We start from the raw sequence: 144,179 nt of genomic DNA, 5'->3' as shown, positions 1-144,179 counted from the left end.
CAAAAAAACCATACTTTTCACTGTATATTAATATATATGACAATAATAAATCAAATCAAATCAAAGCATGTAGAAAGTGGAATGGTGCTTTAGGAAATGTGCATTGTTCCACTCTGTGACATTGTCCTGGCTGGCTATCCCAATCAATTATAGAGATGCCAGCATTGGACTGGGGTAAACACAGTAAGAAGTCTACGACACCAGGTTAGAGTCCAACCAGTTTATTTGACAGTAATCAAATGACGTGGATCCTTGTGGGAGATTTTCTGATTATGTAGTTGTACCGTGAAATTAATATGTAACTGTGAAATGAATATTCACACTGCAATGAAGTTACTGTGAAAATCCCCTCGTCGCCACACTCCAGCGCCTGTTTGGTTACACTGAGGGAGAATATAGCATGGCCAATTCACCTAGCCTGCACATCTTTAGACTGTGGGAGGAAACCGGAGCACCCAGGGGAAACCCACACACGGTGAGAATGTGCAAATTCCATGCAGACAGGAATCGAACCCGGGTCTTTGGCGCTGTGAGGCAGCAGTGCTAACCGCCGTGCCACCATGCCACCCCACGTGGCTCCGTCAATACGTTCTGCTAAACCTCAGCCATGTCTTCCATCATTCACAGGTAGCTTTTCCCAAATTCACTGTGTTGTGTAGCAACAGTACTTCAAAACATGCCTGCATACCACTTGAGATTACGGGCAGCTCTTTTTTGTTCTTGTTCATCCTTCTTTGTTGACTCTAGTGTTAATAGAGCACTAAATGAGATCTCTAATTCGCACAAAAATAGGGTGTTTTTTACAGAATTAACTAAAGACTTTAGATCTGAGTAATAACATTAATTCTGCATGAAAACTCTCAGCATATTAAGTATGCACTGAATTATATTAACATTGGAGTATGAAGATTGATTTTCTGGTGCCTAAGGCCAATGTTGCAAGACCAGAACAGACACAGGGGTCCCAGACATTCTGGCTAAGGGTTTGTTATGAATATTTAATTGGAGGAATAAGAGGTCAATCCAGGACAGAATGCCAATCTGACAACACAGATGCAATAACCAGGCAGAAAGAGGAGAAATGATAGGTTAGAGTTAGGTAATAGCAGAAACTGATGTTACAAAAGCATAAATACCGTGAATGCTGGAAATCTGAAAACAGAAAAAGCTCCAAATGCTCAGCAGGACTGTGGAAAGAAACAGAATTAACACTTCACGTTCATGACTTGAACTAATGTTATGGTGGGATTCACCCAGCCCACTGCGCTGCTTGGGCGGGGAGCCTGTAGCGAGGTTTTTGATTTGATTTGATTCGATTTATTATTGTTGCAAGTATTGTCACGTCATATGGGGTGGTGGGGTGGCACAGTGGCACAGTGGTTAGCACTGCTGCCTCACGGTGCCAGGGACCCGAGTTCAATTCTTGCCTTGGGTCATTGTCTGTGTGAAGTTTGCACATTCTTCCCGTATCTGCATGGGTTTCATCTGGTGTTCTGGTTTCCTCCCACACTCCAAAGATGTGTGGGTTAGGTTAATTGGCTGTGCTAAGTTGCCTCTTAGTATCAGGGGAATTAGCAGGGTAAACATGTGGGGTTACGGGGATAGGTCCTGGGTAAGATTGTGGTCAGTGCAGACCCGATGGGCTGAATGGTCTCCTATACTATAGGGATTCTATAATACTATGATTATGATTCTATAATTCTATGATTGTAGGAACCAGCTTGTATTATTGTAGTGTGAAAAGTATTGTTTCCTGGACGCTATACAGACAAAACATACCGTTCATAGAGAAGGAAAGGAGAGAGTGCAGAATGTAGTGTTATAATCATAGCTAGGGTATAGAGAAAGTTAGCCAGTCGCGAGTCTCTCAGGCGCTTTTTTTGAGCATAATCAGCTCAATATTATCAGACTGAAATGAGGATTTCCATATGATTAGAGGGCCCAGGATGGGATTCTCCAGGTCCGCTGGTGTCACACCATCTCGCCTACCCCTCCACGCCCTGGCCCGGGAATGGTTCCCGCTAGCAGCGTTTACGACTGCTCCCCACTAACAGGAAACAGGCAACCTGACCCTGCTGGAGGAAACAGAGGTTATTGAGGCTCCCAGGAAATTGAGGGTAAAGAGGAGAGGTGTCTTTTGGGCAGTGCCAGCTTGGCACTGCCTAAGGGGTAAACTGATATTGCCCACCAGGAACCTTGGCACTACCATTGAGCACCAGGATCAGGGCTGGCTGAGGCAGGCGAGACAGGGGCCGGCCTGGGAGTATCTGGGAGGACAGCGATTGCAGCGGGGGGGAGGTGGGATGGTCAGAAGGCCAGCGTTTGGGGGGGTGCTGGTTGAAGGGCCAGCTAGCGATTGGGAAGGCCAGTGATCAGGAAGCTGGCAATTTGTGGTGGTGGTGGTGGTGGTGGTGGTGGTGGTGGTGGTGGTGGTGGTGGTGGTGGTGGGGGGTGGGGGGGGAGGGGTGTTGCGTGCACTGTGCATGCATTGATCTCCACTCTGACAGATTGGTGCATACGCAGTGGCCTGTTCAACGCTATGCCACTGGCCTCTCAGGTGGGATGAGGCCCCGCCCCGTTACCAGAATTAATTACGCTGAGGCACTCTGCATTGCTCGGACTGTTGGAAACACTCCTGTTGGGCACTTAATTTTTTTTGGAGAATCCTAATCTTATAACTTTTTATGCTCTTGTCAAGGGGCAGCCTGAGGATGAAAAATAGAAACCCAAGGATAGGTGGTTGGGAGATTCTATAGGTGTCAGGAAGAGAGACCTTTGGAGGAGATGCCCTTGTTATGACTAGGTAGATAATAGTGCATAAATCATAGAATCCTGAGTACAGAAGGAGCTCATTCGGCCCATTGAGCATGTACCAGCAACAGTCCCACCCAAGCTGTATCCCCATGACTCTACATATTTATAAGAATATAAGAACATAAGAAATAGGAGCAGGAGTAGGCCATCTAGCCCTTCGAGCCTGCCCCGCCATTCAATAAGATCATGGCTGATCTGTCGTGGCTCAGTTCCACTTTCCCGCCCTCTCCCCATAACCCTTAATCCCTTCTCTTATCAAAAACCCATCAACCCGCTTCTTAAAAATATTTAGCGAGGCAGCCTCCACCACTTCAACGGGCAGAGAATTCCAGAGATTCACCACCCTTTGAGTGAAGAAGTTCCTCCTCAACTCCGTTCTAAACCGCCTCCCCTTTATCTTGAGGCTGTGCCCCTTAGTCCTACTGTCTTTTTTGAGCGGGAAGAGTCTCTCCACCTCTATCCTATCCATCCCATTCATCATCTTATACGTCTCAATGAGATCTCCCCTCATTCTTCTAAACTCTAACGAGTACAAGCCTAGTTTATTCAGCCTCTCCTCATAGCTCAATCCCCTCAACTCCGGTATCAGCCTAGTAAACCTCCTCTGCACTCCCTCCAGGGCCAAAATATCCTTGCGCAGGTGCGGCGCCCAAAACTGCACACAGTACTCCAGCTGCGGCCTCACCAATGCCCTATACAGCTGCAGCAAGACCTCCCTACTTTTATATTCAATCCCCCTCGCTATGAAGGCCAGCATCCCATTCGCCTTCCTGACCACCTGCTGCACCTGCAAGCTGGGTCCTAACACTAAGGGCAATTTACCATGGCCAATCAACCTAACCTGTGGGAGGAAAGCAGAGAACGCAGAGGAAACTCACACAGACACGTGGAGGACATGCAAACTCCACAGTCAGCCAAGGCTGGCCCCTGGTGCCATGAGGCAGCAGTGCTCACTACAGTGTCACTGTGACCCACGGCAAGAATACAACCTATCAGATTTGAACATCCATTTCATTCTAGTTACTAACTACAATTCCATACCTTGTGCTGAAAAGAAATCCAGTATTATGGGCGCGATCTTACCTGCTGTTCACCCCACACTTCTGCTGCAGTGAGGTCAGAAAATTTTGCCTTCGTGAATGGTGGTATGATTCCAGCCTGTGTGTTCAAAACTTTGGGTGGGATTTTCTGGTCCCACCCACCCAGGGACTGGAAATTCCTTCCCAAGGTCAAAGGATCTTTAAATCATCGAGTCATAGAGGTTTACAGCATGGAAACAGGCCCCTTGGCCTGATTTGTTCACACCACCCTTTTTTTTGAAACCACTGTGCTGGTCCCAATTGCTTGCATTTGGCCCATATCCCTCTATACTAATCCTACCCGTGTAACTGTCTAAACGCCTTTTAAAAGACAAAATTGTATCTGCTCTACTACTATCTCTGGAAGCTTGGTACAGACACCCATTACCCTCTGTGTGAAAAAATTGCCCCTTTTGTATCTCTTCCCCCAACCTTAAACCTATACACTCTAATTTTAGACTCCCCTACCTTTGGGAAAAGATATTGACTATCTCACTGATCTGTGCCCCTCATTATTTTATAGACCTCTATAAGATCACCCCTCGGCCTCCTACACTCCAGAGAAAAAAGTCCCAGTCTATTCAGCCTCTCCTTATATCTCAAGCCATCAAGTCCTGGTAGCATCCTAGTAAACCTTTTCGGTACTCTTTCTAGTTTAATAATATCCTTTCTATAATAGGGATGTTCTGTTAAATTGTATGTCCTGCCTGCAATGATTGCCACAGCAGGCGGGATTGGAAAATTTACCTGTTTACTCTCATTGCTTTTTTCAAAGGATTTTCTGCTGAACCAAAAAGAATGGCTGTTACATGTCACATGAAGATAAAATTGGTCTTCTGCTCCAAGTGCTACCACCAGGAGTTACAAGAAGAAAATAATTATTCACTCAGCATGTGGAATCTCATTGCACAGATGCCTTGTGATCAATGAAAGCAGAGGAAGTGCAGATGAACTTGCTTCTCCAACCAGAACTATCATTAAGAGAGATTGAAACTTATTATACTGAAAGAGATGCTGATATCAACCTCATGTCTCTCTCTCCTAAGGAGGAAAAATGGAATTCTTGGCAGAAAGAAAGAAACTTATCGTTAAACTGCAATATGTCATATGTCCCAAGCCTCTGGGGCTTTTGGACAGTTTTAACATTACGACCCAAATTTCTCACCCCCTCACTGGCAAGTTTTTAGGTGGGGTAGTGTGAAATTTAAAAAAATGGGATTCCCTCTCTGTTCCTAACTGCCTGACTTTTCACTGATTTTACACTGGAACAAGCAAGGCCCCAGACAGGCTGTCAGCCCTTGCCACAGTTGAGGTGGCTGCTGGACTTCCCTCCTAATCCCTGCCACCAGTCTGTCCCCAGAGTCTGAAAACATCCATTTTCCAAAACCATCTGACCCATAGCCCTCCTCCCCCTCATCCCCAAGACTTTGCCATTGGATCCCTGCCATGCCTGCCCAAGATCCTCAAATCTTGTCATCCAGTCCCAGGAGTCTGGCATGTTGAAGCTCTTCTTCTTTAGTCCACTCCACCTCCTGTCACTGCAGGTGCTACAGAACTGCTAGCTATTTTCTCTAAAGCAGGACTCCTTCCTGAGTGACAGGCAGAAATCATACCGCACTGAAATACTCAGGGTTACATCTTTATCCTCACAGACAGTGTGCTGTTTAACCGCAAACTGGTAAACCACCAAGAAGCAGAGCTCCAGGCAGAACAACAATCTGCTCCTCAAGCCTGTCTCTGCTGGAAGATATTGTAGCGTCGTCTGCAGAACCTGTGTACCTAGTTTATCTTGCAGTATCAACACCGACTGTAAAGTGAATTTTACAACTCTAATCTCTGGCTAGCTGAACTCAAAATCCTAAGTGAAAGAATTATCATTGGACTCTGACTCTGGACTCTGGAAATCACGTGAACTAATATTCATTCCTGTGGTTTTTGTATTGTTACTATCTACAGTTGTAAAAATTTTTCTGTTCCCCCTTTACTGAGTGTGTGTGTGTTTGCGTGTGTGCGCAGTGGAAGGGGAAATTGCAAACACTGCTTCCCCAGGTTTTGAATGTCAAATAAACTAACCTTTTGAATTAATCATAACATGGGTTTGCTGTGGGTTATTAATGAATTGGATCACACAAGGTTTGGGATAACACACTACCCGCATACTTTAAAAATTAATCAAAACTGCTTACAGACAGGTGGTGAGAAGAAATTAATATGGTTTGCCTATTTTGCTCCAGTCCATCACACTTGTAGTCAGCAGTTTAAATGGGATAAAAACATAGAACGTTGAACATTACAGTGCAGTACAGGCCCTTCGGCCTTCGATGTTGCACCAACCAGTGGAACCAATCTAATGACCCTCTAACCTAAACTATTCCAATGTTATTCGTATGCCTATCCACTGACCATTTGAACGCCCTTAAAGTTGGTGAGTCCACAACTGCTGTAGGCAGGGCATTCCACGCCCTTACTACCCTCTGAGTAAAGATTACTACCCTCTGAGTAAAGGAATATACAGGATAAGGAATATACAGAATCTGAAAAAGATCCTTGAAATAGCTGAAAACTTGTGTTTGTAACCATGTGACTCAGTGTAATATCTGATACCATTAAGCAAGCCCACAATTTTAATGACTCTTCATCTGAAGTGGGACTGTTATCATGATCCCAGGTGATGTTATAACTGGAAAGGTAGATTCCAAAATGGAATCCTGGCTCAAAAGACCATGACTTTTACTTTTTTTAAATCAAATGTGAAGGAACGGAAAATGAAAATAATGGACCTTTTTGACTTGACTGCTGTCCAAACTGGTTACAATTGCTTTAACACTCAAATTCCAGACTCCTATTAAAGGTACATCAAATGTTTTAGCTACTTCTGAAGGTTTGCTCTCCCACTTTAAATCTAACTGTCTCTTTAATTCAAACATTTTGTTTACACTTCCTTGAATTCTTCTGAACAATAGCTTCGTCTTTGTTTATTTAACTTCAGTCATCTTAGTCTTTCTGACCCAATTCCTTGGTTATCTGGACTGCATCTGGTTCCATAGGAAACCTGCCTCTTTGCTTCTGCCTTGTCCTGTCCAGCTTCTCCTGGCAGAGTTTAGAGCTGTTCATTTCTCAGTGATCTGTCTCCAACTGCTGTAGGTTCCAGTTAAACTAGGAACAAAGAAAAACCCTCCCCACAGGGAGGTGGGCCTCCTGTTGCTAAGCAACATCCCTGTAATGATTTTTTTTATGTCATAGGTCTCTGTAAGCACAATAGATACAAAGTTGGAACTTAACCAACTTCCACACAAATAACACCTTTGTCCAGCATGAATCTAATTTCAGGTCCCTTCCAGGCAAAGAAACATTAAATTAAAGCCACTATTTCTAATGTTCACCAATACAAATATAATACAAATCTCTTACCTTTATCTTCCTTGCATTATATGAAATCGAGCATATGTGGATCCAGCCTTTGGAATCTGAAGGAAGGCAATCTCAGAAAATGGTGACCTTGGCAATGAATATTGTCTCACTCCATTAACAAAACCTGCACTGCACTTTAGCAAAGGAGGATTATCACTTCAATCCTTCAAGGCTTCAGTTGTAGTTATTAGGTAACCACCTCACATCCTTTAGCCGCAGTTGGAGAAAGTGGAGGTGTGAAGCTGAAAGTGCACACAACAGTAAGCACTAAGGGGGAGTCATGGTGGTCTTAAACAATAAGAAAGTTGTCAAATTTGTCAGTGAAGTCTTATTGTCACTAATCAGATAGGTGTGGAATAATTTGGAGTAAGGTGGCTGAAGGACTGCATAAAGGAGCAGCAAAATGCTGTCTAAATGAGAGCTTTGGTAGATGTCTAGGAGAGCAGCTTTGTGTCAGCCAATGACTAAGCTGAATATATTGGCAAAAGGCGCTGTGATGACAGGACTCATTTGGCAGGCGCCTTGGATCTTAGTCAGATAAAGGTCTCTCTTGCGAGCTGTGCCCACAGCTATCTGGCAGCTGAAACAACTCAGTTATTGCTCTGTGAATGCTGCAGTGCCTTCTGAAGGCACTCTAGAGATTATGGCGGCGTATCTTTCCTGTATCTGCTGGCAGGGAGGTACTAATACCAGTGAGCAGAGTCCTGAGGCCAACTGCAGTGCCTGTTTAGCTTGGCACTCCTGTGGTCGGTTTCCTGATCCTCCCCTCCACCTGTTTCTCCTTAAAGCAGAGGAAAGGGACATACTCAAGGGGAACGATACTGGTTTCCGAAGGCTAGTCCACAGCTTTCACATATAAAAATATGGCAAAAATAATTTTAAATGCTTATAGATAGTTTGGCCCAGATTTTGGTCCCTGGGTCGCATTCTCAGATTTGGTGAACCTGACCTTTAAAAACGTCTGCCAGCAGCTTGGATTTTTGATTGGGTTCTGGGGGGGGGTGGAGGGGGGTGGAAGGTCTGTTGGGTTGAAATAGGAATCAGGGCAGGTGACCCTGCAACGAGTGCAGAGGGTGCCAGGTTCAGAGGCAGGCTGAACAGAAGGCCTACCTCTCCTGAATGGTGCCTTACCTCTCCAAAGAGTCTATCAAGTTCAGCCATCCTCTAACCTGGTCTAATCTGCACACTTCTGGGATTCATGCAGCCAGAGTTCAAACATCAGAAGACAATGAAGGTAGCTGCTGGTTTAAATGGCCAATTGCCTCTGCAAACCCCAGTCTGACTCCATTCTTCTCCCTCCAAACATCCCTCCTGCCCCCTGAGAAATGCTGGGCTTGGGGCTGGACTTAGGAATGCTGGCCATTCCCAAGGTTTTCACCACAAGGGAGAATCTCTCCATCGTGGCTAAGTTTGGATCTTTAAAATGCTTCGAATAAAGCATCTGGAATTTTGACAGTGGCTCATCCAGTGCAACTTCAGTAGTAGAAGGTTGGCGGAAACTCTGGAAAAGTGGTATGAATTGTGCTTCTGATAATCTTTCACTAAAACCATGGTAGGACTTTGAGATCATCCCCCAGAAAACCTGTTCCATTTGGTGTGAAAAAAATGAAGGAAACTTCTGAAAATGTAATAAATAATTACAAGAACCTAAATACAATTTAAATCTACTTTAAATAACGAATGGAACCATATTTACTGGTTCCAATGGCCCTTAGTGATCTAGCACCTTCAACCTGTTTCAAGCATGCCTATCAGCTTCTCCTTTCAGGCAGCCTAAATTGTTGATGGTTCTATAGCAAACCTTACCTACTCCACGTACAACCACACATCCAACCCACCCACCATCCCCCGACCATCACCATCCAGCATCCCTCCCTGACCCCGGTTTTACATGCGGTCAGTTGGGAGTGCCACAGTCAAACTTAGCAGCAGGAGTAGGCCGTTTGGCCCCTCATGCCTGATCCACCATTTGGAAAGATCATGGCTAATCCTATCAATAATCCCTTATACCTTTTGATATGTTAGATAGATTCCTGACTAACAAGGGGGTCAAATGTTATTGGGGTAGACAGAATTTCGAGTTGCAGCCACAGTCAGATCATTATTGAATGGCAGAACAGAGTTGAGGGGCCGAATGGCCTACTCTGGTTGATAATTTGTATGTTCATGTAGCAAAGATATTTATTCCCAGTGGGAGTAGAGAGAATTGAGCAGTGTTGCTGGCCCTCAGAATCCCAATTTTCTCTTGGTTGACGTCAAAATCAGGTGGCTAAAATCCAGTCCAGGCCTTCAAACATCCCTGGACAGTGGCAGAGGCGCATATCAACGCTGCACAATATGTAGCAAAAAATGGCCACATCTACCATTTAATGTGAATGTTTAATATAATTCCTTCCCCCTGATCCCACCCGCACTTTTAGTGCAAGGCACAAATTACATTGTGTGCACATTGGCATCAGATAAGTGAGGAGACAGCAGGAAACACAAAGAAAACCCTTCAGAGTATCAGCAACGTGGATTTTGCTGTGTAAATGCATTACTTTGCTCCCTATATTGGCTAGGCTACATATGGAATGTTGTTGAAACATATTAAAACTATTGAAAACACAACAGATGGCACTGGAATCATATCAAGAATGTACATTTAATGTATATGCAGAAATGTGTAAGAAGATTACATATAATCAAATTTCAAATCAAATGATTAGGTGATATACAGTTACTGAGTCTGTACTCATACTACATTGCTTTTGTGGGACCAGAACTCTTTATTTAGACTGTGGCTTCTAATCTATCTTGATGTTTTTTTTTCAAATTCTCCGGATGTGGGTAATGCTTGCAAGACTGCATTCTTTGCCCATCCCCAGATGCCCTAAGAATATGCCGGAATGCTCTCTCCTTGACTCACTGAAATTCTTGCACTGATACTGATGGACCAGAATTTTTCTGACAACAGGGTTTCCTGCCTCATCACTGGAAGAGACATCAGAGAACGTATCACCTACAGCACTGGCTGACACACAGCCTTTGAAACTTCCAAGGAACCTTGATTGGATGAAGACTGGACTTCTACCCCTCACTGGGGAGGAAGTTCCACCTCAGAGAACTGCTAACCAATCAAGTTGGACAGCATCTTTCGAGTCCCAGAAGTTCTGGAAGCTGCCGTGGACAGCACTGTGACTACAAGTAGTCCCCAGGATTGAAGTCCCAGGATCAGGTGGGTCTGGGGAGATCTCTGGATGGGGAAGGGAGGCGAGGTCTGGAGTTTGGGAAGAAAAGGGATATGGATATTGGTGGAGAGGCTGGTGTGGGTGGGGGGGTGGGGGGGAAACTTGTGGGGGCGGCGGGGTTGGGGTAACTGATGTTGAAAGGAAGCCTGGAAGCTGAGCAGGGTCACTTTTCAGGTATCTCCCTACCTTTGAACTCCTTCTCCCAGACTGAAATGTAGGATGGGTGGAAACTGAAGGGCATTGGTTGAGGCAACTTTGGACAGACCAGGGTAGGCATTGCTGTCCCAGTGTAAAATTGCAGAGAGGTCAAGATGGGCAGGAGACCAGTGAGAAGACCATCCGAGGAATATTTTAGAATCCTGCAAACCCATGGGCAGGGCTATGTGAAATCCTACTAATCGAATTCCAGCTATTGACCCACTGACGATAAACACAGAGCCATATGTTTCAAGTCAAAATGGTGAGTGATCGTCAGGGGAACTTGGTGATAATGAGTTCTGATGAAGGGCTGGTGGCTGTGAAGTATCTTTACCTACTTATGGAGAAGTATCTAACTGATGCACAGCTTTCAGTGTCGGGAATCTCCAGAGGTGCTGCCATATTTGCATTTCAGTGATCAGAGTAGGTTTCACTGACACATTATTTTGGTGTTCATGCGATACAATACTAAATCACATATGTTGTCTTGCCTCATAGCACAGGGGTCATGTTCTTACGAGTGGCATGATCTGTTGAAGCAGAGAATGGTGCGTCTGTAGGAGCTGCTGAAATCTCTTTCTGTTTTGCTTCTAATTAGTTGAAGTTGGCATTCACATTTTGTCATTCAATGTTGCCATAGTTACAATCTGAGCATTTGAGATGTACACACCATGTTTATGGCCTCTCTTACCAAGTCTGCTGTCGCATGTACCACAGCATCTGTCAACTGTTGTACTTTGGATCACTTTATCCATGTCTTTTAGCTTTCACAAGATTTTGGACATAGATTCTCTGAGTACTCAAATCTTTCAACACATAATTACCCATGGAGCCAAGTGCAGCAGATGTACCATCCTCTGCTTAAAGAGATCTGTTGAAGAATTTATGCTCTCAGGCATATTTGGAGTGGGTTTATAATGGCTGAACCTCAACTTAGCATCTTGAAGCCTCTGTGATGGCACCACTTTTAACAGTGCCTTTCCAATAGTGCTGCTGTGTTCACTGAGGTGATCGTATTCTAACTTCATACATGATTTTCAGTGATTTTATGTCATTGAAACAAATGTAATGTTTCTCCTGTTGCTCCTTTTGTCATTGTTTCCAGCACAAAATGTCAGATTTCGATGAAAGGGCAATAGTGCTGGTAAACTTAAAAAGCAAGAATACTGAAGTAATTCAGCCAAATGCCAGTTTCCCGTCACCAGCACCCTTTATTGGGCACCAGAGGAAAAAGGCAGTGCCTGTGGCTTACAGTCTGGTAGTCTTCACCTCCAGACCTACAATTTCCTGGTTGGGGTAACGCATTTAAAAACTCACACTGACCACTTCCCTTTGGATGAGCCTCTGCTCCGGCCAATCAACCTAACCCGCACATCTTTGGACGGTGGGAGGAAACCAGATCACCTGGAGGAAACCCACAGAGACATGGGGAGAATGTGCAAAGTCCACACAGAGGAATGCCTTTACAAAGGTTTCCTGCAATGCCTTGGCTCTGAGACTTAGATGAAACACAATGGCTTCACTGACAAATAAAAGATATTACAGGAGCCCTTGGCTCTTCACTGGACCAGATGAAGACGTTTTCAAGATTTGATCATCAGCCCTGTATTGTGTGATAACTGTAAGCTGGATTTGAATTACATAGAATTATTTAATTTGGATGTTGTTTGAGAATGAGTTCAGGGATCATAGACATATATTGGAACAAGGGGAAATTTCTACATAAATGGTGTGTATGTCTAGTTCTACCTGTACTTATTGTCTTAGAGTATTGCAATCCTTTTAGGCATGTATTTTTCTTTCCTTTTAAATTAATAAATATGCTTTAATAATTATTTATATGATGACTGTACTAGTTCCTCACCGGGTTTTATGTGACTTCTCATAATAATCCAAAAAAACTATACATCACTAAAACCGGTGTTTTAATTGGGACCCCTCCGAGGTAATATCAGTGTGGTTCATGGCACCGCTTTTTGCTTGAAAGCTCTGTTACCTGGGCTAGGTCTCTCCTGGCTGTTAATTACGGACTGGCTTCTGGCTATGAAGTGTGGACTGGCCTGCTGCTTCTGAGGGGGTTAATAGTTATATCTTTCCCCGTTTTGTTCTTTCAAACTTGAGAGTCGGCTGTCTGTATGTTTTGAATTCTTACCTTTTGTGGACCCTAGCATTATCATTAGCTCTGAATCACCCAGTAATCTGTTTGTGGAACTTAGCATTTCTATAGCAGTCTTCTGAATAATCTGTTTCTACTGCTAGAGCAATTCACAGCTGATCATCTTTAGATGCTATCATGCTTTTGGAATGCCCTGATCACTTTTAGAGACTTGCATACCCCTGGAAATGTTGGCTTTTGATATTACTAGGCAGATTTCTACCTTCCAGGTCTTTTTAAATTCTTGTTATCGTTGCTGTTAGCCAAAACCCTGACAGTGGGCCTGGAACACAATTAGATTACAAGCAGAGGCCAGGACTGGATAATAGCAACATTGGGAAGAGCCCAGGCCCCAATAATAGGGAGATTTCAAGGAGAAAGTGGGCCAGATAACAACAAGATTTCAAGTTGAGAATGGGGCCTCCATGTGTGGACAGTCCTTCAGTTCAGAGCTCACGCTCAGAAACAAAAATCAAGTTGTATCATCACAGGGAAACAGAGAGATGATTGGTGAGTATTCCAATTTAACTAAACTGGGGAATTTCAACTGGGGCAAGTACAACTTTGATTGAAATAATAAGAACATACGCACAAATAGGACTACAGGCATTAATTACAATATTGTTAAGAAAATAATTACTTGATTAGTCAATTAAAACATAATCAAGATGGCTGGGAAGGTGATGCAGCTACAGTATGTGGGAGCTGATGGGCACCAATATGATCATGGCAACCAAATCTGCAGTTGGTATCTGTGACTCAGGGAACTTTTGGCTCAGCGTACATGAGCTGGAGGCCAAGCTACAGAAACTGTGATGCATCAGGGGGCAGTTTACCTAGGAATGTTGTTCCCTGGGGGTAATGATATCCCTTAGGCCAGGGTCATTTAAGTTGGTCCCAGGTCATGTTTGCACAAGCAAGCATGGAGACAGCTCCTAGCTTGAGCCCCTTGCTGCATGTACATAGTTCTTCTGGTTAATTACAGTTAACCAATTTAAGACTGCAAAGACTTCATTAAGGTCAACTAAATGATAACCAGCATTTTACAAAAGTAGCTAACTTGTTTTTTTTTAACTGCCCACTTACCCGGTTTCTGCCGGTTGGTTAGAGTTAAAATTGACCTCAGTATGTTTGTATCATAAAATCTATGAAGTGGCTATCCTCTTTCAGTGACCTGTTTAGCAAGAACCTGTTCTCCACGTTTTTTCAGGTGCCCCATGGCAGGAATGTCAACCATGAAATGTTTTTTTGCTGATTTAACCAAACCGATTGTGCAAAACCAGAATTTGGAGATGTTCTCACTAGATAGAGATGCCTAGAACAAACTCCATGACTAAACTCTCTAAAGGTGCAACATCATGGGCGGCACAGTGGCACAGCGGTTAGCGCTGCTGCCTCCCAGTGCCAGGGACCTGGGTTCAATTCCCAGCTTGGGTCATTGTCTGTATGGAGTCTTCATAATCTCCCTGGGTTGCATGGGTTTCCTCCGGATGCTCCGGTTTCCTCCTACAATCTTAAAGACATGCTGGCTAGATACATTTACCCGAACAGGTGCTGGAGTGTGGCGACTAGAGGAATTTCACAGTAACTTGATTGCAGTGTAATGTAAGCCTTTCTTGTGACTAATAAATTTACTTTTACTTTCTGGGAAAGAGGATACCTTCGGGTCTCTCTGGAGATACAATTCACTGTGGGATTTGATATTCTTATGTTCTAGTGACCCAGCATTTCACCCTATAAAAATAACAACATGAGGGACTGGTGACACTGAATCCATGGAATTTATTTGGTATAAAACAATTAAAAACTCAACCATATGACATCTTCCAAACTCAAAGAGAAAAATGCTGGAAAGTCTCAGGTCTGGCAGCATCCGTAAGGAGAGAATTTTTATGTGGAAAGTGTATGTTATGGGTTAGGGAGGTCTCAGATAAAGCTCACTTATACACTGTTGAGAGAAATTAGACCATGCAAACTACAATTCTAAGAGAATTGGGGAATTGATTTCTAAAAGATGCTCTGCTTACATCCTGATTTGAGTTATGTGTTTAATTAAAAAAAAGTTTGCAAGGTGCTGGCGTTTACTTTAATAGAATCCTTGAAAATAGAAGTAAGAGTTGCAGAATTCAGGTTGACAATTAAAGTGGATACATGTGGTGTTACAAATCACATACATCCAATGAAAATTTATAAAAGATTTCAAATATTAATTAGATTTCGGGATAACCACTTCTTGATTACATACTTGTGAAATCCCTAAGGAAATAAAGGCTTTTTTTGTGTAACTGAATGATTGATGATACCAGGGAAAGACCCTCTAGAGAATTGGAGTTTTTCCAAAGGGATCTTATGACTGAGAATTATATCCTTACATTTGAAGTTCAAAAAGGTTTCAGAGGAGGCTATATGGTTGAGTTTTTAATTGTTTTCAGCCAACTCACCTCAGTGTCGCCAGCCCCTCACATTAACAGATCTCAGTCCCCAGTGAATCAGAATGTGGGTGGAATTTTGCTGCCCCTCCCATTGCTGGACCTTCCATTCCCATCAATGGAGCTTTGAACGGCTCAATGCATTTTACATCTCTTCCCTCACCGCGACAGGGCTGTAAAATTCTGCCCTATGTCTTTACTTATCCATTAAATGATAAGTAATTTCTAGGGCCCAAAATTAGAGGGACTTGTGCTCGGGTATATTATAATATATGATATGATGTTAAGAATGAGTTTGGTTCACTTGTATTAAGTACACTTACCTCCAAATCAGAAAGTATGGGTTTAAACCCATACAAGACAATTGCACGCACAGGAGATATATTTAATCTGTCAGGCAGAAAAATGGGCAAGTTCTAGTTAGATTCCCCTTTTACACTGTAATTAATTTTACTCCCATTGACTCCAATGGAGGGTTAAGTTGGATGGGTCTGTTAAAACTGCCCCCATGACCTAGGCTGGTACTTTCATGCTGAGAGAGCTGCTTTTTGGCCTAGGTGCTGACCTGTGCCCTACCCTGCCCTTGGGGTTATGAGTATCAGTGGAGTTCTTCATGGGATCAACCTGTATATTTAAAATGCTGAAGTTAAAAGTGGTTTTACGTTTTCAGACTAACCACTGGGCTAACACTGGCATAAACATCCGAAGTTAGCAATTTAAGTCGCAACTGTCCAGGGAGAAGTTAGCACTTCTGGACAATTGTGCTTGCGTGGAAACTTCTGAGAGGGATCTCCCTGTGCACCTCATTTGAGTTGATTTATTATTGTCACGTGTATTGGGATTCAGTTTAAAATATTGTTTCTTGTATGTTGTACAGACAAAGCATTCTATTTATAGAGTACATGGGAAGAAGGAAAGGAGAGGGTGCAGAATGTGGTGTTACAGTCAAAGGTGGGTGCAGAGAAAGATCAACTTAATATAAGATAGGTCCATGCAAAAGCCTGATGGCAGCAGACAAGAAGCTGTTCTTGAGTCAATTGGTTTGTGATCTCAGACTTCAGTAACATTTTTCTGATGAAAGAAGATGGAAAAGAGTATGTCCAGGGTATGTGGAGTCTCTGATTATGCTGGCTGCTTTTCCGAGGCAGCGGGAAGTGTAGATTGAGTCAATGGATGGGAGGCTAGTTTGTGTGATGGACTGGGTTACGTTCACAACCCTTTGTAGTTTCTTGCGGTCTTGTTCAGAGCAGGAGTCATATGATCTTTGAGGTACCTCAAAAATCTGACATTAGGAAGGCAGGAAGTTGTGACTACACTGCAAAGTAGTATTGCTATATTTTTTGGTACTTTCTAAAGTCTTTTCAAACCTATTGATTTGATGTCAGATCCAACTATTGCTTCCCCAATCACCAAGACCCTTAAAATCTGTAAAAAAGATCAGGGACAAGATTCTCTGGCCGTTCATACCAGCAGGATTCTCCCGTCCCGCTGCAGTGAATAGAGGTTTGGTTGAGTGCCAAATTCTCTGTCCACTCTGGCAACTGTGGCGGGGTATGAATAGCTCGGCACAACATTGAGGGCCGAGGGGCCTGTACTGTGCTGTAATGTTCTACGTTCTACGTTCTATGAATAGCTGGAGAATTCCGAAGCAGATGTACTTTATCAGTACTTGTTTTTGCTGTTGTTGACAGTGATGCTCAGACGATCATGATGTAGGATTCATTTCTACAAATAGATTTACCTGTCTCTAACTTGCTTTCAGAAATTCTTACCTCTACTTTGCCAAATTGCTATTCATCCTTTGTACATCAGTCTCTGCAGCTTCTCAATTCCAGATGCACTGTAAATCTCCTGTCTTGCTGCATCCCCAGTGAGATGGAATCTGCATTCATCTGTATCTTACCCAAAATCATATTTTACACAATCTGACAACAGTTAAACTCTGCAACTTCTTCAATCCTCTCTTCCTTCACAAATCAAAGCATCTTGGAATCAAAACTTGGTGGCGCCGTAACTTCCTAAAGGGATTCCCCGAAGCCAGTAACATTTCTTTTTCATTGAAACAATGATTTCTAATTTGCTGTATCAGGACTCTGCAGTGTCTTACTTTAAATCGTTAATTGCAAACTAAAAAAAACCCTCATTGTCATTCAATATGCATTAAAGATTCTGACCCTGATGATTTGTCAGGCATTGATAAAACAAACCCTTTCCTAACATTCAGGCGTTTGTTAAACCTTGGATTACTGACCTCGGAGAATGATTGGAGTGATTGAATTTAACCAACAGAGTGTAAACACAATAAACGACCTAATCTAAACTCCCATTGTTTCAAGCCCTTTTGGCAAAGCTAGCAGCAGTTCACTTGTGATAACATCCTTTACTTATGAAGTTACAGAAGTTCTTTCTTGCATGCTGGAGTGTCTCTGTAAAATGCTGAATGCAGCTCTCAAACTCAGAGCTGGCTGCGGTTGGATAGTCTAAATATGTTGTTAGTCAGGAAGAAAATGCCCAAATCATAGGAGTATTCTTTTTAAATAACAAGGGAAATTTATATTTTCATGTGAATTTGGAAAAGCAACAGTAAATGATGGAAAAGCCAGTGGGTCTGGTAGCATCTGGGCGGCATGGCAGCATAGTGGTTAGCACTGCTGCCTCAGAGCTCCAGGGACCTGGGTTCGACTCCCAGCTTGGGTCACTGCCTGCGTGGAGTCTGCACCTTCTCCCCTTGTCTGTGTAGGTTTCCTCCAGGTGCTCTGGTTTACTCCCACGCTCCAAAGATGTGCAGATTAGGTTGATCAACCATGCTAAATTGTACCTTAGTGTATCAGGCTGTGTAGGTTAGAGGGATTAGCAGGGTAAATAAGTGGGGTTATGGGAAAAAGGCCTGGGTGAGATTGTTGCCAGTGCAGGCTTGATGGGCTGAATGGCCTCCTTCTGCACTGTAGGGATTCGATGATCAGTAGAGAGAGAAACAAAATCAACATTTCAGGTCTGTGAACTCTCATCAAAACAAGAAAAAATTAGGATGTAACAGATTTTAAGCTAGTACAGAGAAAGGGAAAGCAGACAAGGATGTGGGGTTGTGTGAGAACAAAAGGAAAGGTCTGTTTCAAAAAGAAAGCAGGAAAAATTAAATAACAAAGGCAAAATAAAATGAAAATGGGGCAAGAAACACAAGGTGGGTCTGGAGGAACTGTAAAGAGTCAATACTAACATCTTCTGACTGAAAAACTGACGAGATGGGATGCATTATAATCTGAAATTGTTGAACCTAATACAAAAGCAAACTACTGCAGATGCTGGACATCTGAAATGAAAACAGAAAATTTGGTAATGCTTGGCAGAACTGGCAGTATCTGAGAAACGAGAAACAGAATTAATGCCTGTTATTTATTCTGATGGAGTGTCACAACCCAAACAGCAGACAGGATTTTCCACGTTTCCCCCTCACCCAACCGCCCGCTCTGCTCTGCCCCGCCGTGGTGTGTTTTGTGGTGGGGGTGGGAGGTTCGCCATTAGCAGGACAAGAAGATCCCACCAGTGGGAATGGCAGTAGGATCCCACCCATTAATTCTGTTTCTCTCTCCATGGATACTGCCTGATCTAGAAATCATAGAAAACCTACAGTGGAGAAGGAGGCCACTTGGCCCATCGGGTCTGCACCAACAACAATCCCACCCGGGCCCTATCTCCGAAACCCCACATATTTACCCTGCTAATCCCTCTAACATACACATCTCAGGACACCAAGGGGCAACTTAGCATGGCCAATCCACCTAACCTGCACATCTTTGGACTGTGGGAGGAAACCAGAGCACCCAGAAGAAACCTGAGCAGACACAGGGAGAACATGGCAGACTCCGCACAGGCAGTGACCCAATCCGGGAATCAAACCCAGATCCTTGGAGCTGTGAGGCAGCAGTCCTAACCACTGTGCCACTGTGCCGTACCAGCATTTTCTGTTTTTATTGTTGTTAACCTTAATGTTGTTCCCAGAAGGCTATAGAAGTGCCTATTTGAAAGATGAGGTGCTGCTCCTCAAGGTTGCATCAAACTTTTTTGGAACGGTGTAGGAGGTAGAGGACAAAATATTAGAGGGGGAAAAGCGAAGAATTAAAATTACAGCCGACCGGAAGCTTGGATTCACACTTGGACAGCATCAAGGGTTCCTGCAAAGCAATCTCCAATGTAGAGCAGACAACAATGCAGGCAGTATGCTAAATTGAAGAAGTACAAATAAATTACTGTTTCACTTGGAAGGATTGTTTTTGGCCTTGACTGGTGAAAAGTGAGGAAATAAAATGGCAAGTGTTGCATCTGTCACACTTCTCATGGGGAAGTGGTATGGTGTTATGTAGCGGCACACAATATTGTCAAGAGACTTCAATCTTTATTGGGAACAAAAGGTATTTGTTGATCAGTGAAATTAGGTACAGGAAGTGCAGGTCTGGAGTTGTGCTTCAGTCTTTATAATTCTAACTGCGTGGCTGCTAGGTGATTCTGAAGTGAGGAAAGGGAGAATCTTAATGTGGTTCTGGAAGTAGGAAAAGCAGTGAGATCAGAAGAGCAGGAAATGGAACAGACATGGGCAAAGGCCCTGAAACCAAGGCATGGTGGGAACAATTCTCTGGTTGAGGAAAATGGAAGATGTATTAGAAGAACTGGTATGAAAATTGGAATCATCAGTGTTAGAATGTGACCAGTGAAGTAAACCATGGAACCAATTACAGAGGGATGTAATAGTCAATTGACAACTGATTCACTATAAATAAGGAACTATGTAGAAATGTGGGGAGCTTGGATTGGCCCAGGGTGAGGCCCAAGCTTGGAGTGATAATGTTTCTTTAATAAACCCTTTCTTTGATTTATAAGTTGAAGTAAGTTTTGTTGTATTTTCATTAGGTACATTTTGAAGAGTTCCTTCTGAAGAAACAATCAGAATAGATGTGATGGATATGGAGAAACTGAAATAATGTTCACTGCATGACAGGGGAGGAGTGCAGATTGCTAGCCAAAGATGAACATGGAGGTGAAAGCAATAGAAAAAGAGCTCAGCGCCATACCAAGCTTGAAATTCATTGAACGTGGGGTGTAAAGGAATGAAGCTGAAGCCTTTGTGGAAGACTGATTGTTTGAGATCAGAGATGGAAAGGATAAAGGGGGTAATGAAAAAACAGGAAAAGGTAAGATTGGAAAGTGGAATGGGGTCAGAAGAAAGTGAAGAGATATAAGAACCTGAAGGGGCATTGGTATGTTGAAGCTTGCCATCCATGACACCCAAGATATAAACTAAGAGCATTGTTTTAAAGCTCCAAGTAATGAATTAGGATTGCGGACCAGGGTAGCTTGATGATAAAGTGATGTGATGTTGATGAAGAGAGAGTGTGAGATTGTACATGTGGTTTCTTCCAGGTAAAACAGCTATTTATGGAATCATAGAATCACTAGAGTGCATAAGGAAGCCATACAGCCCATCAAATCTGCTTCAACACTTGACAGACAATCCCACCCAGGCCCTGTAACCCACATGTTTACCCCGCTCATCTCCTTAACCTACAAATCTTTGGACACTAGCCAATCCACCTAACCTGCACATTATTGACTGCGGGAAGAAACTGAAGCACCCAAATGAAACCCATGCAGAAATGCGGAGGACATGCTAACTTCACAAAGACAATCACCCAGGGCTGGACTTGAACCCGGGTGCCTGGCGCTGTGAGGCAGCAGTGTGAACCACTATGCTACCATTAGCACCCTGGATGCCTGTTCACGATTGGAGAGATGGAAGCGCAGATTGGATGACTACCATTAAATTTGCAAGTATGACCCTAGTAGAACTCTAGTTCCTTGACTGGCTGGGATTTTAACAGCGATCTGTTGATGGGCTGGGAGCTGGTAAGGTTGGTAAAATGGCAGAGGGAGGCTTTGGGAGGGAAACAGGTTATCTTCCCTTCTCCAGGGTATTTTGAGAAGTGGGAACAGCTCCACCTTGGAAGGTATGCAGCCAATTAATCCAAAGAATTGGCCTATTAACAGCTATTTTATGCCCTCAATGGCATATTACCAGATCCTCAATGGTGGGACTACCAGGTAGATTGAGGTGGCCACCCAGTGGCTTCCTGCAGATGGGCCTTCTTTCCTGGAGTCTCCATGTCCCAGAGGGGCCCCTCCCATTGGGATCAACAACCCTTGTGGCTCCATTACTGCCATTGGATGGTTCACTCCTCAGATTGCTGGGGCCTGCCTGCCTGGCCCTGACATATTTAAAAAGTTACTTACCCTTCACATTGCCTCAACATGTTGGTGCCCTCTTCTTCTCCCTGCAACCTGAGCAAGGGCCACATTCATCAGTGGTGCTAGCAAGGCTGCCAAGCTTGGAGAGGCAAGAGTAGGCCATTCAGCCCTTTGAGCCTGCCTTGTTCATTTTGATCATCAAATTCAATACTATGATTCCTCAGGATCAAAGTGAAGATGTCAGGATGAGGATGTCCCCTCAATAATAATAATTTGTATTTATATAGTAGCTTTATCATATCCCAACATTCTTGATGGAAGTATTATCAGAGTTTGACATTGAATCACCAAGGGCAATATTAGAACAGTTGGCCAAAAGCATGATCAAAGAGCAAGGTTTTAAGGAGTCTCTTGAAAGAGGAAAATGAGCTTGAGAGACAGAGAGGTTTAGCAAGGAGATTGCAGCATTTAGTCCCTTGGCAGCTGAAATCATTGAGTAATTGAAATCAGGGATCTTGGTGGCCAAAATTGGAGGAGAGCAGATATCTCAGAGGAATAGGTGAAATGGGTAAGGAGGTCAAAACCATGGAGACATGTAAAACAAAGATGCAAATTTTAAAACCAAGACTGTGTTTGATTGGGATTCAAAGTAGGTCCTCAGCGCAGGGATGATGGGTAAATGTTATTGAAAGCAGGACTTTGGATGGCATCAGGAATATGGAGGGTAGAACACGGGAGTGTGTTGGAATGGTCATGTCTAATGATAAGAAAAGTTGATGAGCTGAGATGGGGCAGAGTCACTTGATGTTATGGAGATGGAAAAAGGCAGTCTTAGTGATGGCACTGATATGCGATCAGAAGCTTGTCTCATGGAAGTCCCATAGGAAGAGAAGAGAAAGCAATTTCATGAGGTTTTTGTAATAGAATATCTTCCCTTCAAGAATAAATGCCAATATAGGCACAGCAACAACCATACTGCCATTTGAATCTGTTCTGCTTTTGTGTTAAATGATGTTTGATCTTCATTTACCGGCCTTTGCCTCATATCTCTTTTACCTTTATCAAACCAAAACTTTGGCCTTGAAAATCTCAGTTGACAGAAGGCATAGTCTTCTCATGTTCCCATTTTCCTATTTTTGCACTTCTGACACACAACGTTAAAATTCAAATCAAGTATAGAGAGAAGTAATTGCAGGATAAAATACCCTTCTGTCTGACCAAACTGTCCACTTCAATTCCAAAGTAGAAAGTTATTTTACTAAACTAGTACAGTCACCCTATTTCTTTGAAAGTAGGACTAATACGGAAAATGGAAATGCTCTGCTGGCCAGGTAGAAGCACTTTTGAAGTGGGATTAACGTACTTTACTAAGACATGGTTGAGGGAGCTTTATCTTGCATACAATCCGGTCAGTATCTAAAATGGAAAATGCTTGCTCGGGTGAGAATAGGCAAAGTGCACTTAACCTACTAGAGGCCTGACATGGAAATACTCAATGCTTACAGTCACAGCAAAAAGTTCCATTCCTTAAGTGTGATTTTTCTCTTGAATACTGGAATGGAAGTCCTTATTACAGAATCAAAAAGAATGGCAAAAGCTTGGATAAAAATTTTTGGATGATGGCTGGGTGAGGTAAGGGCAGAGGCAAATGATGTGGTTATAGTGAGTAGTCATACTGATGACTGGGACATGGGTTTGTATCTCAACTTTCAAGCAGTGTGGCAAAGATTTATCAGAAAAATAAGTTGTTGAAGTGTCTGCCTCCATACCACTTAAGCAGCTTCATTGTGTTTTGACTGAGAATGATGAGAAACTATCATTGCTGAGCATCTCTCCAATGTAGTGGCAGCTTTCATTAGATAAAGTGGAAAACCTTTTGAAGTGAAATCATTGTTGTTATATAGGCAAATACTGCAATCAATTTGCACACTATAAGGTCCCACAGACTGCACTGAGTTAGATTATAGTTAATTTTTTGTTTTGGATGTGTCAATTGTGAGCTAAGTGTTGGCTGTCACACCAGAATTTGTCTGCACATCTTTAAATAATGTCAGAGTTCTTTCACGTTCATATGCATAAGTAGGTGGTGTTTTGGTTTAATGTTTTATCTGAAAAATGGCATCCCTGTCAATGTGACAGTCTCTCAGTGAAGGGTCAGCCTAGATTATATGCTTGAGTTCCTCGAGGAAGGGGGTGGGGTGGGCTGAAGCTTTTCATTCCGATGGCAGTATTTTGCCTGATTTTGCAATAAGGGCTTTTGCCTGCAAAGCTCTTACACACTTGACATTGAAAAGAAAAATCTGGACCCTTTGTTATGGATACCTCCTTATCTTATGATCATAAAGTGCACCAAAGAGTAGATGTTTATAAAAATTGCACAAAGGTGAGAATTCCACAGGTAATACCAGCATGACAGTACAATGTTTTGAAATTCCTACAAGCTGTGTCATAGACCTCAGTTACCTGCATACAGAGTTTCAAGCCTTAGTTGTTTTGTCAAAAAAGAGGTGGTAAGTGTAAGCTAGGCATTTTCCCACAGATGGAACGATATTGAGGCAGACACCTGTTCCTTCCTCCTGAGTCACTTTCACACACTGTTGGCTGCTAACAAAAACTTGAGTGGAAGAAAAGGAGAGAAAAAATGAATATTTTATAAAGTTATGGGAAATAGTGTGTAGACATTAATTAGATTTGATTTATTATTGTCACATGAATTAGCATACAGTGAAAAGTATTGTTTCTTGTCTGCGCGCTATATAGACAAAGCATGCCGTTCATAGAGAAGGAAGGAGAGAATGTAGTGTTACAGACATAGCTAGGGTATAGAAAAAGATCAGCTTGATGCAAGGTTGGTCCATTCAAAAGTTTGATGACAGCAGGGAAGAAACTGTTCATTAGTTAGTTATTACGTGATACCAGGCTTTTATATCTTTTTCCCAACGGAAGAAGGTGGAAGGGGTGCATGGGATCTTTAATTATGTTGGCTGCTTTGCCAAGGCAGCAGGAAGTGTAGACAGAGTCAATGGATGGGAGGCTGGTTTGCATGATGTGCCTGATGTGTAGTAGTTGTTCAGGGAGTTCTAATTATGGACAGAGGAGAGAAGGAATTTTATTAATCTGATTTCTTCTGCTGTTTTGATTTCTCTCATATTTTATGTGTTGTAACTTGAAGTTTTTTCTGAAGTGTGAATGTTTATTACAACTACATCATTCATCATTATTCTATCTCAAAACAATGATACTTTGCTTTTTTTTGGGTCACCACTTTGTTTCGGGGTAAAAGGAGCACTGATTCCAATTCCTGACAAACTAGGGCAATTAAAGTAAGATGCAACACTTGTGTGATGTGGGATGCAGGTCACATAATTGTGTCAGATGAAACAGAGGAAAAAACAAAGACCTACTTTTATATGACACCTTTTATAACCTCAAGAGGTTCCAAAGTGTTTTACAGCCAATGAAGCACTTCTGATTTTGTTTCATTCATTCATGTTATGTGGGCATTACTGGCTAAGCTCTACATTTATTGCCCATCCCTAATTGCCCTTGTCCAGAGGGCATTTAAGAATCAACCACATTTCTGTGAGTCTGGATTCACATATAGGCTAGACCAGGTAAGGGTAGCAGATTTCCTTTCCTAAAGGACATTAGTGAATGAGATGGGATTTTACAACAGTTAACAATGGTTTCCTGGTCATTAGACTTTTTTTTAAATTCCAGATTTTTAATGAATTCAAATTTCACCATCTGTCACGATGGGATTCTAACCGGGTCCCCAGAGCATTACCCTGGGACTCTAGAGTACTTGTCCAGTAATATTAACACTATGCCACCATCTCCCACCCCACTCAACCACCATGTAGAGCCAATGTAATATAAGAAATGTGCCAACCTCTTTGCATTCAGCAAAGACCCTCAAACAGCAACATGATACTGACTAGATAATCTATTTTAGTGATAGTGGTCAGGATACCTGGGAAAACTCCTCTGATCTTCACAATAGTGCCATGAGATCTTTTATGTCCACATGAAAGGGCAGATAAAGATTCCGTTTAACATCTCCATCTGAAAAAACTGAAGCAGGGAGACACATTCTGTTCATTGTTTTCCTGTAAAGCTGTTAGCATGTGGAAGACAATGCCTGGGTCACGTCAGTGCCTGTACATCACATTTTTCCTCTAAAGGAATGATGTGTTAATGCACTCAGAATCAGTTTGCTGTTGAGACATGTTAACTTGTCCTGAAAGATAAAGAAATACAATCAAAAAGCCAACCAATCAGACTGAATTTTATTATTTATGCCATTAGTTTATGTAATGTAATATTTGACAAACAAGAAAAAGTTGCATTTTTAGTTCTCCCTTCCTTGGTAGAAACCAAGTGGCAGGCAGCTAATATAGCCTGTGCAACATCTCTCTGCCTGCTGTTGCTTTCCTGTGGGTCCCCGTATTAACCCACTCTAATTTGCACACTAAAGGGATCGTGCCTGAAGGCAAACTTTATGCAGAGCGGACTTCAATGTCATTAGGGTCTGATTGCAATATTAACACTAGATCTACACAAAGAGTGGCTTCTCTGCCACTCCAATGTTACTGGCATCAGGAGCTATGACCAAAAGAGGTCTGGATATGTTAGAATCTTATTTTTTTTTAATTGCCCTTGTTGTCAAGGAGCAGCAGGAATGCTTCCCTATACCCATAAGGATATGGTTGATCAGCTCCCCAAACAGTCTTTTCTCTCTCTCTCTCCCTTTCTCTCCCTCACCTGAATTTGCCCAAAATGGGAGTCAGCCATCAGATCCCGAGTGGCAGTCTCCACCTGTCCAAAATTCTGCTCCCACATGGTGGCTGTGCAGTGGCTCTTGACCAACATCAGATAAAATTGCTACTGAAAATTATGGGAATGAATGTAGACATCAATGATTAAATATTGTGTGAAGACCTGTTCTTATATGAACTATTGTAGTTTGGGCTCAATTATGTAAGATTAATATGGTGGAAATTTTTCATTAATTGTGAGAGAATTTAAGGATTTCCTCCTCTTGAGTTGTTTAAATTTATTTACTAGTGTCACAAGTAGGTTCACATTAACACTGCAATGAAGTTAGTGTGAAAATCTCCCAACTACCACACTTCAGCACCTGTTCAGGGACACTGAGGGAGAATTTAGCATGGCCAATGCACCTAACCAACATGTCTTTCATAAGAACATAAGAACATAAGAAATAGGAGCAGGAGTAGGCCAACTAGCCCTTCGAGCCTGCCCCGCCATTCAATAAGATCATGGCTGATCTGTCGTGGCTCAGTTCCACATTCCCGCCCTCTCCCCATAACCCTTAATCCTCTCTCTTATCAAAAACCCATCAAACCGCGTCTTAAAAATATTTAGCGAGGTAGCCTCCACCACTTCAACGGGCAGAGAATTCCAGAGATTCACCACCCTTTGAGTGAAGAAGTTCCTCCTTAACTCCGTTCTAAACCGCCCCCCCTTTATCTTGAGGCTGTGCCCCCTAGTCCTACTATCCTTTCTGAGCGGGAAGAGTCTCTCCACCTCTATCCTATCCATCCCATTCATCATCTTATATGTCTCAATGAGATCTCCCCTCATTCTTCTAAACTCTAACGAGTACAAGCCTAATTTATTCAGCCTCTCCTCATAGTTCAACCCCCTCAACTCCGCCATCAGCCTAGTAAACCTCCTCTCCACTCCCTCCAAGGCCAAAATATCTTTGCGTAAGTACGGCGCCCAAAACTGCACACAGTACTCCAGCTGCGGCCTCACCAATGCCCTACACAGCCGCAGCAAGACCTCCCTACTTTTATATTCAATCCCCCTCGCGATGAAGGCCAGCATCCCATTCGCCTTCCTCACCACCTGCTGCACCTGCAAGCTGGGTTTTTGCGACTCATGCACAAGGACCCCAAGGTCCCTCTGCACCGTCGCCTGCTGCAGTTTTTCTCCATGCAAGTAATAATCCTTCTTACCATTCTTCCTACCAAAGTGGACCACCTCGCACTTGCCAACATTAAATTCCATTTGCCATTTCCTGGCCCATTCGCCCAGCCTATCTAGATCCTTCTGCAGACTCTCCACACCCTCCGCACAATTTGCCTTTCCACCAATCTTGGTGTCATCAGCAAATTTCGACACCCTACACTCGGTTCCCTCCTCCAGATCATCTATATAAATGGTAAATAGCTGAGGCCCCAGCACCGACCCCTGGGGCACTCCACTAGTCACCATCCGCCAATCCGAATAGCACCCATTGACCCCCACTCTCTGCCTCCTATTTGACAACCAGTCCTCTATCCACGCTAACACCTTACCCCCAATTCCATGCCCCCTGACCTTCTGCAATAACCTCTAGTGAGGTACCTTGTCAAACGCCTTCTGAAAATCAAGAAAGACCACATCCACCGGCTCTCCTCTGTCCACCGCCCTAGACACATCCTCATAGAACTCCAGTAAACTTGTCAGACACGACTTCCCTTTAACGAAACCATGCTGCGTCTGCTCTATCAAGCAGTTCCCCTCAAGATGCCTCGCTATTTCCTCCTTGATGACAGATTCTAACATTCTACCTACAACAGACGTTAAACTAACCGGCCTATAATTCCCTGCCTTTTGCCTGGCACCCTTCTTAAACAACGGCGTAACATTAGCCGTTTTCCAATCTTCCGGCACTTCCCCGGAATCCAGCGACGTCTGGAAAATAACCACCAAGGCATCCACTATCACCTCCGCCATTTCTTTCAGAACCCTCGGATGCATTCCATCCGGTCCTGGGGACTTGTCCACAATCAGCCCCTCCAGTCTGTCAAGCACCGCCTCTGTCTTTCAGAGCATGGGAGAAAACTGGAACATCTGGAGCAAACCTATGCAGACTCGGAGAGAATGTGCAGACTCCGCACACACAGAGACCCACTGTGCCATCATGCCACTCATGTTGGAAAGAGTTTATGAAGGTATATGGTTTTAATTAATTGATGAACTCATAGTAAAGGTGCTACTAGCTAGCAAAGATCATAACATGATTGAATTTCACATTCAATTTGAGGGAAAGAAGGGTGGATCTAAGACAAATATTCTAATCTTAAATAAGGGCAATTATGAGGGACCGAAGACAGAGCTAACTAGAATGAACTTGGAAATTAAGTTAAGGGATAGGTCAACAGAGATGCAGTGGCTGATAATGAAGGAGATATTCCAAGTGTTTAGGAAGGATAGGCAGGAGGAAAGAGGGGGTGGCATAGCTCTGCTGATTAAGGATAGTATCAAGGTGGTAGCAAGGGATGATATCGGAGCCAAAGAGCAGAACGTGGAATCGTTGTGGGTGGAGATTAGGAACAGCAAAGGGAGGAAGACGCTGGTGGGTGTCGTCTATAGGCCCCCGAATAATGATCTGGAGGTGGGGCGGGCTGTTAACACACAAATAAGTGCGGCGTGCAGGAATGGGACGGCAGTAGTTATGGGAGATTTCAATCTGCATATTGATTGGTCGACCCATGTTGGACGAGGTGGGCTCGAGGAGGAGTTCTTGGAATGCTGCCGGGATAATTTCCTTGAACAGTGATTGAGCTATGAGGAGAGGCTGAATAAACTAGGCTTGTACTCGTTAGAGTTTAGAAGAATGAGGGGAGATCTCATTGAGACGTATAAGATGATGAATGGGATGGATAGGATAGAGGTGGAGAGACTCTTCCCGCTCAAAAAAGACAGTAGGACTAGGGGGCACAGCCTCAAGATAAAGGGGAGGCGGTTTAGAATGGAGTTGAGGAGGAACTTCTTCACTCAAAGGGTGGTGAATCTCTGGAATTCTCTGCCCGTTGAAGTGGTGGAGGCTGCCTCGCTAAATATTTTTAAGAAGCGGGTTGATGGGTTCTTGATAAGAGAGGGGATTAAGGGTTATGGGGAGAGGGCGGGAAAGTGGAACTGAGCCACGACAGATCAGCCATGATCTTATTGAATGGCGGGGCAGGCTCGAAGGGCTAGATGGCCTACTCCTGCTCCTATTTCTTATGTTCTTATTTCATGCCACTCACTCAGGTAGTGAGAAAGAAAGAATCGAGAGGAAGAATGCACCATCTGTGGCTAATTAAAGAAATTAAAACAATCACCAGGGAAAGGGTACTGTGAAGATAAGGGGAGTGAAGGAGTATTGTATTATAGTCAAAATGTTCATGTTCAATTATTTTTGTTGTTAAAAGTTAATTGGCATTTGTATGACTCTGTTCCTTCACATTTGCTAAAAAAAGTTACATCTTTTGAGCCAGGGTTCCACTCTGGAATCTTCTCACCAAGTAGTGGCATCAACTGGTATTGTAACAGGAAGGCAAAAGGAAGGCCACATTTACAGCACTCGCTCTATTTCCTGCACAAATGTGGTATCACAATCTTTCCAACTTGACCTTTGTTTTGTAGGATCTCTCACTTTCCATCAAATTGCTTCAGCCCTTACATTGCATTCACCAGCAGCCATATTCCATCCAAAGCCCCTTGGAATGGTTGCCACCGACAAGGCACATGTCAACAAATCCTCTCTCACTTGTGTTATAGCAGTCCTGATGGCACAGAATTCCTCGAGAATCCCCTCTGGGAATCATTCAAATAGTTTGTACCGGGATCAGGTAGTCTCCGGCAATATTTTAACAGCAGCAATGTGCATGGTCCAATTCACATTCCCACACTCTTCCTGTCTTCAGTGTTTTGTCCTTTCCAATTGTAGAACACATAGTAAAACAATCTCTGCTCTCTAATCAGAGACTGCTTCACCAGGATCTGACTAAAGTCTGCCAAACAGGAAATTGATGAATTCGGAGCGAGCCTTGTTTGTTTTCTCTTTGCAGTAGTTTCCAATCTTCTGAACTGTTGAACAGAGAAATGCAGGCTGACACTCAACTCCAATGCAATTGACTTTCTATTTACCCTTTGCATCTTAGCTGTTTCTCTCCAGGGCAACCCCAAGTCACATGGAAATTTCTTAAAACCAATTGATGTAATAATCTGGAAACCAATTAACTGTTTTGCAAAATACACTTGGGCACATTTTGTTCTTAAAGGGATATTGCACAAAAGAAAAATACATGCTTTTCCCAGCATATGGGGCATCATATATGGCACAGGCTTGAGAGTCTCAATGTTCTTTTCTTACTTCATACTTATTTTCTTTCTACTTTACATGATTTTTATAATGCTGTTCTCACTATTGCCCCTCCAGCCTAAGAACATTTGAAATTAAATATGTGGTATTGTCTAAAGGGTAGAGAATGCAATATGGAAGGCAGACCAGAAGCATTCTGCATCACTTCCAATGTGGCAACAGTCGTATGTTGGTCTAAATCAGCTGGTGAAAACCATTTAGCCTCATGTGTTATTATTTGTGTGGTTTCTTTTGCTTTGAAAATAACCGTGACACAGAATTAGAGAGCAGTGTGACAACAGAAAATGTTATTTTCAATTGTTGTGTAATGCATTATTCAGTTTATTACTGAACTGTGTCTTTTAATGCAAATATCTACATGCAAAATATCCTCTTGTGGAATGAATCATGTGAGAGAGTAACACTTGAACATGCTTAGCATTAAACTGTATTAACATTTTTCTATACTTATTAAATTGTACTCAATGATATAGATATATTCAAAGCAAGAATTATTTAGCAATCTAATGCCACATCAGTTAGACCACGCTTTGAGAGTGCTGTGTAAATATTTCTTTCCATATTATTCAAAGGATATAGAAGAAAAGGAGACATTGCAAAATAATAGGAAGAATTTTACCAGAACTAATAGGGTACAACTCTCAGGGAGCAGTGAGCAGACTCTTTTTCTCTAAAGAAGGGGAGATTCAGAGGTGACCCCATAATGCTTTAATATTATGACTTCATAAGAAGGGAGAAAATGAATTTTGAAAGAAAATTTGCATGCAGCGTAAATACAAACAGTAAGAGTTTCTATGGATATATAAATAAGAAGTGGGCAGCTCAGATAAATGTAGGACGTCTACGGAATGAGGCTGGTGAATTGATAACAGCAAACAAAGAAATGGTGGATATGCTAAATTAATTTTTTTGCATCAGTCTTCACCGTGGAAAACATTGCAAATCTCCCTAAGATATCAGATGGCCTGATTTTAAACAACATGGTAGAACTTTCAAAAACCCCAATCACAAAGGATAGAACATTGGAGAAACTCAAGGGGCTAAAGGCAAACGAGTTACCAGGACTTGATGAACTGCACCGAAGTGGCTGCAGAGACAGTGGATCCATTGGTTGAAAATTTTCATAACTTACTAAATTCCAGGAGGGTACCAGAAGATTGAAAAACAGCCAATGTAACTCCCTACTTCAAAAGGAGGGAAAGGCAGAAGACAGGGAACTATAGGCTTTCTATAGTTTTCTGCTATACTTTAACAGCTATTTTTGGCAAGACATTGGAATCAATAATCAAAGAGGAAATAGCTGAATATAATCAAAACTAGTCAACATAGTTTTATGAAAGGAAAATCAAACTTGACAAATTTGCTCAAATTCTTTGAGGATGAAACAGTGTGAGTAGATAGAGGGGAGCCTATAGATGTAGTCTATTTAGATTTCCTAAAGGCATTTGACAAGCTGCTGCACAAGAGGTTGGATCATTTATAGTATTCAAAGTGGAGGTGGATAAATATTTGATAGGTTGAGGAATAAAGAGAGGGCTATGGGGAAATGCGCAGAAAAGGAGGTGAGGCTAACATAGATCAGCCATGATCATATTGAATTGATGGGCCTGGTGGCCTACTTCTTTTATTTCTTGTGTTGTGTTCTTTTGATGGTCTGACAATAGTGACTGGAGTGGAGGTTGTTTGATGACATTGGAGGCACTGCTGCCATTAGATGTCCATTTCAAAAGCACCTATTTTTATGATATGTTCTGCCTAAGAAGTGCTACTCTGGTTACAGTTGTAATTTTCTACCAAATTAATATAGATTATTGCTAATAAACTGTGGATGTAAATGAGCTATTATTTTTATTGCTTGAATAGAATGATAATGAGCTGACTGGTATCAACTGGTCTTATGTCATGATGGTGAATAGTTTGGAGTAACTAATAGATGCTGCTGGCAGGATTATTTCACCTCCAAACAATATCATTAATCGTACATTCTTGCATATGAGGCACTTTATTGAATGTAGGCACAATATTCAGAGGAGCAATTGCTCAAGGAACTATTTCATGTATATCCTTGATTTACATTGTATTTTGTTTCTATATCTATTTTTTGGCAATCTTCTTGGCTTCAGTTGCTTTCAGTGGTTTCTACTGACAGGCAGTGATGTAGTGGCATTATTGCTGAACTAGTAATCCAGCTCTGAGGACCTGGGTTTGAATCCCATGATAGCAGATGGTGAAATTTGTATTTTAAAAAACTGGAATTAATGATGACCATGGAACCATTTTCATGAAAATCCATCTGGTTCACGGAAATCTGCCACCCTCACTAATCTGATCTAAATGTGATTCCAAATCCATAGCAATGTGGTTGATTTTTAAATGCCCTCTGAAAGCCAGCAAGCCAGTCAGTTCAAAGGCAATTAGCAATGGTCAATAAATGCTGGTCCAGCCAGCAATGCCCACATCCCATGAATGAACAAAATAAGGCATCTTTCACAATCTCTGGGCTTTCCTTTAAGCCAATAAACTTTAAGCAAGTAAATTTACATAACAAAATAAGAAGTGTTAATTAGAAATAGTCCAAAAAGCAACAACTGGCTGGCTGAAAGATTGCAAACTGAAAAGATAAAAAGGTCATTCACAATAAAACAATTTCCTTCATTAATCATGTAAAATATATTCTAGCCATTGAGGAAAACAACCTTAAACTGAAGAGAAAATGAAGCCACCCTATTACCATAAATAATCAAGCAAAACTCCAGAATATTAAGCCAAATTTATAACCTGATCTGACCTATTACATTGCTCAGGTGAGATATTCATGGTCACAGTAGCACATGACCATGTGTACTGTAATTGATCCTCAATGCCTAGCTTAATCCGTATAAATTTCAATCTCATTGTTAAAAAGGTATTAGTCTTATTTTGGGGAGTTAATCAGCAACAGATACATTGACTGCAATTCTATTTTTGTGGGTCTGTTACTTTTTAGGAAGTGCCCACATCCTTGATTGAATTCAAGGAGGGGGGCTGTTCAGAAAAAAACTGATTGAGAATTTTAAATTAAAATGACCTCAACATTGCAGTTACTTTAAACATCATAAATGAAAGTGAAAATTATTTGTAACTGGTTTGAAAATTAATTCTGTTGAAATTTAATCTTTAAAATTACTTATGTGAAGTTGATTGTGACATTAATTTGTTTTTTTCTTTGTCCTGCATTTCAGAGGTCTTTACATAATTCTGTACAGCACGATTCCAATAATGGTAGGAGTGACAACTATAATTGTAAACTGGGCAGCATGGTGGCACAGCGATTAACACTGCTGCCTCACAGCTCCAGGGACCTGGGTTTGACCTTGGTTCACTGTGTGGAGTTTGCATGTTCTTCCTGTGTCTGCATGGGTTTCCTCTGGGTGCTCCGGTTTCCTCCCACATTCCAAAGATGTGTGGGTTAGGTTGATTGGCCATGTTAAATTGTGCCTTAGTGTTCTGGGATGTGCAAATTACCAGGGTAAACGTGGGGTTACGGGGATAGAACCTGAACGGGATTGTTGTCAGTGCAGACTCGTTGGACCAAATGGCCTCCTGTACTGTAGAGATTCAACGATTACGTTTTTCCCCCAGAAATTATATCACAGGCCATTCACTACAAAGCAAGTAGAACTGGAGTTCAAAGCAGATTAGATGTGATGTGAAATTCAGCTGGAAAGTTAATTTTTAATGAATTGTGGAGGTGGAGATATTGCCAGATAAATCAGACCTGGTTGTCAAATAATTGCCCATCCATATGTATCCTGACTTGGTTGTGGTGAATCTTCTTCAAGCTTTAGGGTGGCACGGTAGCACAGTGGTTAGCACTGCTGCTTCACAGCTCTAGGGTCCTGGGTTCGATTCTCAGCTCGGGTCACTGTCTGTGTGGAGTTTGCACATTCTCCTCGTGTCTGCATGGGTTTCCTCCAGGTGCTCCGGTTTCCTCCCACAGTCCAAAGATGTGCGGGTTAGGTTGTTTGGCCATTCTAAGAAATTGCCCCTTAGTGTCCAGGGTAGTGGAGGTTAGAGGGATTAGTGGATATAACACATGGGGGTAGGGCCTGGGTGGGATTGTGTTCGGTGCAGACTCGATGGGCCGAAGGGCCTCTTTCTGCACTGTAGGGTTCTATGAATCAACGACTGCAGTTTGCGTGTTCTATCCCACATGCTATTAGATAGTGGATTGCACCATGCAACATTGTTCAAACTTTAAAGGGACGCCATAGAACTTCTGCACACGTCCACGTTTACCTACTTTCTGAAATACGTACTCGAGTTTATACAGAATACAATCGCAAATAGTATTGGAATATTAGAAGTTGCGCAAGTGCAGATGCCAGTTATTGTTAAATTCATTTTATTCCAAGGAGCAGAAACCCAATCCCTTGGGGCGGGGAGTGGGGGACTGACATAATAGAACATGTTGAAATATTTTCACAACCTCGTCGGATATTTTAACCATAAAAATTGGACACCTTGGAAATTGCCAGTCCATGGATTCTGTGGATTCTGTAGTTTCAATGAGACTGGGTCTTTATGATTCTCGGTAGGTGGCAGTAGCATGGTAACATTACACTTCAGCCGCAGCAACATGGCACTGCATCACTTTAAAAAAACAACTAAATGGAAACTGGCTTGATTTTTAAAAATTTATTATTTTCTATTCACTGTTTTCGCGTTGACTCTAGATGTGGTGGTCGTCGAGATGATGTGGTGGCACTGATGATGGTGGGAGGGTGGGGAAGGGGTTGTGGGGTCGAGGACAATAGCGCGGGTGATTATTATTTTAAGCTGTTAATTTAAAAATCTACAATTGGCATCGATGTTTCAGAAAGTTTAAAATATCACTGGTGTTTTTCTGCATCCCAGCTAATTATAAAGGATGCCCCCCACCCTCTACCGCTGGCCATCAAATAGAATAATCCAGGGACTCCTGCTTGTCGGCACAGATGTTGTTTACAACGATTCACGGATGGACGAAACATGCTGAGTCTGTGCTTCCTACAATCACTGTACGTTTCTGAATTCCAAATCAGTTCTGAATAAATTATTTGATGCAATTCAGCCCCTTCCCCCTCAATCGAGACAAGAGTGTTGGAATTTAATTACTTGTAAACATGCCCGCTCGCCTTTTCCATGCGGTTTCCTGCTCCAGCAGCTGAACATTTACACCTGAGTGTGAAATATGTGATATTTACGGAATAGTTCCCCGAAAAAAAACATACGTACGGGGTAACGTGTTGTTTTTTTTTGCGAATTTCAAGAACATCGTGATGACACCTGGGGTACGTGCAATGCAGAGAAAAATGCGGAGGTTGGGATTTGAATGTTAAACCCCGCAGTTCTGCATCACAAACTTGCAGCATTGCTTTTTTTCTCTCTCTCAAGAGATAGCAACGTGCAAACATTATTGGGAATAATATCAATAAACGAGGCAAGACTGCATCGTCTGAACTTGCGAGGTGATTTGGAACATTCTGCTTCTCACCCTCGCCACCCCCCCCAACACTGGAAGTTATAGCCATCTATTTATTTTACACACAGGCAAATCTATTCTGGGCAGTTCCTATTTTTTAAATAAAAATTGAGTCCAACTACTTTGGTTTATTTTGAGACAGATTTTGTAAATGGTCTTAAATTTAGCTACATGGCATGTCCTTGCAAGGGAAGAAAGCATCTTAAAAGAAATGCGTTATGATTCCGCAAAGAAAAAATAAAGTGCAATTGAAGGGGGGAGGGGGAAAGAAATGCATGATGTGCAGAGAAAAAATAAAGTACAACTGGTGAGGGGGGGAATGCATGTTAAAGAAATGCATGATGTGCAGAGTAAAAATAAAGTACAACTGGAGAAGTATGTTAAAGAGATGCATTCTGATGTGCAGAGAAAGAAAATACAAACCGGGTGGGTGACTGGCGGGGTGGGGAGAACACACGGCGCGGGCTGTGCGAATAGTAATGAATGGCGGCGACATCTCTCCTTTACTACGTTGCGCAGCCAGGGGGGACTCGCTCGCTTATCTAAGGAGAGGCAAGGCAGTGAGTGAGTGGACAAGGGGAGTGGGAGTGAGTGAGAGTGTGGAGAGGAACCCAGCCTGGGAGAAGAGGTGGGGGGTAGAGGGTAGGGGGTGGCAGGGGGGGTGAGGAAGGGGAAAGAGGAGGAATGATTGACACCTTATCTAGGGGGGAGAGAGAAGAGGGGGGGGAGGAGGAGGCAACAACATTCCAAAATAGAACGTAAACAAGAGAGTCGGCGGCCAATGATCGGCGGGGGACGGGAGGGGGGCGGGGTCGTGCGCGCGATCCGGGGCGAGCGAGAGGGAGATCAGTCAGTCCTCTCGCGGCCCCGGATCGCGCGCACTCATATACACACATACACAGGGTGAGTGGGAGGGGGAGAAGAGGGGTAGGGTGGGCGCGCACAGCGCAGCGCGGGAACGAGCCGCGCGTGGAAGAGAGGGGGGTGGTTTGAGGAGAGGGGGGGAGTAGAGTTTTTTTTACTCACATCGGGCTGCGCGCTTCTTGTGGCTGGGTTATTGGAGGCGGAAAAATTAACAGGCGGTTTTTCCAAATATATATATATATTTACATTAATAAGGAGAACTCGGTAAAAGTCGCCCCGAGTGTGTGGGTTTTTTTTAAAAAAACAATTTCTTTCTCTCCGTCGTTCGGAGGTTTTTTTTATTTGTTTTGTAATTTAATTTAATTTTTTCTCTGTCAGGGTTGTCCGCTCTCTCTCTCTCTCTCTGTGTCTCCTCACACGGCACGATGGCGAGTCCGCCTGAGCCCAGCTCGCCGAGCGCCGACAGCTTCTCGGACGTGCGGAAGGTGGGCTACCTGCGAAAGCCCAAGAGCATGCACCGGCGCTTCTTCGTGCTGCGGGCGGCCAGCGAGCTGGGTCCGGCCCGTCTCGAGTACTACGAGAACGAGAAGAAATGGAGGCACAAGGCGGGCGCTCCCAAGCGCTCGGTGCAGCTGGAGAGCTGCTTCAACATCAACAAGCGGGCCGACTCCAAGAACAAGCACCTGGTGGCCCTCTACACCCGCGACGAGTACTTCGCCGTGGCGGCCGAGTGCGAGAGCGAGCAGGAGGGCTGGTACCAGGCGCTGCTGGAGCTGCACAACCGCGCCAAGGTGGCCGAGGAGCGGGTGGGGGCCGGGTCGGAGCGCGGCGGTGGCGGCGACGGCGTGCCAGCCACCTCGGGCACCGCCTCGGCCAGCCCGGCCCCGGCTGAGGAGAGTTACCCGGAGGGCAGCCCGGGGCCGGCGTTCAAGGAGGTCTGGCAGGTGGTGCTGAAGCCCAAGGGCCTGGGGCACACCAAGAACCTGGTGGGCATCTACCGCCTGTGCCTGACCAGCAAGACCATCAGCCTGGTCAAGCTCAACTCGGAGGCGGCCGCCGTGGTGCTGCAGCTGATGAACATCCGGCGCTGCGGGCACTCGGAGAACTTCTTCTTCATCGAGGTGGGCCGCTCGGCGGTCACCGGGCCCGGCGAGTTCTGGATGCAGGTCGACGACTCGGTGGTGGCGCAGAACATGCACGAGACCATCCTGGAGGCCATGAAGGCCATGAGCGAGGAGTTCCGGCCCCGCAGCAAGAGCCAGTCGGCCTCGTCCAGCTCCAACCCCATCTCGGTGCCCCCGCGGCGGCACCTCAACAACCCGCCGCCCAGCCAGGTGGGCCTGAGCCGCCGGCCCCGCACCGAGAGCATCACGGCCACCTCGCCGGCCGCCAAGCACCACCACCATCACCACCACCACCATCATCACGGCGGCGGCGGCGGCGGCAGCAGCTCGTTCCGCGTGCGGGCCTCCAGCGACGGTGAGGGCACCATGTCCCGGCCCGCCTCGGTGGACGGCAGCCCGGTCAGTCCCAGCGCCGGCCGCACTCACTCGCACCGCCACCGGGGAGGCGGTGGAGGAGGAGGAGGAGGAAGCGGCGGCTGCCGCCTGCACCCGCCCCTCAATCACAGCCGCTCCATCCCCATGCCGTCCACACACTGCTCGCCGTCGGCCACCAGCCCCGTCAGCTTGTCCTCCAGCAGCACCAGCGGCCACGGATCCACCTCGGACAGCCTGTTCCCCCGCCGCTCCAGCGCCTCCATCTCCGGCTCCCCCAGTGACGGGGGCTTCATCTCTTCGGACGAGTATGGATCCAGCCCTTGTGATTTCAGGAATTCCTTCAGAAGTGTCACTCCAGATTCCTTGGGGCACACTCCTCCAGCAAGGGAGGAACAGGAGTTAAATAATTACATCTACATGGGCAAACACTCGAGCCTGGCTCCCAATTGTCAGAACAGGGGAACTCAAAGGTGGACCCCTACTAAAGCTGAAGATGCAGACTCAGATAAAGGGTTCAGGAAGCGAGCTCATTCATCAGGTACTTCGCCACCCACAGTGATGCACCAAAAGACGCCATCTCAAACTTCCACTGCCTCCTTTGAGGAGTACACAGAGATGACACCCTCTTACCCCAGCAACCGTCTGTCCTCCAGTAAAAATTCTGCTTTTGTACCTACACGTTCGTACCCCGAGGAGTGTTTGGATCTGCAAATTGGGGAAGGCAGGCGTTACAGCCAAATGGATGATGGTTATATGCCCATGTCACCTGGAGTAGCCCCTGTGCCCAGTAAAAATGACTACATGCCAATGAGCCCTAAAAGTGTTTCTGCCCCCCAGCAGATTATTAACCCGCGCCAGCACTCTCGAAAAGATGGTTATATGATGATGTCACCCAGTGGCAGTTGCTCACCAGAAAATGTGAATTATGGAAAAATATGGACTAATGGAGGGAATTCTAAGCTGTCTGTTGAGAGCAATGATGGGAAATTGTCCTGTAGCGATTATATAAATATGTCCCCTGCAAGTTGCTCAACAACAAGCACTCCACCAGACTGCTTCTTCAATCCAGTTGAAGAACCTCATAAACCTGTTTGTTCGTACTTCTCATTGCCTCGCTCCTTTAAACATGTACATAGAAAAAATGATGAGTCCCCTTTACGAATTGCTGTAAATTCAGGCCGCCTCTTGTATGGTGAGGATTCTTCTTCATCCACAAGCAGCGATAGTTTAGGAGGACAGGATGGCGGGCATCATACAGTTAACCCCGTTAAAAAAGAATTGTATGTACCAATGAAAGGTAAACTTGTGCGGCCCACTAGGCTATCACTTGATAATACTAAGGCAAGTACGCTGCCCAGAACACGAGAGCATCCCCTTCCTCCAGAGCCAAAAAGCCCAGGCGAATATGTAAATATTGAATTCAATGACAAAACCTTTTCTTCTAGTTCATTGTCTCTTGTTGAGTCCTCTTCAGTTGGAGGCATTCATCCTGTTCAACAAAGGCCACCCATGTCTGAATACATGAATATGAATTTAAGAATAGATGCATCCAAGTTTGGCTATGTATCAAAACCCACAGTGGACATCACCAGCTCTGCAACTGCCTGCAAATCCAGCACTTGCAGAAAAGATAGAGGGCAGTCGAGCTGTGATTATGTTAGTATGCAGCTAGTTACCACCTGCCCAGACTTACTGGATTCATCAGTGAGTAACTATACGGAAATGACAGTTGGTGGAGGTATAACGTCTTCCATTTCCGTTCTACCTCGGGCAGAAGAGAGCTCTTTGAGCACTGTTTCTGATGTTGTGACTGGTCCAATGATCGACCAGATCCCTGGGAGGAGTGCCTTTACCGTGCTTAATCTTGTCCCCAATCGGAACCAAGGTGCCAAAGTTATCCGTGTTGATCCTCAAGGAAGAAGAAGACATAGTTCAGAGACTTTCACTTCCACAGCCAATGTGACTGGCATGACATTATCTTATGTTGATCACATTAAACGACATAGTTCAGTGTCCTTTGAGAATGTGTGGCTTAACAAACCAGGAGATTCTCTGGCTTCAAGTGCCAAAGACCAGCCAAATGATGCCACAGTGCAGAAAAATGATTGTGAAAATGGTATGAATTATATCGATTTGGACTTGGTAAACGATTTTAATAACAAAGACTGGACCTCCTCTCAGCATGTAACCGCTCATCAACCTCATGGAAGTACTTCTGGTGGTGATGATGATCTGAATTCATATGCAAGTATTACCTTCCAGAAGCCAGATGAAATCAGTAAGCCTACAGAAAGGGAAGGTAAGGACACATCAAAATGCTAATAGTCATTTTGCTAATATTTTACTTCACAAATAATGTTTTGTACCTTATCTAGCATTCAGAATTCCATGTTTCGCCCATTCTATATGTGAGGACACACATATTTATGGTAGAATTTTAGCTGCTGAAGTTGCTTTATTACCCAAAATTTGTGATTTCTTGTAAAAATTTGAAAACTTGATTGAATAATTAATGAAATTAAGTTTGTTGAAAACATAGAATTTTCAGATAACCATACAGAGTATCTAAAGCTTTACTTACAGTTCTAGTAAGATCACCCCTTGTCCAATCTTTGAAAGTTTGCGCAGTTTCATTTGAATGGATGAGCCTGGTTGGAGGTTGTATTTCATCATCGTCGGCATCCTTTCTTCTATGTAAGATGTGCAAGCATCAGACTCAATTGGGGTTGGGGCATAGTAGCTTCGTATGGTGCACTTTTGCTAATGGCTGAAGATCCCTATGGGGCTGGTCCTGCCACAAGTGCCACATCAAACGGTTATCAGGTGCTGCTGTGGGCTGTTTTTGGTGTTCACACCGGATATTAAGCCACTGTAGCCGCAAGTCATCATGGTGACCCATGCCGGCCCACAGGTGATGTCGTTATTTTCCTCTTGTTAGCTATCATCTCCCAAGTATGGGAATAAATGTTTAGGGCCTTCATGTCACACTTGGAGGCATCCTTGAGGAAGAGCTTTGAGTGTCCTACTGGCTCCAGTTACCTTACCGTATATAAAATCCTTCGGCTGTGCAGCTATCTTCAATCTTGCAAACTGCTTAAGGCATGAAATTGTCTTTGCTTAGTGAGTGCCAACATACTTGGGAGGTTTGCCTTTGAGGGGATAGCCACATTTATGATTTTGTCCTACTGTGGGATGTCCAGAATGTGCTGCAAACAGCAAAGGTGAAAGCTGTTGAGCTTCCTTTCTTGATAGCTGTACATTGCTCATGCTTCAAAGCCATATAACAAGGTGTTAGGTTGTATTTACATTATATATAGAAAAGGTTAAATATATTTTTTTGAAAACTCATCTTGTTGATGATTTTATTGAATTTCAGTATTCTGTTATAGAGTCATAGTTGTACAGCGCAGAAAAGGCCCTTTGGCCCATTGCAGCTACATTGACAACTACCACTGAAGTCGTGCTAATCCCATTTTCCAACACTTGTCCCATATCCTTGAATGTTATGATATTTCAAGTGCTCATCCAAATACTTTTTAAAGGTTGAAAGGTTTCTCGCCTTGACTATCTTCCTAGGCAGTGCATTCCAGATCTCACCACACTCCTGAGTGAAAACGTTTTTCCTCAAATCCCTTCTGAATCTCCTGCCCCTCTAAAACTATGCCCCTCGTTATTCACCTTTCAAATAAGGAAACAGCTGCTTTCTATTCACCCTATCCATGCTCCTGAAGCTTATACACCTCAAACGTGTCCCCCTCAGTCTTCTCTGCTCTTAAAAAAAATCCAAGTCTATCCAGCTCTCCTATAGCTCAAATGCTCCATCACAGGCAACATCCTGTACCTCCCCTAGTGTAGTCACATCCTTCCTATAGTGAAGTGATCAGAACTGCTCACAGCCCCAACATAACCTCCTTGTTCTTATACTCCGTTCCACGACTGATGAAAACAAGTGTTCGGTAAGCTGTCTTAACTATCGTGTTCACCTGCTTCATGGACCTGTACCCTAAGGTCCATCTGTTCCCCTGAGCTTCCAAGTGTCCTGCCATTCGTTAAGTACTCCCTTGTCTTGTTACTACTTCGAAGGTGCACCATCTTGCACTATTAGGGTTAAATACCATCTGCCACTGCTCTTCCCATCTCTACCTCCTGTAACCTATGACCTTCTTTACTATTAACCACCCTACCAATCTTGGTGTCATCTACAAACTTATCTATCATTTCCCCCCACATTCTCATCCTATGTCAAACAGCTTAAGATTTTCACGCTCTTTTTCTGAATCCTGCACCTGTGTTCTCCTTTTCCTGAGTGAAGACCAATGAGATGGATTCGTTTAACACCCTTCCAATGCCCTGTGGCTTCACACACACATTGCCTCCTTGGTCTTTAATGGGCCCAACTCTTTCCTTGGTTAACCTCTTACCTTTCAATATACTTATAGAATATCTTGGCATTCTCCCTTGTCTTGTTCCCAAGTGCTTTTTCATGGTTAGGCCATCTAATTCTTGTGTGGAAGTAAAGCAGTTTTCCAAATAACAACTCTGTGGGATACGTTTCTCCCAAGATCTGAGATTTGAATTTTTTGTACAAATTCTGCCTCCTCAATTGAGCCGGAGAAACTTGAGCTTCGGGAATTGGTTGTTTTGATTGAAGGAATTGTTTTGCATTTGAGAATATGCATTTTCCAGTCTGATCTGTCAGTGGAATTTTTAGTCCTCAGCAAGAGTTGGTTTAGGACCAGTCAATTCCAATGAGAGTTGCTATTTTGGCATCCCGGCGTGAAAAGGGAACAGCATTATATTAAGGACCAATGTCCTTGACTTATCAATTCAGTTTCATGATCAGAACTATGGAGTTTATAAGGAGTTTATAAAAGATTTTGATAATTAGAAAGCAAGACCTGGTAGTTCCAATCGTCACTCCCTGTGACTTGGCAGGAACACAGTGGAGCCTTGTAGATTTCCTTGTATCATACTTATAAAAGTAGTGAAATGTCTGCAATATTTATTAAATATTTTGGAGAAATTCATGGAGCCACTGAGCTGCCTTCATGGTTTGGCAGACTGTTATTTCACCACAAACACACGTCACCTAACCTTTTTGACAACTGAAGCAACATTATTGTAGCAAAATAAGTTGCCTGTTTGTTCAGCAAATGTGAATTAAGATGTTTCCCAAATCCATACATTTCTCAGTGCAACAAATCAAGGGGAGCGTAGGCTTCAAGAATATATCATTGAAAACATGATTCGGGGCACAGTTGAAGTTCTTATAGAGTAAATCATATCTTTTGGAGAGATTTCAAAGGAATCTAAAGAGTACTGATATTGATGTTTGTGGAACGTAGCCTACATTTAATGAGGAAGATTGTTATTTGTGAAGAAGGAAACACAAGTGAATTTTTCAGCACAGCATGATACAGCTAGTATGAAGAGGTGCTGGGGGAGAAAGAATGAGCCAACTTGTGCATTAAATAAAGGCCTCGTACCAGGAAATTACAATGGGGTGTGTGTGTGTGGGCATCTGAATAGAGGATATGGAAAGAAGGAACAAATCCACAAATATCCAGTCCTTTGCTACACTTAAATCTTTTAATATAAATGTTTATTCTGAAAGGTAATAGGCAGAAAATGCGCTAATGTAAATATTACTACTTTTCTGATCAAGTTAATCCCCAGCACGTGCATGTCAAGTTGGAAAGGGGCTGCCATATGTGGATGGTTAATGTCATCCTGTCATTTGCTTCGGTTTTTTTTGTCTGCAAATACTGGATTTTCGCAGGTCATGCTGCAGAAATTATGCATTCAAATTGCTACTGTCTACTGGTAAATAATAGATCAAAGATATGATTGTGATGCCCTGTAATTGTCACTTCCACAGGTAGGTATGAACTAAAAATATTGTTGAAGGGTTGGTGAGCAAAGAAACATACATGTGACTTGTACATTAAACAGTGACCTGTTGGTGATTGGTAAAAATGCATGTGAAGAGGTCAGTACCATAAAATATGCAAACTGTAGATTGCGTTGCATCAGAGAAAGACACTGATTGTGTTTATTTTTTTGATGGCCTTATTGTTTAACCTTGCATGAAAGGTATTTCACTCTTAGAATTTTGAAACTTTAATTAAGATCATTTATCATTATTGGACATGGAAATCGTGTATGTCAAAGCATTCTGCAGAAGTTTCCAAACTGGGTCTGAAGCAATAGAACCAGACCTGTAAAGCAGGAGTTAAATAATTATGGCTGAGTATAAAGTATATAGTTTTCTTCAAGATCAAGTGTGTGATTACAGTCCCATTTGTTTTCAGTAAGTGTTCTAAGTTAAAAAGACCACATGTATTGCATAAATTATGCTGTTGATATAAGGATTGCCTGCAGATGAAACAAATAAAAAAAACCTACATAACTGATTGTTTTAGGCAAAAACAACTAATATCTCAGTGGTAAGAATTTTACATATTTTTAAGTATTCTGAGAATTTGGCCGTCGTCTGAGAAGTACCTGTAATTATAATTGTAGAACAAGGCTTCAGTTTGCTTGTTTAAAATTAGGAGATTGAAGGTAATAGGGATTATTGTTTGAAAATTTACAAGAAAATAATCCCCATTTACACGTTCCTTTTTTACCCTGAAAATGATTTGTTTAAAGGACATCTGTTGTGTTCACTGGATTTGTATTTATGAGAATCAGTTTGTTTTATATACTGGTATGCATTATAACAGTCCAACAAACTTCTTTCATGAATATTGGTTGCATTAGTGGTCAGTGATTCCCTTTATTATGTGGATTTGCTTTATAGAAAAATTATGGAGAAATTGTAGTCCTCAAATAAATGCAAATATAGCAGACTTTGCCATTTTGTTACTAAAGGAACCTTGTTTGTACACGTGTAGGCTTGTTTGTTAATGCAAGATTGCTAACATCAATATAGTTAGATCTTCATTTTGCATCTTCATGGAGGATGTAATTTTGTTTTGTCAACAAAATGTTTTCAGATGAGAAAAGCCTGTTACACCTTTTCTGCTCACTATTAATGCTGTTTGGGCATTTTATCCTCGCAAAACCCAAGTGCTATTTGATAGGCAAATCTGCATTCCTGAAATTATCTGAATTCTTTGAGGACATGACTTTAATTTGAAGGAGGGGGTTGAATTTAAGGAGTGGTTACTGCATGTAACAGGAGTACTCTTTGTGTGATTGCATAGTATCTTTACAATAGTTGCCTCTTTTTATCTTTCTCCTCTCCAGTGTACCAAACCCCCACCGCTTACACAATTTCAAAATATGGATTAAATTTTTTTTTAGTAAATGCAATTGTGTTTGAATATAACATTCTGTTGCTGAAATCTCAGTGCAAGCATAAATACCTAACCTTCCAATGATTTTAAACTTCTCCAGACTTAAGATAATTGGATTATTTGTGGAGTGTTAGTAATTGATGTATAACCCGCAGTCATTACTGTACATATCTACTTTCGAAACTAATTTTCTCATTGTTGCTATAGTGCTTTCTTTGTAGTCCTGTAGCCATCGTAACACTCGGCCTGCTGTTCGATCCAAAAATGGTGTGGAGCTTGACCTAAATAATTTAAGTAGAGGTTCCACCAGTAGTCAGGTCATTACATTAATAGTAAAGCTGTAAAGTCTGTGGGAAGTTGTGAAGTAAAACGGATGAGGAAATCCTAAGTACATCTGATGACTTTTGGAAAAAAATGAAGGGTGTGAAATACAGCTGTCAGAGAAATTTTAAGATATGTTTTGCTCTCAAAACAGTGAAATGAGTATTTAGCTGGTATTTCCTTTGGTAGAAAAATGTTTCCAGCTGTGATACATCTGCCTATTTTTCTTTGTTCCACAATAAATGAACATTATGGGGGTCAGGGATTAATTAGACATTTTGTCAGAGGAGGGGGATGAATGTACTTCCAGATGCTCTTTCACAAGGGATCCAGATATTTATTTCTGTTTTCCATTTAGGTCTTTGCTTAAATTGTCTTTAAAACCAATAAATATTTTATGAACAAATGTGCTTGTGTAAGTTCTAAAAGTGGATAAAAAGCTTCTAAATCAGTTAGGTACTTGAATATATATGCATACAGCTAGGTGGTAGAGGAAGAATAAGGTAAGTTTCAGAGATGGAAAAGAAAGGAATATTCAAAGATGAATTACAGTAAGCTACTCCATTAGGGGTGTGAAAGGGACTAGATGATGATGGTTGTAATGTACAGTAGATTTCTGAAAATTTTGAAACTTGTTCACAGAACTCCTGTCTGCTAATTTTTGACCGTCTTTAAATTATGATGAGGAAACCTTGGTCTTCAAGAAATTTTTGATAAACCACTGTTTGAGTTAAGACCCCAAGAAGTCTTGAGCACTTTTTTAAAAGCATCTTTGACAATGAAGTGAAGTTATACACTGCATGACAACTTATCAAGAGCATCTATTGTTTGAGGGGTGCAGGCTTGTTGCACATTGTGTAGTTTTTGAACAGAGATAAAGGAAAATGAATGACCTTTCAACCTGAGATGTGCAAGCAAATAATTGCTGTCAAATACAGTTTCCTTGTGTAGACCTGTCAAGTTACAACCATTTTTATTTTGTAAGACCGTATCCTGTGCCTCATTCAAAAAAAAACACCTGTTTTCATTAATATCTGGTCCTGATCCTAATTTGTATGTTTGTACATATATCTTCTTTTTTTGTCTCAAAACTTCTTTCAAGCAGTTTGACCACAGAAGACTTGAGGAGGAGTAGTGGGTAGATTGTCAAGAAGAAATATATTACTAGAATGATGTAAGAGACAAGTTTGCTAATGATGGAACTATTTTTGCAGTTGGTTTCAAACATTTTTGCAACATCAAAATCTTGACAGCAAGCATGTCTCTGCAGGAAGGCCTTTTTCTTGAAGCAGGTGCTTAGTTGTGTGATGGGGGAAGTGACTCATGCAGTCTTTGAACTGGATCAGGAATGTGTCTGGGGAGAAGAGACTGATTGTTTGCTGCTACAAGCCTCAGGGTCTGAACTGGCGAGGAGGAATGTTATTGTGTCTTTTAAAGCAGGTTTTGCACATGTCTTTGAGGTAGGGTCCCTGGGGAGTACCCTTCAGTAGCCAGCATAACAGTGGCTGCCTGGCCATCCCGATCTGATTGGATAGCAATCGTTTGTCCGGCCAAGAGATGAGGGGCCACTGGAATGTTCCATATTGCATCTACTTTGACCACCAAGTGGAGCTCACAAGACAGCGAGAGGAGTAACTCTAAATGTTTATAGATTCTTCACTAGAAATTGGACTGCATAGTGTGACCAGGGCGCAGTAAATAATTTTGTTTGCAAGGAAATATTAACGTTACATTCCTGCTATTCAGCCAGCTCAATGTTTATATATTTTTTTAAGATTTTCATTTAATAAAAGAAAGGAAATTGAGAGTCTGAGTACTTCTCAAATCATGACTGTATTTCTCTCACTGATGTTATTTCTATGTATATATCATGTGTCAAATTAATATTGTGAAGAATAAATATGTACTGCTCCTTTCTTGATTCCGTGAAGCATGAAGAAGAGAGTTTTCAGTGCTATAAATCTTGAGAGCTCTAGCACCTGTTTTTGATCCAGAATCAGCCACTGTTGATTGACTGTTGTAATGAAAGGGTGAGGTAGTTAAAGAAATTCTGCAATGATACACTTTTGGCTCCATGTTAGGCATTACAACGGTATCCAGGAGAGTAAGGTCAGTGTGCTGTTGTCCAATTTTTACATTCTTAATTCCAGAATCTAGAAGGTTATGGGTGATTTGGTATGCTGGTTTTAGAGATTTGAAATGAACTGAAAGGGTAAAGTGTGGGAAACTTTTTCTGTTGCTGTTGGTACGTTGGACAAGAGAGATTCCAGGATGCCATGTTGCCTCCCTGATGCTAGGATCAAGGATGTCTTGGAGTGGTTGCAGGATATTCTAAAAGAGGAGAGTAAACAGCCAGCTGTTGTGGTACACGTTGGTACAAACAACATGGGTCTTGAAAAAAGGAATGAGGTCCTAAAAGCAGCACTTAGGTGTGGAGAAATTCCTTCATCCAGAGAGTGAACCTGTGGAATTCACTACTACAGAAAGTAGTTGAGACCAAAATGTTGTGTGATTTTAAGAAGAAATTAGATATAGCTTTTGGCTACAGGGATCAAGGGATTGGGCCGCAGGGTGGGCGGGGGGTGGGGGGTCAGTAGTTCTTGGCTACAGGGATCAAGGGATATTGGGGGGGCGGGGGTCAAGGTATTGAATTTGATGATTAGCCATGATCATAATGAATAGTGGAGCAGGCTCAGAGGCTGACTGGCCTACTCCTGCTTTATTTTCTATGCATGTTTTTATGTAAAATTGAGCCTGGAGAAAAGTTTGGAAATACTTCTTTGTGCAAAAGATACAACTGTGGAACTCTCTCCTATAAAATGTGTTAAATGCTAATTTAGATTAATTTTTAGATCTGAGTTTTTTGCGTTATCAAAAAAATATAGAACTAAAGAGATAGAGTTAGGATATAGATATTGATCTCATTGAATGGCAGGACAAGCTTGAGGGGCTTCATGGTCTACTTCAGTTCCAATGTCCCTTTACGAACATTGGGCTCTATTTTTGCAAGGTGGACCGACTGACAGAAAATACTGTGATTCACTGCCTTATCCTATCATCCAAATTCTAGATGTGCAATTTAATGGAATAGCAGAGTAATTGGAATAAAGCTTGCTTGTATTTCGGATGCAGGGGACAGGGGGACCATGTGTCAACTTTTTGTTAGATTCAGTTATGGTGCAAAAGTGGGATTTTCTGATTCTGTTGCTGTCAATGAAATTTTCTCATTGGCTGCAGGGAACTTAATTGGTGGGACCAGAAGATCCATCGGCTTGAACAGCAAAAACATTCCGCCCGTGGAGTTTTTAAAGCGAAGTGTATTCACAGTTTTAAAAACTTGGAACTAAAATAGTAGCCTATTAAAATAGTAATGAGCTAGCTTTGTTTCCCTATTGACTCTAAATAATAAGTAAATTGTTTCAGGCATCAATAATTGCCCCGTGCTCATTATGTTGTAATGTCTCTATTTGTTCTACAGCCTCTACAGTAAGCAATTTGCCATTCGCAGTGATTTCAATTGTCATCACATCCCCCCCGCTCCCTTCTTCTGAATTCAGTGTCCTTGTGTCCTGTCTAAACTTCTCTCCTGCCTCATAAATTAATTTAATTCATGACCAACCCTCTCAGCCTTGCACCTCCTATGGTTTAGGTCAATGCCAGGGCCATCACTGATCATTTTATTGTATCTATCACCACTACACTCCCCTTCCAATATTTTCTGTCATTTGAAGGGGCCAGGGGAGACTTTCCCTAAGACAAAGCACTTTACAGCCAATGAAGCGCAAGCACTGTTGTGATATAGGAAATATGGCAGTCAAAAAGAAGGCTACCTACCCAGGCTCCTCCTTATTATCTCCAAGGTTATTTCATCCATCACATTTTTCGGTTACTCCCTCAGCCCTATTCTCTCTAAACCTACTTATCACCCAACGTTTCTTTCTGGCTCCCAAGTTTACCAACATTGTAAATGGTTCAGTCTCCTCAAGTACTGATTACCCTCTCTCAAATTTGCTGCCATCAACCACAAATAAAACATCCATAACTCGATGAATAGGCTCCACCTATGAGATTGTTAGTTCGAGTTCCACCTCAGGTCTTGAACACAAAAACCTTAACAATCTTGTGCACTATTCGAACAAGAGCAATGGAGTTATTTCCAGTATCCTATTTAATATTTATTCCCCAAATACTACAGAATAGGCTATTGGGTCATTATCACAATGCTGTTTGTGCAAGCATACTATGCACAAATTGACTGCTTTACTTCTTATATTACATTACCTGCATTTCTTTGGCTGTTAAGTGTTTTTGAGATATCATATGGTTATCAAAGGTGCTATATAAATGCAAGTATTTCAGTTTTCTTTCCAAGCCACTCAGCTGCTCTTAAACTCAGCCAACTCGAGTTTGACCTTTCCATTTGTTGTGATACTTGGATTGACTTAATTACTACTTCATCTTCATGTTTGATGCTTTTACCCTTTGCAAACCCTTTGCGGTGGCACAGTGGTTAGCACTGCTGCCTCACAGCACCAGGGACCAAAATTCAATTCCTGGCTCGAGTCACTGTCTGTGTGAAGCCTGCATGTTCTCCCTGTCTGCGTGGGTTTCTTCCCTGGGTGCTTCTCCTCTCCTAACCAGCACTCCGAATGATGTGCTGGTTAGGTGCATTAGCCATACTAAATTCTCCCTTAGTGTACCCGAACAGGCGCCGGAGTATGGCAACCAGGGGATTTTCGTGGTAACTTCATTGCAATGTTAATGTAAGTTTTATTGTGATGTTAATAAACTAAGCTTATAATAAACTGCTGTCTCCCATCGCAACCATTCTGCTTGTATGGGGTTCACATCTTCAGTTCCTCCAGTCCAAGGGGCACAGACTTGGGAGCATCAGGCACACAGCTAATTCCATTATCATCAGATTTTGCTGTGTCGCTTCAAACATGTGTGGTCCTTACTCTTCACTGTTAGCCCCTGTCTGCTCCAAGATCTTTCTCTAGAGCAAAGATGACTTCTGTTTCTTTTTTCACCATCATTATTCTTCCCAAGTATTTTTCCCCATTCTTCCAAAATCTCTGCCAACAACTTGGAGGTGTTTGTTTTTTGTTATTAAAATTTAAGGCCATCCATTACATATCTTTATTGATTTTTGCTCTTTCCCCACTGGTTAAAATAAACCCTCTGCCCAAACTCTTTCCTGTCCCCTCTAAGCTTATCTCATTCATGACACCTCCTCCTTACACCCTTGAGTCATTTCCATTGAACTGTTGGCCACCCAGCGTCTCTTTCTGACCCCTATGCTTACTGATATTGTGAATGTTTTTGACTCTTCAAGTGCAGTCTAGCCCTTTCTCAGAGCTGCTGCAGTCATCCCAAAGAAAAAACACATCCTTGACTCATCTGTCCTTGCAGCAACTCTTTTCTGTCTACCCTGCTCACCTCCCAATTCTATGTCAACATAAGAACATAAGAAATAGGAGCAGGAGTAGGCCATCTAGCCCTTCGAGCCTGCCCCGCCATTCAATAAGATCATGGCTGACCTGAAGTGGCTCAGTTCCACTTTCCCGCTTTCTCCCCATAACACTCAATTCCCTTGCCTACCAAAAATCTATCTACCCGCGTCTTAAATATATTTAGCGAGGTAGCCTCCACCACTTCAACGGGCAGAGAATTCCAGAGATTCACCACCCTTTGAGTGAAGAAGTTCCTCCTCAACTCTGTTCTAAACTGCGCCGCCGCCGCCGCCGCCGCGCCCCCCCCCCCCCCCCCCCCTTATCTTGAAGCTGTGCCCTCTAGTCCTGCTGTCCTTTCTGAGCGGGAAGAACCTCTACCCTATCCATCCCTTTCATCACCTTATACGTCTCATCCTTCTAAACTCTAACGAGTACAAGCCCAGTCTATTCAGCCTCTCTTCATAGCCCAACCCCCTCAACTCCGGTATCAGCCTAGTGAACCTCCTCTGTACTCCCTCCAAGGCCAAAATATCCTTGCGCAAGTGCGGTGACCAAAACTGCACGCACTACTCCAGCTGCGGCCTCACCAGTGCCCTGTACAGTTGCAGCAAGACCTCCCTACTTTTATATTCAATCCCCCTCGCTATGAAGGCCAGCATCCCATTTGCCTTCCTGACCACCTGCTGCACCTGTAGACTGGGTTTTTGCAACTCATGCACAAAGACCCCCAGGTCCCTCTGCACTGTAGCATGCTGCAGCTTTTCGCCCTGTAAGTAGTAGTCCTTCCTACTATTATTCCTGCCAAAGTGGATAACCTCACTCACACTTGCCAACATTGTATTCCATCTGCCAGGTCCTTGCCCACTCGCTCAGCCTATCTAGGTCCCTCTGCAGACTTTCTACACCCTCAGCACAATTTGCTGTTCCACTTATCTTTCGTCATCAGCAAATTTCAACACCTTAAACTAAGCTCCCTCCTCCAGATCATCTATATAAATGGTAAATAGCTGAGGCCCCAGCACCGATCCTTGGGGCAGTCCACTAGTCACCAACCGCCAATCCGAATAGCACCCATTGACACCCACGCTCTGCCTCCTATTTGACAGCCAATCCCCTATCCATGCTAACACCTTACCCCCAACTCCATGCCCCCTAACCTTCTGTAACAACCTTTTGTGCGGCACCTTATCAAACGCCTTCTGAAAATCGAGAAACACCATATCCACCGGTTCCCCTCCGTCCACCGCACTAGACACATCCTCATAGAATTCCAATAAATTCGTCAGACACGGCTTCCCCTTAACGAATCCGTGCTGCGTCTGCTCTATCAAACAATTCTTCTCAAGATGCCTCGCTATTTCCTCTTTCCTCAACTTTTCTGCAACTCCCTGTTTGAGTTTTCTGCCTCAGTCGTAACACCGAAACAGCCCTAATCAAATTGCAAATTAACCCTCTGTGATTGTAACCATGGTTTATTATGTTATGCTATCTTCTCTACAGCCTTTGACTTAGTTGACCACACCTTATCTTCCAGTACCCCTCTTGTCCACTTCAGTAGGATTACTTTGTTACTTGTTCCTATGTGATTTTGGTTATTATGGCTCCAGCAATGACATTTGTTCCTAAACCCACATTGCTAAGTTTGGAGTATGCCAGGGATCTTTCCTTTCTGCATCTCTGCATCTACACCCCATCCTAATATTCACTCTGACCTTTGGTAACATCATCCACAAATATGGGATCAGATTTACACACTTACACAGACGACACTCAGCTCAACCTCTCCCTCAGCTTTTTTTGACCCCTGTATTAGCTCTGTAGTTAACACTGTTTAATATGCAGTTTGGATGAACCACAATTTGTTCTCATTAAATATCTGAAGGATAAAAGCCATTACTATTAGCTATTCATCATGGCATCATTATGCTTGACACAGATTTCATTAACCCCCCCCCCCCTCCGGCCACTCCTCAGCCATTATCTCGGATGTCTTGGACAATTTGCAGCCTTAGTGTCTTATTTACTGGAGCTAAGTTTCTAACACTACATCCTAGCTATTTGACCTCTGTCACATCACCCAATGATGTTGGGAAGCTGACTCCGCTCATCTGTTAGTGAAACCATTGTCCATGTCCTTGTCACCTCTAGACCAGACTGTTAAAATGCCCCCGATGACTTTCCATTCTCTACCCTATGTAAGTTTAATCATATCTAAAACTTTGTTACCTGTATCCTATCCTGCTGACCCATGTCTGTGCTGACTACATTTGCGTGTTTAAACTGCCTCATTAGTTTGTTGCTTCCTTTCTCTGTAGCTTCTCCAGCTTTGTAATCTCTCCCAGGCATCCACACCTCTGGAGTTGGCTTCCTCTACATCTTGTTCTGCCTTCGCTCTGCCATTGGCAGTAGGAATGCCTTCATCCACTGAACCCCAGCTCTGGAACATAACATAAGAAATAGGAGCAGAGTAGGCCATCTAGCCCTTCGAGCCTGCCCTGCCATTCAATAAGATCATGGCTGATCTGTCGTGGCTCAGTTCCACTTTCCTGCCCTCCTCCCCATAACCCTTAATCCCCTTGCCTATCAAAAACCTATCAACCCGCGTCTTAAATATATTTAGTGAGGCAGCCTCCACCACTTCAACGGGCAGAGAATTCCAGAGATTCACCACCCTTTGAGTGAAGAAGTTCCTCCTCAACTCCGTTCTAAACTGCCCCCTTATCTTGAGGCTGTGCCCTCTAGTAATTGCTTCATTTGCCCTCTGCTTTTGCAGCTGCCTTTTTTCCCCTTCTGATCCTCAGTAAAACATATTTCTTTAAGGAAGCTTTTTAGTTGCCCCTTCTAATGTCCTCTACTTTGGTTCATTATCTATTTTAGTACTGCATGTGCAGTACTTAAGGATATTCTTGTAAAGGTGCAAAATGAAATGTGTTGTTGCATGATGCTCAGCCATTAGAATGGCAAACACTGCAAAACCAGAGAAAGAGATTTAAGCAAGCATCTAAACTTACAAGGTCTTTGAGAATTTCTGCATCAGAAATTATCCAAATATGTTGACTGGCAGAGTGTATGTTTAGTTCTACAATAGAATTACTGGTCCATTAACCAGTCATACACTCAGATCAGTGTTGACATTTATTTTGTGTAGGTGTTTATTTGAAGCTCTGTTAAAGGATGTTTACTTTTAAATTCACAGTAACTACCGAGGCAAGTGCATGAGTGGGTTTTAAACCTTAAAATCTTATTAGCAAATCAGTGAAGTTGTTTTCAAGAAGATACATTTATTTTCATTGGTATCAGTTGGCACTAAATTTTGTTGATCATAACATTATATAAGTGACCCATAACATTAGAATTATTTGTAAAATGAATTGCTCCATCAGCAAATGACAGGTCCTTTAGGAGTCTCAGTAGATGTATTTTTTAATATTTTAAGTTAATGTTACTTTTAAACATTTATTGTATCCATGACACTAGTATTTATACAAATCAAAACTCATTTGGATGAAAATGATAGTTTGAGCAGTATGCAGTTACATTTTTGTAGGTCACAGTATATTTTTATATTACTTAGGAATATTATTTTGTAATACTGATGAAAGTCTGTTTAATTCTGATACAAGTTTATTCCCACACTTGCTGATGCATCACTTTCTTTGTTTGACAGCTGACATGGTGGTAGTTGTTTCTTACATATTGGATCAGATTCCTATTTTTCTAATTAGGATTATGAAATGGCAGTAATTTTAGTGAGAAAATTGAAATGCAAAATTAAAACAAAAAGCTAAGTGCACAAGGAAAATCATAACTATTTTAATCCCTTCTTATTCACCTTACTGAATGTATAAAGGGTTTAAAAAAGGCTTTCCTCAATTATATGTGAAGTACAAATTAATTTGCTTTCACTGCTGCCAGACAGCTGTATTTGTAGACTCTTGTGTGGTATCTGATTTAAAAAAAAAATATTGGTAGTCTCTGTTCCTATACATTTCCTTTTCATTTCAGTGATTGCATGTTATATGAATATCAGACCCAGGTGAGATGCTCACACAAGGAATCTTTGAGATTATCTGCATTGTGGTAAAAGAGATGAAATAGGAGAGTTATCAACTAAAATAACAACAATATTTAATAAACTTGCCCAGCTGTGGAAATGTTGAATAGCATCGGAACAACTGTTTCAGTGCTTGTTGAAATGTTAATAATGACTGAGAATAAAAAAGCAAGGCATTGGATAATATTTAGGAGGCATTTCTACACTTAAAAGTGGAGTGAAATTAGCAGATATTGCTCACTCGCTGCCCACTTCCTTGCATGGCTGTATTGCCCAGCTGCTATGATGATTCACTATCATATTCGCTTATATTTTCTAATGGTCTGGCATTTTTGCTTTTATGTGGCAGCTTGCAGTCACCCACTCTGAGATCAGTTGTAACCATATCCGCCTGGTGGGAATGAGGCAAGTGGGCAGTTTAAAAACAAGGTGGTTAATTACCTTCATAGATCCCAACCATTTCAGATATTAACTCGCAATCTTAAAGCAGATGGGAGACTTGATTTGTGCAAATCTATTGTGCTATTAAGACTCAGGACCTGAGCAGGGAAGCCACTCTGGTTGCTTGGGCTTTCCTGCTAAGAAGAATTAGATCTGCAGCTGTTCTGAATGAAGACAGAAGCGATTCTTCAGTCAAGTTAAAAATGTTCTGTTGTGGGGCCAGGAGAAGCAGAAGTGTTCTTTGGGGCTCCCCAAAGGAAGTCCAGTCGTCTTCATATTAGAAACTGTCCCCAAGAACCCTGTTATATCCTCCTTTCAGTCATTAACCTGGAAGCTGGCAGTCAGTTGAGGGTTGCTTAAAATTTGTCTGCCAGAAGCCTTATTGCGCTCTCTTCACATGCAGGAAGTGAACTGGTGGCATTTAATTGAAGCCTAGTGGTTAACATCACTGTGGCCTCCTGGCATGTGTTCTGGCTTGGAAATAAACTTTCCAGAGCGGTTTGCTGCTGAAAACCGTTTTTGCTGTTTGTGTACTGACTTGTCTCTTTCTGTTTTGTTTTCTCTCTGCCACCCCAGAATTCAAAACAGATCAGAGTGCTGTACATAGAGCTTCTCAAATTGTACGAGTGAAGGATCCTAGAGTCAAAGAGACCTTGTGTAGAACCAAATTAATTTCATTAATTCAAACCACATTTTCTAGATTTTTGTTTGTTGCACTAACCATTGGTTTGAAACCTCTCTAACACAGGATCTGCTGATTTCACAGAGCTCTTGGAGTCAGTTGCTGCTGTCCTTGTTTCAACTTGATTCCCAGCCTTGCTTGGCACTGTACTGAGTGCTGGTTAAAGGCCAGTACAAACACACTGGGGACTTGGAGTGGGTTAGTATATCATGCAGTAAGTGAAAAGTAAAAGGTTGAAGAATGAATGTGGATTTTGAGGCAAGTGGAAAAAATAGAATAGCACCATTAGTTGAAAGGATGTGGAAAATTAACTGTTGAATTCTGAATATCTCTTATTTGATTAAATATAAAGGCAAAAAACATCAATGACAGAAAATGGAACCTGTCACCTGTTGACTTCACATTGAGTAGCTAGAGAGAAAGGTTTCTATGATGAGAATAGCATACGAAGATTTTTGCTCATTAAGATTGCATCTTGGATCTTGCGTTTTCCCCCAAATACTCAGTGAAGGTGATATTGATGTCAGTAATTATTTTGTAATGGTTGCCATTGTTCAGTAACTGCTGATGCTTTCTAATCTGGAAAACCTATTTTCCTAATTATAATTGCAAAAAATGCTATATTTTCTGCAGGTTTGCTAAAAATTTTCTCAAATATTTCAAGAGACTCCACATGCTCCATTTGGACATTTGTATTATTGCACTTGAACTTTCTCTGCATTTGACTTTTTTTCTCAATTGTTAGAAACTTGTGTGTGAAAAGGCTGTACAAATTGTACAACATCAAAACTATTTCTGAATGCTAAAAAGGATAGATGGGATACAAATTGATTGGGTTACCACTTATATTAATAACTGATGAAATAGGGGTATGATCTGAATTAAGGTGTACAATGGAGCATCTTATATTATTTCCTTTGCTGCTGAGGGAATTCCAAAGTTGGTAACAAATTGAGAAAGTAAACTGTGTGATGTGGGCCAACAAATGAGACAATTTTGTGTGTATCCAAAGGAATTGGAATATTAAACAGGTAGTCCCACTTTTAAAAGATCTCTGTTGGGTTAAGCAGCTGAAGCACAATACTGACTATTGAAGTAAATTTCCACCTACTTTTAATTGGATTAAAAATGACAACCTGTTGTACATTTGCTCCTTTTGTTATGTGGTTGTCCAGTTTGTTAGTAACAAGGGTTGCAATAGATAAACTGGTAAAATTATGAGTAGAAAGTACAGAATTGAGAAAAAATACATTTTAAGTGGGGTAACAGCTAAAGTAACTTGAGAATCTTGAAATAATTTAGTTTTCATTCTTTGATGACTTACCCTAGTCAACCATAATCAGTTTCACCGAGCTTTCAGTGCTTGCATTTTATCTGTAAATAACCTTCTGGATTGCACATGTTTGGCTTGTTGCATAGGTACAGTAGCTGTGGGCCATTATGGCTAGAATGTAATGTCCTTAAAATCGAGGTCATGGATTTTATAACAGCTGGGCTTTATTTAAAAAAAAAACACCTACCATTATTTCCATTTTTAGTCTGTGTGCAAGTATTGTAATAGCACTAAATGAAGGGATTTCAGAGTATTAAAATGTCATGTGCTATTTGAGGGTGGGGAAAGCCATACCATTTCAAATAATCTATTGGAGAATAATAAAATCCTAGCAAAAGCTTTGCTTTTTTAGGTACAGTAACTGGTTACTTCATAGTGACAGTTTATGGTATCTTATACAAGTTCTCACTTGATTGTCTTTTTCTTGGACTTCAGTGAAAAGACTGCCTGCTGAATTGTCTTCCACACTGCTAAAGGTGCTGGTGCCTCCTAAATAATATTGCAGGCTGTCTCTTGTGGTAGCATTGTACATAAATTCAACTGCAGAGAGCCTAGATAGCTCCAATTTTTGTGAGGCACCGAATTTTTGCTGTTTCTGTCTTTATGGGATGAGTAACCCTTTATATTACCATAAAACTTGTCAATAATCTAAGATTCATAGCGAAGTGTAGTAATTTCTGTTTAACATTTTTTCAGATGTTTCTTCAACAAAGGAAGGATGTTCAAATTAGATATTTCTATTCAGCCAGTAGTTGCCCAAAGTTCGTGAAAGACAGAGCTATAATGTGGATGTAGTGGAATAGTGTTATCTATAGATAGCTCTAAGATTTTCTCAAGTCTTAAAATAGAAATTTTACATTTTCAAATGATTTGTGTTGTTTGTATCTTTCTTGCCAACCGAAGATGTTAAAACATTTGACAGCAGGAAGTGTTCTTTTTCAGCAGTTGCTAAGCTATAGAAACTGATCGCTAAGCGACACAGCCATGCAGACCATTCTTCTTTTAGTTTTTCTGGCTTTGTATATAGCAGTTTCAGGATGTGTTGACTTCCTGAAATTTGATAAACCTCTTGATGCTACAGAGCTAGTTAAAACTTCCAGTATACTTAAATTGGATGAAATAGGTCTTAATTGTACTATACTTCAACTTGCCAACAGTATCAAAGAATTTGAAGCCATTAAATTAATATAGATAGACACGATATGCTGCACAGATGGAGGCTATTTAGCTCATCATACCTGTGTCAGCCAAAACAGAGGAAAAAAAGAAACTAGCCAATCATTTTAATCTCACCTTTCAGCACCTGATCCGTAGCTTTGCAGATAAAGTTTTGCTTCTATAACATTGTGATAGAAAGTCTCCAGTAAGGGAAGCTATTGCAGGACATCACATTTTGGGGTAAGGATATAATTTTAATAAAATATATTCAGCATGTCAGATGCCCATTTTACACCTTTCAATTTTAAAAGATTTGCATTCAACATATTTGTGCTAATCCCATGAACTGTAATTTGATGATGCAATATATGACATTAAAACAAGGTCATCCTGGCTAAAGGTGTTTACTAAGCTTAAAATTGACTAAATTACAGAATTTTATGCAGAAATGCTTTTGGTGGTTTTAAGAACGCAATTATTAAAGAGGTGTCTCTAAATTATTTGCTGTTGTATATTTTTGTGTACGCACTTAGAGTTGTGTGCTTTCATGAGCTTCACCATGAAGCATGTGTACAGTATATACTCATGTAAAAGTTGACCCCATGACTTTTAGCCACCAAAATGTAATTTTACATTAACTTGTGTACAAGTTGACTTAAAGTTGCAGGGATCAAAACATCTTACGATAATTGTTCATTAAATATAAAAGTATGCGCAGGAACCTTTAGATTTTCCTTCTGTCAATTCTAGAAGCAGTCTCCCAACCAATCAGCTAATGTGGTACTACAAGATCCATCACAATGTATCTGAGAAAAAATAACAAGGATGCAGCCTACAGGAAAAGTGGCAGAATGAGTTGATGAGCATTCCCAAAATGGTCGTCATTTGATCTCTGTCCTCAGAGGTGAAGAAAGGTGGCATTTCAGCATTCGAAGTCAGTGCCTGGTGGTACACAGGATTCATGAAAAAGTGTGATTTGACTTTCCATCAGAAAATGAAAATTTCTGTCACCTAACTCCAATGATAACATTTCAAGTTTCAATGATTTACCATCTGACATCAAGAGAAGAATGCATATCCATTGGCTTGCACTGGAAATGTGGATGAAACACTGATTAACATCCACATATTAGCAAATGAGACTGTTACCAAGACTGATATTAAAAAAGATGACTGGCCATGAGAAGATGTGATTCACAGTGGTTCCATCTTGTGTGACAGTTAGCACAAACTAAAGCTGATGCTGATATCAGAGTGCAAACCTCTCCCCAGAGAGAAATTTCAGTAGGGCTTTGTCAGCCCCGTTTACGAGAGAGGCTGGAAGGATGATGGCAGTTGCAAGAAATGGATCATACTGTGGATCTTGAGATCAGGAGACTAAGAAAAACACTTGTTCACATCCCACCTGCTTGATGATGCGAGATCCACCAACATCAATGTAGCATTTATTCCAAGTGGTCCTATAAGTGTTGTTCAGCCCTCAGATGTCTGAATAAATAAACCTTTGAAGGACAGTATTCAAAAGATGGTGAAAAAGAAATTTAACCAAAGGTAGAAATATGCAAGCACTCTCACAAGCAACATTGTGCCAATGGGTCACAGATACATGGAATGAACTCTATCCTAATATTGCCAGGCCGTTTCAGAAGACAACTAAGAGTCACCTGCATTGTTGAGGGTCTGAAGTCACATGCAGGCCAGATCAGGTAAGAAGGACAAATTTCTTTCCCTAAAGGACTTTAGTGAACCAGATGGGTTTTTTACAATAATCAACTGCCGGGATGACACAGTAGTTAGCACTACCTCTCAATGCCAGAGACCCAGGTTCGATTCCTGGCTTGGGTCACTGTCTGTACGGAGTCTGCATGTTCTCCCCATGTCTGCATGGGTTTCCTCCCACAGTCCAAAAGATGTGCGGGTTAGATGTGCTAGCCATGCTAAATTCTCCTTCAGGGTACTTGAACAGGTGCTGGAGTGCGGCAACTGGGGAATTTTCACAGTAACTTCATTGCAGTGATAATGTAAGCCCATTTGTGACTCTAATAAATAAACTTAAGCAATAGTTTCAAATTCCAGATTTTTGGCTCTGGTGGAATTTAAACCAGGGTACAGATAGTATTACTCTGGGTCTCTAGATTGCTACTGTAGTGACAATATCACTATTCACCACCTCCCCAAGTTATACTGCCAGTGATGATGATAAAGGCCCACATAATATTACATAGCCAGGCTATCAGGTGAAGTAATTCGGTGGTTCAAATAATGATCAAATTTGTTTCACAGGATTTCAGTGTGAAGTGCTGTAGTTAATCTGTTAGGTTATATATTTATTTTGTGTTAGATGAAGTGTATATAGTTGCTAATGTTTTAAATGTTAGAGAATTAATATAAATCCTTCATTTTTTTTCTATTTTCACTTTATTCTGTTGCAACAAACATTTTTTGGGCCCAAATCAAGTGTGTGTGTACATCCCTCAAAAACATTAACTGTGTAAAAGTCAACCCTATGACTTTTTGCCTCAGAAGTTGGCCTCAAAAATTTGATTTTTACATAAGCATGTATGGTAGGTATAAACTCAGCTCACTGTATGTATATTTTGGGGTGAAGAGATAATTTTAATGGAATACATCCAGCATGTCGGATGCCCATTTTGCACCTTCCAATTTTAAAAGATTTGTGTTCAGCATATTTGTGGTAACCCCTTGAACTGTAATTTGATGATGCAATATTGCATATATGACATTAAAACAAGGTCATCCTGGCTAAAGATGTTTGTTTACCAAGTACCCATACAGTAACTGTGCTGGGTCATAAATATTTGATGGAGAAATTTGACAAAAACCAAATATCCTTGAGGTAATGTTTGTGTTTTCCTGTTGATTTCTGGATTATTTCTGATCGAACAGGTTTGCTTTGAATTTTGTATTTTGCCTTTGTGAAAATGGGAAAGACAGCATCTCTCCTAGTGATGCATAGGAATGCCATTTAGGTAACTGGGAAGCTGTATTCCAATTTATATTAGCAGCTGGTCTGGAAGAGCTTTGTACAGTGGAATGTGATTAATAATTGTCAGTTACACATGGGATTTTGAGAGCTGTAATGACTTGTAACATTATAAGAAAACTCTGCAACCTTTTTGAGCTCAAGGTTGCTGGTTTTGTTTATGTCGTACAACCAACAGTCAACTTAGTGTGACTTCCTGTTGTTTCCCTGTTCATCCAAATGCATGCACACTGATTCCTGTGTGGCAGAAATGAAAGGATCTTTGGTAATTACTTTATATTTGGAGAAGGCTGCAAATGTTTTTGTCTTGTCTTCATTTAAGTTAACTTGAAAATGATGGATTGGATGGGAACCTACAATGTTTTCTTGTCCTTGGTCACGTAGTGGTAATAAACTTAGGTGATAACAAGGACTGTTTTTTTTAAAACTTGACATTATTGTCACATGTATTAATATACAGTGAAATGTATTGTTTCTTTCCTGCTATACAGACAAGGCATACCATTCATAAAGAAGAAAAGGAGTGCAGAATGTAATGTTAAATCATAGCTAGGGTGTAGAAAAAGATCAAATTAGTCTGAGATAGGTCCATTTAAAAGTCTGATGACAGCAGGGAAGATGCTGTCCTTGAGTCAGTGGCACATGACCTCAGACTTTTGTATCTTTTTCCCGATGGAGGAGGGCGGAAGAGAAAATGTCTGGGGTGCTTGAGGTCCTTTCACACAGGAGGCAACTGGCCTGAATCAGTCAGACAGAGGGCTTTGTGGAAGAAGATCCAGGAAAGATGCTGGTATCTTAGGCAGAATGAAAGGACTATTTTAGGTTAACCACCAAGGAGGAAGCTGGTGAGGATAGATTCCAGGTTCAAAGAACCAAAGCCATTGGAGGTCTGAAGACCAAACAGTCGCCAGAGTGTGCTCTCCTACTGGAAATTCATTTGACAATGTTCAATAGGATTGAATGAAGGCACTTCGTTTAAATGGACTCTGGAAGTTACTCGAGCAGAAAGGAGGAGAGCCTGTGAAAATGAGGAGGAATTTAGGACACTGGTCTACAGTTCTGCAGAGAGTGCAGTGTAATGTATAAATATGCTGTGGGGTTTTTGTTTGTGTTAAGAATTTAATGATGATCCCCTTTTCTGTAATTTACTTGGTTGCTACCAGATAATGTTTAATCAATACTGATTTTAGTTTGTTTGTTGCAGCAAAAGTATTAGAATATGAAATCTTTTTGGATGCTCTTTGCACGTATGCACAACGGTAATTTATCTTCCTAAAACCTTCGAAAGTGATAGTATTATGACACCCTCAGACTTCTTTTGACATCAGAAATTTCCCACTTGTCTTAATCAGTCGAGGCATAGCCTACAGAAGCAGGGAAATCATGTTGGATTTGTATAGAACTTTGGTGAGGCCACGACTAGAATACTCTGTCTTGCTATAGTGGCCACGTTATAGGAAGGATGTGATTCTCCTAGAGAAGATGCAGAGGAGATCCACCTGGATGCTGCCTGGGATGGGACATTTATGAAGTGAGGTTGGCTAGGCTTGGATTGCTTGTGTGTTGGAGCAGAGAAGACTGAGGGGTGACCTGATTGAGATCTACAAGATTGAGAGGCACGAACTGAGTGGCTAATGAGTGGCTGTTTCCCTTATTTGAAGGGGACATAGGTTAAAGGTATGGGGCAGGAGGTTTTGTGGAGGAAGGGGTGGGGGGGCTGGGGTGGAGGTGAGGACAAACATTTTAAACTAGAGGGTGGTGACAGTCTGAAATGCACTGTCTGGGAGGGTGATTGAGGCAAATTGCTTCACATCCTTTTAAAAATACCTGGATGAGCACTTGGCCCGTCATAAAATTCAAGGCTACGGGCCAAGTGTTGGTACATGGGGTTAGGTGGGAGGTCAAGTGTTTACATAAGAACATAAGAAATAGGAGCAGGAGTAGGCCATCTAGCCCTTCGAGCCTGCCCCGCCATTCAATAAGATCATGGCTGATCTGTCGTGGCTCAGTTCCACATTCTCGCCCTCTCCCCATAACCCTTAATCCCCTCTCTTATCAAAAACCCATCAACCCGCGTCTTAAAAATATTTAGCGAGGTAACCTCCACCACTTCAACGGGCAGAGAATTCCAGAGATTCACCACCCTTTGAGTGAAGAAGTTCCTCCTCAACTCCGTTCTAAACCGCGCCCCCCCCCCCCTTTATCTTGAGGCTGTGCCCCCTAGTCCTACTATCCTTTCTGAGCGGGAAGAGTCTCTCCACCTCTATCCTATCCATCCCATTCATCATCTTATACGTCTCAATGAGATCTCCCCTCATTCTTCTAAACTCTTAACGAGTACAAGCCTAATTTATTCAGCCTCTCCTCATAGCTCAACCCCCTCAACTCCGGCATCAGCCTAGTAAACCTCCTCTGCACTCCCTCCAAGGCCAAAATATCCTTGCGCAAGTACAGCGCCCAAAACTGCACACAGTACTCCAGCTGCGGCCTCACCAATGCCCTATACAGCCGCAGCAAGACCTCCCTGCTTTTATATTCAATCCCCCTCGCTATGAAGGCCAGCATCCCATTCGCCTTCCTGACCACCTGCTGCACCTGCAAGCTGGGTTTTTGCGACTCATGCACAAGGACCCCGAGGTCCCTCTGCACCGTCGCCTGCTGCAGTTTTTCGCCGCGTAAGTAATAATCCTTCCTACCATTATCCCTACCAAAGTGGACCACCTCACACTTGCGAACATTAAATTCCATTTGCCATTTCCTGGCCCATTCACCCAGCCTATCTAGATCCTTCTGCAGACTCTCCACACCCTCCGCGCAATTTGCCATTCCCCCAATCTTGGTGTCATCAGCAAATTTCGACACCCTACACTCGGTTCCCTCCTCCAGATCATCTATATAAATGGTAAATAGCTGAGGCCCCAGCACCGACCCCTGGGGCACTCCACTAGTCACCATCCGCCAATCCGAATAGCACCCATTGACCCCCACTCTCTGCCTCCTGTTTGACAACCAATCCTCTATCCACGCTAACACCCTACCCCCAACTCCATGCCCCCTGACCTTCTGCAATAACCTCTTGTGAGGTACCTTGTCAAACGCCTTCTGAAAATCCAGAAAGACCACATCCACCGGCTCTCTATCCACCGCCCTAGACACATCCTCATAGAACTCCAGTAAATTTGTCAGACTTGACTTCCCTTTAACGAAACCGTGCTGCGTCTCCTCTATTTCTCGCGTGTTGGTGCAGACTTGGTGGGATGAAGGGCACTTTGCACTGTGTGATTCTATGATCAAGTGCTATATTTTCAGAGTTGTATTTGAAGTTTTATTGTAGGAGGTAACTAACATTAGTGTCCTACAGAGGATTTCTTTTATGCATATTCCATAACATCAAAACAATGGCATTAGTAACATTTTAGTAGACACAGATGGGAGAGTAAAATGTTTATTGTAAAGTACAGCAAGAAGCCAATTTCTCTCATTTCCCTCCCTCCCCTACCTTAATTAGGCTTAAGGTTCAAATCAATTAAATGAATTAGATTTTCTGCCTGTTACAGAATATATATCTAAAACCCTGCCACAATGTTTCATTACTTCAAGTAAGTAGACTATGGTTGTTTGAGGCTTTCTTTGTAACAGATTTTGCATAGTGCGCTTGAGGTTAAAGATGCTTTTGGGTAAAGAATAGTCTGCAAGCATTGTTATGGCAAAAGTCCCAAAATTATCAAGTTTATATATTTTATTGTTCAAAATTGGCATTGCATATAAGTGCAATTTCTGCTAATACTCGATGTTCACTATATTTACAATTGCAGTCAATATTTACAACGTTCATTACATGTCAAACATTTCATCTGAAGGGTTTCTCCCTGCTTACAGCCCCTAGGTGTGCTATGGTTGAAGGGTCTTAATGGCCTTACCCTAATGTTGTTGCAGTTGCCCCAAGTTTGAATGCATCTCTCCGTACATTATCCTGTACTTGGCATATGCAGGTCTGCAAAACTTGGTCAGGGAAGTGTCTTTGCTCTGGCAGACCAAAGAACATTTTTCACTGATGGTCTTCTAGACACAGTTGGTATTTTATTGTGTGTCCCTGGGAACCTATAGAGCACAGAATACTGCAATACCAAACTTCTCTGGGTGAACACCATACAAGAAGATGCACAGTTGTGCACGCCCAGATACACACAGCACAGAATTCCTGCAGTGTAGTGCAGAAGGAGGCTATTTAGTCCATCGAGTCTACACTGACTTTCTGAAAGTGCGTATTACCCAAGCCCCCCCCCCCCCCCCCCGGCCACTCATCCTATCCCTGTAATCCTGCACATTTAGTGTGGTTGACGCTAAGGGCCAATTTACCTAGCATGCACATCTTTGGATTGTGGGGGGAAACTGGAGCACCTGGAGGAAACTCATGCAGGCATGGGGAGAATTCGCAAATTCAGACAGTCATTCAAGGCTGGAACTGAATCCAGATCCCTGGCTGTGCCTGGCAGCAGTGCTGGCCACTGTGCCAGACCTCAGCAAGAACCACAACATCCTTTTGCAGACCTGCTTTGCAAACGCATATTCCAGAGGGAAGTGTACGGTTGTATCTTTCCCGCTACAACCATCTTGAGGACAGTGTGTAGAGAAGGTGAAACCTGCTTGATTGAAACTACCGGTGATGTCTGTACAAAGATTTGACAGGATCACTTTTTTTCCTGCAGATGTTAATGGAGGTTATGTACAGACTGCTGTCTGGTGGATTTGTGGAGGTCAAAAGTTGCTTTTCTGCATAAACCTTTCCATGACGAACAGGTGGTTTGGTGATTATGGCATGGTCCAACTGAACGAAACAATTAAAAATTACTATCAGATCTCTGATATACGGACTTACTGAACATCATTCACAGCTGTTTGAGGCTCTGAACACTTGCGTTCCTGGACAATGTTGATAATTAGCAACCAGGTTGAAGTTGAATTGGGTATCGAAATACTTCTGGTTGAGTACAAAGGTTCTCAGCTTTGTCATAAATGGCAATTTTCATATGTATCTATTTTATCTGTTCAAAAAGAGTAATTGCATTCCTCAGTGATTCGCTTGCATCTCCAGGATCATAATTGCTTGCTGTTGTAAGTGACCATGTGTTTCTGCTGGGTGAGCTGAGTGAAAGAAGTAAGCACGTTAGTACTTTGCAAGGCATCAAGATATTTCATTCAAGTGGTTTGCTTGATACGTTACCGGCCATTCTGGAAGTTAATGACCGTGAGCGAAACATTTTTTGTATTAATTAAATGTACATCTATTGCTAAGAAAATGGCGCAGCTTTAAAGTGACTTTTTCTGATACTTGAAGTTTAATAGATACCTTCTCAGAAATCTCTGTAGCATTGCGTCAGTGGAGTGCATGGGTGTTAAGAAATGTGCCATAAATAAAAATGATTAAAGTATTTATGAATGGTCGTAAGTAGAGCTTGATCGTATTGATTTAGACTAAGCTGTTGAAAGGGAATCTGGGATGGAAGGGCAAAGCATATGTTTGGCTGCAGTTGTTTCTTGAGAGGTACCACTAAAACTTGTAAATACTTGAGAAAGGAGCTTTGAGTAGCCATTTCTGTTTGACCTAATGTGAAGCCTTTGAGATGTCATGAAGGCATGATAAGGCTTTATAGAGAAAGCATGTTGATTTCTATATTTTACATTCTTGTATTTCTGTGCATCCTTAGTTTTTGCTCAGTTTTCAGAGGAAAAAAGTGGTTGTGTATATTCAGAAAACGAAGAATCCAAGTTGAGTACTTCATTTGCATAAAAAATTGTGTCCATACTTCACTATTGTAATCTTTGTGGCAAGTTTTAAACTTAAAAGATAAAGTTCTGTATTGGAGAATCAGCTACATAAGACATGAATGGAGTTAAAGCACGCTTGTATTTATGTCTATAAAAAGTCACTTGAATTTCAAATTCATGTTCTTGTAATTGATAACAGCAGCCATCAAGCCATTTTCCATCAAGTAGTGAGTCTGTCATAAGTATAATAACTCCCTAATATATTTTTTGGGGCATTCTTCCCAAAGACCCCATGCATTCCAGGAATGCCCATTCAGTCAAAAGTGAAACCAAATGTCAGTTCTGTAATCCTAAAACCACTGTGCTGTTCCTGTAGGCAAGATGGCTGTAACACAGATATGGCTTGATTGGTGCATATGCATCAAACTTTCTTTCTGGACAAGTTTTATTGTGATTAAAGCAAAAGGTAAGTGGGGAAGAAAAAGTCATTGTGAATTGATATACAAAATGTATATATTATATATATTCATTGGATGTGGGTGTCACTGGAAAGGCCACAATTTATTGCCCCACTCCTAATTGCCCTTGAGAAAATTGTGATGTGTTGTCGTCTTGAACTACTTCAATGTGTGCTTTGAAGGTTCTTCTGCTATATTGTTAGCTAGAGAATTCCAGGATTTTGACTCAGCGACAAAGAAGGAACTATGTTTCCAAGCCAGGATTGTGCATGGATTGAAGGTAGTAATGGTGTTCCCATGCCCCAGCTTTCCTTCTCTTTCTAGCTGGCGGTACAGGTCACAGGTTTAGGTGTGCTGTTGAAGAATCCTTGACTAATTGCTGAATTGCATCTTGCAGTTCGTATACATGGCTGCCATTTTGTCCTGGTGTTGGACCAGTTGGTGATTCAGTAAGTTGCTTTGGCCTGGATGATGTCAAAGCTTCTTGTGTTGTTGGAATTGCACAAATCCAGACAAGTACAGAGTATTTTATTGCATTCTTGATTTGTACTGAGTAGATGGTGGAATACCCAGTTTCTGACCAGCTCTTGGTAGACAGAAATATTTAAATGGCTGGTCTCGTTAAATTTCTGGTTACTCTCCATTTCTCTCTAGGATGTTAATGATCGGGGTTTAAATACAGAACGTCAAAGGGAGTAGGTTAGAATTTCTCCTGTTGGAGATGGTCATTGCCTGGCACTTCTGTAGTACAAATGTAACTTTTCATTTGAGTTCATACGTAAGTGTTGTTCAGACCCTCCTGCATTTGGGATGAAACATAAGATGAGCTCCTTCAGTATGCGAGAAGTTGTGAAAGGAATGGGACACTGCAATCATTAATGAGTAGTGAACTTCTAACTGTACAATGGAATGAAGAACATTGGTGAAATAGCTGAAGATGTTTGGGCCCAGAAACTAGCCTACGGAACTCCTGCAGTGATGTCTGAGGCAGAGAGATAATTAGCCCCTCAACACCTACTATTATCTTTGTTTCTGCTATGTAAGTGCAGAGTTTTCTCCTGATTTGTAATGATAAATGGGGTGGCATGGAAGCACAGTGCTTAGCACTGTTGCTTCACAGCTCCAGGGACCTGGGTTCGATTCTCGGCTTGGGTTGCCGTCTGTGTGGAGTTTGCACATTCTCCTCGTGTCTGCGTGGGTTTCCTCCAGTGCTGCAGTTTCCTCCCACAGTTCAAAGATGTGCGGGTTAGGTCGATTAGCCATGCTAAAATTGCCCCTTAGGGCAATAGGTTAGAGGGATTAGTGGGTAAATATGTAGGGATATGGTGGTGGGGGGGGGGGGGGGGGGTGCGGTACCTGGGTGAGATTGTAGTTGGTGCAGACTCTCTGGGCCAAATGACCTCTTTCTGCACTATAGGGTTTCTATGATTCTATGACTTATTAAGTCCAATGCCTGATGTTGAGGGCAGTCACTCTCACTTCATTGCTGGGATTCAGCTTTGTTGTACATGTTTGGACCAAGCTGCAATGAGATCTGGAGCCAAGTAGTCCTGGCAGAAACTAAATTGAGATTAGTTTAAATTGAGATTTGTTTGCAAGTTATTGTTGACTAAGTGCCATTTGACAACACTGATGACACCTTTCTTCACTTGTTGACTGAGTGTAGGCTGATGCTGGGGTAATTGGTTGGGTTGGATGTGTCCCAATTTTTGTGGATGGGTTACACCGGAACAATTTTCCTTATTGCTTGGATTACTGTTGTTATAAGCTGTACTAGGACAACATGGCTAGAGACATGGCTACTTCTGGAGCACAAGTCCTCAACATACAGCTGATGTGTTGTCAGGGCTCATAGTCTTTGTTGTATTAGGTGTGCTCTACTGTTCCTTGATGACATAAGGTGTGAATCGACTGGCTGAAGATGGGCCTCGAGAAGAGACTGAGATGTATCATCCACTCGGCAATTCTGGCTGTGAATCATTATATAAAATACAGCCTTGTCTGATGCACTATTACTGTGTTTCAGCATTGTTTAAGGTGGGCATCTCTGTAAAACGCTGGCTCCTGTTTATACATCACCATTCATGCCTGGATGTGGCAAGACCCCAGAGCTTTGATCTGGAACGATGATTATGGGATTGCTTAGTTCTACCTAAAGCATGCTATTCTGTTTTAAAATGCATATAGTCCTGTCACTGCAGGTGTTCCACAAGCTAGTTTCTGGGCTCAACATCTTCAGCTGCTTCACCAATGACCTTTGTTCCGTTGTAAAGTTAGAAGTTCACTATTCAATAATGCAGTGTTTCATTCCATTCACAACTACTTATATATTGAAGGAGCTCATCGGGTTGGAACCCATTTTCTGTCTCACCTGGTAATGTTCCTGGCATGCCTATTGGCAGTAAATTGAAAATCTACTTCAGCATGTCTACACCACTGAAATTTAACTTGTCAAATTGATACTGTGATCACTAATTAGCTGATGTAAATACTTATTGCAAATATATAATTCCCATTATTAGCCCCAGCATTGTTTCTGCTTAAAATCTGAATGTTTATTGATGTGTCTGTTAACTTTACTGAGAAACTATTTGCTGTGTTACGTAAACCTATATTTTTTGTGTTAGATCTAGAAATTTTCCAGATAGTACCTCATACTTTTTGGAAAAACAATCTTATCAGTCTTTGTGTGTATTTGGTTTTTGTGTCCTGGCAAATTAAATTCTTTGTTTTCCTGATCTTTCAGTACAAATAACCTTGTGAAAAGGAGATTACGTAACATTACTTAGGCACACATTCCATTCATGCACAGCAATAATGGCTACTTACTATATCTGACTCTTCTGTCTGGCACACAGCATAGAGTCTGACCTCTTAGTACAACTGTCCATTGAACTTTATGCTTCTGATAAGCTGAACCCAAGTTTACTGCAATGAGTGAAGTTAGAGTTGGCACACAGTTCTAAGAACTGTCAAACAAATTCAAAACATCATTTTGACTTGGTTACATTTTTTTCTGTGCAGTCTTTCAAAACTTTGCCAGTTATGTAGGTGGTTTTCCTTCCTGGACTGCCAATTGCTATCAGAAAAAGATCTTTTGGAGTTTCCTGTGCTACAGCAAGAAAGCTTTGAGGTTGCAAACTTCTCCCCACTTCCTTCACCAATGAAACCAAAATAGGTTTTATTCTGTCCAGTAATGCCATTATTCACTGAGCAAGTATAGCTAGCCTTAGAATACATTCATTAAATCCAGTCAGTCTTTGCATAGAACAAGATTTTGTTTTTCCTCCTTTTAATATAACTAAACTGAAGTTATTTGCCTTTTTATATTCACCTGATGAAGGAGCTGTGCTCTGAAAGCTTGTGATTCCAAATAAACCTGTTGGATTTTAGCCTGATGTTGAGACTCTTACTGTGCCCATCCCAGTCCAAAGCCGGCATCTCCATATCCTTTTTAAAGATTGGCAAATTTAAAGTGTTGCTTGAGCGTGAGTTGATCCTGTCATTGCACATACTGTATCCATTTTCCAAACTCTTGTTCAGTGTCCTGGTCAATTTAAAATTACTCTGTGGTGAGATAATTAAAAAGAATTACAATCATGTAATGTATTTCTTTTATATGTAATTTATTTTTGCAAGTTATTTCAACTAAGAATGCACACATCTGCACATATCATACAGTATTTCATTTTTGAACTGAATTTGAATAGGAATTGAACTGTGGCTTTAACATTGATCCCTATGGGAATGCGTGATTCACTTAAAGTCATTTCAATTAAGTCATTTTACTTAAAGTTATGATTTTCAGCAGCCTCAGCTTTGTGAAGATTCCCTATACACTTGCTGAAAAATGAATTTGATTTCTGTCAGATTAGATATTTGCATTTGTGCTGCTTTAACTCAGATTCTGGGAGACTGTGTCTTCTGATATCTGTGAAAACCAGTGATCACCTGATGCTGGTAGATTTTTAGAGCTACTAAAAAAAACTTGTATACTACTGGAGTATGGAAGGAATTTATATAGATACCTAGAATCTCAATCAGTACAATTGATTCTGATACCTAGAATCAGAATCAATACAACATCCAGATGAAAACGATGTAAATTACAGTCTGTCTTTACAACAATCTTGGGGTGAATTTATTAGTCACACGCTGGCAGGAAAGCAGGAGGGTGGACCCGTAAATTAGGGTATGAGAGTATGTGCTGTTGGTGACATGCAAGCCCTGCACTCTCCCATGCTGTGATTTTACCCATGGTAAGTGAGGCATTGAATTGGGTGAAGTGAGATCTGAGGTACACATGAATATGTGTCTAATGCTGAATGTCATTTACTTAGCCTAGCTGCTGCACAAGCAGTGTCCAATGCTGCTGGCACTGCTGGTGTGCAGAACTACTGGCTTCGGATTGGCAACTCTGTGAGGTGAGACTTCCTCCTGGAAATGGACAGAAGTCCTGCCTCGTACTAATTGAAGGGCTGTTGGCTAGAAAATTAGAGCAGGATGGGCTGGCTAAGCAGACGTGTGTGCCACCACCACCGTTACCCGCCTACCTCCTCCCATTGCTCATTTACTCTGGAGTGTGAGCAGCCCGTCTTTGTTAATTTACATACAGATCAAATATCTGACTGAAGTAAAACTACCTGAAATGTCAAATTGTAAACTTCAGATTTGTTTCTTGTTGACACAAATCTGAAAGAATGTTGACTAAGTGATTGAAATTTAGACTTCTGGTATATTCTTTGACATTCAGCAATGTGCATATTGTTTAAATGTAATGCAGTTTTACATGATTGAGTTTCTTCTGTTTGCTGCATTATTTCTCAAATATTTTATATCTTTTCAGATTCATTTTTCTCAATGTGATTCTCAATGATCGTTTCTGAAAATCAAATGGTATAAAATTAGCAATTCGATTCTTTTATTTTTGAATATTTTTGTTCGCTGAGTGCTGGCTTGAAAAAATAATAGCCTGACAGCACATGAGCTATGTTAATGTTGGCAGGTAGCCAGTAAATTAAATGTTAACCGTAAGGTACTTCAACATTGTTGGGCTCAGTGTCCCTACAAAGGCAGAAATTTCTGACATATTTTCAAAAAACTACAAGGTTGAACAGTACACTGATAAGACAAATTGATGTGATTGTAACTGTCATAGAGTAACCAAGATAGATTGACTATTTCCAGGGATGGTTTGCATGTACCCATAATCATTTTCTCTCTCTATACCAAGAAGAACTTAAACTTTTACTTTTGGCTTTCGTGTCTCCTAATGTAATAATGAAAATTATATTCGAGGTGAGAGATTTGAAATGTTGAACCTGTGGTGACCTCATGCCCCCTTGTTCGATGAGAAAGGGGATAGATGACATTATTGTGGGTCACATGAACCATTGAGCCAATCATGGAGAGGCGATTGTTTGGCAGTTGGAGTCTGAGGGATCATTGAGTTTCCAGTCTTTCTTATTACTGTCCGATGTTTATAATTGTTTTCCCCAATAAATCTCCTGTTTGTTTATCTGCCTCGCTGTTCGTCAATTCCTCTGTTGTTACATTTGGTGACAAGGTAAAGAGAAACTTGCTTCTGTCTTCTGCTGCAAGTGGGGAGAATAGTCCTTGAATTACATTCCTTGTGAGAAATAATATTGCAACAACTTGATGTTAAAATGCCTTTAAGTGGGAAGTTGGAACCATTTGACCAGGAAACCAAGCTATGGACCAATATGTGGAGCGTCTTTAATTGTTTTTGAGGGCCAGTAAAATCCAGTGAGGGGAGGGAAAGCAGAAGTTAATCCTTCTAAACCTGCCGGTCACAAGCTTATCATCTAATTCGAAGTCTGACTTCTCCAGAGGTCCCAGATGCAAAAACATTCGACAAGCTCCTTAACCTGGTCGAAAAGCACTATCACCCAAAACAATCTTGTGATAATGCAGCAATATAAATTTAGTTCTGCAATGAAAAACCCAGGGGAGACATTAGCAGCATACGTGGCACAGTTAAAGCAGTTAGCTGAACGTTGTGAATTCGTATCGACAGTCAGCAAGATGTTAAGAGATAGGTTAGTTTGTGGTGTGAATAACCTCCCCATATCAAAAGAACTATTAGTACAGACAGACAAGTGTGCTTCAGGCTACAGAAAGCACTGAAAAAGATGTATTAGATTTGCAAAGCATGCAGCTAGGTGAGATTAACCAATTTAGGTGGGAAACTTTTGGAGTCAGGGATGAAGGTTTGCAAAGCTGAGAGTCAAAGAGCAGCAAGCAAGATGGGACAGAGATACAGAAAATCTGGTTTACAAACCAAGGACTTAAAGGGAAGCACCCCCAGGAGAGTAGTCAATTTAAAGGTGCAACTTGTTTTGCTTGTAACAGGAGGGGGCAAATTAAGATTAAAAGTAGAGCAAAACAAAGCCTACCAAGAGCCAACAAAAAGGGTATATAATACTAGTGCATTGTTCAAAAAACAATTCTGAAAAAGAATCTGAAACTTAGAGTAAGCAATAGTAAAGTGAACAAGTAAACCCCAATTATAATTGTGTTAATGATGAATGTTCAATCACTTAGAATCATAGGAACTCTACAGTGCAGAAAGAGGCCTTTTGGCCCATCGAGTCTGCACCGACCGCAATCCCACCCAGGCCCTACCTCCATATCCCTACATATTTACCCCCTAATCCCTCTAATCTACGCATCTCAATACACTAAGGGGCAATTTTAGCATGGCCAATCAAACTAACCTGCACATCTTTGGACTGAGAGGGGAAACTGGAGCACCTAGAGGAAACCCATGCAGGCACGAGGAGAATGTGCAAACTTCACACACAGTGTGACTCAAGCTGGGAATCGAACCCAGGTCCCCGGAGCTGTGAAGCAGCGGTGCTAACCAGTGTGCTACTGTGCCACCCAGTTAAAATAGAGGTGGATACAGGAGCCTCTGTTACTGTCACATGAGAATATACATATCGGTATTTACAAGGTGGGGTCCAGCACCTTAAATTAAAAGCATAGCAGCCAGCCTGGCCACTTGCGTGCAGTACCACAGCCGGACCAGCAATCTACCAACATCAGTTAGCCCAGTTACCGATCATTGTAGTCAAGGAACAAGACTCATTGGCTGAGATTGGCTCCATTGGATCCTGTTGAATTGGTTGGAGATTTTCAGCATTATTGAAGGTGGTGGAATATGAAGAAAATACCAAGAAGTATTTCAGAATAACTGGGCAAGATACAGGATATCAGGCAAAGGTCTACGTTGATCCTGAGGCAACACCCAAGTTTTGCACAGCTTGCCCAGTGCTCTATGCTTTACACACAAGTAGAAGTTGAGCTCAAGTGGCTGGAAGATTTAGGAATAATTAAACATGTATAATTTTTTTGAGTGGGCTGTCCCCATCGTCCCTGTTATTAAGCCAGAACGGACTGTTGGTATTCAGAGATTGTAAGGTGACCATCAATCAACCAGCAAAACTAGATCGGTACCCTATATTGAAAATCGAAGATCTGTATGCCAGGTTGGCTGGAGGGTTAATGAAATATACAGAACTCATCACAAGTCACGCTTATCAGCAGAGGCATTAAGGGAATCTAATCTGAGGGTGATTTAGCAGTTTGGATCAGGAATTGGCTAGCTGATAGAAGACAGAGGGTGGTAGTTGATGGGAAATGTTCAACCTGGAGTGCAGTTACAAGTGGTGTACCTTAAGGATCTGTTTTGGGGCCACTGCTGTTCGTCGTTTTTATAAATGACCTAGATGAGGGTGTAGAAGGATGGATTAGTAAATTTGCTGACAACACCAAAGTCGGAGGAGTTGTAGACAGTGAGGATGGATGTTACAGTTTGCAGAGGGACATAGATAAGCTGCAGAGCTGGGCCGAGAGGTGGCAGATGGAGTTTAATACGGAAAAGTGTGAGGTGATTCACTTTGGTAAGAATAACAGGAGTACAGAATGTAGGGCTAATGGAAGGACTCTTAGTAGCGTTGACGAGCAGAGAGATCTCAGGGTACATGTGCATAGCTCCCTGAAAGTTGGCACCCAGGTTGATAAGGTCGTTAAGAAGACGTACGGTGTGTTAGCTTTTATTGGTAGAGGGATTGAATTTCGGAGCCGTGAGGTCATGTTACAACTGTACAAAACTTTGGTGCGGCCGCACTTGGAGTATTGCGTACAGTTCTGGTCGCCGCATTATAAGAAGGATGTAGAGGCATTGGAAAGGGTGCAGAGGAGGTTTACCAGGATGTTGCCTGGTATGGTGGGAAGGTCTTATGAGGAAAGGCTGAGGGACTTGAGGTTATTTTCATTGGAGAGAAGAAGGTTATGAGGTGACCTGATTTGAGGCATACAAGATGATCAAAGGATTGGACAGGTGGACAGTGAGAGCCTTTTACCTCAGATGGTGATGGCTAACACAAGCGGACATAGCTTTAAATTAAGGGGTGGTAATTATAGGACAGATGTCAGAGGTAGGTTCTGTACTCAGAGGGTAGTAAGGTCGTGGAATGCCCTGCCTGCAGCAGTTGTGGACTCGCCAACTTTAAGGGCGTTCAAATGGTCAGTGGATAGGCATATGGATAACATTGGAATAGTTTAGGTTAGAGGGTCATTAGATTGGTTCCACTGGTCGGCGCAACATCGAGGGCCGAAGGGCTTGTTCTGTGCTGTTATGTTCTATGTAACAATCAACAACCCTAAAAGCTTATATCGATATACCTGGCTGCTGTTCAGAGTGTCTTTGACGTGTGCCATATTGCAGTGTGCTATGGAAAGCTTCTTATAGGGTCTGCCCAAGGTAGTTGTCTGTTTGGACCATGTATTACTTACGGGGGCTTCTGCAGAAGAACATTTGACAAATTTGGAGGACACGTTGAAAAGATTAAAAGAAGCAGGGAGAAGGCTCGAGAGTAAAATTCACATTCCAAATCCATGCAGTAAAGGTATTTGGGATTCAGGGTTGATGCTCAAGGACTGCACCCTATGGTGGAAAAGGTTAAGACAATCCAGGGAACACCAGCCCCCAGAAGTTTCTCAGAACTTAAATTATTCTTAAGGATGGTGAATTATTTTTCACTTCAAGAACACTAACAGACGCTGAGAGGGCCTGTTCCCAGATCGGAAAGTAAGATTTGTCTATTATTTGTGAGGTGAGAAAGGGCCTCCTTTTCCAACTTGCGTCATCATTTTTGCCTTTAAGCCATTTGTCCTTTCCCATTCTCACTCTGGGCCAGCCACCATGCATTAATACTAGAGCCATCAGCAGAGACCAAAACTGCAGGGAGAGAGCAATGCCTCAGATCCAGGAGCAGGAGTGTGGGGCAGGAGTCTGACCCAGATGCTTGGTTGGCTGGGATGGTCGAGGGGTACTATAAAGCTGTTTGGGTGCTGGTGAGTAGCTAGCTGGCCCCTGCCTGGCTCATCTACCCCACTTCAATCTGAGAACTCCGCCTTGCTCAATCCACAAGCCTCCTTATCACCCGGCTCAATCCACGCACCCTTTCCCACTGCTCAATCGGTGGGAAGGCATCTAAGCTGTGGAGATGAAGAGAGTGGCAGAGAGAGAAAGGCATAAGGAGAGAGAGAGCCAGAATGGGAAAGGAAAAAAATAGGGACAGATAGGGTGGGGAAGGTAAGAGAGAGAATCAGTGAGAAAGAAAAACGAGCAAGAAGTTGAGCTTCAGGAGGGTTGTAGATAAGAGTCCAGAGCTGTGCTCCTCTGGGATTGTTTGGGCAATTCAGTGTTATCTAAGTTGAATTTATACAGTACTTTTATATTGTGATTTACTTTAATTGGTAATTTATTTCATTTAGGAATGCACATACCTGGTACAGTATAGCAACTTGTACGTTGGTTTTTCCAGGCAAGAAATGTCCAAAGGGACTTAATCCAGCTTTAACATTGATTTCTGTGGGAACCAGTGATTCACTTCAAGTGAGGACCTTAAAAAAAAGTAATATCAAAAACGATCTGTATAGTTCCTCTAATTTTTCTGCTGCAGGTGAGAAGGATGTGTGCTTTTCCCAATCACTTCTGATGAAATCTGTTTTTAAAATATTTGTATGCATAAATTTGATTTCTCTCTCTCCCCAGGCCATAAATGATCATTTTTTAAAAAGTCATATTTCATTTTGGTCAATTCCATTTGCTGGTCTGTAAGCTGTATTATTTCAATCTCTATGCAAGCTGACCTTTCCATAGCATCATTGCTGTGGCTGAGAGTGTCCCTGTTAAAATCAATAATATTAAGAAAACCCTTCTCAGTGATGTCAGAACAATAATGCTGTTATGTTGTGCCCTATGTAACTAATGGTTAGATATTATAGTAGCAGCATTTTTGGGAGTTGTTTTATTCTGGCTGATTCATACATGCTAATCAGGCAGAGAGCTTTATTTTTCAATGATTGTAATAAGACTGGTAAATTGATTTTACTTTTTCCCCCAGTCAATAGCAAAAATCTTATGTTCAGTTAAATTTCTGCAAATTTTAGCAACATCCATCACTCTTACTTTACATATATTGAGAATGAATGTGTTTCCGAAAAAAAATTGCATGATGTGTTACTACGTGTTTATGAACAGTAGAATGAAATTAGAGTCTACACTTTTTAATAAATGTACTGTAGTTGGCAAACATTCAGAACCAAAATTCTATTCAAGCTGCACTGTGTTGGAAATGTACATATTAGAGGATGATTTTATCTTAGGTTTCCGGCTAAAGTTTAGATAACTCAAGTCTCTCTGTGATTTGAGACAGAATAGAGCTATTTGATATTGTTAAAGTGGTTTTAATGAAATTTAATTATGGTCGCCAAACGAGATCCTTTGTCTGAGGAAGGGTGCCAGGGATTGTGATTGGCAGGGCAACTTGCAAGTGCAAGTCTGGGTGACAGTTGGTGCAAATGCAGTTGTTCCACGATTGATAGTGTACTTTTAAAGTTTATCCCTGTTGTAGTGACTGATATCTGTGGTAAGGTATATTTTTTGGCAGATTTAATTGTCTGTAACAGTATTAACACTGTGAATATCTTGTGGATGAAAATTACTAATTAGCAATAACCAACTCAGTGTTTGACTTTGATACCATTACATTGCTGATTCTGTTTTAAGAAAAGTCATTTGAAAAGAAGGCTTAGGGGGTAAAACTATTCAAATGTATACAGAAAGTATTCCTGGAAAATACTGAGCTTGGGTTGGGTGTGTATCAGTGAATTTCTGGTTAGTGGCTTTGCACCATGTTTTTCAATAGAGCTACATAGTCACATGATGAAAAACCATAAGACAAATTGCACAATCTAAAATTCTGCTTGTAAAATAAGTACATTCATAAGTTAGAATTAATTTATTTTTGACTTTAAGATACCAATCAGTCAATAGTAGAAGTTTTAAACTTAGATACGTACAGCTAAAAATCTAATGTTACAGGATTGAATTCAGTGGGCACAGATGGAAGACCGATTAGTCTTTCAAGTCTCTTAACAGAAACATTTCCTTGTCTGTGATACTTGTGGCGACGGAATAGACTATTTTACCCCATTCCTCAGCACAAGATGGTGACTGTCCTTTCAACAATTATAATTTCAGTTTCCTCCTTGCCTTCTGAAGCACTGACTTTGTTGGGCTCTTGTTCTTAGATGTCACACATTTCCTACATATATTTGAATAATCAATGTTTTACTCTCAAGCTGTCTTTTCAAATCACTGGTTCTACAGAATAAACCACAGAGTTTAAAGTTTTTAAGTTTATTTATTAGTGTCACAAGTAGACTTACATTAACATTGCAATGAAATTACTGTGAAAAACCCCTAGTCTTTTGGACAGTGGAAAGAAACTGGAGCATCCGGATAAACCCATGAAGACACGGGGAAAATGTGCAGACTCCACACTGATCCAATTCAGGAATCGAACCTGGGTCCCTGACACTGTGAGGCAGCAGTGCTAACCACTATGCCACTGTGAGTGGTATCAAAGTCAAGCATCTGCGTTCATTATGGTTGAATAGTAATTTTCATCCACAATGTATTCATGGTGTTAATGTTGTTACATAAGAACATAAGAAATAGGAGCAGGAGTAGGCCATCTAGCCCCTCGAGCCTGCCCCGCCATTCAGTAAGATCATGGCTGATCTGTCATGGCTCAGTTCCACATTCCCGCCCTCTCCCCATAACCCTTAATCCCCTTGCCTATCAAAAATCTATCAACCCGCGTCTTAAAAATGTTGAGCGAGGCAGCCTCCACCACTTCAACGGGCATAGAATTCCAGAGATTCACCACCCTTTGAGTGAAGAAGTTCCTCCTCAACTCCGTTGCAGATAATTAAATATTAATGTGTGAATCGTGGTATTGTCACCATTGTTGAACCATTGATTGTGTATCTCTCATGCACACTTGCTTTTTCTCGTATGTGCAGACGTTCTGTCTTGCTTGCTAGCTCATATGCTGTCTCTTTCTGCTTTTCTCATTCTCTGACCTGCTAGTTCATACCTGATATTTGTCTCTTCAAATTTGCTCTGACTCTTTCACAGTTGGAGCTGGAAATTGCTAAAAATATCTGGAATGCCAACAGAAAAAATAGGATTGAAACCATGCTAGACAGTTGCTGCTGCATACTAGGTCATTTGGGACTATGGTAATATGAAAATTGAAGGAGCCTATAATTTTATAGCCCTGGATTAAATTGGGGAAATGTGTGTTTCTCATATCTGCAGTATTTTTTATCTGATTTAGTTTCTTTTTATCAAATGAAATCCTCCAATAGAGAGCTATCAGTCAGTGTTTATGCTGTAGATACCCTATTGAAAAAAGAGAAGGACAACATTTCTCATAGCAATCATTGCAGATTAATGCAGTAACCTCATTGCACCTTTGGGAAATAAACCATTCACTGTCTGAAATCCAGTGTGCCAGACAGTAATAAAAAGACCCGCAGCATAGACTGTTTATTGTTTTTTTTTCATTCGTATGTGGGACATGGACATCGCTGGCTGGCCAGCATTTATTGCCCATCCTTTGTTGCCCAAGGGCAGCTGAGAACCAACCACATTGCTGAGCTCTGGAGTCACATGTAAGCCAGACCAGGTAAGGATGGCAGATTTCCTCCCCTAAAGGACATTAGTGAACCAGATGGGTTTTTCTGATGATGGTTTCATGGTCACCAGGTGGTTCTTAATTCCAGACTTTTTTTTATTCAATTCAAATTCCACCAGCTGCCATTGTGAGATTCGAACCCAAGTCCACAGAACTGAGTTTCTGGATTAATAGTCTAGCAATAATACCACGAGGCCGTTACCTACCTTACTTAATAGAAGGTAATAGCTGGTATTAAATGAAGTTCGCTTTCCCATTTCTGTCTTTCTCCTGTACTGCATGGTTCTTGGGTAAAAGACGAAGATGCATTACATAACCATTTAAAACTGTTGTGTTTTATATCTAGTTACAAATTAGCAAAGTTAGCAAAGAGCATAGCATTTTAATCCTTTATGTAGTGAAACAGGTCTTGTTTTAAAAGTCGAATGCTATGCAGAATCACTAAGTATATTTTCTCTTCCACTTCAAATTACTGCTTCAAATTCTGATGGTATTGAATTTTGATGAAAGGTTGGCTTAAGTAATATATATTTTATCTTTTACTTCAGGTGTTTTATTAGTGGTGTGACATTGTGCAATAATCCCCATTCCCATTTGCAGACTTTGTGCACTCTGTGATAGTAGAGGAGCGGAGGGATGTAATACTTTTGCATTATTTAAATCTAAATCGCTTTCTTGGAATTTTTTTTAAATTGTGAAAATATTTATAACAGCAGGCCATTTTCACTTCAATGTAGTGTAATCTCTAGGCTGCATAAAGTTGACTTTTCAAGGCTGCCTTGACCTCATTGCAAAAAAACTCTTGATTATGTGGCTCACTTTGATACACTGGTACTGTACTTATTTACTTAAAGTGCTGAAGTTTGCTGGGTGGTTGTAATGATTTGTATTGTCTTGATTTGTTAACTGTTAAAAAGTATGTTGTGTAATTACTCGGATTCTTCATTGCATTTGCTTACTCATTTTGGGGATCCTGGATAAAATGAATTAATCTGACACAAATTGTAGCCCTTCAGTATAAAAGTACTGTACTAATAATTTTGCATAATTGTAAATCAAATGAATTATATTATTATTTAAATACTAGTCAGAACAGTCAGTCTAAAAGTTTGTGGTCACACACAACAGTTCCATATCTTTGATTAGTGCCTTTCAAAGTAGACTGGAGTGACCCTGTGTACAGTATAGTTTGCTTTTCTGAGCTTGGATAATTTATTATGTTCACAGGAGATGTTCACAAGGCTGCATTTATTATTGATCTGTAACAGCCTTGAATCGCATCTGTATACCTGGTTGAAGTTGCAGATTCTCCAGTGAACTTAGTTCTCTGCCATTCAAGTGTTTGCCTCTTGTTTTCGTTATGTTACTTCCGTGATATGATTTGGACCATTAAGCCATTGTTCCATCATATCCTCTCAAATTATTTGGAACAGTGGAACTACATATGCCCTGTACCATGTTCTTTGTTAGTGATTCTCTAAGATGCATTGTTTTTCCATAGAAGAAATTTTGTGGCCTCGATCTTCTGGTCAGTGGCGGCAAGAATGCATCCATCGCTGATTGATTTAATCTGCACACTAGACACTTACGCTGGAATCTTTGCACCTTTGGTTTTGCTCCTGCTGGTTTGCAGTGATGAAGTGGTGAACAGAATTGGGATGAATGTGAAACAGCTTTTTTGTCATCATGGACAAAAGGCATGCTTCTTCATAGAATTGTCACTGGGACTGAACAATGCTTATCCTTCTCCCTCACCCCTGATGCTCTCTCTCCCCAGTAGTTCTCATACCTTCCCTCAGCCATTGACAGTGCTTGAATGCTCCTCCCATGCCACCCTGTCACAATGTTGACCCCTATCAGTGTTCAATCCCTCCTTCTTCACCTCCCCTCTCTGACTCTGAACTTGTTCAGCCTCATTCCCAGCAATGTTTGCTGTCACTCTCCCGTGCACTCCTTGACAATGCTAACTTTCTTGCCACTGAGTGGAGAAGAACTGGGGATTCCAGAAGGTCAGTCGGAATGAGTAGTGCAGCAGGGAGTGAACATTGTAACGGGGTGAATGGTAATTGTTTGTGGTTGCTGCTGTACTTTGGAACTCCAGTTAATTTACCAAATCTGAGTTTAAAAAAAACAGGGCACGTATAGTGCAAAAAGCCCAAGTCTCTTGGTGGATCATGGTTCTAGTGATCTGATCCCACTGTCATTGGAATTATGCAGTAGTTGAGGCAGGTTAAAACTGGCATTCGGTGGTTTAAACTTCCCGCTGTTTGTGTGCATCAGGACTTTCACAGCGGTGTTCACCGCTCCCCGTATCAAAATCCAGGCTGTTATTTTGTCATCTTTTGTGAATCTAATTTTGTCCCTGACTCTGCAAGGGTTGAAATGAAGACTTCTTTTGAGACCACCGGCTGAGAAGCCTGGCAGTCTGTAAAAAAGCAGGCCACGTTGTTTGATTTGATATTGATCAGATAAGGAGGTCCAATGTTTACATGATAAGTAGTTGCACACTGTCAGCATTAACATTTGCTCGGTATCAGGAGCACTGAGTGTCATTGCTTATTAACGTGATATACTACAATTATCTCTGATTTTGATTAACAGTTCTGTAACTAGCAACTGCCTGAATAAAGGAGTAAATATGAATACTTCTGTTACTTCTTCAGTTTTGTCACGTGTCAGCCATTATGGAGGAAACACAATGATGTATACCTACAGAAAGTTTTAAAAGTAAATTAAAAATGAGAAATTGTACTCCTGTTTTTATCAGTTGATTTTTTTTTGTTGTATTATTTCACTCGATAAAATTAATAGTCATTTTAGCTAAACCATAAGTTATGACCACGGTGGGGATACTTATGGAGGGCACTCTAGATTCACTACACAATTTCAGATGCATTATACAATACTGGAACAGTTTGTTCTAGGGCCTGATACACAAGGTAGTTTCAGTTTCTAAGTACAGGCTTGCTTCCAGAAATTGGCTATTTCAATAAGCATGTGCCAAAAGTATTGGGAAGCATTGCAAATCATGGCACTGTACAAATTGGAATGCCTGACGCTGGCACACTTATACTGCTAATTTACGTGGAATTTAATTTTAACCTAACCTGCCATAGGAAATTGGACTTCTCATAGAGCAATCAGCAAATCTATCCCATCAGTTTCGAACCATGGGAATTACATTAAGGTTACTCCCTTCCAGTTTGATAAAAATATAAACCCTGATTTTTTAACTCCCCAAAATGAGGGCTAGATAGCGATTTTAGTTTCTAAGCATCATCTCCAAAGCAACAAGTTTCTTAGCGGATGTGAGATTGGCACCAGCTGTATCTCACTAACAGGAAATGCCTGCCATATACATTTTGGCCATTGGTGGTTCTCAGTTCTCTGATGCTATTTTCAGACTGCTTCACTTCAAAATTTAAAGTTGTTTTTATTACTCTCAAATGAGGCTTACATTAACACTGCAGTGAAGTTACTGTGAAAGTCCCCTAGTTGCCACATGCAGTGTCTGTTCGGGTCAATGCACCTAACCAGCATGTGTCTCAGACTGTGGGAGGAAACCGGAGCACCCGAAGGAAACTCATACAGACATGGAGAGAATGTGCAAACTCCGCACAATCCGTGACCCAAACTGGCAAGGAGGAGACCATTTGACCCAACATACCTGCACTGGCTCCCCAAACAAGCAACTTAACCTAGTGCCATTCCCCTGCCCTTTCCTAGACCCCACACATTATTTCTATTCAAATAATCATCTAATGCCCTCTTGAATGCCTCAATTGAACCTGCCTCCACCACACTTCCAGACTGTGCATTCCAGATCCAAATCACTGAAAAACATTTTTTCGGACATCATATTTGCATCTTTTGCAAATCATTAAGTCTGTGCTTTCTTGTTCTTGATCCTTTTAAGAGCAGGAATAATTTCTCCCTTCCTACTCTGTCTAGACCTTTATGATTTTGAATATCTCTATCGAATCTCCTCCAGGAAAGAAGGTGGCCAAAGAGAACAGCCTCAACTCCTCCAATCTATCCTCATAACTGAAGTTTCTCATTGCTGGTACCATTGGAGAGAGTGCAGAAGTTCACAACAATGTGTTCACAATCTACCTGTAGTGTGTCTCCTAGAACTGTACACAATACTCCAGCTAAGGTTGAACTAGTGTCTTGTTTAAGTTCAGCATAACCTCTGGGCTGTGATGAACAGTCATCCAGACTTGAAACATTAGCTCTGTTCTCTCTCCACAGACACTGTCAGACTTGCTGACATTTTCCAGCATTTTCTGTTTTGTTTCAGATTCCACCATCAGCAGTAATTTTGCTTTTAACTGCCATGCTCTTGCACTCTACGCCCCTATTAATAAAGCCCAGAATTCTATTTGCTTTATTCACTTGCCTCTCCCATCTGTCCATACCTGCGATGATCTATGCACTTATACATCCTGGTACCACTGCTTCTCCAACCCCTTAAGAAATTTACCCTTTACTATATATTCTTCCTACCAAAATACATCACTTTACCCTCATTGACCTTCCATCTGCCATCTATCAGCCCACTCCACCAACTAATGTCTTTCTGAAGTCCTGCGCTGTCCTTTAGAAGCCCTGCACCATCCTCTTCACACTTCACAATGTTTTCAAGTTTCAAGTGTTGTTGTTCACAAGCTTTGAAATTATTCCCAGAACACCAAGATCTAGATCATTAACATACATCATGAAAAACAACCCTTGGGGAACACCACTAAACACCTTCCTCCAGCCCTAAAAATATCCATTGACAATCATTCTCTGCTTTCTATCTTTCACCCAATCTTGGACCCACTTTGCTATTATCCCTTTTATTCCATGAGTTGTATAACTTTTTTCAAGTCTGTTTTGTGGCACTGTATTGTATGCCACCTGAAAGTCCATGCACACCACATCAACAGCATTATCCTCATTGATCCTTTGTTACTTCCTCAAAAAAACTCCAAGTTTGTTAAACACAATTTCCCCTTTGGATATCCATCTTGGTTCTTCCTAATTAACCCACGTTTTTCTGTGTACTAATTCTATCCTGAATAATTGTTTCTCGAAGCTTGCCCGCTGTTAAGCTGACTGATCTGTAATTGCCGAGGCTATTGTTGCAATCTTTCTTGAACAAGTTCGTAACATTTATATTTCCTCACCTCCTCCAAGTCTTAATATCTATCTCCTTTTTCATCCAGGGAGTACTTTGTTTTTTTGCCTTACCTTTCCCTTTTAGGAGAATATACCATGACCAAATCCAGACCATTTGTTTTGAAGGTAGCCCATTATTCAGCTACAGTTTTTCCAGCCAACTTTATGTTCCAGTCTAACCAGCCCAGTTCCATTATTGTCCCATTGAATTCAGCTCTCTTGCAGTTAATTATTTTTATCTGGATTGCCTATTTTCCTTTATCTATCATCATCATAAACTTTATAATACAATGATATCAGTTGAAGCGTGCAGATATTCGCAGTTTGTTGTGCTTTAATTTGTTAACAAAAAAATTGTTTTCCTTCTGTAACTTCCAAGAAAATAACGGTAGCAAAGCAGCAACAGATCTGAAGGAACCTTTTAGCTAGTGAGTTCTAATACTATGATTAGACTTGAAAATAAAACCCAAAAATATAAGGGAATAGAAAGCAGCTAAAGTGAGAAAACTCCTTAAGTATTCCGTGTTGCCAGCTATAGCTTATACATTAATTATGAAATTAAACTATTTCTTATAAAAAAAAGGAACATGGGGCATAATTCAGCCAAAGAATTTTGTGAACCTCTATACTTTTTCTTTATAATTTGTCTTTATTTTAAAGCTGCAAAACATGAACATGCAGATGGTAAGCTACTTCAGTGTATTCTGCTTGCTTGTATCTTGATGCAGTTTTAGTTTTACTGCAAATATGGCTACAAAAACTAGGTCTCTGCTCAACAGTCTGGTAAATATCTCTGTTATATTGGCGACTATGTAACACGAATGCTGAGAATTGATAGTGTTGTGATTGTAAAAATGTCAGTCTTTGTTGAGAAGTCAAGTAATTGCACTGAAGATGCAGCATCTTCATAGTTGTGCACAAGATTATTTTATTGTTAGCTTACTTAAAGTTGAGCTGACTCTTTACTTACAAAAACAATATTTAGTGCTCCAGCTCATAAATAGCTCATCTTGGGGAGTTAAAATGTTATTGGCAATCTCTCCCACTTCTATTTTCAGCACAATTCAGTGCATTCCATTGAGATTGGACACCTCCTAGATATCTGCCAATTCTCTACATTAACTATCTCAATCCTTAGATTGCAGCCTGCACATCACTGTATCCATTTATTGCTTGTGGATACAGGAAAGTTGGAAACTTAGCAAAGTGGAGTCAAAAGTAGATGATACCCACTCCGTTTGGTGTAACGTTGTCAAGTCAAATTCTGTTTAGTAAATTGGATCCTAGGATTTTATCAGTATTTTGGGATTCCATTGGTTTTTCTGTGAAAATGGAAAACCAATACCAACTAGCTATTAATAAAATGTTTTTTAGCAATTGCATACGAATTTTGCCTTCCAGTGGTAAAGATGAGGCAAAACCATAGATTTCTACAGTGCTGAAGGAGGCCATTCAGCCCATCAGGTCTGCACTGACCACAATCATACTCAGATGACCTTACCCCATAACCCCATACATCTAACCTAGCTCGTCCCCCTGACACTAAGGGACGATTTTGCATGGCCAGTCCACCTAACCTGCATATCTTTGCGATTATAAAATATAAAGAGAGCGAAAAATGTCTGTGCACGTTGTCCTCTTTATGAACCCTGAACAACTTTTCCTTCACATGAAATCTTATTTAATTAACTCTACTGCACCCTATTGTCAAAACTTGTTGATCAATCTGGATTAGAATTTGGAACCGATCAGATCTAATCTTTTATTCTAAGTTCCCTTGATTCTGAAGAAATTCTCTGCTTGCTTTGTTTCACCTTTAATTCTGCAGTGTATAACAAACTTCTGGTTTTCTATCACAATTGTGCTTTAACAATAAATTGAGCTTTTAAACTCTTAAGAATAGTAGGTAGTTTGTTTCTTGTTAAGTAACTAACTCTAGGAATCAAAATTAAAAATGTGTTAGGTGCCAGCACTAGGTCATGAGTTTTAAAATCAAAGTGCCTCCATCTGAGAGCTCACTGAAGACCTGATTGTTGTCTGTTTCTCATCAAAATGATGTGTTTGTGTATTTGCTGACTAACTAGAATTTTTTTTGTGTCGCTGTATACTAATGGAAAATTAGTTTTGCAATGATAGCATTGTTTTGGTTAACTCACAATGTCTTTCAAACATTCAGTTGGGGAGTTCCTGGGAAAGTAACAATGTTCCCATTGCGTTTCCCAGAGAGGGTTGAAAACTCGTACAGGATATGCCAAAGTAGTTGGACTGAAGTCATAATTAAATACTTGAAGATGCTAAAAGACATGGGAAATTCACAAGGAAATTGGCTTAAAGTAGGTGCTCTGGTAAAAGTACTACTAATATAGGCATAGGCCTAATGACTTCCTGTATTGAGATTTTTTTATGGAAGTTTAGTGGCTTGGTGGTGTTCAATAAAAAATATATTCTTGCAGTTCACTTAAAGATACCAGATATAAATGTGACTAAATAGCCTTTTTTCTGACTGCAATTAATGCTCCCTACAAAAAAGTTCCCTCATTGATAGAATTAGTCATTGGTCTGTCATTAATCTGCTCTTAACTTCATTGACTGTGCCTGTGGTTGAAAACCTGCTGTTGCTAGTATATAGAATTGAATTGCTGTGCTACAACAACAGTCCACCATGAATTGCTGTGCTGCTGGAAAACATGCATGTTAAAATTGAAGGATTGGGTTTGGGCACCATAGAATAATATGACCAGTATATATTTGTAAATCAGTGTTGTTTTTCAAAAAATATTCTGATTAATGCATCTGCTGATCAGAAGTGCTAGAGAAAAAACACAGGTAAATGAACACAAACTTTTAACACAATATTATGGCCAATCTTTATATTTATATAGAGCTGTGTCTAAATATTACCACAAGTTTTGATTTGATTTTGAGATGTGCTCAAAAGAATGTGCTCATCCTTGTTGTTAGGCATTTTTGCTTATTGGGGTTTGCCTCTTGACCCATGGAGGTTATTCACATCTTTGTACTTTCTTCAAGCTAGATGAGATATAGACTAAACAGCCAAAAGCAATTATGAAATTACTAAAAATGTGTATTCCACTGGTGAGAAACTGCTAGGAATCAGGATTATCATTTTATAAAGTTAAAGAATGTGCATCCTTTAAAGTGTTGTTAAAGGATTAAAGATTTTCATAGATTAGAATCATAGTCTCATCTGCACTGTAGGGATTTTTTTCGGCTCATCGAGCCTGTACTGACAACAATTCCATCCAGGCCCTATCCCCATAACCCCATTTATTTATCCCAGTAATCTCCCTGACACTAAGGGGCAATTTAGCATGGCCAATCAACCTAACACTATGATGTGGGAGGAAACTGGAGCACCCAGAGGAAACCACATAAACACAGGAGAATGTGCAAACTTCACACAGACAGTGACCTGAGACCAGAATTGAACCCAGGTTCTTGCGCTCTGAAGCAGCAACGCTAATCACTGTGCCACCCATTGGAGAGGATATATGACCAAGAGAAATTGGGACCTGATATGGAGTTTGTGTGAATCCAGCAAGGAGAGTTGAGAAATCAAGACTGGAGGTGACAAAAACGTATGAGGTGATGATGAGATTGCTTTTGTTTCAACTTAAAGTTGTGGAAACAGGAAGATGCAACTATGTAAAGAAAAAGAAATCTAGTGGGAATCTAGGTGCATAATAGATCTGGTTTTCTTCTGAATCTTCAAATTACCTTGCTTTACCCTGGGTTGGAGGAATTACCAGGTTGGCTTCACGACAAATGACCAAGTAGACCACACAGCTAGCATCGTGTAAATCTTTCTTTGTTCTCCCAGCCTTTATGGTGACTGAACACTACATATAGTTTAATATCTGGAACTAGTGAGTCATAGAGAAACAAACTAAAATTCCAACAAGTTCCTGTGACCTTACTGTACATGTTAACTTAAATGCTGACCATCACAGAAGGATTAAAAGTTTAAAGTTTTTAAGTTTATTTATTGGTCACAAGTAGAAATACATTAACACTGCAATGAAATTACTGTGAAAACCCCCTCGTTGCCACACTACGGCGCTGGTTTGGGTACACTCGGAGAATTTGGCATGGTCAGTTCAGCTAACCTGCACATCTTTGGGCTGTGGGAGGAAACCACAGCACCTGGAGGAAACCCATGCAGACACAGGGAGAATGTGTAAACTCCCCCCACACACACACACACACACACACACACACACACACACACATACTCTGACCCAAGCTGGGAATCAAACCCGAGTCCCTGACACTGTGAGGCAGCAGTGCTAATCACTGTGCCACCGTGCTGCCCATTGCTTTCATCTTTGAATCTTGCATTCAAAAGTGTGTTTGTCATTGTGCTTCAGTCTAACAGTCATGTTTCTTCGAAGTCTGCTTACAATAAAGTATCATTCTTTTTGCACAATTTTATAAGTTTTTAAAAATTCTCTCTGACAAGCGTATTCTATGATTTTTGACCAAATATTTTGGAATCCTGTATTCTTTATTTTGGTGAACTGTACTGTACTGATTTTTATAGAGACCTAACTCTAATGTGAAGTCCATGGTGTTCTGAAGAAAGTTTTGTGAACAATGCAACATCATACAGAAAGTTGGTGCACACTCAATATTGTCGGAATACACAATTTATTCCTGTTTATTCTTCAGTTTCTGGTGTCAATTGTACCTTTGCCCTCAACAGATCAATTAACATTGTGACCCACTAGATACCTTCCTTCCAGATTTTTGAATTTCTTAGATGGACCAATCCAGACACACACACACACTCTCTCTCTCTCTCCCCCCCCCCCGCCAAATACTCCTTTTATGCCCTTAACTATTTGAAGCCTTTGTACAGATGCTGTGGTGGGATAAAGACCATTCGTTCAACATTAGCAAGAGACAGCATATATCTTGTATGGCCTCATCGAGATGTCCATGTACATTTTTCCTTCATTATTTCTACTACGTTTGACAGTTTGTATATTGAAAAATTAGTTGCTGCATAATGGTTGTCAGGTGCTGATGGAAATGCAAACTCTAGTAAATATTCTGTCTTGGCTCGTCCTGAGAAATTGCATATGACTGCCATTTAATTTGCTTTCCTTCCTGAGTACTACAATTATGTGTAATTAGGTACATTATTGAAATGACACAACCTGATTTGGCTGCTAAAAAAACTATTGACCCTAGTTAAACTCTTTCATTCTACAAACTCATTTGTATTATAGAGCAACCTTTCAGAGCTGCTGTACACTGAGTTCCATCGCCTGCTGATAAAATGAGCCCAATAGCAAAGGTATAATGAAATAGAAAAACAGGGTGGAAATAGGATCAGAAGTATTCATAGCTACCTCTTGCCTCTGCTTTCTGACCTTGTCAAACTTTTGCATTTGTCTTTAGTAGTAGTTAGCAAAACTACTACTAAAGCAAAAGGCCTAGCCCAGAGCAAAATAATTCATAAAGCCCTACATGTGCACTGGTGATCTAATTATTTTTGACCAGTATTACTCTATTGGGTCCAAGAACTGCAGTTCTGGAAGAGATCTGAAGTTGCAGTCAGAATTAAACGAAGATAGACTCGCACATATGTGGTGCCTTTCGCAACATCAGAAGTCTCAAAGTCCTTCCCAGCTAATTAAGTACTTTTGAAGTATAGTCACTCTTGTAATAAAGGGAACACAGCCGCCAATTTGTTCACACAAGGTTCTACAATGTTATAATGACCACATAATGTTTTTGTGATGTTGATTGAGGGATATATACTGGCTAGACTTGGGAGGTAACTCCCCTGCTCCTTGAAACAGTCCAACACTGGCATCCCACACTTTGAAACAGTGCCATGGGGCCTTTTATATCCATCTGAAGGCAGATGGGATCTCAGTTTAATATTCCATTGGAAAGATGGTATCTCCGATAATACAGCTTCCTTAGTACTGCACTGAAGTGTCAGCTGTAAAAATTTGTTTTGTACTTGAGCCTACAACCTTCTGATTCAGAAACAAAGTGTGACTGAGTCATGACTGAAATTTTTGCTTTGCTTTCATTATTGCCACAGTTTACAGTGATAGGAATAAATGACTTCTGGTTTCTTGATGGTGGAAAATTATCAATATTCATTGTTGATCATTCAGTTCTGTTTTTAAGTGGAAGGTGGAGCTCAATACATAACAGCATGCAAGCCAAATTAATGTATGTCTTGTCTGGCTTGCCATATTTTGCAAGCCAGTGCATTATGGGATCACAGGATCCACGTTTTCTTAGTTTGGTTGCTAAAGCAATAAAAGATAGTTGCTGTGTTAATCACCACCTGTGTCTACATGGTATTGATTAATCTTTGAAGGATACCAGGACCAAAACAGAACAAACCTTTGTGGTAATGCTACTCAAAATGAAACTAAAGTAACAAAACTTAATTTTTCAATTGAACCACATGTTGGATTTGTACTGCACGGTATAAAAGGGCCAGCAGTGAAAAACAGGGATCTGCAGAATTTGGAGCACAAGGAAATCTACAGCCTTTAAAACTAAAATGAAACTGCGGTATAATTTGTAAAGAACTGCAATTGTCATTTTTCTTTTATTTTTAAATTTACTGAGCCATCAGAAGTGCTGTTGCTTTAAGTTATTAAAAAAAATCAGAGGGACACTCATAAAAATGGAGAGGAGTTAGGAAAAAGAAATAACTGGTGAAAGAAAGCTGGTCCCGATTGGACCGTTAATCCACCAGGATCCTGAAATGCTCTACAACTTGCAAATTGTGAAGTTAGGGCTCAAACATGCCCTCTGGTGTGGAGAGACCCAAGGCATTTGTTAAATGGACTTTATAAGTAAAGCCGAGAGCTGATATACTCCAAATAGAAGGTGAAGCAATGGGGATCATTTTCAGAAACTGGAAATTTCGCCTATACCTGTTTGGATAGAAATTCACACTCCTGACTGACCAGCGACCATTCACCTCTGTATTGGGACCACACACGTACCTAATGAAGGGATACGAGTAGGATATAATGTTGGGCGTTGATGTTGAATGCTCGTACGTGACAAATACCAAAAATCTTTCTTGCATGGCATTGCTGATGGTCTTTTGAGGCTGCCCCTACCAGTCAACTATAGGGACGCTGCTCAAAAAAGCATCACCTACGTTGCACACGTGGAGAACACATCCATCACTTCGGTCCAAATCGAGAAGGCCATTTGAATGCACCCAACATTGTTCGTAATGGCCTTTCTGATGCGTGGCAACTCTTCCCTGGACTTCCAAGTCTCACCTTCTTCATCCTTATGTTTCCAGAAAGATGGAGGTTAACAGTCACTTCAGGATGTTTGCTTTGGGACAGTGTTGGACCAATTGTATTCGAAATACTGGAATAGTTCACGTGAAGGAAGTCTCAAGAAACTACTTCCATTAGCCTGGCCAGGACTAATACATTGAAGCTAAGGAAGATCTGTTCTTTGTCAGAATGTGAAAAACATGGTTCAATCCCTCCATCCATGGGATTGTCTGGAAAACTCTTGGCAGTGCGTCCATGTCAGTCTTGCTGGTCCATTTGAAGTAGTGATGTTTATGGTGGTTATGGGTGCTTTTCCAAATGGCCAGAAGTTTCTGTGATGTCCTCAGTGCTGAGTGTACAATTCAAAGGCTAAGAAAAATTTTGACTCATCATGGTTATCAGAAGAATTTGTGACAGCCAACGGACTTCAATTTGTCTGTCAGAAGTGTGAGAATTTTTTGAGATGAAGTAATGGAATTCACCACATCATTTCAGCATATACCACCCATCCAACAATAGAGCAGCAGAGAGATTTGTTCAAACCATGAAACATGCTTTAAGGGCATTATAAGGACGTTCCTCAATTTGAGGCCTTCTGGACATGTTTCTCCTGGCATACAGAAACATGCCACATGCTACAACTAAAGCATCTCCAGCATTCCTATTAATGGAATGGCAACTGGGAACTTGCTTTGATCTGTTGAAACCAACAAAAACACGACAGATTATGCAAGATCATTAGCACGACCAAGTGGAACGAAGACTGCAAAGATCAAAGCCAAGAATATTCTGTTCAGGACAAGAGGACCCAGCTCATAATTATGCTACCGGAACTAGATGAGTTCCTGCTGCTGTGATTGCATAGACAGGATTTGTTTCGAACACTGTTCAAACAGCAGATGATCTCACCTGGTGGAGAAATGATGACAAACTGTTGCCAAGTCGAGCATCATGTAAGGATACACCTCTAATGAAAGAGCCTGATTTCATCACTTCCAGTGATCTCCAAGTCATGGAATGCCGACTCCAGCTTCACCTCAGTCTAGTTGAAGTTATTGCATCTTCAGCATTAGACATAACTTCAGATTCAGCTACAAGTCTTAAATTGTCATCAGTCTCCAGTGAGCATTCCTCTGTAAAAGCACCAGATGTCCCAGAAGCAAAGAAAACCTCCTGAGTCTTGAATCAGAACATGTTTTGTTAAGCTGACATTTTCAGGCTGGAGGAATATGTTATGCATTGTGTATACCTTGTCTGACTTAGTGCACTTTGCAAACCAGTGCATTATGGCATTGCAGGATCCATGTTTTCCCGTTCGTTCAATTGCTGAAGGATAATTGCATGTTAATCACTTCCTGTGTCTATGTGGTTCTGATTAATCCTTGAAGGGTACCAGGATCAAAAACACGGTGCATGCTCTAACTGTATATCCTCACTATAAGTTACCCCACTTAGGACATTGTTCTTTAATGTCCTTTACTGTTTTAGCTTTTTTTGTTTGATGTTGCCATTTTCAATTATATGTCATCTGCACTCTACCTCCTCACCCCCACCTCGGGCTGCATACTGGGCCAACTACCATCATATTCAGGGGCTGGTGCTGCTGCCACAGTCATCCGAAGCCCACGCTTTGGGGAGAGTGAGGCGTGCGATTCAAGAGCAGGAGTGCAGGCAGGGATGGGAAACTGCCACTGTTAGTTAGGTAATGACCGAGACATTGGGAAAGGAGGAAGAGCGATGCAGAGTGGGAGGGACAGCTGGAAGGGGAAAGGTGGGGGGGGGGGGGGTGGTGGGGGGGGCGAAAGGGAATGTGAGAGTGGAGGGGGGGGGTTAGAGGGAGGTTCAGGAGTGCTGCGGGTGAGACTCAGAAACTGTGCTGCACAGGGCTCGTTTCGGGCAGAAAATTAAGTTAAGGACATAGTCGGGTCAGCCACAATTCTGTTGAATGGCCTAGTCCTTTTTTTTATGTATTGTTATGAAAATGCAGTTGTGTACTTTGGAAAGCACTATATAAAAAAAATTAATGACATTCATTTGCTAATAATGCTGGTTCTTGAAAGGCAAGGTTAAAAAGATTTCACTTTTTCATTCTCAGTGTTTCACGTAGATGTGCATAACTTTGATTATATGTAACTTAGAAAATGTTGGAAATACTCAGCAGGGCTTGCAGCATCAGATAGACTATTGTTCATCTCTCCATAGATATTGCCTGAGATGTTGAGTATATACAACAATTTCTGCTTTTATTTCAGATTTCCACCACCACGCAGTGTTTTGCTTTTGTTTATACAAAAGTAGGCAGTGTTGCATATTCTGATTTTTTTTTTGACATGAAAACATCCTAATTTGATTTGTTCTTCTGTTTGCATTTCAGAATGACATCTCCTTAATCCTCGGCAAGATTTGCACGGACTTGATGAGTACCTAGGCTTTCAATAATTTGTACAGTACAACTAGGACCTCATGCTCTTTCACATAAAGAATGGTACGACAGATCAAAATCACTCCAGTTAGCTGCAAAAAAATCCTCAGGACATAATTTTCTGACTGGATTGCATTTTCGCCCATGTATATGTCTGTGAGGTGCACAGTGTGCGCTGCGACACATGCACTACAGCGAATCTGCCTTTCTTCCCTCATCAGCACATTCTACTTCAACAATCTCCGTAAACAGAAATGGAAAGACTGCCAGCAATGCAATTCAGATGCCTAACCTGGACTGGAAACACACAAGCATTAACCTTGACTTTCACATGCTGCTGAAAAAATTAAGGTTTTCACTGTAAATTATTAAGTATAGAAGTATTGATTTTTAAAAAGTTGCTAATGTTTGAAAAGTACAGAATAATATTTAACATTTTTGCTTCCTTTATATTGATACTTTTTGAACTGAAAATGTAATTTTTTTCTGATGCACACTCATTTATTGATGTGTCCAGAAGTAAATTTCCAGTTCTGTTATAAACAGGGAAATTTTTGTTTAAAATTTGTGAATATGCGCAGTAAGAATAGATTATGTTTCTATTCTTGGATAAAAGCTGTTGTTTATACATAGCATAATCCCGAAGTGCAGGCTTTGGTTTATAGTCCTCTTCACCGATATGGTTATCGTACTAGTAATGCAGCCCTCCTGTCTCGAGTTGATTTCACAATTTTATACTCTTCCATTTTATGTGAGATATTGTGCAGTCAGGGGATGCTGACATTACTGTACATGGTACTTAATGAATGTCAATGAAATTTGAGACTTAGTCAGAAACAATCAAATTTAGTCTTCCTTTTCTTTGTGTATATATAATGTACCTGGACAATGTATACATACATAACGTGCCCCGGAATGGACAATGTTGTGTTTTAATTTCTGGAGACTGAACCCCTTGTCCCTGTAAGTAATAAATTAGAAAATGATTGCATTTTTACCTCTGGTGATTTGATTAAATGGTTGTTCTATACCCTTAGTCCTGCTCACAAAACGCATTCAAAGTTTCATTAATAAGTTTGTTGTAAGTTACAAAAAAGAGTTACCTCCACTAACAAGAAGGGAAGTGTATTTGAATGTAAAACTAGGAGTAGGCAGTTCAGCCCCTTAAGCCTGCTCTGCCATTAAGTATGATCATTGTTGATCTCGTCTCAGCCTCAACTCCACTTGCCTGACTGTACTTTGTAAATCTTCAACCCATTACTAATTAATAATCTTATCTCCTCAAATTTACTCAATGCCCTGGCATGCACTTGCACTCTTGAGGTAGTGAATTCCATAGATTCATGATTCTTTGAGAGAAGCAACTTCTCCTCATCTCTGTTTTAAATCTGCTACTCCTTATCGTAAAACTATGACCCAACACACACCCCATCCCCTGGTTATAAGTTGCCCCACAAGAGGAAATATCGTGCCTACATATACTGTATCAATCCTGTTTAGCATCTTGTATCCCTCAATTAGATTTCCCCTCATTCTTCTAAACTCGTGTGTATGGGCCTAAACTGCTCAATCTCTCTTCATAAGACAAACATCTCATCACTAGAATTAATCTAGTGAACCGCCTCTAATGTAACTACATTACTCCTCAAGTAAGGGGTTCAAAGCTGTGCACAGTACTCCAGGTGTGTTCTTACTAATGCCTTGTACAGCTGTAGCAGCACTTCTCCACTTTTATACCCTATTCCTTTAGCAATAAATGCTCAAGTTCCATTTGCCTTACTTATTACCTATATACTAGTTTTCTGCAATTCATGCATGCAGACACCCAGTTGCTCTGCACTAAAGCACTCTGAATTTTTCTCTTCATTTACATAAGAACATAAGAAATAGGAGCAGGAGTAGGCCATCTAGCCCTTCGAGCCCACCCCACCATTCAATAAGATCATGGCTGATCTGTCGTGGCTCAGTTCCACATTCCCGCCCTCTCCCCATAACCCTTAATCCCCTCTCTTATCAAAAACCCATCAACCCGCGTCTTAAAAATATTTAGCGAGGCAGCCTCCACCACCTCAACGGGCAGAGAATCCCAGAGATTCACCACCCTTTGAGTGAAGAAGTTCCTCCTCAACTCCGTTCTAAACCGCCCCCCCCCCTTTATCTTGAGGCTGTGCCCCCTAGTCCTACTATCCTTCCTGAGCGGGAAGAGTCTCTCCACCTCTATCCTTTCTCGAGCAAAATAGATAATCTTGCACTTAACATGTTAAACTCCATCTGCCTCACTTTGGCCCACTCATCCATATTACAAAAGATTTATAATGAGGAATATTTCAATTCAGATATTTACGTAGTGCAATTATCTGCAAAGATTGCAAAAATGCTCCTTTACAAATTAAGAGACCAGGCCCAATTCTTAATGGTTTTTGTTTCACTATTGCTGGAGGCATATATTCTTGTTCTTGGGCATTGCAGGATTTTATGTATCTAGCACTTTGTGGTATGATGGATTATTTTGAGTTTTACCTTTGGCTATCATGACAATATGTACTACCAGTTCATCTGTGATCATCTCCCACCCAGTCATTTGACTGCACTCTTTGTAAATTTGATGTCTGGTCCCCGAATTTCACATTCGTAGGCATCAATTAAGATTAAATGATTTACACAAAGTGCTGAAACCAAAACAACAAGTTATGTAAAGTTTTGCCAGTCTGTCCTCCAGATGTCTTCCCGTATAAAGCGGCAACGAATCACAATCTCTTCTTTAAAATAAAATCTATAGGAGGAATTTGTTCATTTTATGACCTGAGGACTATTCTGAAGTTATCAAAATAATGAAGAACCTAAGAGAAGCAAATGAGTGAAACTTGCAGCAACAACATGGGGACATGGTGGCACAGTGGTTAGCATTGCTGCCTCACATTGCCAGGGACCTGGATTCGATTCCTGGCTTGGGTCACTGTCTGTGTGGAGTTTGCACATTCTTCCCATTTCTGTGTGGCTTTCCTCCAGGTGCTCCGGTTTTCTCCCACAGTCCAAAAGATATGCTGGTTGGGTGCATTGGCCATGCTAAATTCTCCCTCAGTGTATCCAAACAGATGCTGGAGTGCGGTGACAAGGGGATTTTCACAGTAACATCATTGCAGTGTTAATGTAAACCTACTTTTGACAATAATAAACTTTAAAGATAAAAATTAGCTTCTGATTAACCTGAACAAATAAGATCATCTGCCATAGCCTGGGTGGTGACATTCAAAGGACAGACTGTTAACAGCTAAACATCACCATGTACCAGATTGTAAGCAAACAATGCTATTGGTATTCAGCTGCAGTACATTTAAAAAATTGTGTTTTCCTCCTCTTCCTCTTCTTTTCACTCCAGAAATCAGATTATGAAAAACCTGCTGAATAGTTTTTGGGTTGTCTCATTGTGTTACATCTGTGAGGTACAAAAGCTGTTTGAAATACCTCCAAGGTGACCAGATGTTAAGGCAGGCTAACATATTAAGAAAATGGACACTAGATTCCTTTTGCCTTTTTTTATTTTGGAGTTTTAATCCCACATTTTAATTCCCATATTAATTCCCATATTTTTTCCCATATTCTGAAAGATATGCTGGTTAGGTGCATTGACCCAACAGGCACTGGACTAGGGGAATTTCACAGTAACTTCATTGCACTGTTAATGTAAGCCTTACTTGTGATTAATAAATAAGCTTTAAAAAAAACTTTTAATTACAGTTCAATAAATTATCTGGTGGGATCATAATTAAGTAATAATGAAAGGCAGAGTTTTTGATATTGGAATAAGCCAATGATTGGTGGAATTGGATGGTGTCCATTCACGCTTTTCGTTCATCTCTTCCTCTGGAGAAACTGAAAATACTTCCATTTTTGCAGAAGGAACACTTTGGGCGGGTTAGAGGGCATTTGCCCATGCTGGTATTTGCAGATTAGACACAAAAAAAAATGTGAAATGTTGTTAAGGCTAATTGCACACCATCAATGGGGTATATAATGATGCAGAAGGAGATTGTGCATTCCAGGCACTTTCTCTTAAAAGAGCCAACATTGCCCATTTTAACTGAAAGGCTTGAAATGTTAACATGCTTGATTGGCACGGTTGACGGATGATACAAACCATGTAGTGTTGTCGGGACATCAGAGATTATGGTCACTGATTAAATCTCCCTATGGACATTAGCACTGTCGTTAATGGTATTGAACAGTACTACTAGCGGGCATTGGTGAAGCTTGAAGTTGAATTGTGTAGCCTTTCTGTCGAGTTATGCAGGGCCAACACACGTTTTTCTAACATGCAACTTAATTATGAAAACAAAAGTTAAACAGAGTGACACGCAAGTTTTTATGCCTAACAAGTCTATGCTGCAAGTTGTTCGGACTTTCCACATTTAATGCTTCCATTTTTAGAGCTTGACTGCTTCTCTGCTAGCTATGACAGTCTGAAGTATAATGAGCATGGGGCAGGTGGCTTCTAACTTGATAGAAAACCACAACACAATATGGTTGGGGATTCAGCAGTGGTAATGCTGATGAATTTCAAAGGAAAATGCTTTGATGCTCTTATTGGAGATGTCGTTGTCTGACCCCTGTGTGTGGCACAAATGTTACTTACCACTTAGCCCAAGCTTGACTATTTCTCAAAAGCCCTTTCCATTTGTATTTCAGCAACTTTTTTTTAAATCATTGTTTAAGTGATCTGGAGTTTGATAAATGCCCTTGTGGATTCAAAATGTTGCTTTATGGAAATTGAATTAAAAAGGTACAGAACGCTAAATCATTAACTGTAAATAAGGAAGCAGATTAAAAAGGTGTAAAGTGTTCAATATTCTGCAAGAAAGCGACTATTGTTTGCATTTTCCAAACCCTGCAAAATATCAAAATGATAAAATTGAATCAGGAACTAAACAAACAGTAACTCTAAATATTCACTCTTGTCAATGATTCTTATGCCTCATAATTTAAAGACCAATTGCTCCTTTTAAAGTTATTTTATGGCTCAGAATAAGTGACCTGGTTATAGGTCCTCTGCCAATGCTGCTCTTTCCCTTCTTTGCTTTTGATGAATCTCTTCTGCAGCTGCTGTTTCCCAGTTCCAACTATTTGGCAGCGATTGATCATTTGAAGGTCAATGTGTGTCTTAAGGTGATTTTACATTTTGAATCAGATTTTGGAAGCAACCTTAAATCAGTGTCAGTATACCTGTCTGCTACCATGATAATGACCTGTGTTGTCTTTCTCTGGGCTGATTCTAAAAGGCAGCGGCCTGGTCTCAATGCACATATCAGGTCTGGCAGTTTTTAAGCCTACCTCCTGCAAGCTGACCTACAGAACAATAGATACAAAGGTTAGTATTAAATATATTTTAAATCTAAACAAGAGAAAGAGCATGCTGAGCTGTCCCAGGACATCTTGCCTGGCTATAATGTCAAAACAGGGACATGGTGAATCCAACCCAGCGATTAAGGTTGAAAAGCAGCTGACTTGTGAAAAAATTGAAATCCATCATTTATTCCAAATAGTTGAAAATCTAAAAACATAAGCTTGTTACTGGCATCAGCTGTGCAACAATTATGTTGGGAATTAATGGAACTACAATAATGCAAAAATGCCATTATTGCCAACATAGCACCAAACAAATATCATCGCAAGTATTGCATTATGATTGTCAGAAGCAACTTGAAAATGCAAAATTTATACACAAAAGCCAAAACTTTGTGTTACTTGAGCACGAGAAACTTGCTTTTGATTGGTACAAATATAAGGTATCGAATCTGAGATGGAAATTTGTTCCGATGTGAAATTATTTACATTAGCATTTTAACCCATTAGGTGCTAATTGAAGTTTATAAGCTAAAAACTTTCTCCTTTTGGTGGATGCTAGAGTCACAATTCGCAATTAACCCATATGCAATTACATTGAAGCAGACAGCCTGCAAACTTTGTGCTGCTGTATCACTTCCATGATTGTAATGTTTAGCCAAGTATGACCCACACCTCTGGTCTGCATAGTCAATAGGGTGCCCAGCAGGTGCATGGCTATCACATCTTTAAGGTATCTCACCTATTTTCAAGGGATCTGCGCTCTTTAGATGGAAGCTGATTGTTGTGGAAGTAGTTGTGAGGAGAAGGACGCTTAAGTAGAACTGACAAGAGAGAGAATGCTGAAGCTCTTTGATGCAGCACTGGAGACCTTGAACCAGCAGGAAAGAGACCAAGTTCCAGGGTAGTGGAGGCATGGAGGTCAACTCCCAGAGTCCAGTCCCAGGTAGCTACCAGCAGTGTTGTGATGAGTTCAATGATCTCATGGGTAGCCAAGGTCAGTAACTGCATTTTCAAATGACAGCTTCTGCCTGCAGCACCACCATCTTATGCTGCCCGATGCACGAGAGTCGCATCAACAGTTAAGTTTCAGCCTGAACGTTCAGGTGCACCACCCCATTCGCACACTACTCTCAATGATGGCAGCCTCAAACCCACTTCTTGTTGCTTCAGCATACAGCAGACATAGCTCCCAAGCACAGTGCGACATACTGGCATTCTTTCTCTTGCATGACATGGCAATCTAGCAATGAAGAACAAATACAAGCTGTGGAGTATGGTTCTCTTGCTTTGCACCTCAACACAAGGCCCTTTCCCTTTTGCATTTTAGCTTTCAGACACACATGCTTTCACACCTTACCAGCCATTACAGCTTTAGGAAGCTGGGTGAAAGCTCCACCACACTTCCGATGAGAAAGCACGTTCACTTGATATAACACTTGCAACTACCAGTTCAGGCACTGACTGTGCACATATCTTGGAGGTCGGCGTAGGACATGTGTTAAGAAGCCAGGCAAGAATGAGCTGCAGCCAGGCCTAGGGGAAAGGGTTTACTAGCTCCCTGCAGGGAAAGTTTGATGTCCTTGATGAGCCAAGTGGGGAGGGGGAGCAGTGAACCTTTCGTATAAAGAGCATCTCTTGTCTCCAAGCAAACAGCTTCTGTGACGGCAGAACACCCCCCCACCCCGCCGCCCCAACCAGTATTAAGGCATTGTTGCTGCTGTCAGCGTAGAAAGCATTCATTGACATGATGGTTGCAAAACAACTGCATGTTAATGGATTGCAATCTTTTGTAGTTCCAATATGTATCCCCATTTACATGTGGGTTCACAGAGTCACATATGTAGTCAATGGCTCCCTGCACTATTGGGAGTTCTGTTACCTTGGCAAAACTAGTTCCTAAACCTCCCTCTTCTCGCTGTTTAGAGAGATGATGATGACGTCTCCTTTCCTGCAATGCAGGACCTCTGTCTGCCCTTGGATGCAATGAGTGACTGTGCACTATAAAATGTTGGCTCATCATCTGCTGGTAAGTAGAAGAATCTGGGCAAGTTTAGAGCAATGGTGACCTTGCTGAGAGTCAACCACATTGTTGTGGTTCTGGAATCACATGTAGGATGGCTCCTTTTACTTCCCTGAAGGACATTAGTGAACCGGTTGGGTTTTTCAGATAATCGGAACAGTTTCCGAGTCATCAGACTCATAATTCCAGATTTTTAAAATTAAATTCAAATTCCATCATCTGCTGTGGTGGAATTCAAACCCAGGTACCCACAACATTCGTTGAATTTCTGGATTAATAGGCTAGTGACAATACAACTAGGCCTATTGCCTTCCCTTCAAGTAGATGAGAAGGGGGCCAGGGATATATTTTTGGAGGGCAAGGCACTTTAGTAACTGCAGGAGCAGGGAGAGAAGCCATTGCAAGTGGTTCTCTGGGTCCAACTTGATAAGAATGCAGCCAGTCCCACCCAGCTGGACAGCAATAGAGAAGTGATAGCGTGGTTAACCATGTCAAAGGCAACAGACAGGTCAAGAAGAATGAGAAATGATAGTTTATCTTTGTCACAGTCACACAGGATGTCTTTGTGACTTTGATAAGAGCTGTTTTTGTTCTATGGCAGGGAGGAAACCTGATTGAAGGAGTTCAACATGGAGTTCCAGGAAAGATGGGCATGCATTTGAAAATCAACAACGCACACAGAGTTAGGAGAGGGGTCAGTACTTTACACAGACAGAAATTGCAGGAGACAACTATTAATAATATCATCTAGTAGGGAGCCAGGAATCACAGAATCCCTACAGTACAGAAGGAGGCCATTTGGCCCACTGAGTCTGCACTGACCACAATTCCACTCAGGGCCTGTTCCCACAACCCTGCACATTTACCCTATTATCCCCTGACACTAATGCCAATTTAGCATAGCCAGTCAACCTAACCTTTACTGTGGGATTAGCCAATGTGAGAAAGAATAATGGTTTTAATGGAGACATGGGCTTTGAAGGTGAAGGCGAGAGTGTTGATGAACAGATAGGGGGCTATAGAAATGTTACAGTGAATGGAGTGCCAAAGCACTCCAGGATTCTGAAAATGTAGCTGTGAGTGAATTGGGGAAATATTTTTTCAGGGGTGTACATTGAAGGAAATAGCGTTGGGAGGAAAGCAGGATGTGGGCAGAGGGCAGTACAAAAAAATGCTCTGAGATGGCCTTCTTTGCGATTGATAGTATAAGAATAGTGAGGCTGTGTAAGATGACATGCTGGAGGGATTGGTCATGAATATGGGTTGGGGAGTTTACTTCAGTTAGGAAGGTGTCACCACCCTTTGTTCCTGTCAAGGTGATGATGTTTGATGCTTTAATCCACAATAAAATCCTGGATTGTAAGGGTTTTGTTCGTGTGTTGAACAGACATTCTGGAAGGAGAGGGACAGGGAGAATCTGTGCTGGGAGGAGTATGCTGGAGATGAAGGAGGTTCAGAAGATTACCCTTCAGTTGGCTCTACTGATCAGCTCGACGAGGAAATAGCATGGGGCGGTTGGGGTTGCTGCATTGACAGTAGGATGACAAGATTACTACAGTGGGAAAAAGAGGAGAGTCAAGGCAGGTAGTTCCGCTATCGGAGCCCACACAAGCCATAATTCTAGATGTAGGAAATGCGACTTCAAACAACTTAGCTGCTTTCTCCATTGAGTAAATGAGTCACAAAAATCAGGAATGACCCAGGTCCAGTGCCTGATAGCTGTGAGTCAGCTCATCTCAGCTGGAAAAGTATCAATAGCAATTTGCTCAGCACACATGAGTTAGAGAGGTTGAAGGTCATCCAGGTCACCAGTTCCAGAAAGGTAACCCCATTCAAGTTAAAACTACTGAAGCCTTGGAGAAATGCAACATGATCTTTGCACTACCCGAAATCATTTGATTTGTTGAAGTTGGGTGCCTCTCCCTTTAATGGTGCTGCTGGGTTACCTATAGAACTTGTCCAGCAGTTAAGTGGTCTATCCATGGTAGATGCAATATTTAATTGAATGTTGCCCCCTTAATATGTTGCCTGCAACCAACTCTCTGAGACCAATTAATGTCTTGATACAACATTGCAGGGGTAACCTACAAACCCACTGTGGCAGTCAGCCTGTCTCACCTAGGCTTGACAACTACTGATAGTACAATAGGTGGTCTGGTATTCTGCCAGTCCTGTTTCCAAGTGTCATGATGTATGACTGATGTATGAGAAGAGATTGACTAGGTTAGGATTGTTTTAGCTGGAGTTCAGATGAATGAGGGGGGAACTTCATGGAGACTTATAATATTCTAACAGGGCTAGACAGGATAGTTGCAGGGAGGATGTTCCCAATGGTGGGGGAGTCCAGAAATAGGGGTCACAGTCTGAGGATTCAAGATAAGCCATTTAGGATGGAGGAGAGGAGACATTTCTTCACCCAAAGAGTGGTGAGCCTGTGGAACTCATTCCCACAGGAAGTAGTTGATGCCAAAACATTGAATCTATTCAAGAGTGGCTGGATATAGCTTTTGAGGCAAATAGGATCAAAGGTTATGGGGAAAAAGCAGGATAAGGCTATTGAGTTGGACAATCAGCTATGATCTTGATGAATGGCGAAACAGGTTTGAAGGGCCAAATGGCCTCCTCCTGCTCCTAGCTTCTATGTTTCTACGTTATGACGGGGTCAGGGGGAGTGAGTAGGTGACATACCCTCTATCAGATTGCCCCCCCAAGGAGGTGAAAAGGTTATCAGGGGTAGACAGGAGGTGACAATCAGATCAGCTGCGATCTTATTGAATGACAGAGTGGGTTCGAGTGACCTGGTCTTGCTCTTGATTTGTTTGTTCATATGTCTGTTTGGACGAATTTAAATAACAATTCATGTAGAAACAAATTCTGCTCCAAATTCTTACCCTCTATTCCCATTGTGCTGCACATCCTCTCCCCACGATACTCCAGAATTTCATGATTACTAAGTTTAATTCGATGTTGTGAAATTGATATCAGTAAATCACACATGCTATCAGAGTGTGCTTGATCTGGTTAAGGTTTTACAAAAAGATTTATTGGTTAAGTAGACTGACAGTAAATACCAAAGGGTAGCACAAAGGGGAAATGAGCTATGAACAAATGATTAACATTGTGTAAATAGATGCTGTAGGAATAGCTTTTGATGTTCTCCCTACCTCTACACTATTATAAAATCTAATCCTGGAGCTAACAAACTAGCTACAAAGTGCAACTCTGTGCCAGTCAAATAACGCAAATAGGACTTTTATTTGAGTATATTATTGGTAAAGGAAAAGAAAATACATGTTTTAGAAAAGATTCTTAGTTTAATATCAGCTTTTGTAAAACTTGGTTGGACAAAAATAAGCAGATTGCAAAGTAAGTACAAATTTATTCACAAAAGTTAGATTGTGCAATATTCTTTAAAAAATGTTGGTAACGTGGTTTATTCTTTACCAAATAATAGGTCAAGTCATGTGTATATTTACCTTAGAAAAGAATAAAGAAGATTGGCAGTTCTGAGGGCATACAGCATTTAACTTTTCAGTGAAAAATTCATAATATTTTGCTTCAGAATCTAACAATGTACTTAGTCCCCACTCAAAATAATCCAGCCTTGATTTTGCAGTTGATGTTCACAATGCTGACAGCTACCTATAGTGTCGTCATGAATTTTTGCATGGAAACTAACTGGCATCAGATACAATGTGCCGCCCTCTATAGGGAACTGAGTTGTGTGTGAGCAGGACAAAGGATCACCATGGTACTTCATCCAATCAGATTAATGATTCTCCATTCAGAGACACAAAGTCTAAATAAGGAAAAAATAAATTGGATTTAAATCATGTAAAATAAAGATTGAGAAATAAAGATGCCATCAAAAAAACAAGATAAAAGAGACAGAAAAAGTCACATCAGCATTTTTTTTTCAAAAAGTTCCAACACTAATTACGTTCTGAGGGAATGAGACATCACATTTGTGAAATTGTATTTTCCAGGCCAGAGATAGTTTGGCAGTAATTACCAATTATGCTGTTAAAAATATTGACTCCTTATATTACAACAGTGACCACTTCATTGGTTCCAAAGCACTTGGAATCTAGTGATCATGAAAGTTGCTACATAAATGCAAATCTTTATTTTTCATTGTATTAACCCTAACTTCTTAAGTGTTAAGCGGGTAACTATTTGCTTAGTTCTGCAACTTCAAAGAATTATAGAATCTTAGAATCCCTATAGTACAGAAGGAGGTCAAAGGGTTTTTACACAAAGAGTTGTGAATCTTTGGGATTCTTTACCCATAGGGTTGTGGTTCCATCACTGAATATATTTAAGGCTGAGTTAGACAGATTGTATTGGTCTGTCAGGGAATCAAAGAATGTGGGGAGCGGGCAGGAAAGTGGAGTTTAATTTGAAGATCAGCCATGATTACATTGAATGGCAGAGCAGGCTCAATGGGGTATCTGGTCTTTTTCTGCTCCTGTTTCACGGTAGCACAGTGGTTAGCACAACTGTCTCTCAGCTCCAGGGACCTGGATTCAATTCCCAGCTTGGATTACTGTCTGTGTGGAGTCTGGACATTCTCCCCGTGTCTGTGTGAGTTTCCTCTGGTGCTCCGGTTTCCTCCCACAGTTTGAAAGATGTGCTAATTAGGTGCATTGGTCATGCTAAATTCTCCCTCAGTTTAGCCAAACAGGTGCCAGAGTGTGAGGATTTTCACTGTAACTTCATTGCAGTGTTAATGAAAGCCTACTTGTGGCAATAAATAAAACTTTAAAACTACACTTATAATGTTCTCATGTTCATATCGTTTATCAGTGCTGAGTCCATAGGCGAGGATTTTACAGCACAACTTGGGGAAAAGTGCAGATCTATGAAAGCAACTTCCTGAATTGCATGTTTTATATTCGCATGTGCTGATGCAGCAATTACTATCTGGTTTTATCTGTAGTAACAGTTATTAGCTTTAGCATTGTTATCAAGGCAGATCTGTGTCTATGGTACACAACGATTTATATTACACCTATCTCTTAAAGTCAAGTTAATTTTGAAATAGATGTTGCGGAAGTTTAAACACTGCATTAAGCTGCTACTTTGACTTACCCATTTGTTCAGTCTGGCCCCTGAATTCCCAGGAATTGAATCAAAGCTAGAAGGGAGAAAAAAAATGAGATGGTGCATTACTTTCTTTCTTTCTTCCCTTTGGTTTTTTCCTTTATATTTGATATCTTAATGAGAGGATGGAAACATAAAGAGCCAGAGAAGAATGAAATATAACAATTCACTTTCTAAAGTGGACATCTATTTTTTGTTTATTTATCAGTGTCACAAGTAGGCTTACATTAACACTGTAATGAAGTTGCTGTGAAAATCCCCTAGTCGCTGCACTCCGGCGCCTGTTCGGATACACTGTGGGAGAATTTAACACGGCCAATGCACCTAACCAGCGCGTCTTTCAAACTGTGGAAGGAAACCTGAGCACACGAAGGAAACCCACGCAGGCACAGGGAGAATGTGCAGACTCCACACAGACAGCGACCCAAGCCAGGCATTGAACCCAGGTCCTTGGCACTGTGAGACAACAGTGCCACCTCTTTTTTTTCTGTTCTGGTGGGGTACTTACCTGCGTTGTAATAACCTGTATTTCTCTTTCTAAATGCCGTCTGGCTTCTTTGTTTTCTGTTCTTATTTCAGATATTTAACTATTGAACATGTTTTCACAGGAAAGAATCCTTTTTCTTGATCATTTCCCATTGCAGACAATGCAGAACTTTGCACCGTGACAACATGGATCACACAGCAATGATGTACTTTCAGGGCTCAATGCTTTGTGACATCAGGAAGCTGTAATTCTCATTGCAAAGATGGCACTAACCTGGGCTTGAAAGTCAATCACAGGCACTTACAGATGTCACCAATGCAGTGACGTTCTCATCGTTTCACTTGATCAAAATCCTCAACATAATACCAATCAGATTTGCCATATGCACAGTTCACCTGTAATATCTAGCGCATTTGATTGAGGGTGAATTGAGCCCTCTCTCCTGACCAAGCTATGCCTGGCGTCCACCATGCCTATCAGTATTTCAAGAATGAGAAAACTATGTGCATGTTATGTCCCCGCCTATTGCTATTATAATCACATAATGTAACAAGGCAGTGCAATATATCACTGTTATGAGCTATCATTATAGCTTATGAGTCCTTGAGTTTCAGCCTAGTTAAAAGTATCTCTTTGTTGATCCCTCCTTTCAATGTTGCTGATTAAATTAGTGTTTCCCTTGAGTTAAAATTAAAGTTTATTTATTAGTCACAAGTAAGCTTACATTAGCACTGCAGTGAAGTTATTGTGAAAGTCCCCTGGTCACCTGTTTGGGTACACAAAGGGAGAATTTAGCTGGCCAATCCATCTAACCAGCACATTTTCTATGTTCTATGCTCTATTTTTCAGATTGTGGGAGGAATCCGGAGCCCCTGGAGGAAACTGAGCTTGGGCAAGCAAGTGTACCTCCTTGGCTAATCAGATTGAATAAGCATAACTGGTTAGTGAGAACGACGCAATGGTTAGCACTGCTGTCTCATAGCACCAGGGTTCAATTCTGGCCTTGGATCACTGTCTGTGTGGAGTTTGCATGTTCTCCCTGCATCCACATAGGTTTCCTTTGGGTGCTCTGGTTTCCTTCCACAATTCAAAGATGCGCGGGTTAGGTTGATTGGCCATGCAAAATTGCCCTTTAGTGTCAGGGGATGTGCAGGGTAAATATGTGGGGTTACAGGGATAGGGCCAGGCTGGGATTGTTGAGTTGCAGGCTTGATGGGCCAAATGGCTTCTGTCTGCACTGTAGGGATTCTATGAGTCTGAAGCAGGAAGTGCCAATTGGAACAATGAACTCAATGCCAAATCATGAACATAAAGTGAAATGAAGGGAGTGACTAAACGATGGAATTGCGAGAGGGAGATAGAAAAAGAGTACTAAAAATGTCAAAACTTTCTACTTTAAAATCTGCCATCAATAATTAAAACCTGAAGGAATGACATTCCATACTTGTAAATATTAATTTACAGTGTCAGAGGGGTTGGTTGGCAAATATTATGAATCATTATACCACTAAAATAGATAAACCTTAACATTTTCTTATGAGTTTACTTATGTTTATCATGTGTTTGAATGTGTCTCAATGCCCTGTCTCTTAGCTGGATACCAGTATGGTACAACATTTGGAAAAACAGAGCATCTCTAACATAAATATCCTGATTTCTAGCTATCAATGTGCATGTGCTGCTACTGAAAGTTGCTGCCTCATTTACATGCATGCATTCTGATGGCCTTACTATTATTTTAATTGCAAAATCCAGGTCTATGATTTGCAGAGCCCTATTTGGGGGGAGAATAGAGGGGTCTTAGCTCTATGCCTAAGCAAGCTACACTCAACTATTACCAGGTACTTGATGCGAAAGGAAAAGGAAATTGTCACAGGCGACACAGTGGCACAGTGGTTAGCACTGCTGCCTCACAGCGCCAGGGACCCACGTTCGATTCCCGCTTTGGGTCACTGTTTGTGTGGTGTTTGCAGATTCTCCCTGTGTCTACATGGCTTTCCTCCATGTGCTCTGGTTTCCTCCCGCAGACCAAAGATGTACATGTTAGGTGGATTGGTCATGCGAAATTGCCGCTTAGTGTCAGAGGGTCTAACTAGGGTAAATGCATGGGGTTATGGGGGATAGGGCCTGGGTGGGATTGTGATCAGTGTAGTCTCAATGGGACAAGTGCACTGTAGGGATTCTAAGACTAGACATGTCTGGGCCACGTAAGCTGCAGAAAGACTTGCTTTTTCTGTGCTTTTCTTGATCTCCAGCTGCTCCCAAACTTTACAACCAATTAAGTACTTTTGAACTGTGGATAAGGCATGCCATCTTTGTATAATAATACTAGAATCAGAAGAGGGAATACAATATTAAATATCGAGACCGTTTTCTCTTGCCTATCATTTAATCAGCCTGCATGGATGAATATTTTGAAATGTTCTGAGCTGCACTGCAAACCTAGTCTATATTATTTTTGGCCAGATTGAGGGTCGAGCACTTGGCATCCCAAAAATAACATATAATGAGGTAAACCAAAAATTCATAAAAACAATTTTTTCCCATAAGCATGCAAAAATAAATGTCTTTGGAATGTAACTATGCCAGGTCATTTCAGTCCAGTTTGAAAGGGCATTGTCCTCCTGAGGTTTTTTTAAAAATATTTCCTCCCTACAGTCCATCACCAGGCAGAAGACACTCATCTGCTGCTCAGTATTACAAATCTTGGTTTTAAAAATGTTCAAAGCTGCATAACTAAAAAGCTTCAGTAACACAAAGGCCATGTGGAGTTCATTGATGTACCTGTGTGCACACAAGGGGTGGAATTCTCCCTAAAAAAATGGTGCAATTCTTCCCAGCTGTTCACACCACGCTCCCACTGCAGCAAGATCGGAGAATTTGGAGCCCAGCCAAATCTCCGTTCACTGTGACAGGATGGAAAAATCCCACTGGTGTGAATGGCCGTAACATTCCGGCCAAGTGTCATAACGGTGAGAATTATAGAGCGATCAGTGCCGGTCTCTCAGGCACGCTCCGCACTGCAATCCTCCCACATTCAGTCATGTTTTTGGAGAGTTGGGGGTTTCGCCCAGTACTGAGTGGAACTGGGGCCTAAGCATGTCAGTTAACCTGGCTTCAGAGCACTCAGGCACCATTTCACAAGGCTACCCCTATCTCAGAGTGCAAGAGGAGATGTCCTCCCTCCCCCCACAGACATCAGGACCCTCCCCCTTCATCAGATTGAAACATTAACTCTGTTTCTCTCCACAGATGCTGCCCAACCTGTAAGCATTTCCAGCACTTTTTATTTTTATTCAATGAAGATGGCTTTTGTTTCTAACTCTGGTGAATGGCAACCAGTTTAGGAGTTTGTGCATTTGTTGCTAGTACCCTAGGTTTGTTGATTATCTTGTTCTAGATGAGTACAAACAATGCTTGAGGAATAGGCTGTACTATTTTAACCCTGCAACATTTTTCTTTTCAAATATATCTCCAATTCTCTTTCAATAATTCGTACTGAATGCAGATCTTTAATGGCGATTTCTCCTTACTGCTGCTACGTACGCTTTTCGCTGTGTGGACTGCCTGTACACCGAGGGAGAATTTAGCATGGCCAATGCAACTAACCAGCATGTCTTCGGACTGTGGGAGGAAACCAGAGCACCCTGAGGAAACCCACGTGGACATGGGGAGAACATGCAGACTCCGCATAGACATGATGATGGCTGACGCATCATAGAAAATAGAAGCAGGAGTAGGCCATTTGGCCCATCAAGCTTGCTCCACCATTCATTATGATCATGACTGATCATCAAATTGAATATTTGATCCTGCACACCTCCCCCCCCCCCCACCCCACAATATCTCTTGATTCGTTTAGCTCCAAAAGCTATATCTAATTTCTTCTTGAAATTACACAACATTTTGGCCTCAACTACATTCTGAATTCCACATAATCTCTGGGTGAAGAGATTTCTCCTCACCTCAGTTCTAAAAGGTTTACCCCCTTATCCTTCATCATCTGGAACATTCTGAATCTACCCTGTCGAACCCTGTTAGAATTTTATGTTTCTATCACGTGACATCGCATCACTTCCTATGATGACGGAACTACTTACATAATCATATGTTTAAAGGAGTATATTTTGCATATTAGCAAACTCACCATTGTAACAACAGAGAGGTTGTAATAGTTTATATCAGATTTCCCAGATGTGCAAGGATTTCTGTGTGCGTAGGAAATCCTGCCTAAAACTTTGATCTATACAGATGCATTTTCCAAGTCCATATAATCTCTCTGTTATTAGAAATGAGCACTTTAAATCAGAGGCGATGACTGTGCTCAAAAAGGAGTTTTCGAAACTGGCTAACTAACCCGTTAGGAAGCTATTTTTATTTATTGGTAGCAAAACAGCAGCACAAGAGTCGTTTTCTCCCCCCTTTCAAACAATTCTAGGATGATTCGTTGGAAAGATGTTAAGGCCAAACATAAGTGTCCCCGATGGCTCAGTGGCATAGTTGGTGTGTGCCTGAACTGTAAAAACAGAAGTTTAACCTGGGTTCTGCCCTGCATTGAAACTGCAACTGGTCTTACTGTGTTCCAGCTAGGTCCAGTATTGGATGGTTATACCAGCTGTGCACCAAGCTTTGTTCAATTCTGGGTGTCTTCAGTTTGAGGGAACGAAGACAAAGATTGCATAGGAAGCTACATTGAGGGATGATCAGGATGGGAGAAGCACTAATCAGTGAATTTTTAAAAATTGTGTGTTATTGGCATCGCTATTTGGCCTATTTTTATGCTCATCCACCCTTATTGCCGTTGAGAAGAATCACTTGGTTTCTCTTCCTGCTTCTGCACTGTTACTTTTCATGTCCCTGTTTTTCTTATTTATCCTATTTCTCAACAACATGCTGTCCATGTGGTGATTAGAACTGGACACAATGTGTTAGTTATGCTCTAACAGGTGTGCTATAAAGGGTCTGCATTACATTCCTGCTTTTGTACTCAATGGGCAGGATTTTATGGCCTCATTTGAGCGAGACTGGAAAATCCTGTCCGAGGTCAACAGACATTTCCATTGTCCGTCTCTAGCCCACTCCAATTCCAGGATGAGCGGAGCGGTAGAATTCCTGCAAATAACTCTATTTATGAAGCCAAAGAACCCAGGTGGATCAACTGGTTGTTCTACAGAGAGCCCACATGGATTCATTGGGTGGAATGGTGCTGCTCTGTACCACGGTGAATGGAAGACCACAGGTTAAGTAGTTTAGCATTTGGCAGGAACTTGGCAGCGATTTTCCAGGGGCAAATGCTAAATGCAGTAGGCTTTGTGGAGACTGAGGAATTGAGATAGTGGGATTTGAGAGGCCACAGGAAATGGTGAGATCGGGAAGTTGGCCTTGAATATGGATGGAGAAGTTTAGGAAGAACATGAGGGTTGGTCAAGGGAGTTGAAATGCAGACTGGATTCACAGAGGATGAGGATCCACTCAGCGCATAGTCTGAGGGAGGAAAGGTTGTAGGATATCTCAACAAGAAAGGGCCAGATTTGGCCTGCCTATAAAGAACAAGCATTTTAAAGGAGAAAGCAGAGGACTGAAATGAAATGATGTGCATAAAGGAGAAGATGCTAAAGGAGTAGGAGAAAGACCCCAATGTGATAAATTGTAGCTCACTTTCATTCAGGTCAGTGATGAAAATGGGCACTGCTAAAAGCAAAGGGAGAGTTACATTTATGTGGCACCTTCCATGACCTCAGGGCAGAAACGTCTTACATTCAATGAAGTACTTTTTTTTTCATTTATTAGTGTCACAAGTAGGCTTACATTAACACTGCAATGAAGTTACTGTGAAAATCCCCTAACACAGTCACTGTTGTAATGTAGGAAGTGGTAGATTCTAACATTTAGCCATTGACTATGAGATGAATTTCTATTAAGTCTAGAATATCAATACAATTGTATATGGCTCCTGTCCACCTCAACAGTGTGCTTGCGGGAAGCCATAGAGTCTTTGGTAGCACTCATATGATAAAGATCCAAGGGAACCAGGTGAAAATAACCTCCAAAATGAAGAATAAATGAAATTTTAAATAAAGCCTGATCGCTGCAAGAGCTCTTCCTACTTGGTGTTCTAAATAGACTCCAGCCCCAGGCTCCTGGACAAAGGCCAAACTATAATATTTCCTCTGCTACTCAGTTATAATGGTATTCAGGAAAACAATTGGCTCTAATAACTGTCTTCCTGTTCCTACACAAGTGTGAACCACCCAACGACCTCTGCAATCAGTCATGTGAATAATCTAAGAGTTTCCTTTCAATAGTAAACATGACCTCGCGATGGCAACCCTGTTGTTCACCAAAAATAATTGCAGCCAAAGAGACTCTGCCATGGGCCCCACTGACACTATCAAACCCTTTCTCCAATACTGTTTGCTAGTGACTGAACTCTAGTGCCCGATCACAGAGATGGTTATGTTTTATTCTGGCTACCAACATTTTTGAGAAAATCACAAAAGCTCCAACAGTAACAGGCTTGCTTCCTGTGCAAACATTCCAATCCAGTATTCAACTGCTTTTCTTTAATTATTTAAACTTTTTAAAAAAAAAATTAGATCTAAAACACGCTGTAGCAGAGCAGATATGGAATGTGATAATTTATATTTGCAATAACACATCTGCATTAAGTGCTTCTAAGTGTTTGATTTATGCTGTCTGGACCAGTAGAGTAATATGAACCATCAGTAGTTACAAATAAAATAATTTTGAGAGAAGATACTTGATGAGAAAAGGAGGATTTTTCTGGTGAGCTCCCATCCCTACTCCGTTTTGCCCCATCCCACCCGAAAGGGTTGTTGTTCATGTTCTAAGGAGAAAATCATGGACAATGTTCCATTCCCTAACTCAAGGCTGTTTTTAAAAATTTTCTTTTATGGGGTGTTACCTGGCTGGGTCAGAATTTATTGCTCATCCCTAATTGTCCTCCATTTCAGAAGATGTTTGAGAGTCAACCGTACTGCTGTGGTCTGGAGTCACAGACCAGGTAAGGACAGCAGATTTCCTTTCCTAAAGGACATTAATGAACCAGATGGGTTTTCACAACCATCGACAACAGTTTCAAGGTCATGAGTAGATTCTTAATTCCAGATTTTTATTGAATTCAAATTTCAGCAGCTGCCGTGGTGGGATTCAAACCCGGGTTCCCCAGATCTTGCTCAGGGTCTCTGGTCCAGTGACAATACCACTGCGCCACTGCCTCCCCTGTTTAATGGAGTATAGTGGGTTTTTATATTCAATAGCTCTCATGGCTATTTTCTGAGTTCTGGATCACAATTTACCAAGTGTTCTCTGAGTGTAATGTCACCATTTGTCACGTGATGCTGTGATAAGTTCTCACCCTCTATCCACCTCTGGGTTACTAACCCAGTTACATAATCAGTCACCTTTATGGGCAGCACGGTGACACAGTGGTTAGCACTGCTGCCTCACGGTGTCAGACACCTGGTTCGATTCCCAACCTGGGTCACTGTCTGTGCGGAGTCTACACATTCTTCCCATGTCTGCATGGGTTTCCTCTGGGTGCTCCAGTTTCACCCCACAGTCCAAAAGATGTGCTGGTTAGGTGCATTGGCCTTGTTAAATTCTCTCTTCATGTTATCCGAATAGATGTTGGAGTGTGGTGACTAGGAATTTTCACAGTAACTTCATTGCAGTGTTATTGTAAGCCTACATGCGACAGTAATAAAAAAAACTTTCTCGGGTTATTTGTGCACCTTATACTCCTTCCCTTCTCAATAGCTTGTCTGCCACTGAAACACTCACTCATGCCTTTCTTCCCACTAGACTTGACTATTTCAATCCTCATTGATTCCTCCCATTGTGCATCGTACATAAACCTAAGCTCAGCCATAATTCTGTTGTTTAAAACTTAACTTTCAATCTGTCCCATTCATCCACCACCCCTATGTTTGTTGACCAACACTGACTTTTGATCAGGAGCACCCTTGTTTTCAAATGCTTGCAGCTCCCTAACTCTGTAAGCTCCTTCAGTTGTGCAATCCTTCAAGATCTTTACACTTGCCTAGTTGTGGCCTCTTGTGCACCTCTGATTCTCATTGCTCTATCATTTGTAACTGTGCCTTTAGCTGCCACCTTAAGCTCTGGAATTTACCTCCTGTACCTCTCTGCCTTAAGACATACCCCTTGAACGAGCTTGTTCAAATTGTTCCAATATCCCTGTCTGTGGTCCGGAGTCACGTTTTGTTTATTATGCTTTGGTGAATCAGACACTGGACAGAATTTTCCAGCCTTTCCACCAGCGGGATCATCTGGTACCGCTGATGGCAACTCCCCACAGCTGGTTACCCAGTGGCACACACAGCAAACAACACAAAATGCCATTGACATTGCCAGGACTGGAAGATAAAGTTTATTAGTCACAAGCAGGCTTACGTTAACACTGCAATGAAGCTACTGTGTAAATCCCCTAGTCGCCACACTCCAGCGCCTGTTCGGGTGCACTGACGGAGAATTTAGCATGGCCAATCCACCTAACCAGCACATCTTTTGGACTGTGGGAGGAAACTGGAGCACCCAGAGGAAACCCATGCAGACACGGGGAGAATGTGCTGACTCCGCACAGACAGTGACCCAAGCCAGGAATTGAACCTGAGTCACTGGCCTTATGAGGCTGCAGTGCTAACCGCTGTGCTTCTATGCCACCCAATGTTGACCCTGAGGCCAGCCAAAGGTGAGCTGCTTCTTCAAGCGGGAAACCCGCCACAGTAGATGCAAGTTGTTGCTGTTGTTGAATACTGACTTCTTCCAGAACCTTCAGGGTCCTTCTAGATTCAGCCACCATGGGACAGTCCGTTATTTGCCTGCTGGGTGTTCTAGTTTTCGCTCTTCTGACACAGCCAGGAGCAGCAATAAAATGGAATATTGGTGCTGAGAATTATTCCATTTAAATTCCTGCTCTGATGAGTGTTAACATCGTGCTGAGTTTCTGCGAGTGTGAAGAGAGAAAGGAGGGAGGAATGGGGAAGAGGAGGAGGAGGAACTGGATAACCAGAAGAGAGGGAATGTGGAAATGGGGTGAGTAGGGGGAAAGATTGAAACCAGATCTTTGTTATTTTTCAAGAACCAGGTGCAGACATTTTGTACTTTGCTCCACAGAGTGTTAGAGACAAGATTTATGGTTTAATGAGATATATCTTAAGGCATTTTTAATTTGTGAACATTTTCGTTTGAAGGACCCCTTTCCAAATGGATGAGTCACAAATTCCCCAACCACATCAAAATTGTAAAATTGCATCTTCAAAGTGAGAGGTAATATTTTTCTTTAAGGAAATGGTTTTTTTCGTTTATTCAGACACAGAAAAGATTGCAAAGGCAGCATTTATTGCACATTCCTAATTGTCCTTGAAAAGGTAGTGGTGAGCTGAGTGACATCAGTGAACCAGATGGGTCTTTACCACAGTCCATTAGTCACCTAACCCCTCTGCTATCCTGCCTCCCAAATCAACTCCCCCCTGCCCACCCACACAAACCTCCCCCCCGCCACCCAGCTTATTAATCAAGCATCTAGCAAAGAAAAGTTGCAAACAGGCAATTTCTGGCCTCCTTGTTTAAACTGCTGATGAAAGTATGTCCATCTTGAGGTGTGGAGAGGCTCAGTTTAAGTGTATGGTGGTGTGGTCATTACGTTTCTGGAATAATGATTCAGTTAAAACCCCACCAAGGAGGCTGAGGAATTTTTCTGAGGTAAATTAACTAAATCTGGAATTTTAAAAAACTGGTATCAGATATTAGCAAAATAAAACTGGGGGATTGTTATAAAATGCATTTGGTTCACAGATGTCATTAAAGGAAGGAAATCTGCTGTCCTTATCCAGTTTATCATCTATGTGATTCCAGACCCTCAGCAACATGCTTGGCTCTTCGGGGGAGGTGATGGCCCAGTGGTTTTATCGCCAGAATATTAATCTAGAAACTCAGCTAATGTTCTGGACACCTGGGTTCAAATCCCGCCATGGCAGAGAGTGGAATTTTAATTCAATAAGAAATATCTGGAAATAAAAATTGACAGATGACCATGAAATCATTGTCAGGGAAAATAATCTGGTTCACTAATGTCCTTTAGGAAAGGAAGTCTGCTGGCCTACATGTGATGCCAGAGCAAATTTAAAGCTTATTCACTTGTGTCACAAGTAAGCTTACGTTAACGCTGCAATGAAGTTACTGTGAAAATCCCCTAGCTGTCATACTCTGGCACCTGTTTGGGTAAACAGAGGGACAATTTAGTGTGGCCAGCTCATCTTTTGGACTGTGGGAAGAAACCAGAGCACCTGCAGGAAACCCACACAGACATGGGGAGAACGTGCAGACTCTTCACAGACAGTGACTCAATCCAAAATCGAACCTGGATCCCTGGTGCTGTGAGGCAGCAGTGCTAATCACTGTGCCACCATGCCATCCAATGTGGTTGGCTCTCAACTGACTTCTGAAATGGCCGAGCTAGTCACTCAGCTCAAGGGCAGCGAGGGATGGGCACTAAATGCTGGCCAACCAGCGACGCCCATATCGCCCGAATGAATAAAAAATAACTGCCCTCTCAAACGCAACAAGCCACTCCATTGTACAGAGATGGGCGATGATCTCACCAGAGAAAATCGCAACTTTTGAATGATTTTTTTAAAATACGTTATGACACGCCTCATATTGTGTTGCTTGCCAGAGCTGCCAGGCAAGGTTAGGTGTGAAAAATGCTCATTTCACCAGACAACATGAATGATGAGGAGGGAACATTGGGAAATATAAATGAGATCCTTATGCATTAAGGCCATCCACAAACTGAACTGGGCCACTCGCAGAAACATAGGAAGATTTCTAGTGTTACAAAAGTGCATTCTGCAAACAAGCAGAATTATACATGCTGAAAGGTCACACACATTAAATAGGAATATGCGTTGAACAGGAGTGTACACCAAACAGAAATATTATGTACACACAGCGATTGCTTTCATTTGTGAATGGGGCCCATTTTAGGCACCTGCTGTAACAAGATTTTTCCAGTTATTTCTGTAACACTCCCAACTCCATTTTGGGATGTTCAACCAGCTCCAGGCATGAACTGTATAACCCTGTGGCATGTGAAAGCCAGCACTAACTTGGAGTGTGACATTTACAACCTCCAGAGGTTCAGTTCATAAGCTCAGTCTCTGGAGGATTGAATGTTCCTTCAGTGACATCATTGGAATTCTGCTGTACTGCAATCAGATCCAGGCTAGTGGGATCTGGGTCAAGGGTTCAGCGCAGCAGTCAGCACAGTTTGATTAGGGAAGGTAGAAACAAGCATTAGGGGCCTCAGTCTCAAAATAAGTGGTGCGTGAAAAACATTAAACACAGTTATGCATTGTAAGGGTTTCAGATCGCAATACCCTAGCGCAGTTTAGCAAGCAATGTGCAGATAACAAGGGGGGATTCTGCCTTGATTGAAAAGCTGTAGAAATCCCAGGAAAATGGATCTTTGGGGAAAATGGACTTACTCCCAAAAGCCCCAGTTTTTTTTTATTCACTTGTGGGACAGAGGTGTCATTGGCTGGCCAGCATTTATTGCCCATCCCTAGTTGCCCTTGAGAAGGTGGTGGGGAGCCGCCTTCTTGAATCACTGCAGTCCATGTGCCGTGGGTTGACTCACAATGCCGTTAGGGAGGAAATTCTAGGATTTTGACCATGAAGAAATAGCAATATATTTCCAAGTCGGAATGCTGAGTGGCTTGGAGGGGAACTTGCAGGTGGCGATGTTCCCGTTTATCTGCTGCCCTTTCTTTCTAGATGGAAGTGGTTGTGAGTTTGGAAGGTGCTGGTTGGCAGACTGGGACAGTGCTGGTTTTAGTGGCTCGGATCTTGAGGTTAGTAGTGAAGCAGAGGCGTACGCCACTGACTGCGTGAAAAATGACAACCTGCCCTGGGCGCAGGCTGCAGAATGAACTTGTCTCTCACCTTGGCACATGGATCTGTAGGCGAGGTGACCTGAGTGACCCAGCAGTGAGGCACAGTCCTCCTCTGATGTCATGAACAGAAGATAGGTCCTTGGGGTGTGCCTTTAACTCAATGACAGTCTCTGACTGAATGGCTCACCTTCGGCGAGTGGCCTTTCTATCTTCTTTTGCTTTAGTGTTCATTGCAGTCCAACCCCCCTCCTCAACATCCCCCCCCCCCACCCCCACCAGCTCCCATCCTGGCTCTGCAGGCCCACCTCCAAAATCCCCATCTCCCATCCTCAGCGCCCACATCTCCACTCCCCTTCCTGAATCCATGGCTTCCCACTCCACCCTACTGGCATCATTGTCCCCTGGCTGTTCTCCATCATCAGCAGGACTGAAGGGTAGGGGTGGAGAGCAGCAGATTTGCGGGCATGACCTGGGGGAACATTGCGGGGGGGGGGGGGTGCAGTTGCCTGGGGAGGGAGAGTGTTTGTACATTCTTGTTGATTTAAATGGTGGAGTTCCTGAGACGTCTCCATGTCTCCTTGGAGCATAAATATATCCTCATAAACACTGGGGTAAGTGCAGGGGAATCAGCCTGCGTTTACTCACTGACAGCTTCCATTGGGTACATAGTGCAATAACTTTAATCAGGCAATTGAGGTGGGCGTGTTAGAATATGAACTCCCTCCAAATTGGTGGGCCAATCAAGGAACTTCTTGCTTTGTACTTATTCAGGCATGTCAGTTCCTCTGGGACTCTGAGTGTAGACTGCAAACTGAAGGCACTCTGCATGCTGCCATCAGACATGTAAATAAAGGGATTTTGGTGAAGTATCTTCTGCCTCCGAGGACTTATTACACATAGATTCATCCACAGCCCATTCACTGCAACCTCCAGATTCAAGCATAAATTGCCATTTATAAATTCAGCGACAGTTAAATACAGGGTAAAGTTCCCTTATAGTTCTGGGTTTAGAAGTTAGATAAAGGATTAAGCATCTCCTATATTGACAGATTCAGCAGTGGTTAAATAGGTGTAAAATTCTCTGCCATATATCCAGGAAAGACACAAAGTAAAATAAAATACTGCAGATGCTAGAATCTGAAACAAGAACGGAAAATGCCAGAAAATCTCAGCAGGTCTGACAGCATCTATGGAGAGAGAATCAGGTCGATGTTTCAAGTCTGGATGACACTCGCCGTATAGGGGAGTTTAGAGACAGGGTAAAGTTGCGACAATCCCAGTTGAGAGGGGATACAAGGTTTTCCCTACAATACCCCAGTTGTAGTGAGGTTAGATACAGGAGAGAGTTTCCTGCACTCTGTTGCTATGCTGTTGTGGCATTCAGTAACATCAAACTACCCAGCATTCACTGCTATCATAACCAGAAGATCCGACCTATTTAATTTTTTTTACCTTCTGAATGCACTGTTGGCACTCGAGTACAATTTCACCAGAGTTGATTGTTTCCAGTGCCTTCCACAAGTTCCATTGCAGGAGTATGGGGAAAACTGTGACTGGTTTTGGTTATCTTATAGAAACAAAGAAAATAGGTGCTGGAGAAGGCCATTCTGCTTTCTCTCCATACCCCTTGATCCCTTTAGCCACAAGAGCCATGTCCAACTCCCTCTTGAACATATCTAACAATCTGGCCCTAATAGCTTTCTATGGTAGAGAATTCCACAGGTTCACAACTCTCTGAGTGAAGAAGTCTTCCTGATCTCAGCCGTGAATAGCTTACCCTTTATTCTTAGACTGTGACCCCTGGTTTTAGACTTCTCCAACATTGGGAGCATTCTTCCCGCATCTAACCTGTGCAGTCCCTTCAGGATTACATAGAACATAGAACATAGAACACTACAGCACAAACAGGCCCTTCGGCCCACGAGTTGCACCGATCACATCAACACCTATCTATAACCCCCAATCCCATAAAACCCCATATACTCATCCAGAAGTCTTTTAAAAGACCCCAGCGAGTTCGCCTCCACCACCACTGACGGCAGCCGATTCCATTCACTCACCACCCTCTGAATGAAAAACTTACCCCTAACATCACTTCTGTACTTTCCTCCCCGCACCTTAAACCTGTGTCCTCTTGTAGCGACCATTTCAACCCGGGGAAATAGCCTCTGAGAATCTACCCTATCTATTCCTCTCAACATTTTATAAACCTCTATCAGGTCGCCTCTCAACCTACGTCTCTCCAGGGAAAAGAGACCCAGTTCCCTCAACCTAACTTCATAAGGCATGCCTCCCAGTCCAGGCAACATCCTTGTAAATCTCCTCTGTACCCTTTCAATAGCTTCTACGTCTTTCCTATAGTGAGGCGACCAGAACTGCGCACAGTACTCCAAATGAGGCCTGACAAGGGTCTTATAAAGTTGCAGCATTACCTCCCGACTCCTCAACTCAATCCCTCGATTTATGAAGGCCAGTACACCATACGCCTTCTTGACCACCTCTTCCACCTGCGAGGCCGATTTAAGAGTCCTGTGGACCCGGACCCCAAGATCCTTCTGCTCCTCAACACTACCAAGACTCCTGCCCTCGATAGTGTACTCGTTCATCCCGTTGGTTCTGCCAAAATGGACGACTACGCATTTATCTGCGTTGAAGTCCATCTGCCACTTCTCCGCCCAGTCCTGCATCCTATTTATGTCCTGCTGCAACTTTTGCCATCCTTCCAGATCATCCACAACACCACCGACCTTCGTGTCATCAGCAAACTTACTTACCCATCCTTCCACTTCCTCATCCAGGTCATCTATGAAAATGACAAACAGCAAGGGTCCTAGAACAGATCCCTGGGGCACTCCACTGGTGACTGACCTCCATTCAGAAAAAGACCCATCCACAACCACTCTCTTGCCTTCTGCAGGCAAGCCAGTTCTTGATCCACAAGGCCAAAGGCCCTCGGATCCCATGCCCTCTCACCTTCTCAAGAAGTCTTGCATGGGGGACCTTATCAAACACCTTGCTGAAGTCCATGTACACCACGTCCAAGGCACTTCCTTCGTCAATGTGTTCAGTCACATTATCGAAGAATTCAACTAGGCTCGTAAGGCACGACCTGCCCTTGACAAATCCATGCTGACTATTCCTGATCATGTCAAACCTCTCCAAATGGTCGTAAATCTTGTCCCCCAGAAGCCTTTCCATCAGCTTACCAACCACTGAGGTCAGACTCACCGGTCGGTAATTTCCCGGGCTATCTCTGTTCCCTTTCTTGAAAATAGGGACTACATCCACAATCCTCCAATCTTCCGGAACCTCTCCCATCTCCATTGACGACGCAAAGATCATCGCCAGGGGCTCTGCAATCACTTCCCTCGCCTCCCACAGTATCCTGGGGTATATCCCATCTGGTCCCGGCGACTTATCAATCTTGATAGAATTTAAAAGTTCTAACACATCCTCCACCTTAATATCCACAAATTCATCTAAGGAAAGATATACTTGCATTGCAGGCAGCCCAGAGAAGGATCACTAGGTTGATCCTGGGTATGGAGGGATTTTCTTATGAGGAGAGGTTGAGTAGGTTGGGCCGGTACTAACTGGAGTTTAGAAGAATGAGGGGTGGCCTTTTTGAGACATATAGGATTCTCAAGGGGTTTGACAGGATAGATGCTGAGAGATTGTTTCCCCTTGTGGGAGAGTCTAGAACCAGAAGGCATAATCTCAGAGTAAGGGGTCGCCATTTAACACAGAGATGAGGAGGAATTTTTTCTCTCAGAGGGTAGTGAATCTGTGGAATTCTTTACCATGTAGAACTGTAGAGACTGGGTCATTTAAGTATGTTCAAGACTGAGATTTTTAATCAGTAAGGGAATCAAGGGTTATGGGGATAAGGGGGGGGAAGTGAAGTTGAGGATTAACAGATCAGTCATGATCTCATTGAACATATTCAATGGGCCGAGTGGCCTACTCCTGTTCCTATGTCTTATGGTCATATTGGAGTACTCCTTCAATTACCCAGCACAGTTATGATGGACCGAATGATCTCCCCTGTCCAGTAAGATTGCATGATTCTATAAAGTCCCAATCTTTATGTTGAATAACAGCTGGGAATGTCAGCAACACGGCTACCAGGTAATGCAGCAGGGGCTGGTTTTCGGAGATTTACATTGAGCTTCCGGTACTTTGTTGTGCTGTTCTTGATCGAGGAACAGGAAGTGGAACAGTCAAGCTCGGGCTATCAAATTATTATTAGATTACATCAGGAATAAGAATGCTGGCTTAATGTTTTCCTTTTTTGGCCATGTGACAATGAAGCCAATTGTATCTTTTCCTGTGTCTGGGGCCTGAGATTAGATAATTAGAGCAACATTCAAATTTAAAGCTCTCTGCCATGGTGGCCCAGTCAACAATTTCCAGATGATGCAAAGCTGGGTGGGAGGGTAAGTTGTGAGGAGGATGTGGTGATGCGTCCGTGTGATTTGGTTAAATTGAACAAGTGGGCAAATGCATGGCAGGTGCAGTATGATGTGGATAAATGTTTTCAAGAAGAAGTTAGGTATAGCTTTTGGGGCAAGAGGGATGAAAGGATACGGGGAGAAGGGAGAATGGGTTATTGAGTTGGATGATCCGCCATGATCATACTGAATGGTGGAGCGGGCTGAATGGCCTATTCATGCTCCTATTTTTAATGCAACACATTTACCCTCTGAACTGTTACTAGGGGGCATAACTATAACTTGCTGTTACTAGGGGGAATAACTATAAGGTTCATGGTGGGAGATACAGGAGGCATGTCCAAGGTAGGTTCTTTACTCAGGGAGTGGTTGGGGTATGGAATGGACTGCCTGCTGTGATAGTGGAGTCGGACACTTTAGGAACTGTCAAGCGGTTATTGGAAAGGCACACGGAGCACACCAGAATGATAGGGAGTGGGATAGCTTGATCTTGGTTTCGGACACAGCTCGGCACAACATCGAGGGCTGAAGGGCCTGTACTGTGCTGTACTGTTCTATGTTGTATGTATAACTGCCAGACAGCACTATGTCAAGGAAATAAGTCTGCTTCTACTTTTCACTTCTCTTCTATCACTGAACTGTCAGACTGCTCATCCAACAGCCAGCACTGGAACAGCCAACATTTCCTCCAACTCAATATTTGGAAGATCAAAGCCATTGTTTTCAGTCCCTGTCACAATATCTGCACCCTAAGCACTGATTCCATCCCTCTCACTGCCAACTGAAGCTGGCAACACCAGGTTTTAGTCCAACCGATTTATTTGATAGTAAACGCACAAGCTTTCGAGGTTTCCCTCTTCTTCAGGTGAATGGAGAGTTCTGGCCTCGGACAGAGCATATAAAGGTCTGAGGCCAGAACTCTCCATTCACCTGACGAAGAGGGAAACCTCGAAAGCTTGTGCGTTTACTATCAAATAAATCGGTTGGACTAAAACCTGGTGTTGTCAGACTTTTTACTGTGTTTACCCCAGTCCAACGCCGGCACATCCACATCATAACTGAAGCTGGACCAGACTTTAGAGTCACATTTAGCTCTGAGATGAGCTTCCAACCATATCCAACCACCAAGCCTTAAAACTCAGTGTCAAATGTTTATTTGATAGCAGTTCTATGAAGTGCCTTGGAACAGTTTAAACATTAAAAGGTGCTATATAAATACAAATTGGTGTTGTACTCTCAGGCACAGTTGCACGGTCATGCTCTCTCTGCTGCAACTGCAATAAACAATAGCGCAGCAGGCCGGGGGACACCAGCCTTACACAAGATTTGCAACAGGCATTCAGCTGATCTGGAATCTCCAAGGCCCTTTCTTCGACTGCAGTCAGCTCCACACTGGAATTCGGTGCAAAGCTGATTATGATATGGTAATTGATAACATCTCCCCCTCCACCGGGGCTGGTTCCCACAGGCATCCTCACTCCACTGGTGTGGATAGAGGCCATTGAGGCCCCTTTGGGAGGTCGGAGGCAAGGGACTGGCATTGCCCCTGGTGCAATGCCAGTCTGGAAGTGCCAGCGTGGCACCCTGGCACTGCCCAAGGGGCACACTGGCAATGCCCACTGGGCACAGTGGCACCGCCCACCAGGCAGTGTGAAGAGGTTGGGGCCGGAGGGGGTGGGGCATGCTGGGGATGGGGCCTATTGGTGATTGGTGGTGCGGACCCACTGCCACTCTACAAGTGGGATCGGTGGAGGAGGGAGCAACCGAGGCTGGCCATCGAAGGGGGCGGGGCAGGCCATCGGGGCAGGTGGTGATCAGGGCTGGCCCCCGGGGGAATTGGTCGGGGTTGGCACAGGAGGGGGGGGGATGGGAGAAATCTGGTAGGCCAGTGATTGGCAGGAGGAGGTATCAGAAGCCGGCAATTGGGGGATTCTAGGGAATGAATCGAAGGATGTTAACATGAACACTAATAGCAGCAGCACCACTTTTTCATTTGGACTTTCCTTCTGAGGGCAATATTGGTCAGGATTCTCCCAAAACACAACTAAGTGCCAATGGGTGGGAAAAGGGGAGAATTTCCTGCCTGTTTTTTGGGCGTACTTACCTGAACATATCACTTACCTGACGAAGGAGCAGCGCTCCGAAAACTAGTGGCTTTTGCTACCAAATAAACCTGTTGGACTTTAACCTGTTGTTGTGAGACTTCTTACTGTGTTTACCCCAGTCCAACGCTGACATCTCCACATCAAATCGGGGAAGCCAGTGATTGGGAAGCTGGTGATAGGAGTAAATATGATACGTTTGTCTGGGCAAATTCGTTGTAGTTCAAGAGCAGCATTTTCCCAACAGCTTCAGAACTCTGCCATCAAGTCCAAAGGAGCTTCGATACTCGCCCTTGCATTGAGCGAGAGACAGGGTGAGCCATTTTCTCAGGGACGTTCTCTGAATTGCTGCCTCAAGCCCGCTGTCAGGAACACAGCAACCAATTTGCACAAAGCAAGCTTCTGCAAGCAACAAAGAGCTAATGATTAGATAATCTGTTTTAATGGTGGTTATTGAGGGATAGAAATCTACCAGCACAAAATGGTGTCCTGGGGATCTTCAGCATCTACCTGAAAGAGAAGACTCTCTCAGAAGGGCCCCGGTTTAAATTCTCATCTAATAGGAGGTACTAACAATAATGCAGTACAGTATTCTCTCAGTACTATACTGCACTGGGGCATCATGGACAAGCTGGGCCAAAGGGCCTGTTCCCAAGCTGTAAACTTTTATGACTACTATACTGGAATGCCAGCCTAGATTTTAGTGCTCAAGTCTCTGGAGTAGGATTTGAATGCACAACCTTTTGCCTCAGTGAGGATTCAGGGCCTCAAACCTTAAGCATTCAATAATACCTGCACCTAATCCACACCTGTATTACAGGAACAGAGCATGCTCAGATATCTCCATAATACCATTCAAGCACACACCCAAACACACATATATACACACACAAACATGTACACATACATGTACACAAACATATACACACAAACATAAACACATGCAAAAATATATACACACACACAAACATACACACACACAAACATATATACACACAAATGTACACACATATCCATACCAATATATATACATTCACCCCCCATGCCATACATACAAACATTTACACACTGACACCCACCACCTACACCTTTGCATATGCACACGTACATGTGCACATGTACACCCTAACATATACACAAACACACACACACGCATAAAAAGACACATAGACATACAAAGACACACAGACACATACAAAGACACACATACATGCACACTGTACACACACATGCACACATGTATATGGGGAGACAGTGGCACATACAAACACACAACTGTACACACAAATTTCGTACAAACACATACAAAGACATGCACACACACATAAACACATGCCAAATACACACATCAACCAAGAGGGAAAAGCATCTTTACTTCCAAATGCCAGTTGTAAGAGTAGGGCTCGATAAGATGGTCCGACTGTCCCCTCTCAGCTTGGTAGGTGTAGGACATATGAAATCATTCAGTTTAACAATTCTCTAGATGATTTTACACATATACTCAGTGATGCATCAAGCAACAAAGATCCAGCAGGCTCTGGTTTTGATTCCTGGATTGTTCTCAGTTAGCAGCAGCACCTATTGGACGGCATGTTGGTAGAGTGGTTAGCACTGCTGCCTCACAGTTCCAGGGACCTGGGTTCAATTCCCGGCCTTGGGTCATGTCTGTGTGGAGTTTGCACATTCTCCCTGTGTCTGTGTGAGTTTCCTCCGGGTGCTCTGGTTTCCTCCCCATTGGTTATGCTAAATTGCCCCTCAGTGTCCCAGGATGTGTAGGTTCGAGGGACCCCTGGGTAAATAATTGGAGTTACAGGGAAAGGCCCTTGTGTAATTGTTCTTTGTGCGGACCCGATGGGCTGAATGGCCTCCTTCTGCACTGTAGGGATTCTATGATTAACTCAGCTACTTTCTGCCATCGTTACAATTAGACTACTTATTTAACTACAGTGAACCTGGGTTAAGGAACAGATGAAACTACCTGCTCCCAACATTATCTAGTGAAACCTGATAGAGATGAGTGAATGCATCTGGTGAGGAGATGGCCAGGTTTGCAAGATCATCTAGTGGTTAAATAAGCAGTCAACCTTCACGGTCAAAGCTGATACACAAATACAAGGCATTTGGGTGAGAAATTGTCACTCGCCAATAATCAAAGTCTTCTGGAGAGGATAAAGGAAAGAAAATTAATAAAAAAACATTTAGTTTAATTATCAAATTGTCCTGTGCCTTTCCCAAACAGGAGGTTTGTCTATCTTGGCTGAATGATATCATAGATGGTCAATTGGTAACTGGCGGTGGGGGTGAGGGGGGGAGGAGACTGCTCTATGGTAATCTAGTAAAGCAGCATTGAGGAAATATTATCAGTGAAGCTTTCTATTCGGCAAGGACTTTAAGTGGCACACATAGAAAAACAGTCATTGCCTGGGTATTATATTATAGATAAAGTACATTATTCCATTAATAATGGGTATGTACAGTAAAATAATTATAAGGAAACACCAACATAATATTAATTATAGCCTTGTTATACTAATTATGGTCGTAGTGTAGTATCCTGTTAATTATAGGTGTGGTACAGTAAAGCTAGGAAGGAATGTTAACGCTAATCAGTGCGGTTGTATTGGGCTAGATTTTGTTTCGACTGAGTTGCATTCAGTGGAGGGGCTGGCTGTGGGTGAGTAACCCAAGCTGCCAAAGAAACTGGCTTTGCCATGGCTCCTTAATTGAGTTGTGGCTTTAGCATTTGCCTCCAGGTTTCCTGATTGTTATGAGGGCCACGAGGGATTGGCAATAGATCTCCCGCTGGGCCTCAAAAAATACAAACTCCCCTATGAGGCGAGTGGAGGCTCTCCAATAGGAAAGGAGCAATGGGGAGGTGGGGTGGGGGGCTGGGGGGGTGTTAAAACCAGCTGTCAGGCCAGCTGTTGAGAGACTTTGGGGCTGACCTGAGTGGCACTTTGAGCACATTGTAAATATTATGCCCAGTTTTTCCAGGCGTTCAGACTGGCCTCGGTAAGATTATTACATTGGTGATGAGGGTAGAATCGCACAAAGCTACCAATAAGTGCCACAAAGTTTTCAAGGAAGGGCTTGGGAAAATAAAGGGATCCAAAGCTAAGATCTATGCTGACCCCAATGCTACACTTAAGTATTTTAGAGTGAGAACAGTTCTGTATTTCCTGTTGGAAAAAGTAGAGTTGCAACTGGAACGCCTGGAAAAGTTGGGCATAATTACACCCGCAAGATTTGCAGAGCGGGCCGCACCTGTTGTTCCTGTCCTTAAGCCGGATTAGTCAATCAGACTTTGTGGAGACTATAAGCTTACGGTCACTGGGCTTTCTAAGCTTGACAGATATTCCATGCCCCGGTTTGAAGACCTGTACAATAGGTTAACTTGGGGACAAACATTTGCAAAGTTGGAATATTAAGGAAGTGTTAAAGCACACTTTGGATTGTATGGAATGACCAGAATGTGTTGACATGGTTTTACTAAAGGGAAATGGTGTTTAACAAATTTATTGGAGATTTTGCTAATGTAAGTAGTAAGGTAGACAATGAGGAAACAGTAGATGTAATATAGCTGAATTTCAAACTTTCAGCAAGGTGCCACAAAGAAGTTTAATAGGCAAGAAATGTGTGCATGGAGTTGGAGGCCATATTTTAGCATGGATGGCAGATTGGTTAAGAGATAGGAAGCAGATCGTGGGCATAGACAGGAATTTTCAGTTTGGCAGATAGTGAATACTGGAGTGCCACAAGGGTCAGTGCTTCAGCAATGCATAATCTATATTAATGACTTAGATATTTCTCTGTATCTTCATCTATCTTGCATTTGTAGATTATACAAATCTAAATGCAAAGATTAATTACGAGGACGCCTCAAGAGATGCTGGGGTGAGATGTAGATAGGTTAAGTGAGTGGGTATCAAGATAGCAGTAGGAGTATAATGAAGGTAAGTGTGAAGTTATTCACTTTGGTTAAAAAAGGTGAATATTTTTTATATGATGGGGACTTTGTAAGTGTTGATATTCAAAGACACTTAGCTGCACTGGTACAAGGAACACAAGATGTTATCAGTCAGATGCAGCAAGCAATTAGGAAGGTAAATGACATGTTAACCTTTATTGCAAGGGGATTAAGGTATAGGAATAACAAACTTTTGCTAGAGTTGTACAGGGTTTTCAAAAGACCATGGGTGGGATTTTCTGGCTTCGCTCATCCCAAAACCATAAAGTGCCCCATGGACCTTCCCTTGCTCCACCCCTTGCCTGCACTGATTCCCGTGGCATGCGGGCCGGTAAAATTCCAGCCCATATCTGGAGTACTGTGTGCAGTTTTAACCTCCACACTAGAGAAAGGATATATTTGCATTGGAGGCAGTACAGCAAAGGTTCGTTAGATTGGTTCCTGGGATCAGAGAATTGTCCTATGAAGAGAGACTGAGGAAACTGGATCTTTGATGATAACACAAACCAGGCGATAAAGAATTGACAGTCCACTATTTAACTGGGAGAGCAGAGAGAGAAATGGTGAAAGACCTTGGCTCCAGTCTTTGGATCACTAAATGATCATCTGTGGTGTTAAATGAAACAACGGTGGATATTACTAACTGATCCCTGGGAAAGATTACCACAGATATCCTCGAGATCTGCTTCCGCAACTGCAGTAAAAAAATCATGGAAAAATGGCAGGAATTCTACTTCCTGGAAGTATAGCTTCATTACCTTTCCGTTTATCCAAATTGGACAGGGCTTATCTTCATGGGAGCCTTTCTTGTGATTATTTATTTGCATCAGATGATTAACTGCAGTGAGAAAGCTCACAATAGTGTGATTTACACACAGCCTGTGGGCAGTACAGGTACTGGTTAAGATGATTCTTAAATTGCAATTTCCGTCTATAAATGGTATTGTCCTGAACATAATTTTAATTTATTATCCAAAACTTTCTAACATCCTGAAATCCTTTTCTCTTCTCCTGTCATCCACCACTCTCTCCAGGTCAAGAATAAAGTTCCATTTAAATATGATAATTATATACTGATAAGGACTTGGCATAATAATTTAAATTAGAAATTAAATTAATTATGGTTCAGGTTTCGTTTTAATAGACAGGATGCAATGTAACCATTGTAATGTACAATGTTAATTACACACAGGTTTCAATATTTGCAAGCTAGACTACAGTATAAGCTAATTTTACTTAGACACTATTATAGTAATTATGCAGGATGATAATGTTAATTAGGATATATACCATATTAGAGCAAGATACAGTGTAGTTGTAAGCATACACATAAAACAATTGTAGCTCTGTTTCAGCTGGATAATAAATAAAAATTATGTTCAGGACAATACCATTAAAAGATGGAATGCAGCATATTAATTGTAACAGCATGAAAATAAATCACAGAATTGTTATGGTGCAGAAGGGGGTCATTCAGCCCATCAGGTCTGCACTGGCTCCCCAACCAAGCTCTGTTTGTAACATATATAAATGATTTGGGGGAAAATGTAAATGACTTAGTGCCATTCCCCTACATGTTCCCTGTACCCCTGCACATTGGTTTCATTCAAGAAACCAACTAATGCCTCTTGAATCACATTGAGTCGCACAGGGCAAAGTGGATTACAGAACTTGCTCGGTCAAAGAATGTAGTAAGAAATCTCACAACATTAGGTTAAAGTCCAACAGTTTATTTGGTAGCACAAGCCACTAAGATAAACCTGTTGGACTTTTACCTGGTGTTGTGAGATTTCTGACTGTGTTTGCCCCAGTCCAACGCTGGCATCTCCACATCATTGGTCAAAGAAGAGAGAGTAGCAGTGGAAGGGTGTGATTCTGAATGGAGAGCTGTGACATGAGATGTTCCTCAGGGATCAGTGCTGGAACCTTTGCTGTTTGTAATATATATAAATGATTTGGAGGAAAATATAACTGGATTCAGTTGTAAGCTTGTGAATGACACAAAGGTTGGTGGATCTATGGATGGTGATGAGGACCATCAGAGGATATAGCAGGATATAGATCCATTGGAGATTTGGGTGGAGAGTTGGCAGATGGAGTTTAATCTGGACAAATGCAAAGTAATACATTTTGGAAGGTCTAATACAGACAAGAAATATACTGTAAATGGCAGAACCCTTAAGAATATTGATTGGCAAAGGGATCTGTGCGTACCGGTATATAGGTCACTGAAAGTGGCAATGCAGGTGGAGAAGGTAGTCAAGAAGGCATACGGCATGCTTGCCTTCATTGGCCGGGGCATTGAGTTTAAAAATTGGCAAATCATGTTGCAGCTTTATAGAACCTTAGTTAGGCTGCACTTGGAATATAGTGTTCAATTCTGGTTGCCACACTACCGGAAGGATGTGGAGGTTTTAGAGAGGGTACAGAAAAGGTTTACCAGGATGTTGCCTGGTATGGAGGGCGTTATGAGGAGAGGTTAGAGAAACTTAGTTTGGTCTCACTGGAGTGATGGAGGTTGAAGAGTGACCTGATAGAAGTTTGTTCTCACTGGAGTGACGGAGGTTGAAGGGTGACCTGATAGAAGTCTACAAGATTAAAAGAGGCATGGACAGAGTGGATAGTCAGAAGCTTTCTCCCAGGGTGAAAGAGTCAATTACTCGAGGACACAGGTTTAAGTTGCAAGGGGCAAGGTTTAAAGGAGATGTATGAGGCAATTTTTTTACACAGAGAGTAGTGGGTGCCTGGAACTCATTGCTGGGGAAGTAGTGGAAGCAGATACGGTAGTGACTTTTAAGGGGCGTCTTGACAAGTACATGAATAGGATGGGAATAGAGGATATGGTCCCCGGAAAGGTAGGAGGTTTTAGTTAAGTCAGGTAGCATGGTTGGTGCAGGCTTGGAGGCCAAAGGGCCTGTTCCTGTGCTGTAATTTTCTTTGTTTTTTGTTTGAATGTCACTATTGAACCTGCCTTCACCACACTTCTAGGCAGTGCATTCCAGACCCGAACCACTCGTTCTGTGAAGAAGGTTTTTTCTCTCATTATATTGCTTCTTTTTCAAACCACTTTAAATCTTTATTAGATAGATAATGGCACAGTGGCAAGTGGTGAGCATTGCTGCCTCACAACGCCAGGGACCTGGGTTCGATTCCTGGCTTGGGTCACTGTCTGTGCGGAGTCTGCACGTTCTCCCCGTGTCTGTGTGGGTTTCCTCTGGGTGCTCCAGTTTGCTTCCACTGTCTGAAATGCGTGATGATGAGATGCATTGGCCGTACTAAATTCTCCCTCAGTGTACCCAAACAGGCGCCAGAGTGTGGTGCCTTCATTGCAATGTTAATGTAAGCCTACTTATGACAGTTAGTAAGTAAACTTAAAAGATAGTTTGTTTATTGAAAAGCTATATTGAAGCCAGTACTGAATTGTGGGACAATATGAATAAAACAAATGATCATAATCCATAACTTAGATACAGGCAATCATTAAAATAAAGCAAACTAAAAGTAAAATAAAGTATTAGAATAAAGGGAGGGCTTTAGATTCCTGGAACATTTGGGGAAGGTGGGACCTGAAAGGCCAGATGGGTTGCACCTAAATAGAGGCAGGACTGAGTTCCTTACAAGGGCAATTTGCTCATGTCAGTTAAACTAACTTGGCAGGGAATGGAGATCATAAGATAATATCAGGGGAATATCAATATCAGAATACTGTGCACCATGATGTACCATGTGTTCAATAAAGTTGGAGAGGGTTATAAAACACAAGGAGCTTATTTGGCTCATTGTACCTGTTCTTTGCTCCAGTAATCCTAATCTAATCCCACTGCCCCACTGTCCTAAGACTTCATCGTCTCCTTGAAATAGCTATCAAATGTTTCTTTAAATGGGACAAAGCTTTTGCTAAACTAGTCCCTGTGGCAAAGTAGTCAATGTTCCTACAGCCCATTGTATAAAAATGTGTTTCCGGACTTTTCCTTTCTCTCTTAAATTAGTTTGGAATTGCAGAACCTTTATCATCGAATCATCAACAAGAAGAGAGAACTTTTCGCTTTTTACCCTGGCAGAATTTTTCATCATTAGGAAGATTTCAATTAATGCTATTGCCCATCTGATAACAAAGTGTTCCATCACCTAATTGTACCAAAGAGTTCCAACTCTTATGTGGTATCAATGGCCAGAATTCTCTGGCCCTTCACGCTGGCGGGATTCTCCAGTCCCATCAGCAGTTCATTTCTGCCCATGAGTTTCCTGTTGGTGTGGGGGTGACATCAAAGGGAATCCCGCCGCTAGCAAACAATGCACCACCTCCCACCAGCGGGAAACACACGGCTGGGAGGTCTCGCCCATTATGCTTTTTTGAGTGGTGCAAAGTAATTCTAAATCTGCACAGTGCCAGGGTATTCCACCTCCGAGATAGTATCACAAGAACACAATAAATCGAAGCAGGAATAGGCCATTCGACCCTTTAAACCTGCTCCCACATTCAGTCTGATCATTGCTGATCCTCTATCCCAACTCCATTCCTCCACACTCTCCCCATATCCCTTGAGATGAGAAATTTATCTAGTTCCTTTTTAAATATATTCAGTGGTTTAGCCTCTCCAACCTTCTGTGACGGAGAATTCCACAGGTTCACCATCTTCTGTGTGTAGAAACTTTACCTAATCTCAGTCCTAAATGGCCAACCTGATATCCTGAGGCCCTGACACTTGTTCTAGACCAGGAAGGGAACATCATCCCTGCATCCAGTCTGTCCAGCCCTGTCAGAATTTTATCCGTTTCAGTGTTCTGTTTCTGATTTTGTATCCATACTTTCTGCCCTTGTTTTCCCATATCCAAGTGTTCAAGCTCTTGAATGGCAAACAACAGAGGTAAAAGCTAAATCCTGCAGAAGCTGGAATCTGAAACAAGAACAGAAAACGTTAGAAAATCTCAGCAGGTCTGACAGCATCAGCCAACGTTTCGAGTCTGGATGACCCTTCGCCAGAGCCCTGCCAGAAAGCTCCGACTTGTATAGAGGGCATCAGCAGGAGCACTAGTGAAGGAGCAGTGACGAAAGGATGAATTCCATCATCCTGAGAGAAAGTGTCAGGTTGTGTCCCTGTTACTGCCACTTTCACAGAGCGGCACCTCAGCAGTCATAGAAATGTTTTGGAGGACAGATTTCTGGGCTGTTTTGACAGCCTATAAGCCCATTTCAATGGTAGTATCTGCAGCTGTGATGGCAGTAGTCTAAGATTGACTGACAGAATATTGAGCGCCCAGCCATTAGATGGCTGCTACTTGTGCTGCAATGGAAGCTGAGACATTGGTCATCAGATGCTCCATCATGGTTGGGTCAAGTGTGCCAATTGCGTTGGCTACCATTCATTGGCAGAAGGAGGCCATTTGGTCCATTGAGTCTGCAGAAACTCTCCAACAGAGCAAGTTATCCAGAGTCCATCTCTGTAACCCATATATTTACCCTGGTAATCCCCCAACCCTACACGTCTTGAAACACAAGTGGTAATTTAGATGGCCAATCCACCTAACCTGCACATCTTTGGATTGTGGCAGGAAACTGGGGCACTCAGAGGAAACCCACACAAACACGAGGAAAACAGCAAACTCCACACAGACAGTCACCCAAGGCTGAAATCGAACCCAAGATCCCTGGCGCTTTGAGGCAGCAGTGCTAATCACTGTGCCACCCGTGGGCCTCAAGCTCTGTGTAAAGCCTTGGGCAAAGTTGGTGTTAAACTCCTCCATGATCCTTAATGTTGCATGCATGCTTTCTGGCAGGCCTGTCAAGATCAAACATTTCACTGTGCATATGCTTTTCCTGCAATCTGTCTATGGAAATGCTCATGCGAATCCATGGAATTGCTCATTCAAATCCTTGGAAATGCTTGTTCAAATCCTTGGCAGTGGAACTTCTATGTCATTTCACCCTCTGGCCTCCAGTGCAAACTTTGGAACATGTTCTCTCCCACATTGTGCCATTACTCAAATCTTTTTCAATGTCAGAGTGACTTGTACAGGAACTCCCCCCCACCAACTCCAGCCACAGTGCAGCCCACGTGAGAGCACAGACTGGATTTAAGTTGTGCAATTTTCCTTTACATCATGCTAATTTGTCAGGATCCTGATCCCCTTCGCTGATGTGGCAGGCATGCAATAGTACCTTTAGCACTATTATGTTGTCTGGCTGCCTGCTTCAAATTGAGTGGGCAAGATGTAATGATCCATCGCAAACCCTGTTCTTGTTTTCTAGCTTAGTCATCTTTGGCTCTTTAAATGGGCAATTCCTGAGAAAATTACTATCGGAGCAGTAATATATATATAAACAGATGGATTAACAGGCCTTCCAATTAAGTCTTAATTTGATGTCAATTATTCAAAAGAAATCACTGATATAGAAAGGCATCTCAGGTTGTGCTATTTTGTTCGTAGAGAATTGTGTGTGACATTGGATCAAAGAAATAAAGGTACTTAATGAAGAAACAGAACTCGTGTCTCCTTTACTCCACAGCAACCGAGAGGCTCAAACAATACACAACAAGTACTCACAATGTTCCTGCTATAATGACTCTTTAATGCTTCTCAAGCAGTGAAGGAGCCAGTTAATTGGTATAAACGGTAAAAGCCATTCATCTGAATGTAAAATGTGTAGTGAGTTGAAAGTAAATGAGTGCCAACAGCGAAAATTGTCGTCAACACAAGGCACAGTGTGTGTTCAGAACAAGAGGGTTAGTCTTGGTGTTGCTGCTCAAGAATGGTTTGAAGTACAACATCAAGATGTTCATTTTTGTCACTGTTTACAGGTTTATTACAGCAGCATTACGTCAGGAGTAAAACTGGTCTTTGCCGCAAGCATAAAGTATCCAATTGTGAATTGGTAGCCCGTTTTACATCCTGCATGGTTTTCTTTTCCATTGACTTTCATGGGTGTGAAACAGGCTTGCTAATTCCTGAAGACCAACTTTGTCCCATCATGTTTTGAATTTTTTTTAAGAATGTGTTTGATGTATTTACAACAAAATAAAAATACATGTTAAATCTCTCTGAATGTTTTGGAGATTTGGATCTGCTCCAGATATTCTATCAGTTCAACAGGACTGGGCTCTCCCATAAGAATGTCCATCTGCGTCTCTCACAGTTTACTTTTATCTAAGGAGCGAGAGTATGTCATTTACCGCCCAATATAGAAACATAGAAGATAGGAGGAGGAGGAAGCCATTTGGTACTTTGAGCCTACTCGGCTGTTCAATATGATCATGACTGATCATCTAACTCAATAGCCTAATCCTACTCTTCCCCAAAACCTTTGATCCCATTTGCCCCAAGTGCTACATCCAGCTGCCTCTTGAATACATTCAATGTTTTAACATCAACTACTCCCTGTGGTAATGAATTCCACAGACTCACCACTCGTTAGGTGAAGAAATGTCTCCTCACCTCCATCCTACTCTGAATCCTCGGATTGTGACCCCTGGTTCTGGACTCCCCCCAATATTGGGAACATCCTCCCTGCATCTACCCTGTTTAGTCCTGTTGGAATCTTATACGTCTCTATGAGTTCCCTCCTCATTCATCTGAACTCCAGCGAAAATAATCTTAACCTAGTCAGTCTCTCCTCACACATCAGTCCTGCCATCCCCGGAATCAGCCTGGTAAACCTTTGCTGCACTCCCTCGAGAGCAAGAACATCCTTCCTCAGAAAAGGAGACCAAAACTGCTCATAATACTCTAGGTGTGGCCTCACCAAGGCCCTGCATAACTGCAACAACACATCCCTGCTCCTGTACTCAAAACCTCTCACAATGAAGGCCAAATGCCATTTACCTTCTTTACTGCCTGCTGCACCTGCACGCTTACCTTCCGTGACTGGTGCACAAGGACACCCAGGTCCCACTGCACACTCCCTTCTCCTAATTTATGGCCATTCAGCTAGTAACCTATCTTCTTGTTTTTGCTTCCAAAGTGAATAACCTCACAATTATCCAAATTATACTGCATCTGCCATTGATTAGGCCACTCTAACCTGTCCAGATCGTTCTGAAGGACCCCTCCATCCTCGTCACAGTTCACCCTCCCACCCAACTTGGTATCATCTGCAAACTTTGAGATGTTACATTTTGTTCCCTCATCCAAATAATTAATATCTTGATATATGATGGCATAACATTAAAGGCACCGTGTCACATCAACTGTAATCTCTCACATATGTAGTCACATGCACCTCCCCAATCTTCCAAATGTTGGACCAATTATCATTGTATTCCAATGATGCTGCTAATGAATCATGAAGCTGCCACATCTTATTGGCCAGAATTCTGTGACCACGCCCTCGGCTGGGATTCTCCAGTCCCGCTGCTGTGAATAGAGATCTGGTTGTGCGGCAAATTCTCCGTTCTCGCTGAAGGCAGTGGCAGGGCATATGGGATCAGAGAATTCAGAGATTCAAGAGGAGGCGATGGTCTAGTGGTATTATCGCCAGACTATTAATCCAGAAACTCAGCTAATGTTCTGGGGGCCTGGGTTTTAATCCATGGCGGATTTGATGAACATTTTCAATTGTTGGAAAAGCCCATCTGGGTCACTAGGGAAGGAAATCTGCAGTCCTTACCTGGTGTGGTCTCCAGAGGCACAGCAATGTGGTGGACTCTTAACTGCCTTCAGGTAACTAGGGATGGGCAATAAATGTTGGCCCGGCCAGCGAGGTCCATGTCCCACAAATGAGTTATTTAAAAATCAGTTTGTGAATGTACAGTTAGAGTTTCACTTCACTTTGACTTAAGTCCAGTGAACCTTCTCATAGTACAGAAAATAAAACAAAATATTCAAAAATGTCAAGGGGTGAGAAAGGTTTAGAATCACAGAATCCCTACAGTGCAGAAGGAGGCCACTCGGCCCACTGAGTTTACACAATCCTGCCCAGGTCCTATCCCCATAACCCCATGCATTCACCCTAGCTAGTCTCCCTGACATTAAGGGACAACACCATGGCCAATCCACCTAACCCACACATCTTTGCACTCTGGGAGGAAACCAGAGAACCTGGAGAAAACCCGCACAGACATGGGAAGAACGTGCAAACTCCACACAGACAGTGAACCAAGCTGGAAATTGAACCCAGGTCCCTGGCACTGTGAGGCAGCAGTGCTAACCACTGTGCCATCGTGCCTCCCTGTTTGAACCTTTTGAGGGAGAGTAGATTCAAACATATTGTTGGAACAGAAGGTCCAGTTAAATAAATGGTGCAGAAATGCTAGCAACGGCTGAGGAGAAAGAAGCAGGCTTCACAGCAGTAGGAGATCGAAATGTTGTAAAGGGGACAGGGAGTAGCTAAAAAAGAGTGGAAAACCAGGAATAAGAATCACTCCAACAAACTGGAATCAGTATTGAGTGGCATGCACAATGCATTCAAAACAACATGGGAGCATGAGGAGTATTAATAACTATGGACAGATGTGATGTAGTAGCTATAACAGGTTTTTGTGTGGATAGAACAGGGAACTTAATATTCCTGTTTATAACATTTTTGGGAGAGAAGGGGGGTGTGGGAGCAGTGGGGGAAAGGAGGGGCAGCAGCTTTAGTGAAAGATTCTATCATAGTGCGAGAATGTAAGTGCGTCCTAGGGGATTGCACAAAGACAGAATCCATATGGATACAATTAAGAAATAAGAAGGGAAATGGTGTGCATTACTGGCTACAATACACTAAAGATGAGATAGAAGGGGAGACCAAAAATAAAAAGAAACTTAAGAAAGATAAAGTTAACAGTACAAAATAGGAACGGTGTTCCTGGAACATGGAAATCAAAGTCTTCACTTTCTTCTCCTCTTCAGTGGCATGTAGCAAAAATGCAACCCATTTTGTGAAGGTACTGTGCCTTTAAGAAAGATATTTTTAATCACGTCTTCTAACGTTATAACTAACTTAACTTAAGTCTAATTAATTTAATCAAGTTATTTGGTGAATTAACAGAGAGGATTGATAAGGATAATATGGTTGATAACTTATAAAAGGTATTTAAAATACCGCATAATGGAGTGTCTGGAAAAACTGAAGCTGATGGTACGCAGGACAGCAGCAGAGTGGACAAGGAATGAGCTAAAAAAGGCAGGGAATAGTGCTGGATGAAGGGTGGCACAGTGACACAGTGATTAGCACTGCTGCCTCATATCGCCAGGGATCCAGCTTCAACTCCGAACTTTGGTGACTGTGTGGAGTTTGTACATTCTCCCCATGTCTACATGGGTTTCCTTGAGGTGCTCCAGTTTCCTCCAACAGTCTGAAAGATGTGCAGACTAGGTGGGTTGTCCATGCTAAATTGATTTGATTTACTATTGTCACATGTATTGGTATACAATGAAAAGTATTGTTTCTTGCGTGCCCTACAGATAAAGTACACCATTCACAGATACATAGGTGTGAAGGAAAAGAGAGCACGCAGATTGTAGTCTCCTTGCACTGTGTAGTGACCCTTAGTGTCCCAGGATGTGTGGGGCAAATATGTAGGGTTACAGTAGGAGGGCCTGACTAGGATGCTCTGTTAGAGGGTCAGTGTAGACTCAATGGACCGAATGGTCTCCTTCTGCACAGTGAGAATTCTTTGATTCAATGATGTAGTTTATATTCCCTCTCATTCTCCATATCACAAACAATCACTTCACACTTCTCTGCAGTAGATTTTACCCTCCACGTTTCTGCCCATTTCTTCAGTCTGTCCAACTCTCCCTCAAGTCTGTTCCTATCATTCTCACTGGTTATTACATTTCTGAATTTGATACCTTCTGCAAACTCTGAAATGATGCCATGTACGCCAGATCATTAATATACATCAAGAAGAGCAGTGGTCCCAATACTAATACCTGTGCACACATTTCCCCCTAACCTGTAAACAGTACTGTTCATAGAATCCATACAATGCAGAAAGAGGCCATTTGACCCATTGAGTGTGCACCAATTCTCCAACAAAGCATCTTACCTATCTCCAAAGCCGATTCACCTACACATCTTGGGAAACTAAGGGGCAAATTAGCATGACCAATCCACCTAACTTGCACATCTTTGGACTGTGGGGGGAAACCGGAGCACCCAGAAGAAACCCATACAGGCACTGGAGAATGCACAAACTCCACACAGACTGTCACCCAAGGCTGGAATTGAACCCAGGTCCCTGGCACTGTGAGGCAGCAGTGCTAACCACAGTGCCACTGTGCTGCAATATGCAATATTAAATGGGGTGCAGAAACAGAGGGTATAGGTACACAAATTTTTGAAAGTTGCAAGAGAGGTTGAGGAGGCCATTATAAAAAAATATGAAATCCTTGGCTTTATAAACAAAGGCATAAGGTACAAAAGAAAATAAGTTGTTCTAAACTTTTATAATGGTTCAGCCTCCACTGTGGTACTGCATTCAATACTAGATATTTGGGAGATGTCAAAGCCTCAGATGGTTTGCAAGGGAGGTTTACTTGGATGTACTGGGGGTGCAGGAATTCAAGATGTGGACAGACTGAGTTACTCTCCTCAGAGCAGGGAAGATTAACGGAGATTTAATTAGAGGTGTTTAAAGTCATTATTGGTTTTGATAGAATAAATAAAGAGTAACTGTTTCCACTTGCAGGAGGGTCAGTAAGCAGAGGACACAGAATGAAGGTAATTGGTGAAAGAACCAGAGGTGACATGAGGAAACATTTTCTTACAGCAGGCTGTTGTGATCTGCAATGCAATGTCTGAAAGAAGCAGATTTAATCACAACTTTCAAAAGGAACTTTGATAAATACTTGGAGTGAAATGATTTTCAAGAATCTGGACACAGAGCAGAGGAGTGGGACAAATTGGAGAGCTCCTTCAACGAGCTGCCACATGGTAGGCAGCTCTTCGGGGCGGCACGGTAGCACAGTGGTTAGCACTGCTGCTTCACAGCTCCAGGGACCTGGGTTCGGTTCCCGGCTCGGGTCACTGTGTGGAGTTTGCACATTCTCCTCGTGTCTGCGTGGGTTTCCTCTGAGTGCTCCGGTTTCCTCCCACAGTCCAAAGATGTGTGGGTTAGGTTGATTGGCCATGCTTAAATTGTCCCCTTAGTGTCTTGAGATGTGTAGGTTAGAGGGCTTAGTGGGTAAAACATGCAGGGATATGGGTGTAGGGCCTGGGTGGGATTGTGTTTGGTGCAGACTCGATGGGCTGAATAGCCTCTCTCTGTACTGTAGGGTTTCTATGATCTAATCATAATGGAATGAATGGGCTTGGGGGATGGGGGGAAGGTTTTG

The 144,179-nt window shown here is 42.0% G+C and overlaps 1 protein-coding gene across 2 annotated transcripts; it reads left to right on the top strand.

Moving 5' to 3' along the window:
• Positions 1-37,080: 37,080 nt before the first annotated feature.
• Positions 37,081-97,509, top strand: irs1 (insulin receptor substrate 1). Of its 2 annotated transcripts, XR_013886335.1 has the most exons (4): positions 37,081-37,119; positions 37,459-40,878; positions 60,073-61,028; positions 96,465-97,509. XR_013886335.1 is itself a non-coding variant. In XM_080185880.1 (2 exons), the coding sequence occupies exons 1-2, from the start codon at positions 37,506-37,508 to the stop codon at positions 96,467-96,469; spliced, it is 3,378 nt and encodes a 1,125-aa protein (XP_080042006.1). In that variant the 5' UTR covers positions 37,287-37,505; the 3' UTR covers positions 96,470-97,509. The 2 variants fall into 2 exon arrangements, 1 of the variants encoding a protein (XP_080042006.1); XM_080185880.1 differs by lacking the exons at positions 37,081-37,119; positions 60,073-61,028 and having other exon boundaries at positions 37,287-40,878.
• Positions 97,510-144,179: the final 46,670 nt, after the last annotated feature.

This window comes from Carcharhinus amblyrhynchos, chromosome 3 (genome assembly GCF_965287045.1).
Source record: "Carcharhinus amblyrhynchos chromosome 3, sCarAmb.v2.hapA, whole genome shotgun sequence".
Lineage (NCBI taxonomy): Eukaryota > Metazoa > Chordata > Chondrichthyes > Carcharhiniformes > Carcharhinidae > Carcharhinus > Carcharhinus amblyrhynchos.
Note: the sequence above shows the minus strand (reverse complement) of the source record. Positions and strands in the feature narration are given on the sequence as shown.

Coding starts and splice junctions, on each gene's coding strand:
- irs1 (XM_080185880.1), top strand. CDS start 37,506: ATGGCGAGTCCGCCTGAGCCCAGCTCGCCGAGCGCCGACAGCTTCTCG.